Consider the following 144,179-nt stretch of genomic DNA (forward strand, 5'->3'; position numbering starts at 1 on the left):
CGTGAGGAGAGGGGATTAAGAGCGCTGCTTAAAGGAGCTCCAGAGACGGGCGCGAGCCGCGGCTATCAGCGCGGACCCCAGAGACGGGCATGAGGCTAAGGCTGCTGCTGCGCCATCAGAAAGCCTGTGTGCCAGCACAGGTCACTATCCACACCAGCCCCTCCCGGGAGCCTGTGCAGCCCGCCACCGCCGGGGTCCCGTGATCCAGGGAAAACTTCCCCGGGAGAACGCACGGCGCGCCTCAGGATGGTGCAACGTCATGCCGGCGCAACGTCACGCCGGTGTCTGCCGCCGCAGGCTCCGCCCCGCATCCGTACCCATCCAACACCCCGGCCTGAGTGAACCAGAGTCCCCGAATCAGCGGCTCCTTTAACCCCGTCCTGTCTGAGCGAAGAACACACACCTTCAGGCGACCTATACGCAGAGGTGGATCAAAATCCAAATCTGAACCCCGGGAGCTGTGCGAACAAAGAAGAGAAAAGGAAATTTCTCCCAGCAGCCTCAGGAGCAGCGGATTAAACGTCCACAATCAACTTGATGTACCCTGCATCTGTGGAATACTTGAATAGACAGCGAATCATCCCAAATTGAGGAGGTGGACTTTGGGAGCAATGATATATATCCCCCCCCCCCATTCTCTTTTTCTGAGTGTATATGTGTATGCTTCTGTGTGAGATTTTGTCTGTATAGCTTTGCTTTTACCATTTCTCCTAGGGTTCTATCTGTCTGTCCGTTTTTTGTTTTCTTTTTTTTACTTAAAAATATTTTTCTTAATAATTTTTTTTATTTTGATAACTTTATTTTATTTTACTTTAATTTATTTTATCTTCTTCTTTCATTCTTTTTTTTCTCCCTTTTATTCTTAGCCAAGTGGAGGACAGGCTCTTGGTGCTCTAGCCAGGCATCAGGGCTGTGCCTCTGAGGTAGGAGAGCCAAGTTTAGGACACTGATCCACAAGAGACCTCCCAGCTCGACGTAATATCAAACGGTGAAAATCTCCCAGAGATCTCCATCTTAAAACCAAAACGCAGCTCCACTCAATGACCAGCAAGCTACAGTGCTAGACACCCTATGCCAAACAATTAGCAAGACAGGAACACAACCCCATACATTACCAGGGAGGCTGCCTAAAATCATAATAAGGCCACAGACACTCCAGAACACACCACCAGATGTGGACCTGCCCACCAGAAAGACAGGATCCAGCCTCATCCCCCAGAACACAGGCACTACTCCCCTCCACCAGGAGACCTACACAATCCACTGAACCAACCTTAACCACTGGGGACAGACACTAAAACAACGGGAGCTATGAGCGTGCACCCTGCGAAAAAGAGACCCCAAACACAATAAGTTAAGTAAAATGAGAAGACAGAGAAACACACAGTAGATGAAGGAGCAAGGCAAAACCCCACTAGACCTAACAAATGAAGAGGAAATAGGGAGTCTACCTGAAAAATTCAGAATAATGATAGTAAAGATGATCCAAAATCTTGGAAATAGAATGGAGAAAATACAAGAAACATTTAACAAGGACCTAGAGGAACTAAACAGCAAACAAACAGTGATGAACAACACAATAAATGAAATTAAAAATTCTCTAGAAGGGATCAATAGCAGAAAAGTGGGGCAGAAGAACGGATAAGTGACCTGGAGGATAAAATAGTGGAAATAATTACTGCAGAGCAGAATAAAAAAAAAAGAATGAAAAGTATTGAGGACAGTCTCAGAGACCTCTGGAACAACATTAAACACAACAACATTCGAATTATAGGGGTCCCAGAAAAAAGAAGAGCAAAAGAAAGGGACGGTGAAAATATTTGAAGAGATTATAGTTGAAAACTTACCTAATTTGGGAACGGAAATAGTTAATCAAGTCGAGAAAGCACAGAGAGTCCCATACAGGATAAATGCAAGGAGAAACACACCAAGACACATGTTAATCAAACTATCAAAAATTAAATACAAAGAAAAAATACTAAAAGCAGCAAGGGAAAAACAACAAGTAACACATAAGGGAATCCCCATAAGGTTAACAGCTGATCTTTCAGCAGAAACTCTGCAAGCCAGAAGGGAGTGGCAGGACATATTTAAAGTGATGAAGGAGAAAAACCTACAACCAAGATGACTCTACCCAGAAAGGATCTCATTCAGATTTGACAGAGAAATTAAAACCTTTACAGACAAGCAAAGGCTAAGAGAATTCAGCACCACCAAACCAGCTTTACAACAAATGCTAAAGGAACTTCTCTAGGCGGGAAACACAACAGAAGGAAAAGACCTACAATAATAAACCCAAAACAATTAAGAAAATAGTAATAGGAACATACATATCAATAATTACCTTAAATGTAAATGGACTAAATGCTCCAACCAAAAGATACAGATTGGCTCAATGGATACAAACACAAGACCCGTATATATGCTGTCTACAGGACCCACTTCAGACCTAGGGACACATACAGACTGAAAGTGAGGGGATGGAAAAAGATATACCATGCAAGTGGAAGTCAAAAGAAAGCTGCAGTAGCAATTTTCATATCAGACAAAATAGACTGTAAAACAAAGACTATTAAAAGAGACAAGGACACTACATAATGATCAAGGGATCAATCCAAGAAGAAGATATAACAATTGTAAATATTTATGCACCCAATGTAGGAGCACCCCAATACATAAGGCAAATACTAACAACCGAAAAAGGGGAAATCAACAGTAACACAATCATAGTAGGAGACTTGAACACCCCACCTTCACCAATGGACACATCATCCAAAATGGAAATAAATAAATAAACACAAGCTTTAAATGATACATTAAACAAGATGGACTTAATTGATATTTATAGGACATTCCATCCAAAAACAACAGAATACACATTCTTCTCAAGTGCTCATGGAACATTCTCCAGGATACATCATATCTTGGATGACAAATCAAGCCTTGGTAAATTTAAGAAAAGTGAAGGCATATCAAGTATCTTTTCTGACCACAACGCTATGAGACTAGATATCAACTACAGGAAAAAATCTGTAAGAAATACAAACACATGGAGGCTAAAAAACACACTACTTAATAACCAAGAGACCACTGAAGTAATCAAAGAAGGAATCAAAAAATCCCCAGAAACAAATGACAATGAAAACACGACGACCCAAAACCTATGGGATACAGCAAAAGCAGTTCTAAGAGGGAAGTTTATACCAATACAATCCTACCTTAAGAAACAAGAAACATCTCAAATAAACAACCTAACGTTACACCTAAAGCAATTAGAGAAAGAAGAACAAAAAAACCCCAAAGTTAGCCAAGGAAAGAAATCATAAGGATCAGATCAGAAATAAATGAAAAAGAAATGAAGGAAATGATAGCAAAGATCAATAAAACTAAAAGCTGGTTCTTTGAGAAGATAAACAAAATTGATAAACCATTAACCAGCCTTATCAAGAAAAAAAGGGAGAAGACTCAAATCAGTAGAATTAGAAATGAAACAGGAGATATAACAACTGACACTGCAGAAATACAAAGGATCATGAGAGAGTACTACAAGCAACTCTATGCCAATAAAATGGACTACCTGGAAGAAATGGACAAATTCTTTGAAATGCACAATGTTTTGAGACTGTACCAGGAAGAAATAGAAAATATGAACAGACCAATCACAAGCACTGAAATTGAAACTGTTATTAAAAATCTTCCAACAAGCAAAAGCCCAGGACCAGATGGATTCACAGGTGAATTCTATCAAACATTTAGAGAAGAGCTAGCACCTATCCTTCTCGAACTCTTCCAAAATATAGCAGAGGGAGGAACACTCCCAAACTCATTCTACGAGGCCACCATCATTCTGATACCAAAACAAGAAAAAGATGTCACGAAGAAAGAAAACTACACGCCACTATCACTGATGAACATAGATGTAAAAATCCTCAACAAAATACTAGCAAACAGAATCCAACAACACATTAAAAGGATCATACACCATGTTCAAGTGGGGTTTATCCCAGGAATGCAAGGATTCTTCAATATACACAAGTCAATCAACGTGATACACCATTTTAGCAAATTGAAGGAGAAAAACCATATGATCCTCTCAATAGAGTCAGAGAAAGCTTTTCACAAAATTCAATGCCCATTTAAGATAAAAACCCTCCAGAAAGTAGGCATAGAGGGAACTTTCTTCAACATAATAAAGGTCATATATGACAAACCCACAGCCAACATCGTCCTCAATGGTGAAAAACTGAAACCATTTCCACTAAGATAAGGAACAAGACAAGGTTGCTCACTCTCACCACTATTATTCAATATAATTTTGGAAGTTTTAGCCACAGCAATCAGAGAAGAAAATGAAATGAAAGGAATCCAAATTGGAAAAGAAGGAGTAAAGCTCTCACTGTTTGCAGATGACATAATACTATACATAGAGGATCCTAAAGATGCAACCAGAAAACTACTAGAGCTAATCAATGAATTTGGTAAAGTAGCAAGATATAAAATTAATGCACAGAAATCTCTTGCATTCCTATACACTAATGATGAAAAATCTGAGAGTGAAATTAAGAAAACATGCCCATTTACCATTGCAACAAAAAGAATAAAATATCTAGGAATAAACCTACCTAAGGAAACAAAAGACCTGTATGCAGAAAATTATAAGACACTGATGAAAGAAATTAAATTGATACAAATAGATGGAGACATATACCATGTTCTTGGATTGGAAGAATCAGCATTGTGAAAATGACTCTACTACCTTAAGCAATCCACAGACTCAATGCAATCCCTATCAAACTACCACTGGCATTTTTCACAGAACTAGACAAAAAATTCCACAATTTGTATTTAAACACAAAAGACCCTGAATGGCCAAAGCAATCTTGAGAAAGAAAAATGGAGCTGGAGGAATCAGGCTCCCTGACTTCAGACTATATTGCAAAGCCACAATAATCAAGACAGTATGGTACTGGCACAGAAACAGAAATATAGATCAATGGAACAGGATAGAAAGCCCAGAGATTAAACCCACGCACCTATGGTCACCTTATCATTGATAAAGGAGGCAAGAATATACAGTGGAGAAAAGACAGTCTCTTCAATAAGTGGTGCTGGGAAAACTGGACAGCTACATGTAAAAGAATGAAACTAGAACACTCCCTAACACAATACACAAAAAATAAACTTAAAATTAATTAAAGACCTAAATGTAAAGCCAGACACCATCAAACTCTTAGAGGAAAACATAAACAGAATGCTCTATGACATAAATCACAGAAAGATCCTTTTTGACCCACCTCCTAGAGAAATGGAAAAATAAACAAATGGGACCTAATGAAACTTGAAAGCTTTTGCACAGCAAAGGAAACCATAAATAAGACGAAAAGACAACCCTCAGAATGGGAGGTAATATTTTCAAATGAAGCAACTGACAAAGGATTAATCTCCAAAAATTACAAGCAGCTCATGCAGCTCAATATCAAAACAACAAACAACCCAATCCAGAAATGGGCCAAAGACCTAAATAGACATTTCTCCAAAGAAGATACACAGATTGCCTAAAGACACCTGAAAGAATGCTCAACATCATTAATCATTACAGCAATGCAAATCAAAACTACAATGAGATATCATCTCACACCAGTCCGAATGGCCATCATCACAAAATCTACAAACAATAAATGCTGGAGAGAGTGTGGAGAAAAGGGAACCCTCTTGCACTGTTGGTGGGGATGTAAATTGATACAGCCACTATGGAGAACAGTATGGAGGTTCCTTAAAAAACTAAAAATAGAACTACCGTATGACCCAGCAATCCCACTACTGGGCATGTACCCTGAGAAAGCCATAATTCAGAAAGAGTCATGTACCAAAATATTCATTGCAGCTCTATTTACAATCGCTAGGACATGGAAGCAACCTAAGTGTCCACCAACAGATGAATGAATAAAGAAGATGTGACACATATATACAATGGAATATTACTCAGCCATAAAAAGAAACGAAATGGAGTTATTTGTAGTGAGGTGGATGGACCTAGAGTCTGTCATACAGTGAAGTAAGTCAGAAAGAGAAAAGCAAATACCGTATGCTAACCCATATATATGGAATCTAAGAAGAAAGGAAAAAAGGTCATGAAGAACCTAGGGGCAAGACGGGAATAAAGACGCAGACCTACTCGAGAATGGTCTTCAGGATACGGGGAGGGGGAAGGGTAAGCTGAGACAGAGTGAGAGAGTGGCCTGGACATATATACACTACCAAACGTAAAATAGATAGCTAGTGGGAAGCAGCCGCACAGCACAGGGAGATCAGCTTGGTGCTTTGTGACCACCTAGAGGGGTGGGATAGGGAGTGTTGGAGGGAGGGAGATGCAAGAGGGAAGAGATATGGGGACATATGTATATGTATAACTGATTCACTTTGTTATAAAGCAGAAACTAACACACCATTGTAAAGCAATTATATTCCAATAACGATGTTCAAAAAAATTCAAGTGGAGTTAGACTATAGTACTTATCCTGATTTCCTAAATTTATTTCTAACTTGCTAAAATGAGATTTTTTTAAGACTTTTTATTTTGGAATAGTGTTGTATTACAGAAAAGTTGCAAAGATAATACAGAGAGTTCCAGTGCACCCCTCATCTCACTTTGGGTTTCCTCGTTTGTTAACATTTTATATTACCATTGTATACTTGTCAAACCTCAGAAACTAATATTGTCACATTTACTATTAACAAAATTTCAGACTTTATTTGGATTTGACCAGTTTTTGACCTTTGACTCTTCTTTCTGTTCCATGATCCCATTCAGGGTGATACATTGCATTTTTATTTTTTAAGTATCTTACTAGCTTTATTTAGATGTAGTTGACATATAACATTATATAAGTTTAAGGTGTACAATGTGTAGATTTAATACACTTCTACATTGCAAAATGATTACCACCATAGCATTAGCTAACATCTCATCATGTAATTATCATGCCTTTTTTGTGGTGAGAACATTTTTTTATTCTTATTCAAATTATTTTCCCAATTAGATTGTTATAGAATATTGAGCAGAGTTCCCTGTGCTATACAGTAGGTCCTTGTTGGTTATCCATTTTAAATATAGCAGTGTATACTGAGTGAAGTGAGTCAGACAGAAAAAGAGAAATATTATATGATATTGCTTATATGCAGAATCTTAAAAAAAAATGATAGAAATGAACTTATTTACAAAACAGAATTCAGACTCACAGACTTAGAGAATGAATTTATGGTTACCAGGGGGGAAGGGTGGTGGCGAGGGATAGTTAGGGAGTTTGGGATTGACATGCACACATTGCATTGAGTTGTCCTGTCTCTCTGTCCCCTCTGATCATGACAGTTTCCTCAGTCTATTCTCTTTTCATGACTGACAGTCTTGAGAAATATTAGGCACGTACTCTGTAAAATGTTCCCCAATCTAGGTTCGTCTGTTTTCTAATGACTAAACTGAGACAAAATGAGATTTTTCAGGGAACTAGCACTTGCTTAAGTAGTCATTTTTAGAAGCCCTTTTCTTTGTGTGCCATAAAAGCCTGTGAAATCCTTCTTAGTTTATTCAGCCCCTAGTCAGACCCCAAAATAAGATCCAGCAAGATTAAATCACAATTGCCATTTTTTATTTTAAACAGTTGTTATGATTTATTCAGGCACTCTTTCCAAGTTACAGTAGCTTTGAAAATGTTAGATGTTCTGGTTGTCAATTGGAATGGAATTGGGTGTGCTGCCAGCGCCCCTCAATTAAGCTGAATTGGGGGTGCCCGCCTTTTGCCAGCTCAGGTTGGCATTTTTCTGAGGCACTGAACCCTATTGCCATGCTCTGGGGGGGTCAAGATCAGACTCTGGAAATGTCTTTGGTCATCAAGAATCTGCTGTATGTGCTAGAGTTGCAGGAAAAATGTTATACAAATTCAGAGCTTCATCTACTAAATTTGTTTTCCTATTTAGCCATTTAAATCATTAATCAAATGAGCCACGTAAGCCACCCAAATGAATGTGGTTTTGAAAGAGATTAAGGATCTAAGTAGGGGCTGAATTTAAATGCTAACAGCATTAAATTAAGAGTCGGTGAGAGATAAGGACATTTACCATTTTGCCTGGCTCTACACCATTTACAGATACTTCCATTGCTGTGAGTGATTTTTATAATAGTGAATAAATAGAAGCCCTACATAAAAGTTCTCTTTAAATGCCAGAGAGATGAGTAATCTAAAGGTAAAGTTGTTTAAAGTCATTTTTGCAACAATACGGGGACAAATTTTCCATGGCCTCATTAGGCAGCTTAAGAATAGGACTTAGATATTATCAAGATTCTTTAGCTATATACACAGGACAGAAACACTTATTTAATGGCTTGGTAATCTATGTGTCAAATATGGAAGTAAAAAGAATGTTCCTTATGTTAAAAATATATTGTATGTTCAGAAAAGAAATACATCATGGGAAGCAGATCCTCCTCTTTACATATTTACTGAAACTACATTTCCTTTAATAACGAGTCATTGATGTTGCACCTAATTTTTTATAATAATAATACTTTATTTTTACCAGGATTGAAGAATCCAAAACAAAACATGATTTGTGGCCTTTCTCTGGGTAGAAAACTGGGATTTCATTTGTAAAATAAGTAACTAAGAACAGATCATGTGCAAAGATTGGAGTATTGCATGTTAACTGGTGAAGAATAACTGAATTCCTTAGGAGTCAGAGCTTTTAGAGACGCTCTTCTGCATTCTGTGCCTTTAATTATATGACCTTCTCTTTTTTTTTTATCCCTCCTTACTGTTTATAATGTAAATATTAGCTCCTACATTAAGGTCAGTAAGTTTTTAGAAGGGACCAAAGAGAAAAAATTTTATACTTACACAATGTTGAATTTATCATTTAATAATTTGACTTTATTGTAATATTTATTACTACCTTCCCTAACAATATAGGTTAACAATATAAAATTGTCATTATTGTGAATCAAAGTGATTGAATATATTAATAACTTTTAACTATTAATTCCAAAGGAAGACTTTAGGAAAACAGGGATCAGCTATTTGGTTAGTAAATAAAATTGTCAAATAGATGGAGAGATATACCATGTTCTTGGATTGGAAGAATCAACATTGTGAAAATGACTCTACTACCCAAAGCAATCTACAGATTCAATGCAATCCCTATCAAACTACCACTGGCATTTTTCACAGAACTAGAACAAAAAATCTCACAATTTGTATGGAAACACAAAAGACCCCGAATAGCCAAAGCAATTTTGAGAACGAAAAATGGAGCTGGAGGAATCAGGCTTCCTGACTTCAGACTATACTACAAAGCTACAGTAATCAAGACAGTATGGTACTGGCACAAAAACAGAAATATAGATCAATGGAACAGGATAGAAAGCCCAGAGATAAACCCACGCACATATGGTCACCTTATCTTTGACAAAGGAGGCAGAAATGTACAGTGGAGAAAGGACAGCCTATTCAATAAGTGGTGCTGGGAAAACTGGACAGCTACATGTAAAAGTATGAGATTAGATCACTCCCTAACACCATACACAAAAATAAGCTCAAAATGGATTAAAGACCTAAATGTAAGGCCAGAAACTATCAAACTCTTAGAGGAAAACATAGGCAGAACACTCTATGACATAAATCACAGCAAGATCCTTTTTGACCCACCTCCTAGAGAAATGGAAATAAAAACAAAAGTAAACAAATGGGACCTAATGAAACTTAAAAGCTTTTGCGCAGCAAAGGAAACCATAAAGAAGACCAAAAGACAACCCTCAGAATGGGAGAAAATATTTGCAAATGAAGCAACAGACAAAGGATTAATCTCCAAAATTTATAAGCAGCTCATGCAGCTTAATAACAAAAGAACAAACAACCCAATCCAAAAATGGGCAGAAGACCTAAATAGACATTTCTCCAAAGAAGATATACAGAGTGCCAACAAACACATGAAAGAATGCTCAACATCACTAATCATTAGAGAAATGCAAATCAAAACTACAATGAGATATCATCTCACACCAGTCAGAATGGCCATCATCAAAAAATCTAGAAACAATAAATGCTGGAGAGGGTGTGGAGAAAAGGGAACCCTCTTACACTGTTGGTGGGAATGTAAATTGATACAGCCACTGTGGAGAACAGTATGGAGGTTCCTTAAAAAGCTACAAATAGAACTACCATATGACCCAGCAATCCCACTACTGGGCATATACCCTGAGAAAACCATAATTCAAAAAGAGTCATGTACCAAAATGTTCATTGCAGCTCTATTTACAATAGCCCAGAGATGGAAACAACCTAAGTGTCCATCATCGGATGAATGGATAAAGAAGATGTGGCACATATATACAATGGAGTATTACTCAGCCATAAAAAGAGACAAAATTGAGCTATTTGTAATGAGGTGGATAGACCTAGAGTCTGTCATACAGAGTGAAGTAAGTCAGAAAGAAAAAGACAAATACCGTATGCTAACACATATATATGGAATTTAAGAAAAAAAAAATGTCATGAAAAACCTAGGGGTGAAACAGGAATAAAGACACAGACTTACTAGAGAATGGACTTGAGGCTATGGGGAGGGGGAAGGGTAAACGGTGACAAAGCAATAAAGAGGCATGGACATGTATACACTACCAAACGTAAGGTAGATAGCTAGTGGGAAGCAGCCGCATAGCACAGGGAGATCAGCTCGGTGCTGTGTGACTGCCTGGAGGGGTGGGATAGGGAGGGTGGGAGGGAGGGTGATGCAAGCGGGAATAGATATGGGAACATATGTATATATATAACTGATTCATTTTGTTGTGAAGCTGAAACTAACATACCATTGTAAAGCAATTATGCTCCAATAAAGATGTTTAAAAAAAATAAAAAAATAAAAAAAAATAAAAGTATTTTCTATGCATTAAAAAATAAATAAATAAATAAATAAAATTGTCACTTTGAAATCCACTTTACTTTAAAATATATGCTGATACTTGTTATACAAATTGTTTCTGAAAAAGACCTTAATAAAATTCAGTTCTTATGTTTTCTTCTGTGGGGCATTAAGGGAAACTTACCTTGTTTACTGTACATCAAATTTAAAAGTTAACAAAATACTACTTTACATACCGACTGTCAATAAACACAGTATGCATATGTTCTTAAAAAATAGGATTTAGACCTTTATAAACTTAAGTTAGATATTTTGGGTGAAATTTTAAAAAGAGCTTAGAGTCAAAAGTTTTTTTTCTATTTTGATAGTCATGAAATACTGGGAGATAAAAATGCTTTTATTAAAAACCATAATCATGTTATTATTTCTTTTTTACATTCTTGTAACTATTGCTAATTCTACCATCAAAATAGTTGAAACTAAATCTTTTTTATTTCCTCATTGACTTGCCATACTATTAAGCTCTCGATAAAGAAAGAAAAAAAGGGCCACATGGGTGAGAGAACAATCAGGGGCCTTGGAGTCAAACTGAACTGGGTTCAAATCCTGACTCAGCTACTTTGATCTGGAGCAAATCATTTAACTTCTGATTATCATGACATTTTTGAAATGGTGGTAACTGCATCATAGTGTGTGACGAAGATTATATGATAAAATATACTGAAAATACTGAGCTCAGTTCTTAAAACAACGCCAATGTATATTGATTGTTTATCTATGCGATTTCTAAACTGCCCATCTGTTCAGCATAGAACTTCTGGGAAGAGCAGGTTAGAGATTTACTGAGCAATTGCTTCCCTGTGTGTCTTAGGGAGAGGGTCCAAGAGTGGAGGACATAGGCAGAACAGGTCTAAAGAGAGAAAAAATGAACTAAAATATTTAATAACTCATTAGAAAAAATGAGACTGTCCTCCACAGATTTTTGAATAAACTCAACCATATAAATATTTACTTTTCTAAAATGAAATAATCGCTGGTAAGAAAGTGAGTTCTAATGTCCATATTACCCAAGACAATCTATGGATTCAATGCAATCCCTATCAAACTACCAATGGCATTTTTCACAGAACTAGAACAAAATAATTTAAAATTTATATGGAAACACAAAAGACCCCGAATAGCCAAAACAATCTTAAAATTAAGAAGAACAGAGCTGGAGGAATCACGGTCCCTGACTTCAGACTACACTACAAAGCTACAGTAATCAAAATAGTATGATACTGGCACAAAAACAGACACAGAGATCAATGGAACAGGATAGAAAACCCAGAAATAAACCCACACACCTATGGTCACTTATGACAAACAAGGCAAGAATATACAATGGAGAAAAGACAGAATCTTCAATAAGTCGTGCTGGGAAAACTGGACAGCTACATGTAAAAGAATGAAATCAGAACATTCTCTAACACCATACACAAAACTAAACTCAAAATGGATTAAAGACCTAAATGTAAGACTGAATACTATAAAACTCCTAGAGGAAAACATAGGCAGGACACTCTTTGACATAAATCATAGCAATATATTTTGGATGTCTCCTAGAGTAATGAAAACAAAAATAAACAAATGGGACCTAATTAAACTTAAAAGCTTTTGCACAGCAAAGGACACTATAAAAAAAATTAAAAGACAACCTGTGGAATGGAAGAAAATATTTGCAAGTGATACAACCAACAAGGGACTAATTTCCAAAATATACAAACAGCTCATACAGCTCAATATCAAAAAGAAAAAAAAAACAATCAAAAAATGGGCAGAAGACCTAAATAGACAGTTCTCCAAAGAAGACATACAGGTGGCCAAAAGGCACAGGAAAAGATGCTCAGTGTCACTAATTATTACAGAAATGCAATCAAACTGCAATGCAGCATCACGTCACACCAGTCAGAATGGCCAACATTAAAAAGTCTACAAATAATAAATGCTGGAGAGGGTGTGGAGAAAAGGGAACCCTGCTACACTATTGGTGGGAATGTAAATTGGTGCAGCCACTATGGAAAACAGTATGGAGTTTCCTTAAAAAACTAAAAATAGAGTTACCATATGATCCAGCAATCCCACTCCTGGACATATATCTGGAGAAAACTCTTAACTCGAAAAGATACATGCACCCCAACGTTCATTGCAGCACTATTTACAATAGCAAAGATATGGAAGCAACTTAAATGTCCATCAACAGATGAATGGATAAAGAAAATGTCATATATATATATATGTGTGTGTGTGTGTACACACACACACACACATACACACACAATGGAACATTACTCAGCCATAAAAAATGAATGAAATAATGCCATTTGCAGCAACATAGGTGGTCCTAGAGATTATCATACTAAGTGAAGTAAAAGTCAGAGAAAGACAAATATCTTATGGTATTGCTTATATGTGGAATCTAAAAAAAAATGAGACAAATGAACTTATTTACAAAACAGAAATAGACTCACAGACATAGAAAGCAAACTTATGGTTACCAAAGGGGAAAGTGGTGGAGGGATAAATTAGGAATTTGGGATTAACAGATACAGGCTACTACATATAAAATAGATAAACAACAAGGACCTACTGTATAACACAGGGAGCTATATTCAATATCTTGCAATGACCTATAATGGAAAAGAATCTGAAAATATATATACACATATATATGTATATGTATAACTGAATCACTTTGCTGCACACCTGAAACATTGTAAATCAACAACACTTTAATAAAAGAATAAAAATTACAAAAAAAGAGTACTAGTTTAATGGCAATCCTTGATAAGTGCTCAATATTTTACTTGATAAAATCAATGCACAGGTATAACTTACAGTCCTAGCTGTCTAATTGGATGCAAACATTATCAAAACCTAGAAGAAAAAATGTGTGTACACAGTTGAGATAAAGACTCCTAGCAACTGAGGGGTTGTTTGTTCCTTGAAGGAGTAGATTACGCCTTACTTTTTGTTATGTCCCTAGCACATAGCATAGTATCTGTCACATAATAGGCTCTAAGTAAATGTTCACTCAATTTGTGAATGACTAAACTTTGAGTCACTTGGTGACTCACTTAAACTTTGGTGAGTCTGAGGGCTTTATTCTTACTTGTTATTGTAAAGAAATAGTGGTCTAGCCTTGGAATTTGGGGGTGGCTTAGAATGTTCTCCATATTATCAAAATATATATATTCTTATAATTATTATGTTGCAATGACCAATGAGTCCTTTTATAATACAATGGGGCAAAATGAAATTTAAACAGTAAACAACCTAAACCAAGTATCAATATTTGTATGGAATTTTTATTTTACAAAGTGCTTTCAATATGTGATTTCTCTTATCACCTGAACATTTCTCTAAGGTAGTCAGATATCTTCATTTTAAAGATAGAGAACTTGAACTACAAAGAAAAGTAAGTGATTTATAAAGCCTTGCACAAAAGTAGCAATGGAACTGAACTTAATCTCTGGCTCAGCCCATGATGGTTCTCCTAACAGGGAGGTAGCATTAATATGTGACAATATACTAATGATCTATAATGGGAAAGAATCTGAAAATATATATACACATATATATGTATATGTATAACTGAATCACCTTGCTGCACACCTGAAACATTGTAAATCAACCACACTTTAATAAAAGAATAAAAATTACAAAAAAAAGAGTACTAGTTCAATGACAATCCTTGGTAAGTACTCGATATTTTACTTGATAAAATCAATGCACAGGTATAACTTACAGTCCTAGCTGTCTAATTGGATGCAAACATTATCAAAACCTGTGCATTCAATATAGCATTGAATCAAATGAATTAAGTATGCACCATGGCACCTTCGTAAACAGGATGGGAAGGAAATGACCTCTGTCTGTCACAGGGAAGGAAGGAAAGAATGAACATGGGAGAAAAGTGCAATAGTTTTCAAGAGGGCATGTAGACATCAGAGTACCTTTTTCATCATAACACTATTTGTATATTTAAACCATTCAGCAAAGTAAGATGGACCAGCTTGACCTGTGTCATTTCACCTAAAAACACATTACTCTGTGATGTTTTCATTTCCTATGTGTATTTGGCTCTCCCATTAGAGTGGAAACTTCATGAGGGTCAGAGGCTAGACCATACCACAATAAGAGTTCCTAAAGCATTCTCTACCCAGAAGGAATTCATTTATTTTTTTGTGAATGGGCAATATATACATTGGCAACAGTATGCATATGGCTAAGAACATGGGACTTAAAGTCAGATCTGTGTCTGAAACCGTGTTCTCTCAATCACTAGCTGTGTGACTTTGGGCAAGTCATTCCACCTCTGTGAGTCACGCTGTTATCTGTAAAAAGGGGGACAGTGATAAGACTTACTCCATAACTTTGTGGTGAGGATTAAATAACTTAATGCTTGTAAAAACCTAGCAGGATGCTGGGTACCTAACATGCACTCAGTAAATGTTTCAGTACTGCAATACACTGAAATTTCAAGCTCAGTGAAGTTCTGGGGCTACATGCTGATCTCTGTAGATGTGGAGAAGAGACATTTGGTTGATTCCCAAAAACAAAGGTAGGTGCTAAGAGAACATTTAAAAAAGTGACCCAAAATATATTTTTAAAACAAACTTTTAATTTATCCCACATGCCATCTGGAATAGAGTAACAGAACAAAGAAAAAAAAATAGAAGCAGTGTGACTATCACTATAAATGATTATAAACAAAATCAGCTTGCAGACACAAGCTCACTGACTAAGAAAACCTTGTGACATGTCAAGGTTTACAAAAGAGTGAAGACTTGAGATTTGGCTGGTCACAGAGGGGACATTCAAAAAGAGGAATATGTGCAGTATTCTTTTTTGAGGAATTTTCCTTATTCCCAGAAACAAGTTTCTCACACAGTTATTATTTTAACAAAGTCCAGCGAGCTTATTTTCCAGTGTGTACTTGTTCCGAGATCTTTAATCTTTCAACGTATTTTCAGATCCTAATTGCTCCAATGAACAGGCTAAATGAATGCAATGATAGAGGTCCCTTAAAGTGAGAAAGAGAATACTAATTTGTTAAAAAGAAAATGACACATACTAAGTGATCTCTATCATATTTCGAGTGATATTTATGAGAGAAAACTAGAGTCGAGCAACTGAAACGTTTGTTCTACCCAAAAGTAGCAGAAAAATGAACAATCACAGAGCAAGTACTACAGGTACTACACATCAATTCAGAAGAGAATGTGATGCCAAAATAAGGTAATTATTCCACTGACACTTCTCCTTTTGTGGCTTTAGTATTTACAGGAACCAATTCATAGAGCCTAAAAAGGCTATGAACACTTGAATCCTGACTGTTCAGCTCTGGGGCTCAAGCAGAGGGACGCTAGCCAAGCTCCTCTGCCACAGCCAGATGGATCAGCTCCTTCAAGACACAAATGTTTATTCACAGCGCATCCTCGGTTTCTCCTTTGCTTCCTTCAAGGTCTGGGTTAAATTCTAATGGCGTGGATGACTCCTCCATTGGAATCGCATCTCCCTGCCTCCTGTCACTTTCCTTGGTCTCTGCATGGATCAAGTGTGGCAAGCAGTCCTGCTCCGAGTTACTCCAGACGTAGCCGGGTAAAGTCACGTGGTTGTCGGGCTGCCGTCTGGCCGTCTCGGCCGCCTTGCGGGAGATGAGCACCATGCGTGTGCTGGCCGCCGTCTGCGACTGGCTGCTGGTGCTGGGCGTCACGGTAGTGAGCACGGAGCCGTATCTGTGGCCGCCGCATGGGGGCGTCCTTTTCCAGTCCACAGAGAGATTCCACCGACTCCACATCTTCTTCACCTCAGACTGAACCTAAACCGCAAGGACCATATTGTGCATCAGAAACCATCAGAGATCCTGGAACCTTGTTAGATGGATGTCTGCCTGATTTCAATGATAGTAATAATCACTAAGGTTCCACTGTGCGCCAGGGACTTTATATATACAGTTGACCCTTGAAGAACACAGGGCTGAAATCCCCTATGACTTCACAATTGGCCTTCTATATCTGGGGTTCTGCATTGGTGGATTCAACCAACCCCAGATGGTGCAGTACTGTAGTACATATTGAAATGCAGCCAATACATATATCGGACTCATGGGAGAGGAAAAGAGGACATGGGGTTGGAGGAGAAAATGGGATAAATAGTGCCAGCTAAGGCTGTGGAAGGGCATGGAAGGTACTCAGCTGGAAATGTAACTGTAACACCATCGCTTCTGCATGGGCATACTGAAGGAGGGAAATTGAGAAAAGGATTGGATGGTGAAAAGTGGGTGCTGCAAGGGCATTCGTTGTAGGGTGGGGCTCTTGTTTCCATTCTTGCTGCTGAAGATTCAATTTTGCTATTGCAACTTTCCAGAAGGGAGCTTTTTGAAAGTTCCATTGGAAGCAGTGGAAACCTGGTAAGCTGATGTCATCTAAAAGATCGGTACCATTTTTTCTCTCCAGCCAACTCCTAAATGAACTGAAATTGTCCCATCACCATCTTGTAGTTTAAAAAATGTCAAAATGTTCTAATGGATTATTCCCAGGGAAAGTTATATTTGAGTTTCTTATAGAACTTGAAATAAAATATAAGTTGAAGCATCGACTGGAATATGAAGTTCACGGTCCTTCCAAGTATCAATCTGCATTCCAGTTAAGTTGGGTTTTTGATATCAAGGGTTGCAACTGAATTGACATTGAAAAGTGCTGGAAGAGGAAGACCTTGGCTTATTTACATGAATTCTTCCTTTCTCAAAATAATTTATGATTAAAATATCTCCCTTCTCTGTGTCCACTTTGTCCTGTAACCCCTGAGGATTCTAAAGAGATTCCGGTCACATTGCGATGGCCATTTACGAGCTTACTCGGAGCTAGACCTGCAGGAGGTATGGGGTTCCTTCAAACTTACCTCTCCATTGCAGTAGCAGTAGATGATAGACACAAAGAAACCCTGGAGGAGAAAATAGAATGTTTTAATTAATTAATTTTAATTATAAAGATCGCAGCACTAAAGTATCTTGTGCCACAATGCGTAAGTTGAAAAACTGGGTTCTTTTTTAATGATTCCTCCAGAAAATTATGCAAATTATCTCTCCTAATATTTCGAAATCCTTAAATATACATGAAATTTGTCTGAGATCTTTCCTTGGTATGAACTGAACCAAATAACTAAATAAAACACAAACTGGTTTTTGTTACATTCGTTTCATGTGTTGCCACGCCAGGGCCACAGAACATCCCCCAGTCAGTAAGTGAAATTTTTACACTGTGAATGCTGGAAACTACAGACATAGGGTCTTATCAGGTGAAAACACACAGAAACTTTTTTTTCACTCGTTCAAAAATATTTATTGAGTTTATACAGTGTGAAATGCTCAGCATGACAGGGATAAACAACTTAATCAAGACAGACAAAGTCCCTGTTCTCTTAGGGCTTACATCCTAGTAGGAAATACAGATGGATAAAATATAAACAAATAGGGGCTTCCCTGGTGGAGCAGTGGGACACAGGGGACACGGGTGCAGGGGACACGGGTTCGAGCCCTGGTCTGGGAGGATCTCACATGCCGCGGAGCAACTAGGCCTGTGAGCCACAACTACTGAGCCTGCGTGTCTGGAGCCTGTGCTCGGCAACAAGAGAGGCCGTGATAGTGAGAGGCCCATGCTTGCCACAACTAGAGAAAGCCCTCGCACAGAAACGAAGACCCAACACAGTAAAAATAAATGAATTAATTAAAATATAAACAAAAAGCCACAGGAGAAAAATGTATGATGATAAGATAAAGGCCATGCAGGCAAAACGAGTGGTACTGAAAAAGAAGATGGAGAAGATCTATCAAAGGGGGAACTTAATGAAGACCTCCCTGAGGGGGAGACATTTAAGCTGGTTTGAGTGAGAAGAAGAAGCCAGGCCATGTGAATATTAGAGGGAAGGGCACTCCAGGCAAAGGAAACAGCAAGTACAAACCCCTGAGGCAGAAATGAACTTGAGGTACAGAAATTGTGGAAGAGCTAGTGTGGCTCAAACTTAGTGGGCATCAGGGAGCATGGTGTGAGGTGAGGTCACAGCTGGACAGGCTCCCCAACAGGGAGGGCTGTGCACACCAGGAAACTGCGTTTGGATTTTATTCTGACTGCAATGAGAAGCCTCTGGATATGTTCAGCAGTTCAGTGACATTATCAGATTTATTTGTTTATTTTTATTTTATTTTTTATTTTTTTGCGGTACGCGGGCCTCTCACTGTTGTGGCCTCTCCTGTTGCGGAGCATAGGCTCCGGACGCGCAGGCTCAGCGGCCATGGCTCACGGGCCTAGCCGCTCCGCGGCATGTGGGATCTTCCCAGACCGGGGCACGAATCCGTGTCCCCTGCATCGGCAGGCGGACTCTCAACCACTGCGCCACCAGGGAAGCCCTATCAGATTTATTTTTAAGATTCTTCAGACTATTGTATGGAGACTAGATTGAAGGCAGGAGGTGGCAGCAAAGGAGTAGCAGGAGGAAGAGTTAGGAGGCGCCTGTAGCCTCCACGTGAGGGAAATGGTATCATGCTTTCAAATGAGATCAAATATAAGGAAGCAACCTCTTCCTTTTACTTGTCTCCCTTTCTCTTTTTTCGTCTCCCCTGCCTATCCCTTCTTTTGCTTTCATTGACTTTCCATACACACACACACACACACACACACACACACACACACACACACACACACACAGATTCCTGCTCTGTAGGTGTCACATATTTTACAACAATGTGCTTTCTTGTCTCATAGCCCAAGCTTGTCTGTGAGAAACAGCTCCTGCTGTGGTCGGAGGTTAACCTGACTGACCGCTGCAGGACAGAAATGCACAGGTGCCAGAAAATAGCCCCTTTCCTGGCCCTTGGGAGACAGGTGTGTGAAAGCCAGAGGGAGGGGCAGAGGAAGGAAAAAAGCAAAATACAGGAATCAAATTACTAGTAGCACTCTCTACCTGAAAGGAGTTAAAAAAGAGCTCACAGTGCATCCGGATCTCCCACCCAAGCCCAGCAAAGGAGTGGGGCAGGCACACGAACACGATGTAATGCACTCCAAAGACCAGCACCAGCACCAGCGTTGATTTGGCGAGTTTCCTGGAAGAGAATGGCAAGCCTTTTAATTAGTCAATGTACAGTGCCTTTCCATAGAGACAGCTTGCTGGAAAACATAAAGCTTATTTAGCAGAGCTACCAGGGGCTGACGTTCCCCCATCTCTTTGGATCCACGGCTTCTGCTAGTTTTTTTCCCTCTCCCTCTTCTTCCTGTCACTTCTATACTAAATCAGGTAGTTTATTCTCACTTCCCATGATTACTATCCCCTAAGTCTCTTTAATCTCATTTCCACTCTTCTTGCTTAAAGGATACTATTTTCATAAAATTGTAAAATGCCTTTTTTTTTCTCTGTCTTAAGTTGTCTTTAACTTCTATGTTTGAGACTTAAAGAGGTACCACCTCCATCCTCAATAACTGTCTTTACTTTCACAGGCAGCATTTTGGCTTGTTCTGTTCATTTTAGAACCAACTACTCCCTGGTCTCTTCTTACACTTGGATCTTCATTTATCATTTCATATTTTCTTATGAGCTACATGTGGTCAATACCTTTTGCCTTCCCTAAATATTCTCTGTCAAATATTCTGTCTCAAATTATCTATAGTTGTAGGTTTGTTTGTTTGTTTGTTTACAAACTAAACAATGTGACCTTTATTTCCTTTAACTGCTTCTTCATACACATTTTCTTGTGTATTTAGAGGAATCCCAGTTTCCAATATAATGGATTGACTTTAACATGGCCCCTAATGATTCCCAACCTTCTGGTATTTACATCCTTGTTAATCCTCTCTGCTTGAGTGTGGGCAGGACTTGGGACTTACTTCTAACCAATCATTTATGGCCAAGATGGTGGGATGCCGCTTCTGTGACTATGTTGTCCGAGAGTGTAACATACATTTTAGTAGCAGACTCTCTCCCTTGTTTGATTCAGTGAAGCAAGTTGTGAGCTGCTCTACTGAGAGGCCCATGTGGCAAGGAGAGGTGGCATCTGACCAACCCAGCAAGAACATAAATCCTGTCAACAATCACGTGAGCTTAAGAGTGGATTTTTCCCCAGTCCAACCAACTGACATCCCAATTATATCCTTGTAAAGAGACCCAGAAGCTGAGGACCCAGCTAAGCCACGCCCAGATTTCTGACAAACAAACCATGAATAGCCAGTGTGTTGTTTTAAAGCCACTAAGTTTGTGGTAATTCATTTTGCAGCAATAAAGAGCTAGTCTATGACGCAAGCACATCATTTTCTAGTTAGGTTTTGTTTTTTTTGCATTTTTTATCCAAGAAACAGCCAAATCAGGCTTCTTCTTTATTTCTCAAATATCCCTCTTTTTCTAAGAATCATTAATGCCCCAGTAATCTCAAATGATTATAATCTTCTTCCTTTCCTCACTAGTCTTTCTTTCAGTTTCTTTCTTCCTTTCCCCCTCCCTCCCTCTCTCCCTCTCTTTCCCTTTTTCTTTCTTTCTTTCTCTTTCTTTCTTTCTTTCTTTCTTTCTTTCTTTCTTTCTTTCTTTCTTTCTTTCTTTCTTTCTTTTCTTTCTTTCTTTCTTTTTCTTTCCTTCTCTCTCTCTCTCTTTCTTTCTTTCTTTCCCTACTTACTTATTATTTTTTTTTTTGCAAATAAGCTGTCTATTCTGTCTTGGTTTAAAGATAATCCACTCTGTTCTCTCCAGAGTTTCTCAAATCTCTTGAGCAACTTTCTACTGAAAGTATAATTTCACATCATTCGGATATTCTAGAAATTAGTAGCTTTTATTCAGAACTATAGAAATAAGTAGCTTTTATTCAGAATAAGAGAAATAAGTAGCCTTGATTCAGAACTAGAGAAATAATTAGCTTTCAAACACCACTGCACTTTTTCATTTTATGAAGAATGAAAGGCTACTTACATTTTCCATTTTTTATCATCCTTTGACCTTTGTCTTCACCAATGAAATGTGACATGAGACAAGCTATTCTAGTATAGCACAGACCCTTCACTGTAAACACAGGCATGATTTTAATACTACCACTTGCAGCATATTGAAAATGACTGGAGCTAGCAGCTGATGGTTTGTTCATACTGTGCATCCTATTCTAGACTTCAGTCCATCTGTATCTGTACTCTTTTCTCCCTGACAGTAAACGCTGCCTACACGGTGCACGGGAATGATTCCACAAAGGACTTAGAGAACGTTTGTGAGAGAAGATCGAAATGTTGACTATGATTTCTTCCTTTCTGTGTCTGTGATAGCATTTCATGACAATGTGAGGCAGAAAGAAATAGATTCTTGTTTGGGGATTACAAAAATTAATCCACATGCACCTGACTAGTGGTGCATATGTTCAGGTGGATAGAAGCCACTTCCAAAACGATTCAGAACTTCCAAAATGATCATTGGGAGAAATGGACACATTCTTAAGACAGTTTGATAATGATTATAAATACTTAATTTGTCCTTTTCTTCAGCAAAGACTGAATAACAGACCTCCTTCAATCAGTACATTTGAAAGTTCTTAAAAATCAATATTTGGGAGGTACCAATTTGATGGGAAGATTGGAAACAATATAGCAAATACACTTTCTTGATTTTTTTCAGTTATGACATTATTTTAAGAAGGCAAGTGAAATTGTCAGCCAAGATCATCAACAAGAGATTACATAGTTACATAGGTTACATAGTTAATGGTAAAATCCCCGCTGCTAAGAACAGATTTTTAAAAATATACTTAGAATTTAAGCATATTGGGAAGGTTTGTTGTTATTTATATTTTCCTAAAATATATATACTTTTCTGATAAATAGCACAAGCACAGTTAAACCAAATGAAAATACACGTTCACAATTTAGTCTCTTAGAAACATTTCAGATCAACTGATATCTGTCCTTTACTCTAAATAGTAACCAAAATATTTCCTCTGATGGATGTATGTCCTGGAATTACCTGTATTGTTTTCTTGTGTCATGCCCAACCGCATTCGTCTCCCAAATTTTGGTAGCCAGAACTCTAACGGTATTCAGAAACAGAATAAAATTCAGCTGAAAGAGAAGATAATATTACAAAGAATTATTAAGTTAGTCTTCAAGTTGTTTGTAAAAATTTACATAAATTGCACCTCTTTGTATTCAAAGACTGAACATTACCCATTCTGTAAATGTGAATGAGGAAATCTGAGGTAAGATATTGGAAAGATAGGGATTCTGGATTTGCCCTCATGAAAACACAGAGATAAAAGTTCAACAGCACTAGAAACTAGAAATACCAGAGGATAATCTGCCAGAATCCATGGGGAATTTCCAAACCAAAGTTTAGATGAACTTCTGTGGCAGACTTGCTGGATAAAGGATAATAGTTATTATACAAATGTAATTGACAGCCCTTTTTGAAATGAATTCCCAGCTTCTGTATCTATTTTAGGGAGAAGAATAATAGGGTTGCTTTGGGGATGATGTCTCTATTATGATGTATGAAAAGCACTGGGTGAAGTATACAAGGTTAAAAAAAAAAGCCAGGTAAGATGCTGTATAAGAAATAGTCTCAGTGTAGGCAATTAAATTGAGGTGTGGGAACCACCAGACAATCACATTCTGGCTTTAAAAAGGGGGAGGGAGGGCTTCCCTGGTGGCGCAGTGGTTGAGAGTCCGCCTGCCGATGCAGGGGACACAGGTTTGTGCCCCGGTCCGGGAGGATCCCACATGCTGTGGAGCAGCTAGGCCCGTGAGCCATGGCCGCTGAGCCTGCGCATCCGGAGCCTGTGCTCCGCAACGGGAGAGGCCACAACAGTGAGAGGCCCGCGTACCACAAACAAAAAAAAAAAACAAAAAAAAAGGTGGGGGGAGGGAAGGGAAAGTATTGGTGGGATAAGACATTTTATGTCCAAGGGCCTCAAGGATCAGTGAAGAGGTCCAAAATGAAGAGGAAGAAAAGATCTCCAGGTCAGGGGTCATAAGGAGGTAGAAGCCCGAACCCCTTGGGTCCCTTAATTCAGGGAGATGTCTACAGTCCAGGAAGCGCTAGTACTTAGGAATAATGGAATTGTGGATTGCCAAGAGTGGCTTTCTGTTAATGCCAGAGCAACAGCTAGAAGAGAGGACCCATCAACTCTGCATTCCTGGGGATAAATTATCCTGCAGAGTCTCCAATCATTTCTGGAATTTGGAGAATTTTGGTATTGGGTGATTCATATGCCCCACTGCCCAAACTAGTTGATTATCTGCATCAGCCCTTAATTCCAACCACCTTCTTGGCCATCCTACCACTGACTACCCCATAGGCAACTCTCACCAATTTCACAGCCTCCTACAAGAACTGGGGGCTGGCTTTTCAATAAGTGGTGCTGGGAAAACTAGACAGCTACATGTAAAAGAATGAAATTAGAACACTCCCTAACACCATACACAAAAATAAACTCAAAATGGATTAAAGACCTAAATGCAATGCCAGACACTAAAAAACTCTTAGAGGAAAACATAGGCAGAACACTCTATGACATAAATCACAGCAAGATCCTTTTTGACCCACCTCCTAGAGAAATGGAAATAAAAACCAAAATAAACAAATGAGACCTAATGAAACATAAAAGCTTTTGCACAGCAAAGGAAACCATAAACAAGATGAAAAGACTACCCTCAGAATCAGAAAAAATATTTGCAAACAAAGCAACTGACAAAGGATTAATCTCCAAAATATACAAGTAGCTCATGCAGTTCAATATCAGAAAAACAAACAACCCAATCCAAAAATGGGCAGAAGACCTAAATAGACATTTCTCCAAAGAAGATATACAGATTGCCAACAAACACATGAAAGGATGCTCAACATCATTAATCATTAGAGAAATGCAAATCAAAACTACAATGAGATATCATCTCACACCAGTCGGAATGGCCATCATCACAAAATCTACAAACAATAAATGCTGGAGAGGGTGTGGAGAAAAGGGAACTCTCTTGCACTGTTGGTAGGAATGTAAATTGATACAGCCACTATGGAGAACAGTATGGAGGTTACTTAAAAAACTAAAAATAGAACTACCATATGACCCAGCAATCCCACTATTGGGCATATACCCTGAGAAAACCATAATTCAAAAAGAGTCATGTACCACAATGTTCATTGCAGCACTATTTACAATAGCCAGCACATGGAAGCAACCTAAGTGTCCATCAACAGATGAATGGATAAAGAAGATGTGGCACATATATATAATGGAATATAACTCAGCCATAAAAAGAAACGAAATTGAGTTGTTTGTAGCGAGGTGGATGGACCTAGAGACTGTCATACAGAGTGAAGTAAGTCAGAAAGGGAAACACAAATACCGTATGCTAACACATATATGTGGAATCTAAAAAGAAAAAAAGAAAATGGTTCTGACGAACATAGAGGCAGGACAGGAATAAAGATGCAGACATAGAGAATGGACTTGAGGACACGGGGAGGGGGAAGGGGAAGCTGGGACGAAGTGAGAGAGTGGCACTGACATATATACACTACCAGATGTAAAACAGATAGCTAGTGGGAAGCAGCCGCATAGCACAGGGAGATCAGCTCGGTGCTTTGTAACCACCTAGAGGGGTAGATAGGGAGGGTGGGAAGGAGACGCAAGAGAGAGGGGATATGGGGATATATGTATATATATATATAGCTGATTCAGTTTATTAAACAGCAGAAACTAACACAAAAATATAAAGCAATTATACTCCAATAAAGACTAAAAAAAAAAAAAGAACTGGGGGCTGGGTCTTGAGCCCCATACCCTAGGGGAAGGACAGAGCTGTGCTGTGAAATTGTGGAAGAAGGATGTTTTCAGGTTAATAAGAGCTACTAGTTATTGAACACTGCCTAGTGTAAATGCTCACATAAATATGATACAGGAATTTTTATTATGCCTATTCATTATGAATGAAGAAACTCTAGCTCAAAGAGATTAATTGATTTGACCTAGACTACCCAGCTATCAGCTGGAATTTGAACCAGGCCTATGTGAGTCTGTATTGTGAATTCTTAACCACTACCTTTATTTTTTAATTAAATTTAACTTTTTATTTATTGAGGTAACATTAGTTTATAACATTGTATGTTTCATGTGTACAACATTTAGACTTCTGTATATACTACAGCGTGCTCACTACCAAAAGGTAGTTTCTATCCATCCCCTTTACCCATTTCGTCCTCCCCACACCTTTCCCTTCTGGTAAACACTACTGTGTTCTCTATATCTAGGTGTTTGTTTTTATTTGGTTTGTTCATTTATTTTGTTTTGGGGAGATATTGTTTTTGTTTTTATATTCCACATGTAAGTGAAATCATACAATATTTGTCTTTCTGATTTATTTCAGTTAGCTTAATACCCTCAAGGTCCATCAGTGTTGTCACAAATGGCAAGATTTCTTCTTTTTATGGCTGAGTAGTATTTCATTGTGTCTGAATAGATAGATAGATGATAGATAGATAGATAGATAGATAGATAGATAGATAGATAGATACAGATATAGATATATAGATACAGATATAGATATGGATATCATATCTTCTATACCCATTCAATGGGCACTTAGGTTATCTCCATATCTTGGCTATTGCAAAAAGTGCTGTGATGAGGCACTTAGGTTACCTCCATATCTTGGCTATTGTAAAAAGTGCTGTGATGAATATAGGGGTGCATATACTTCGAATTAGTGTCTTTGTATTCTTCATATAAATACCTAGAAGTGGAATAGCTAGGTCATATGGTAGTTCTGTTCTTAATTTTCTGAGGAATCTCTATATTGTTTTCCATAATAGCTACACCAATTCACATTCCCACCAACAATATGTAGAGTTCTCTTTTCTCCACATCCTCTCCAACACCCGTTATTTCTCATTTTTCTTGATAATAGCCATTCCAATGGGCATGGAATGATATCTCATTGTGGTTTTTTTTTTTTTTTTTTTTTGCTGTACGCGGGCCTCTCATCGTTGTGGCCTCCCCCGTTGTGGAGCACAGGCTCCGGACGCGCAGGCTCAGCGGCCATGGCTCACGGGCCCAGCCGCTCCGCGGCATGTGGGATCTTCCCGGACCGGGGCACGAACCCGTGTCCCCTGCATCGGCAGGCAGACTCTCAACCACTGCGCCACCAGGGAAGCCCTCTCATTGTGGTTTTAATTTGCATTTACCAAATAATTAGTGATATTCAACATCTTTTTGTGTGCTCGTTTGCCATCTGTATGTCTATTCAGCTCCTCTACCCAACTTTTGTTGTTGAGTTGTGCAAGTTCTTTATATATTGTGGATATTAATCCCATTATTGGGTACAAGATTTGCAAATATCTTCTCCCATTTGGTAGGTTGTCTTTTTTATTGTTGATAGTTTCCTTTGCTATACAGAAGCTTTTTAGTTTGCTGTAGTCCCATTTGTTTATTTTTGCTTTTGTTTCCCTTGCCTGAGGACACATATTCAGAAAGATATTACTAAGACCAATGCCAAAGAGTATGTTGCATATGTTTTCTTCTAGGAGTTTGTGGTTTCAGGTCTTACATTTAAGTCTAATCCATTTCGAGTTGATTTTTGTGTGTTGTGTGAGATAGTGGTCCACTTTCATTCTTTGGCATGTGGCTGTTCAGTTTGCCCAACACCATTTATTGAAGGGACCATCCTTTCTCCATTGTATATTCTTTGCCCCTTTGTTTTAAATTAATTGTCCATATATGTGTGGTTTTATTTCTGGTCTCTCAATTCTGTTCCATTTATCTGTGTGACTCTTTTTCTGCCAATACCATGCTGTTTTGATTACTATAGCTTTGTAATACAGTTTGAAATCAGGGAGTGTGACATCACCAGCTTTGTTCTTTTCTCTTGGGATTTCTTTGGCTATTCAGGGGTCTTTTGTTGCTCTATACAAATATTTGGATTTTTATATTCTAGTTCTTTGAACAATGTCCTTGGGATTTTGATGGGTATTGCACTGAATATGTATATTGCTTTAGGTAATGTAGACATTTTAACAATGTTACTTCTTCCAATCCATGAGCATAGAACATCTTTCCATTTCTTTGCATAGCCTTCAGTTTCTTTCAGGCTGTCTTATAGTTTTCAGTGTACATGTTTTTCACCTCCTTGGTTAAATTTATTCCTAGGTATTTTATTCTTTTTGTTGCAATTGTAAATGGGATTGTTTTCTTAATTTCTCTTTCTGCTAGTCCATTGTTAGTGTATAGAAATGCAACAGATTTTTGTATGTTGATTTGTATCCTGCAACTGTACTGAATTTGTTTATTAGTTCTAACAGGGTTTTTTGTGGAGTCTTCATGGGTTTTTATATATAAAATCATGTCCTCTGCAAGTAGCATCAGTTTGACTTCTTCCTTTTTAATTTGGATGCCTTTTATTTCTTTTTCTTGCCTAATTCCTCTGACTAGGACTTCCAATACTATGTTGAATAAAAGTGGTAAGAGTGAGCATCCTTGTCTTGTTCCTGATCTTAGATAGCTTCCAGTTCTTCCCTGTTGAATGTGTTAGCTGGGATTATGATATTGTCATATATGGTCTTTATTATGTTGAGGTATGTTCCTTTTATACTTATTTTATTGAGAATTTTTATCATAAATGGGTGTTGAATCTTATCAGTTGCTTTTTCTGCATCTACTGAGATGATCATATGATTTTTATCTTTTATTTTGTTAATGTGGTGTATCATGACTGATTTGCAGCCATCGAATCATCCTTGAATCCCTGGAATAAATCTCGCTTGATTATAAGATATGATAATCTTAATGTACTATTGCATTCAGCTTGCTAATACTTTGTTGAGGATTTTTGCATCTAGGTTCATCAAAGATATTGGCGTATAAGTTTTGTTTTTGTGTGTTGTCCTTGGTGTCAGGGTAATGTTGTCCTCATAAAATGAGTTAGAAAGCATTCTCTCCTCTTCAATATTTTGGAAGAGCTTGAGAAGGATAGGTAATAAATCTTCTGAGTGTTCGCTAGATTTCACCTGTGAAACCGTCTGGTTCTGGACTTTTGATTTTGGGGAGGTTTTGATTACTGTTCCAATATCCTTAATAGTGATCAGTCTATTACAATTTTTCTATTTATTCATGATTCAGCCTTGGAAGGTTGTATAATTCTAAAAATTTGTCCATTTATTCTATATTGTCCAATTTGTTGGCATATACCTGTTCATAATATTCTATTTTAATCCTTTGCATTTCTGTGATATCCATTATTATTTCTTCTCTTTCATTTGTGATTTTATTTATCAGAGCCTTCTCTCTTTTTCTAAGTGAATCTAGCTAAAGATTTGTTAATTTTTTTAAACATTTTCAAAGAAACAGCTCTTAGGTTCATTAATCTCTTCTCTTACCTTTTTAGTTTCTATTCATTTCTTTCCACTCTAATGTTTAGTATCTCCTTCCTTCAGCTGAATTTGGGCTTCATTTGTTTTTCTTTTCTAGTTCTTTTAGGTGTAAAGTTAGATTGTTTATATGAGATTTTTCTTCTTTCTTGAGGTAGGCCTGTATTGCTATAAACGTCCCTCTTTGTACCTCTTTTGCTGCATCTCATGGATTTTGGCATGTTGTATTTTCACTTTCATTTGTCTTAAGGTATTTTTAAATTTCTTCTTTGATTTCTTCTTTGACTCAATATTTGTTCAGTTGCATGCTGTTTAGTCTCCACATATTTAAGATTTTTCCAGCTTTCTTCTTGTAGTTGATTTCTAGTTTCATCAGAAAAGATGCTGTTATTTTTTTCAATCTTCTTAAATTTATTGAGACTGGTTTGGGTCCCAACTTTTGGTCTGTCCTTGAAAGTGTTCCATGTGCACTTGAGAAGAATGTGTATTCTGCTACATTTGGGTGGAATGTTCTGTATAAATCTACTAAGTCTACCTGGTCTACTGTTTTACAGCTGCTGTTTGCTTGTTAAGTTTCTGTCTGGATGATCTATCCATTGATGTAAGTGGGGTGTTAAAGTCCCCAACTATCACTGTGTTGCTGTCACTTTTTTCCTTTTGGTCTGTTAATTTCTTTATATATTTTGGTGATCATATGTTAGGTGCATGTTGGTGTTGTCCCCTTTATCATTATATAATGTCCATCTTTGTCTTTTGTTACCTCTTTTGGCTGGAAATCTATTTTGTCTGTTATGAGTATGGCTACATCCACTTTCGCTTGGCTGCCATTTACTTGGAGTATCATCTTCCATCCCTTCACTAGAGTTTATGTTTGTCTTTAAAGCTGACATAAGTCTCCTGGAGACAGCATTTCATTGGGTCATGTTTTTTTAATCCATCCGGCCACTTTGTGTCTTTTGATTGGTGAACTGAATCCATTTTCATTTTGAGTGATTATTGATAAATGAGGACTTAGCACTGCCATTTTATCTTTTATTTTCTAGTTGCTCTGTATCTCCATTATTTCTTTTTCCTTGTGTTTCTGACTGCCATTTTAGTTTGATGGTTTTCTATGATATTTTCTCAGTTTCCTGTTTTTTATGTTTCATGTCTCTGCTCTAGATTTATGCTTTCTGGTTACCATAATGTTTGTTTAAAATTCTCATAGATAAAATTGTTCTTTTTCTGCCGATAGCATCTTATCGTCATTTGACTACATGACTTCTGTACTTTCCTCTTCCATTTTTATGTTTCTGTCATCTCAAATTATCCCTTTATATGTTGTGAGTTTGTGACAAACTTGCAATAGCTATAGTTGTTTTTACTGCTTTTTTCCCCTTTAACCTCTGCGTTATTCTGACATAGAGTTGCAATTTTCTGATTCTACTGATCACCTTACTCAAAGTTTTGCACACTTTTACCTTTTCGTTTAGGAAGAACAGCTCCTTTCAACATTTCTTATGAGGCAAATCTGATACAAATGCACTCCCTCAGCTTTTGTTTGTCTGAGAAATTTTATTTCTCCTTCATATCTAAATGATAACTTTGCCAGAAAGAGTATTTCTGGCTGATAGTTTTTATCTTTCAATATTTTGAGTACATCATTCCACTCTCTCTTGGCTTGTAGAGTTTCTGCTGAGAAATCTGCTGATAGCCTAACTGGGGTTCCTTTGTAGGTTGCCAGTCTTTTCCTCTGGCTGCCTTTAAAATTCTTTGTCATTTATTTTGACAGCTTTAATATAATGTGTTGTGGAGAAGGCTTTTTCACATTGAAGTAATTAGTTGTTCTCCCAGCTTCATGGACTTCTATATCCAGTTCCTTCCTCAGGTTTGGAAAATTCTCTGCTCTTATTTCTTTAAATAAACGTTCTCCTCCCTTCTTCCACTCTTCTCCTTCTGGGATACCCATTAACATAATGCTGCTCTTCCTAATAGAGTCAAATAGTTCTCAAAGAATGTCTTCTTTTTTTAAGATTTTAATTCTCTCTTCCTTCTGTCCGTATCATTTCTAGATTCCTATCTTCAAGCTCACTAGTCTCTCTTCCATATCATCTGCTCTATTTCCAGTGCTTTCTTCATCTCATTTATCAAGTCCTTCAGGTCCAGAGTTTCTCTTTGGTTCTTTCTTAGAGTTTCAGTCTCTTTGGAAAAATATTCCTTCTGTTCATCAATTTTATTCCTGAGCTTATTGAACTGCCTTCCTGTATTTTCCTTTAGTTCACTGAGTTTCTTTATGACAGCTACTTTGAATTCTCTATCAGTAAGATTGCAATATTCTGTGGCTCTAAGTTTGGTTTTTGGAGAACTGTCACTTTCTTTTTGTGATACAGTGTTACCATGGTTCTTCATTGAGCTTGATGAGTTGTTCTTCTACCAGCATATTTGAAGTAGAGGACACCTTTCTTCTTTAGGTAAAGCTTTTTTTAAAAAAAAACTTGATTCAAAAGATTCAACAGATTAGTAACTAGAGGCCTCTCTTGTTTTCCAGTAGGGGTGATATAGCACAAATTTTTGGTCACTTATCTGAGCTGCTTCTGGTTATATTTGAGCATCAGCATTTTCCACTCTCCACCACCTCTGTCAGAGGTGTCATCCATTGCCCTGGTTGTCGCTGCTTGTGCCTCTGGGGTCATTAATGCATTGCTGCTACTGGCATCACTACCTGGGACATTGGGTTGGTGGGTACTTCTGCTATGTCCATGGGCTCATGCTCCACTACCCCCGGCAGGGTGGGGAGGGTAGGTAGCCAGGGTCCCAGGTGTCCTTACCATGTCCAGGGTTGTCAGGCTCATAGGCACTGCCACTGTGGATAGGGGCAGGCAGGGGGAGCCAGAGTAATAGGCATCTCCATAACTGGAAGGACAGGGTCATAGGCCCACTGTCACTGTTGCCTGGATCTCTTTGGCCAGGGGCACCACTTTGGCTGGAGGGCTGGAGTCATATGTTCTGCTTCCCCTGATATTACCAGGTTCTCTGGGGCTGCAGGCTCAGTTACCATGGCTGAGGGTCCAGGATCATAGGCACCACCTCTGCTGTTCTGCCCGGTTCTGCCTCTTCCATGTGTTTCAGCCCACCCACCTTTAGATGTGTGGGATTCTCTGATGTCCTGCTGTGTTGAGCAAAGGCACCTTTGTTGAGTTATGGATGTTTTTACTGGTTGTAGATTGAAGGGGAAAGGCAAAGAGAGTGCCACACACTGCCATGATGCTGATGTCACTCTTAACCACTATCTTATACTTTCGTTTCAGGAGGATAAAAACATGAGAGTTGAGGATTTTCATTCATTCTCACCCACTACAACACCTGATTGATGTCCACATAATCTTTTTCAATAAGAAGGTGAGAAACTACTACTTGTCTATCACATGAGTGCTACTTTCTATATGGCCAAACTTATTTCATGCTTCATTAATTCCTCTCTCCCTAAGACTATACTCCCTGGCAATACAAATGCAGCTGGGAGTGAAAATAGTGGGGAGTGATGCTGTGTAACTACTGTGTGAAGGACCAAGTGCTAGGAGCTGAAGCTGGCAGCGCTGTGGAAGCAATGTTAGCTGGGTATTGTCATTTGCCATTCCTTATTCCTGGAAAAAATAAAGAATTACAAATGGCTTCAGATGGGCCAAACTTAAACTCCGTCCATATTAAAATGCCCATGACCAGGGACTCTGTACTCAAGTCAGTAGACCATACTAAGTAAATACTGCAAACTCCCAGAAACTTATTAAAGAAGACACAAACCAATTAGTCCATAGGTTTTGTAACTCAAAGGACAGCAAAGTGGATTATGGAAAGAATTAAGAATTAAGAAAAATAGAACTTGCTGCCTTAAAAGATAGGTAAACAAAATACACACATACACACACACACATGCACACACACATATTGATACACGCAGTAACAGTTGAATGAATTTCCAAAAAATTATTATAAATAATTTAGGAAAGTATAGAATATAGGTTAACTAGAAACTAAGCTATTTACTACTTACTTACTATTCTAAGTGTTTTAGGTGAATTGACGCTTAGTCTTCACAGCAGCTCTATGAGATAGGCGTATTGCCCCCATTATACAAATGAGGAATCTGAGTCACAGCTTACACAAATTATGCATGATCACACAGCCAGCAAGCGGCAGAGCCCTAATTAGTCCCATGCAGCCTGGATGCATAGCATGGACTCTTAACCACTGCACCAAACTGCCCATAAAATAGAGTTAATAGCAGATTGAGATGGAGACAGAAAGTTTTTAAAGAGCAGGATGGGTTAAGAAAAGATTGTAAAGAATCTAACTTATAACCCAGTTTTAAAGTCAGTATTAGAAACCTAAACATTAGGTCTAACAGAGTAGGAAAGTGGATTTAGCAATTTAGAAGACACTTGAAGAATCTTCCCAAATGAAGGGATGAAGAACAAAGACCTCTGTGATGAGGGATAGATGCTTACATGGAGAGCATGGAATTCAGAGTCATTATGAAGATTATTTCTCTTTCTGAAGGAAGTGATAAATAGAACAAATCAATGAAGACATAAAAGAAAAAATCCTGCTCTAAAGAAAGATCCAAGTCTGCAGGAGGAAAAATGACTCTATATATGGGTAAATGGAATGAAAAAGAACAACACATTCTCGTGAGATTTTTTTAAAAATTTTAAGTGAAATATCATTCAAAGAGAAAAAAATCATTTAGAGAGTCCTTGCATATCTCAAGTAATCTTCTTGGAGGAAAAATTTTGCTTAAAGCTGTTAATAAGCCAGTAGCACATAGAATAAATTTTATGCAAGGGTGGTTTTAATAAGCCAGTAGTGCATAGAATAAATTTTATGCAAGTGTGGTTTTAAAATAATGCAAATATAAACATTAGAGTCTCTGTCAATTAAATTTTTAAAGATTTATTCAAAGTGAACCACAGATGAATTTCAAAGTCAAAATTTCAGCCATGAAACCTCTGGCTCCTCAGGCCATCTCAGAGACTGCTCCTAGAATCAGCTTTGCCTGGATCATTCGCCCTACTCCCTCCACTCTCTCACCCTTACTAGGACAGCTCATTCTCAGGATTTAAGCTGAATGTCACTTCTCAAAAGCTATTCCCCACACCCAAGCCCCACCACAGCACTCGTCACATTTCAATGTCTGTCTCACCCACTATGCTTAAGTTTAAGGAGAAATTGATGCCTGTTTCCCCCATCTCATCCCCACTGCCTCACACAGCACCTGCCATGTTCTTGGTGTTTAATCAAGATTTGTTAAATGAGTGAATGAATAAATGAGTGAATGAAATGTGCACTCTCTAAACCCTACTTATATTGAGGTAAATCAGCATATCCCCCTTCAAGGTAGAATTTTCACTTCTAGGTGTTTATCACAAAAGACATAAGTAGAGAAAGAAGTCAAAATTTATGTACAAGAAATTCCACTGTTATAAAATATATTTAAAACTATCTATTTACACTTAAAAATTTCATCAATGCCTTTGGATACACGATGGGGAAGATTTGCTATCTCCCCTTTCCTGATGTTTCCTCCCAGGGAAGGTAGGTCAACTGATGTGCACTTCTGTTCTCCCTACTCCCTCTTACTGTCTCCAACCCTGGAGAAGATGGATTGAAGTATTTGATGAGTGAAAATGGGACAAATACTGAGTTTGCTTAACTCAGCCCATCCTTCTTTTCTTTGGGAGCTTGCAGTGAGCAGACTTTCTCTGCAGCATCTCCAGGCTTAGGAGCCTGCCCCTCAGCAATATGTGCCTGGGTGGGCAGATCCTGCCTAATTATGGGGTTCTTCAACTGGCCCACTTGGCTAACAGACCGAAGATCACAACTTCCAACCCAGACTCTAACAGCTATAAGGGTTTTACTTTGTTTCTCTCTCTCCTCCTTTGTTTTATATCTCGACTTATTGAGAATCTGAGCAGCAAAGAGGGATGCTATGTATTAGCTGCCCTCAGAGATTCTCTGAATACATCACATCTCACCCCATATATTGGTTTCTTTTTCAATATCATGAACATGAGAAACATTTTTGCTTTGTTTATATGTGTATCAATTCTAAATGTTGAACATTTAAGTGATAGATAATAAACTCCTTAATCTATATCAGCTACTATAATTTGATTATCTGTATAATATATATGAAGACAAAATATGTAGTTCACTTCTTATCCGTTGGAATTCAATTTATAACTTAGGGGTAAATGCTAGAGCTTTCATTTCACTCAAGGTTCTATAGTTGACTGATTTAGAAGAGGAAAGAGATTATGGAGCAGAGATTTTCCTCTGGGTAAAAAAAAAAAAAAAAATTGTATTTGTAATTCCATCAAAGATCAGAGATTAAATTTTATCCATTTTACTTAAAACTTCTCCCTTACCAGTCATCCCTCTCATGCTCCCTTCTTGTGCTTCATGATCGAGCCTCCTTTAATAACAACTGGGTGGAAATGAATCACTGACTCAACAGCAGCTGAGAAGCTTATGTTCTGTTTGTCCCCTTCTTTTCATATTTTATAAAATGCACTGGATATGATTTTTTAAACATATCGCTTTAGAATTCTTCTTAAAGGAATTTATTAGAAGTACCATCTTATTCCATCTGCCAGAATTCCCTGAGATATCCTTTGACAGGTACATGGAACAAAACATATATAAGAAAAAAATTGAAAGTCTGGAGCTCTCCATTTAATGCACTCTGAGTAGCATGCAGTCTCCTCAGGGGCCACTACTTAGTTAGTCATTCAAATTAGATCATTATTCATAGAATGAGCAAGCCCATGACAAACACCACAAACTACTTGTTGACCACAGACATTAGTCCTTAGCTTGGGTACACAGTGGTGCTGTAAGCCATGGTAGACATCTAAAAACAAGCAAATATACCAATAACAAGGAAGGAAGGAAGGAAGGAAGGAAGGAAGGAAGAAAGAAAGAAAGAAAGAAAGAAAGAAAGAAAGAAAGAAAGAAAGAAAGAAAGAAAGAAAGAAAGAGAGAGAGAGAGAGAGAAAGAAAGAAAGAAAGGGAAGAAGGAAGGAAGGAAGGGAAAGAAAAAGGGAAGGGGTAGGGAGGGAGGGAAAGAAGGAAAAGAAAGAGAAAGGTAGGGAGGAAGGGAGGGAGGAAAGGAGGGGAAGGGAGAGGGAAGGAGGGACAGACTATTGCCCTGTATTTTCCTAAAATCCATCAACATATATAAAGCAAACTATAAACTCTCACAGTTATAAGTTCTCTGTAGGGTTATTTAAAGCTCAAAAATTTCTGCAATAGTGTTGCCAGATCAACATCAGGCAAGAGCCCCCCCAGAATGCTTGTCAACATGGACATTTTTTGATTCTATGGCTTACTTTTGAGGAGTTACCAGAAAATGAACTACTGCCTATAGAAAAACACGTACATAAATTCTAACGTCTCCATGAGTGACTGACCCTGATTTCCAATTTCAGTGTCTTTAATAAATAAAAGCTTTGGGTTGATTTAAGACTGAATCTTGGATTTTCTATTTTACCACTCCCACGGTATAAACATTGCTTAGATGTATGTACCGTAAGAAAAGTAACTGGAAGAAATTTCGACCCTCCAAGTATAAAAGATATATTATTAAATAGTAATACTTTAAAATTAGTAATTAAATTAGTAATACATTTACATTTTTATTGATGATATTTACCTTTTCTTGGCACCTTTAAAAAATAGTTCTTACTGCACATTTGCATTTTAGTTCAGCTAAGATGAAGCAACACATTGTATAGAGAAATATTTTGGGAGTTTGTGGTCTCTCCAAAGGAATGGATTTATATGAATTGAAGATATGGGCTTGACTCCTATCAAAAGAAGAAAAAAACATGGATTGCTGTCACCCTGCTCATGGTCACCAACTGCTGAAGCACTGATGTCCCTTTGTTGCTCACCTTAGTTTAACACTGTTTATGGTTGTTCCAAATTTAAATATTTATTTTTTTGGCTGTGCTGGGTCTTAGTTGTGGCACGTGGGATCTTTGTTGTGGCGTGCGGGGTCTTTAGCTGCAGCATGCGGGATCTTTCAGGTGTGGCATACGGGATCTACTGCCCTCATCAGGGATCGAACCTGGGCCCTCTGCACTGGGAGAGCAAAGTCTTAACCACTGGACCACAGGGAAGTCCTGGTTGTTCCAATTTTAATGCAACTCTTTAATTCCTGTATCTTTCTTTGGAAGCCTGCATCAAGAAAATGACCTCTCATATAGAAATCTGAGGACCTTTAAAATATCATAATTGATGTCAGAGTCAGTCAGATAGAATTACGTACTTAAAAGTGAATAGCCAGGACTTCCCTGGTGGTGCAGTGGTTAAGAATCCGCCTGCCAATGCAGGGGACATGGGTTCGAGCCCTGGTCTGGGAAGATCCCACGTGTCGTGGAGCAACTAAGCCCGTGCGCCACAACTACTGAACCTGCGCTCTACAGCCTGCGAGCCACAACTACTGAGCCCACGTGTCACAACCACTGAAGCCTGCGCGCTATAGCCTGTGCTCCACAACGAGAAGCCACCGCAATGAGAAGCCTGCACACCGCAACAAAGAGCAGCCCCTGCTCACTGCAACTAGAGAAAGCCCGCTTGCAGCAATGAAGACCCAATGCAGCCAAAAATAAATAAATAATTTTTTTTAAAAAGTGAATAGCCAATAGCTCTCTTAGATAGATTGCCATACCTCCAGACTAGTTCATTTAATCCCCGTTCCTGATTTTTCCTTCCAGGGAAGGCAGCTCAACTGATGTGCATGTCTGTGCTCCTCAGTCCCCCATACTGTCTCCATCCCTGGAGAGGATGGGTTGACGTATTTGATGAGTGAATGTGGGAAGAATACCGAGTTTGCTTGACTCAGCCTATCCTTCTTCATCTTGGGAGCTTGCGGTGAACAGATTTTCTCTGCAGCATCTCCAGGGTTAGGAGCATCTTGTGCCTGGGGCACCATCCCCATAAGGCCAAAACCCAAATCTAATCAGATCACTATCCTGCTTAAAATCTTTCAATGTCTTATAATTTTAAGGAAAATTCCAATGTCCTTATAGCACAGAATACGAGTCCAATCATGATTCAACCCCCATCCACTTCCAGTCTGATCTCTTGCATTTTCCACAGATGCACCCATCCTTCCAGCCACAGAAAACATGACCTGTCCATTTACACCCTTAACGTTCCTGAACACATGACACATGTCTGTCCTCCCACAACCATGTGGACACTCACTGGTTACACTGGTCAGGCCTTTTTCAGTAACTCCAAACTTCATTGTCAAAGGAACTGATCTAGTTCAGCGTTTTCCAAATGGCTTAGGGTGTCACCACCATGATTTTGGCCATATCAATATTATTCATCTACTATTATTTACTTAATACCCTTCTTCAAGCAATCCATTTTATTAAATTATTAAAATTTAAATTTCATATCATTACCATCAGTGGAAAACCAATAGAAGCTGCTACAAGCAAGAGGCAACTGTAAAAATACAATGGAAACAAGTCATATGAAATTTTACCTAGACTGGGTTGCCTGTCCCCCACCTCCATCCCCCAAAGGAAGACACCACCCACATTAGAAAAGTGTTAAAGACCAGTATCAAAATGAGACCTCCAAGATGTGTTCAGAAGGGTTGCAGAGGGACCAATATTCTCAATGTTAATTGATTTTACTTAATAACCTTGCACGTATGCACCAGGGTATGTGCTCTCACCCTGACAAACACTGGCAGAGCTTAAATTCAATTACCACAAACAGGGAAAACTGTGGGCTCTGGAACTACGCTGCCTGAACCTGACTCCGACTACAGCACTTTCTAAATGTATATACCTAAGGTAGTTGCATAACTGCTCTTGGACTCAAACCAAGAATAATGAAAATACCAATCTCAAAGTTGTTTGAGGGTTAATGAAGAAAATGTTTTGAGATAAAACATGAAGCAAAAAATGCACTCCAAAATATTTATTCATCAAATGATAAATAGAAAGAGATTTAACTCTGTCAAGGGACAAAAGAAAAGACACTTTGGTAAAAATGAAATTGAGCAGGGACTAGAAAGACCATTTGATCCCACATCAGAGGATGATAAATGAAAGGATGGAGGGATGAAGGCGACTAATACAGGATGAAGGAAACAAGTAAAGACAAATACCACAGAGTTTCTGTTTTTCTTTTCCCTAACCTGTAATTCCAAGATCTCAGATTTCTACTAAGACCAAAGCTCTCTCCACCCCGTATTACTGGCCTCTTCAAAGACCATCTTGTAAATGCTCAGGAGCAAATCTGCTCAATTTTACAATCTGTATTTTTATGTCTGTGGTTTTATTTCTCTTCAGCTATTATAGTCTCTTCTGGTTGACACCAGTGAAAACGTAGGTTCTCGGGTGTCAGGGGGCAGTGTCCCGCTTGGTCGGGATTTATCACCTCTGCCAACTTCACCTTCACCACTTCTAATCCATTCTGCCCTGCCTGTGGCTTCTCCTGCTCTGTGGGCCAAGCACACTGTTCCTCCTAATGCTGCTCTGGGAGGCCCAGGACCAAAACAATGCTTCATGTCCCGTTGTCAATTAGGAAATATTCCTTTCATATTTTTTTAATAAATTTATTTATTTTTGGATACGTTGGGTCTTCATTGCTGCCACAGGCTTTCTCTAGTTGCGGTGAGCAGGGGCTACTCTTCCGCTGTGGTGTGCAGGCTTCTCATTGTGGTGGCTTCTCTTGTTGCAGAGCACGGGCTCTAGGCATGCGGGCTTCAGTAGTTGTGGCACGCGGGCTCAGTAGTTGTGGTGCACGGGCTTAGTTGCTCCACGGCATCTGTGATCTTCACGGACCAGGGATCAAACCCGTGTCCCCTAGGCAGGCAGATTCTTAACCGCTGTACCACGAGGGAAGCCCATTCCTTTCATATTTTAATGCTATATAGAACTTAAAATCATCTTCAAATCAACAGCAAGATGTTGAGGGTGAATAATTAATTATATTTAGAGACATTTATTTTCAGAACAAAAATTAATGTTTCAAATTACGCTAATTCTCTTAAACATAATTTTACCACATATGAACAAAACACAGAAAACCATCGTGCTACAATTTTAGATTCTATGATTCCAAAATCAAGTTGTTCCTTCCAAATTGGTACTAAAGTCTGTGATTATCTCTGAAATTCAATTCTCTTGATATGATTTCTTCAAGTTAGAACCTATGAACGCTCATCCATACTACGAAATGCAAGACTAAAAAACAAACAAACCTTTTATTCTAAAGTTAACATATAAAAAATTATCAATGTAGCCATAAAATTGAAAAGATTATTTTCCCATAACTTCAAGAAAAAATTTTGACATGCTTTGGAATGTTAAGTGAAAAGAACATGGTCCAAAAATGCAGGTTATAGTCTTTGTTTTGTTACACTGGCTGTGTGACCTTTATCTGTGTGGGCTTTAGTTTTCTTCTCTAGAAAATAAAAAGGTTGGTAAAATGGACTCAAAAGTTCTGTAATTATACTGGCTTTCTGCTCTTAGTTCACTTCTTCCCTCTTACCGTGTCCCAGAATATTTACTTTGTATGCATGTTTTATTTTTTCAGCAAGTGTTTATTGAGTGTCCACTCTGTGCCAGGAAAATTACAAGGCATTAGAATATAGAAGTTGAGAAAAATATGGTTCTTGTTCACAAAAGCCTTTCAGTTTAGTGGGCAAGATGGACATTCAACAAACAATCAGAAGCATTATACTTGATGATGATCTTGAGAAATAAAAACCTCACCGTGCTCTGCAGATTATAATAGGTGACCTAATTTTGACTGGGGGCAACAAGGAAGCCACAATGAAGAAGTGACATTTAAAGTGAGGAGTAGAAGGAAGCATATCCCAGCCTTCCAGGGGTACAGGGCAAAATGAAGAATAGTCTTGAGAGGGGCAGACATGGACAAGTTCAAGGAACCGAAAGGGAAACAACGAGGCTAAGGCAGAGAGCATAAAGGGGTGCAGGCATGAGTGACAGGGTCTCCTCTGGACTATCAGGGATGTTGGCTTTTATTATAAGTGCGGGATGTAAGCTTTTTATTATAAGAGCTCACATTATTTACTGTGAGCTCACTAGGTAGGGACATTGACCCTGAAATTAGAATCTGAGCTCCACCACTTACTAGCTGAGTGACCTTGGGCAGTTTCCTCATTTAGAGTTATTGGGAGGATTAGATCAATCAATGTAAATGAAGTGTTTAAAACAGTGCCCAATGGTGGTAAGCACTTTGCTGTGTATGTTGTTATTATTAGCATCATTCTTCCTGGCTTCAGGACACAGAAGAGCTCAGAGGAAGGAGTACTACACTCCAGGTGCTGAGACCAGGGCTCCAGGTGCATCTCTTCCCATACAGGCTGTTTCCACAGTAAAGTGAGGAAACCTTAAAAGGAACTGAGATAACCCTGAATTGTAATAAAGAAACAAAAAGGTAACTTTAAGTGAACAGAAAGGTGCTCTTGAATCTCTTCTCTGATTTTTGAGATTAAATGGATGTTATGATATTGGGAAAATATTTAAGAATTCTTGCTTTGCATTGCTCATAATATTAGTCCTAGAAGACGAAAATGGCATCCCACCTAAGTTTCCTTCAAAATGTATTGAGTGTACCATCATTTCTGGTTCTCTTTCATAAATGGTGAATCTTTCAGAACCTCTATAATCACCTAACTGTACTGTTTCACATTGCAATTTAGAAACCTCAGCAAATAAACTTCTCATCCACACTGCTGATGTGAGTAACTAAGATCTGTAAATAAACAACAAAGCTTTGGATAAAATTCAACTATTTCAGTGGAAAATGTCCTATGATTTACTTTTTTCTCCACTGTTCTTTGCTTCAATTCCTAATAATTTTACAAGGATCCCTTAGATTTTAATAAGCCCTTCCTTTTCATCAAAAGAAAACACAAACTTAATGTTCTTAAATTTGCCTCATTTTTATAATATTTAATTACCTCTTATTTATCAATTCAAGTACAAGGTACTGAAGACACAAAAAGTATTAAGACATGGGTTATCCCTTTAAAAAGATGGTAGTAAGAGATGGAGGAGCAAACATAATAAAGGAGGAAGAGAGAGAAAGGAAAGTTAAAGGCCTGGAAATGCAGATAAGGTTAGCATATCAGGGCATAAAAGGGAAATCAGAGTAGTAAACCCCAGTTAATTTATAAAGTTAATTATCTTCTTTAAGTTTATTGATAATCTCTCAGGGATCTAGTTTATCACTAGGTTTGATGGGATGGTTTATCACTACATTAATACAGCAGCACTTCATTAAAATTAATATGAGTTTCTAAACTGAAGTCATTCATTCATTCATTTATCCACAATCCATTTTTTTAAATTTTATTGAAGTATAGTTGATTTACAACGTTGTGTTAATTTCTGCTGTATAGCAACGTGACTCAGTTATACATATATCTTCTTTTTCATATTCTTATCCATTATGGTTTATCATAAGATGTTGAATATAGTTCCCTGGGCTATACAGTAGGCACCTTGTTGTTTATCCATCCTATATACAATAGTTTGCATCTGTTAATCCCAAACTCCCAATCCTTCCCTCCCCCACACCCTCCCCCTTGGCAACCACAAGTCTGTTCTGTATATTTGTGAGTCTGTTTTTGTTTTGTAGATATGTTCATTTCCACAATCCATTTTTGAGCTTCCCCTAAGACTTAGAATTGGGTCTAATTTGATAACAGGCTGCTGTAGCAAGGGTACAAACTGGCTTCTCTAAAACTTCTATACTTTATTTTCCCCTCTAAATATTTACATCAATGAGCTTCTGAAGTGAAGATTCCTCTTCAATCTCTTCTACCTTGCTATCTGCATTTTTCCTATGAGATAAATAAGCTTTTACCTGACTATCTGGATAGATCTTACAAAACCTCAACCACATTAATGGCTGTCCTTCTGGATCCATCATGCCAACATGCTGACACACCTTGTCCAAAAGAAAACAAAATGAGAAAAGTAGGAAACTGGAGAACAAAGAAAGACTGAAAAAATTGGTTAAAAATCAGGCTGCTACTATTTACAACAGCCAAGACATGGAAGCAACCTAAATGTCCATCAATAGATGAATAGATAAAGAAGATGTGGTGTGTGTGTATATATATATATATATATATATATACACACATATATATATATGTGTGTGTGTATACATATATGTGTATATATATGTATACACACACACACAATGGAATACTATCCAGCCATAAAAAAGAATGAAATAATGCCATTTGCAGCAATATGGATGGACCTAGAGATTGTCATACTAAGTGAAGTAAGTCAGACAGAGAAAGACAAGTATCATAGGATATCACTGATACGTGGAATCTAAAAAAATGATACAAATGAAAATATTTACAAAACTGAAATAGACTCACAGGCATAGAAACAAACTTATGGTTACCAAAAGGGAAAGGTTGGGGGGGCATAAATTAGGAGTTTGGGATTAACATATACACACTACTATATATATAATGGATAAACAACAAGGACCTACTGTATAGCACAGGGGACTATATTCAATATCTTGTAATAAACTATAATGGAAAGAATCTGAAAAAGAATAGATAGCTAGATAGATAGATATAAATAGATATGTATTACTGAATCACTTTGCTGTACACCTGAAACTAACATAACATTGTAAATCAACTATATTTCAATTAAAAAATAGACAGAAAAAATCAGGCTGCTATATTACTTTCAAATTATTTAACATTTAATATTGGGACATCAGTCCTTTTTTAAAGATGTATATAATCTTGGGTTAATACAAGAAAACCAGGAAAACACAAGGTGGTATAATTTCTTCATCAAACCACAGAGAAGCTAATACCATAAACTCTTCAGGAAAGGTCAAGAGTAAACATTTCTTTTTTTTTTTTAATTTTTATTTTAAATTGGAGCATAGTTGATTAACAATGTTGTTAGTTTCAGGTGCAGAGGAAAGTGATTCAGTTATACATATACACGTATCTGTTCTTTTTCAAATTCTTTTCCCATTTAGGTTATTACAGAATATTGAGCATTTTGGTGAGTTTTGTTAGACACAAAGTGTGTGATTTTGTTTTCTTTTGTAACACAGACATAATATACAGGCAGATAAGTCCCACGCAATACGACTGCCAACTCTAGTCTTTTTTGGACTAGACAGTCCAAAAGAGTATGGAATCCTCTTAACTCCTTGGGGAAAGTATGTGAAATAAAAGCTTTAGGCAATGTTTTATAATAAATCACACTATCATTTTTCTCTCTCGATAATTCCTCTCTTCTCTTGCTATTACATCTTTGCCCCCTCCTCCTACCTATTACCAGGTGATCAGGTGGTCAGAACTTTATAAAATAATGGCTGAAAAGGGGGAAGAGTTTAAGGACCGCCCCAACTGCTTGAACCTATAAATGCTCATAGATATTTTGAAGTCCCGGAATTTTCCCTACATGTTGGCAGATTAAAGGGAGGGTATGCGCTTTCTTCATGGATTGCAGTGTCAGCCATGAATAAGGGTCTGATCCCCAATCCAGACTTTCCCAACAGCTATTGCTGTAATGTGAGGTTTAGGAAACAAAGTGACAGACAAACTTTCTCTGGGTTTTAGCAGTAGTTTAATTATGCATCTTTTTCTTCTTTATTTAAACTATACAGGTTTTTAAACTTACCCCGATAGCTGCTAAGATTGGGGCTTGATAAATCCACTTGATGTCTCCAGCACTAAGTTCCCAGCATCTGAGACATGAAAAAGAACTTCCATTAAAGAATCAGCAAAGCAAATAAGCAGTGAGAGGTAACATTTTGTTTTACCAAAAATTCCAGACCCAGGTTTTTGATTAAGAAACAAGTAGACAGGGAAAAAAAAAATCTCCTAAAACACCCAAAACAGTAAAAAAAAAAAAAAAAAAAAAAAAGTATAACAGTCCTGGTTTCCATACTATTAGCTACTCCTTGGGGATAAGTAAAGTATTATAAATAGTGGTTTATTATTTTTATGAAAGAGTCAAAACTATGTTTCTAGAGCCACAAAAAAATTAGTCTTCTAAATGTGGTACCACTGATTCTTTATTTTTGTTATCACTGGAAAGATCCATAACAATTAAACCTTGTTGATAGAGAAAGTCCTCTCACTTTCAGAATTTACCCCCTTGGTTGTAGAACATTGACATTAGTACATTCTTATCCACAGAAATGCAACAGAAAACTGACAATCATGCAAATGACTCTTGTTGATAGGAATGTAGAAGAAAACTGAATGCAAATGATTTTTGTCCATAGAAAGGAAAATTAGCTGTGTTTGGTGGAATGTAATTGCTCAGTGATCTGTGAATATTGACCAGTTTTTACATTTATTTGTAAAATTATTTCAGTGTACATATTACTAGATATAAACATGTAATTCTTTTATTTCTCCTTTGAACAAGTTACAACATCTTACTGGTTTCCTCATTACTTAGTGAGTTAAAAAATCTTGATAGGTGCTCATTTTATATTTGCATTAGACCATGATTTTATCTTCTATTTTAAAAAGTTAGTTTTTAACAGTACTTAATAAAAACACTATTTGATTTACTTATTTGTTATATTTATTTTCTGCTTCCTGCTCACTCCAACTAGAATTTAAGTTTACATAGGCAGGGATCATTGTTGGTTTTGTTTTCTGTTACAAGTGCCTAGAACGGTACATAGCATGTAGGAGGTCAATAAACATTTGTTGAATCGAATTGAATTCAAAGTAAGTTAGACCCAACCTCACCCAATCTGGTTTGTGGTAAAGGTCTTACACTAGAATAAATGGAACAGAGTTGAGAAAAACTAGTTCCACTTGAAACTTTAATGTAGCACTTTAAATGGTTTTTTTAAATTAAAGATACATAAATAAAAGCCTTCAGTTTCTTTCTCCTTAGACAAAACCTAGCATTGATTGTGGCAACAGTAAATGAAATTTTATAAAGAAATTTTAATGATATAATGATAATTTTTAAATTCTGGATAATAAACATTAAGAAAGTTACTTTTAAATTAATGAACAAATTATGGATAATAAAAAGCTATTTCAACTATTCCTTGAAGGTAAAACATTTTCAGTACACATGTAATAACAACATATTTTTTAAATATAATTTTGTACATAGGCAATACATTCTCATTTCAAAAAACAAACTATATAAAAAGATAGACATTGAGACATCTCAGTCCTCCCCATGTTCCTGTATACCTCTGACCTCACCTTTCTCCTTACAGATAACATCTTTTATTACTTTATTGTATATGCTTTCAGTATTTCTTTATGCATATACAAACACATACAAATATTATAATCTTATTTTCCCCATCTTACAAAAATGCAATGTACACTCTCTTCTGTAATTTGCCCTTTCCTTTTAATAGTATATTTTTAATTTCTTTCCATATCAGTACCAAGAAGAGCTTAGTAGCCCAGCATTCCATTGGAAAGAGGTACCACAGTTAAATCAAACAGACCCCTAGACCAAAGTGTAATTCTGGTCCAGCCACACTGAAATCTGCAAAGTCAATGGGCTTGAAGACTGAATAAGAATGGAAATCAAACACAGGGACATTTCATACTTGCATACACCTTACTTGTTTACACATTATTGAACATTGCCCATATTATTTGTATGCATCTATTTTCCACATTGTTCAGCCAGACAAGAAAGATAAAAGTGTTAGAGTCGTGCAAAACATCTATCACACTACGCTAAAAAGGCTTCCCACTGTAAGGAAAGTGGTACATATTGTGAGAATATAAATTGAACATTGATTCACTAAATTCTGGATTTCATAAATTTGGATTTCATAAATTCTCTTTTCAGCTTTGACATCTGGTAATATCTTCATAATCTTCCCTCTTTGCTTCAATGACATTTCATCGTGGTGTCTCCTAACACACTGGAATTCAATTACACAATTTCAGCTCTACAAAATACTTTTATCTGGAAGAAGGTCAAACCAGCAGCTACTTCTAAATACAGGAAAAACTTGACTCTGATCATTTTCAATGTCAAAGTTTCAAATTTGCCCTTTGATAAGAGGCAACTGAGGTTTCAGATATTTTAAAGAAAATGCTATTAATCCTTATTTTTCATTAATTGTTCAATGTCCCAGCTCACACCGTGTTTGTTAACATGGCTGAGAAACTACCCTCTGTCCAGAATTTTTTAAAATAAATTTTAACACTCTAGGAAATGCAGGACTAAATGTCGATAAAAACGTAGTTCTGAATGGTAGAGCATGAAACACAGTAGTCTGTATGCTGAATGGTATGCTGACAGACTAGAAAGTAGGATTTCCTGCAGCCAGGACTGGAAACAGGAAATGCATTGTTCCACCAGAGGGATCCAGGGAATTATATTGATTGAATACTGCATTGTCTCCACAACTCACACTCTGATAAGAGTAGAGGAAGTGAAGTTCCCTGAGAGCCATGCAGATTTCCTAGGAATGATGGAGTGTATCTTTTCTTGGTTCTTTCAATTGCAAGCCCTAAGGTTCCTGCTGGCATCTCTTATCTCCTTTGAATGAGCAGGGAAAAGGTAATAAGGTATCTTGTAAGGTGCTTTTGCTTTTGTAAGTAAAAAGAAAAACAAAATTATTCACTTTTTAAATCATTTGTCCCATCTAAACTACCCAACTATCTTACCCTACCTTAGTCAAATAACACTTTGATAGAATTTTAGAACTGGAAGAGACTTCTTTTGTATATTCTATAGAGTTTAGAGTACCTTCTAAAACTGGGTCTTATCTGCTCATCTCTAAATGTCCAAGATACAGAGAAAATCAGAGTTCTAGCTTTGAAAGGCCAGATCAGAAAAAGATAAATCGCAACTATAAGAGACATGAGCAGGGGCCCCATCTGTCCTTTGGAGATGCTCCAAGTCTGCTCTCTCCACTTGAACTTTGTGACATGGCACTATACATAGGTCAGATGATGACACTCAAGAAAACCCACAAAAACTTTTTAACTTAGACAAGCTGAATTTCATGAAAAATCAAATCTGGCAATTATAAAATCATGCCATGAATGTGGTAATACAGTTTTATTTTCTATGCAAAATAAATATAAAATGACCCCTTAACCCAATTATCGCACTCAGATCAGGGCACTATAGAATTCAAGATTTTATTCTAAGTAAGGTAGGAATAAATATTTTATGCAAAAGAGTCACATGATCTAACTTATATTTAATATTTTTACATTAATACATCTGGTTTAGAGCAATATTTAGTATCAGCTGTATTTTTCAAAGTATTACGTACCTAATGGATTTTTCCTCAAAAATGATAAACATGTATTTCTTATTTTTTCAGCAAAAAGACTTATGATTATTAATGACTTAATATCTAGTTTATGATTTTTTTAAAAATGCAAGATAACTAAGAAAACTAATTAATTCAATATAAAATGTACTATGAATATATTTGCTTTCTTTCCTTGCTCAAGGCCTAGAATAGCTGTTGAATGGATGAATGCGTCAAAATTGCTCCAGGCTAGCTGTAGGCTTTGGAGATGTAACCTGATATCTCTGGGTCTCATTCTATGCATCTCTCAAATGTGGGGATTGGACCAAACAATGCCTTCCGTTCTACCTTCTCTAAAATTCCAAATCTAAGTGATTTGGTTACACATCTCAGGGTAAAATTATTTAGCATTATTTAGCACCTCTTTACTGACTCAACCTCCCTCCCTCCTCTAAGAAATCAAACAGCAATGCTGCAAGTTTTCTTTGAGATTTCCAATATCGCTGTGTAAATGTAACAATAATGATAACAATGTAGATAACGTTAACCCCCAATTGTCAACAAATCCAAATGGCATAAAGAGATAAAGTAAGTAAAAATAAAACCCTGCGGGACCCTACTGGGTACAAGCCCCTCTGTGTCCCCACTTCTTGTTTGTAGAAAAAAGCTCTAGTCTCCAAGGGTTTCCCCAAGTTCCAAAGAGCAGACTCAAACAGTTACTAATTAGTGAAGTGAGAAAATGCAGAAACAAAGGAAAAGCAGTCAAGCAAGAAAAGTAATAATAGCTTGAAGAGCAGAGTCACAGGACTCCTAGTTCCTCCTGAAGGGATACAGGTAACAATCTGATGCATATCTTGCATTGTTCTGCAGAAACTAAGACCCCTACCCTGTGGAGGATGTTGACTACATGCTGACCACAAGCATGTAGACCCTGGACTGGTTGGAACCAGAAAACTGATGATTAAGATTCCTAAAACATCACCTGGTTACTTCACCACCAACCAGTCAGAAGAATGTCCATGAGCTAACCATGCACCTATGACTCTCACTCCTAATGTTGCCTTTAAAAATCCTTGCTCCAAAGCAACAGGGAGTTAAGGTCTTTTGAGCATTAGTTGCCCATTCTCCTTGCTTTGCGTCCTGCAAATAAAAGCTGTACTTTTCCTCACTACAATCCAGTGTCAGTAGATTCGCTTTGCTGCTCATCGGGTGAGTGAACCCAAAGTTCAGCTCAGTAAAAATAATGCAAAGCTGCAACCTAAGTGTCCATCGACAGATGAATGGATAAAGGAGATGTGGCACATATATACAATGGAATATTACTCAGCCATAAAAAGAAACGAAATTGAGTTATTTGTAGTGAGGTGGATGGACCTAGAGACTATCATACAGAGTGAAGTAAGTCAGAAAGAGAAAAACAAATACCATATGCTAACACATATATATGGAATCTTAAAAAAAAATGGTTATGAAGAACCTAGAGGCAGGACAGGAATAAAGACTCAGACATAGTGAATGAACTTGAGGACATGGGGAGGGGGAAGGGTAAGCTGGGATGAAGTGAGAGAGTGGCATGGACTTATATATACTACCAAATGTAAAATAGCTAGCTAGTGCGAAGCAGCCACATAGCACAGGGAGATCAGCTAGGTGCTTTGTGACCACCTAGAGGGGTGGGATAGGGAGGGTGGGAGGGAGGGAGACGCAAGAGGGAAGAGATATGGGGATATATGCATGTGTACAGCTGATTCACTTTGTTATAAAGCAGAAACTAACACACCATTGTAAAGCAATTATACTCCAATAACGATGTTAAAAAAAAAAGAGCAAAGCCAGTTAAGTTCTAGAACTGAGGGAAAGCTGATGAATGGGGAGTTCTGGAGCAAGGCTGCACCTAAAGATAATGATCTGTAGACTTCAGATTTGTGGAACAGTGGTAGTTCTTTGTAGAATTCAGGTGCTCACATAATGTGGCATTTTTTTCACTGCACAACTGACAAAATGCTTCTGAAGGAAATACTCAGTGACTCAAAACAAAGGTATGGGCTCAGTGAAAGAAAGAAGCAAACAAAAAGGAGTTGCTGTCAGGAAATGTACACGATCTGTGGATATTAAACTGTATTCTGTTAACAGGGAAGAATGCTCAGCATTACTACATCTATAAGTTAAAAGTGTCTCTCTTAAATCGCCTTTTCATGTATCATAAGTGTATTAGTCTGCTCGGGCTGCCATAACGATGTAGTATAGACTGAGGGCTTAAACAGCAGACATTTATTTTCTCACAGTTGGAGGCTAAAGTCTGAGGTCAAAATGCAAGGCACTGTCATCTTGCTGTGTACTCATAAAACCTTTACTTCATGTGCAGACACAGAGAGAAGGAGCTCCCTCGCGTCTCTTCTCATGAAGACACTAATCCTATCATATCAGGGCCATACCCTTAGGATTTCATTTAACCTTAATTACCTCCTTAAGGGCCGTATCTCCAAATACAGTCACACTGGGGATTAGGGCTTCCCACATATGAATTTTGGGGAGACACAATTCATTCCAAGCAATAAGTTTGACCATGAAAGCAAAGAGCAGGCACTGAATGCTTCTCCATGTTCTCCTTTTCTTTCTTTGACTCACCATTACTAAAAACAGAAATAATATGAAAAAATGAATGTTTCAGTCTCCATTCATCATGTAGCATCCAAAGAGAAACAGACAACTGGGGGGCTAGTGATTCCCTAGGATGGATTCCACTTCTAATGTGCATTTGTTTTATCATTTAAGAATATTTAATTACGCTATAGAAGACAAGAGAACAAATGGGGTGGATTAAACCTACAGTTTGCATTAAATGTAGAGCACATGCATGTTAAGCACAGGTACTAAACATCTGGGGCAACTGAGCACTAAATATTCACGATGCGCTAAATATATAAGAGGCACAAAGTATCCCCAAATATGCAGGAAGTACTTGATAGTCTTGATGTCTTAATTCAGCCACTGATTGGTGGAACCCATGGCCACATATCCTTTGCCCAAAGAATGCAAAAAAAACCCAGAGCTGCTCAGCAGGCTAAGTGGCAAGCTAGAGCCATGGCCAGGTGAACTCGCCCTTATATCTCTCTGAGACAGCAAGTGTGTGTCTCCGGCCCAAGGCACCTTCTGTCTGTGGGTCCCCTTGTTGCAACCACATTTCTGGTCCTCATAACCACACCATCAGTGGGGAAGGCTGATGTGGCAGAGAGAGTGAGAGAGAGACCGAGAGGAGATGTGAGCACTGCCTATCCCAGGACTCAGGTAGTGCAGTCCTTTCTGTGTGCATGGTATCCTAAGTGTGTTAACTTACCCATCTCTTTCCCTTTGCTTCTCACTGTATGTTTCAAATTGATTTCATAAACCATGGAGTTTATGACCATCCTAATCGGGTCTGTGAGTCTTTCTGTCCCATGACTCTGGGATGGATAGCTTGCTGGTAATGTATCAGAGGCTACAAGGTAATTTCCCACATAACGTCCCTAAAGGGCAATGTCATCAAGAACAGCAGCAAGTCTTGAGAAAATCCCAGGCTCTTGCTTTACCTCTTCTTGTTTCCACTCACCTTGCATCAGCCAGAGTTGCTCGTGCCACAGCCCAGGCTGTAACAAATGCCGCTGGGAACCCTGCAATCAGAAAAGGATTCAGACAATCAGAAAAGGATTCAGAGACCATATTTCTTTTGAGATTAAGGGATTTTTTCTTATATTCATCACATAAAAATATACTATTAAAAGGTGAGAGAGAAACACAGGCATGAAAAATGTTGCTATGTGAATATGAAAAGTCCACTTAATTTTCATCTTGTCCGTTTGAGAAGGTAGTGGTACACTTATGTTATTCGTTCTCAAAAGTCTGAAGATGAAGACTGGCTCTATTTTCCTTTGAAGGGTGTAAGGTTAAGCCATGTATGGAGGGGACTGAAGTTCCCGGGGTCAAAGGCAGGCGGTGGTCGGTGCATCCAACTTTGCCTCTTGAAATGCCGAAAGCCACATGCTTTCCAAGAGGAGTGAAGCAACAAGAGGGACTCATGAGAAGTGGCAGGAAGGCTGTTGTTCTAAAATACTCAAATTTTCTCATTCTAAAAGTTGAAGGCATAGAGAGGCTATACTGCAAGTTACAAAAATTAGGAAGTTTTGATCAGTTTAGCCCTTCTTTTTTTGTTCGTATCGGCTCCAGACAGAAGCATTTGCAGGCACTGAAAGCTTAGCAAAGGGTGGTGCTATATTAGTTTGATGATTTGAGCATGACATATTTGTCCTTCATAAACAATAAACACCTATGAGCTTGCAACATCAACTCTATTATACTGACTTTCCATGAGTCCTTTGCCCCCAGTAAAGGTTGACTGCTCAGTTCACGCTATACCTGGACTCTGACATCACAAAAAATCACAAACCATAACTTTTATGCAGCACTGCAATAGAAGATCAAAGGATTTAATGGATAACTCTTCATTATGTGGCCTTTTAGAAAGAAGTTTTAAAAAAAGGAAGAGAAACCATAGGAAGCACTTTACAAAGAGAGAAAAAAAATTGAACTCAGAACATTTTTTTAACACAATATTCTTTACCTTTTAAAAAACACATTTTTAAATTTTCAGATATATTTTCTAAGCAAAAATGTAAACATAAAAATAGATTCAGATGAAAAAAAAATTAAAATAAGGTGATATCCCACAAAAGGGAATTTCTTTGTTCTCCTTAGTGATCTAATTGAATTTAACCTCAGCCTGCCTGTGTGGCTATTTAATTTTATGACTCTATATTCCAATTTTATTTATTGTTTTTATATAACTCCTTTTTAAAAAATTCTGCTCGAATTCTATGTTCTAGGAAATTTTTGTCAAAAGAGATCTACCCAATTCTGTTTAATTCTTAGGTTCAGCTTGCTATTCTATCTATCTATCTAGTCCACCTATCCATCCATCTGTATAAACATATATCCACTAAGCACTTATTAAATGCCTTTTCATTTGTTAAGGACTGTTATAGTCTCAGAAGATTAAAAAAAAGAACAGAATAAACAATATCTCCATTTTCCTGAAACTTATATCCTGGTATGGGAGGCAAAATTAATAACACAACTTCAGTTATCAATTAGCGCTATGAAGAAAAAACAAGAATGATAACTATGTAATGGAGAGAGCATGGCTCCTTCTGACAGAATGGTTCAAAAAGGTCTGACATGGATCCCTTTGCTGTTCTACTGCCTTGGTTATCTTTAAAAAATGTCTGCCTTTGATCAAAATGTTCACATTTACTCATTTGCAGGTCTTCATCTTCTGCTTCCTTTACAATCTCCTGATCAGGCAATTTCCTGAATGATGTTCTATATATAGAACATTGATTAATGGTGCTGGATTTGGAATTGTGTCTTAAATGATAATTATAGCAAATACTTTATATCAGACACCATGTCTTAATGAAATTGCTTTTCTCATCCTCTTGGAAGACCCTCATTCACAAGATGAGCACAGAGACAACCATAGAGGAATAAAGAATAGAAACCACCTTGAGGCTTTCTAAGAATTTTTGGTCACCAATCTTAGTATCACATTATTATGTAATTAAGAACATATAAACAAAGGGAAAAATCTTTGAAATCTAGACGTTATTTTCAATTTAAGTGTTACTTTAAGTAAATTTAATGTAAATTGGAATGTTATTCTATATTTGCATTTATCTTAAGAGCGGAGTTATTTTCATAAAATACATCAGTATAAATAAGTGATTCTGAGAGGGAGGCAATCTCTGGTCTCAGAATAAGTAGACTCGAGCTTTGGTGTGGCTTCATTACTATTCTCCCTTAAAATGAAGGTTTGGACTAATAGTAGTCAAAAAAACTTTAGCAATTAAACACTTTCTTCAAATCAAAACTTATTCTGCAGCCCACTGCATAAGCCAGAGATGCCTTGAAGCCAAAGTGGGGTAAAAGGGTCTTGCCATATTGGCCCATGTAATTTTATCTTGTTTTGGACACTTCAGAGTCTTCATAGAACCCAACCTCAGCCTTACCATCCTCCTGAAATGCTACTGTGGCATTGCAAAGTCATAGCTTGATCATAAAGTGTAGAGTTAACCCTAAAAATTAGAAACCCATCATGACATGGGGATTCCCAGATTTGCTACAGACATACAATGTCTTACCAGAAACCTTGATTCCCCTGGGAATCCAGTCTATGTTGACTGGTCAGACATGAAGCTCCAAACTATGTATTCAGTTCCCTCTCTACTCAGTGCAGGATGCTAGAATTTAGTATCTATCACTTGCTGATTCATTCTTTGAGGAACCTAGAAATTCGTCTATATAATTTTGATAGAATTGTTCTCAAGTCTCATAGGACTCTAAGGCCAATACTGAATGAGTCTTTCCTCTCTGTAAGGAAAACTGCAGAGCCTTTAAAGTTTTCCATTGTTACAAAGGTGAGTGTCTATTTATGAAACTTCAGAAGAGTTACCCTCCCCTGAGATGGAATTACTACAGTAAACAAAAGAAATCTTTAAAAAATATATCTAATTCATAGTCTAAAATCTGCTCTAGAAGAAGAGTAAGGCATTATGAAAAAGGACCAATCTAAAACAGAAGAGCTACAATAGAAAAGAAAATGTTTACTGAATTAAATATTGCCAGTGGGCAGAAACTGTAGAAGATCAATTGGTGGAGAGGAGGTGGAATCTTGAAACCGGGTGAACCCACAGAGATAAATCTACATAATGGTTACAAATATAAATTTGACTATAATTTATTTTCTTTTAAACAGATAATAATCTGTAGAATTTTTTAATGATAAGAAGTAAAACCCAAAATTACATCTTGAAGGTCTGGAAAAAGTAATAAGCAGGGAGAACCAAATTCCTTATCTTTCATAAAGTAGGGCCAAAATATAGATCTCTTATTGACTCTAATGGTTAAATATAATTTTAACTTTAAGATAACTTTAAGGTAGAATTAATAGTGACATTAAAAATCATAGGGCAAGGGAGAAACAGTTTTTCTAGATTTTTAAATTCAGCTTAAAGCAAACAACAAAGATTTTTAATTGTATAAAGGTGTCATATTGACTATCATAAATAATTTTATGAAGAACAGATTTTATAAATTAAATATTTTGAATATAATACATATGATGAGAATAGGCCTACAAAAAATAAAATAACCTAAAGGGTCAGACTCCATGCTTCTTGTGTGCTGGGACTTTAACATATACCTTGTATTTCAATTATATATGCTGCCAAATGGATGATCAAAAAACGTTTGCTGGATTGAAATAATTTTATACAGAGATAATAAAACCGGAAGTGTTTTCTGATTATTTTTCTCCTGATTATTTTAAGATAATACAAAATATGAAAATATTCTACAAGAAAGCTTGGCAACAGGGATGTGACTACGTGGTATAACCAGGATAGGTGTTTTTATATGATAATACATACATTCTGGCATCTCATCTGACAGGTGAAAATTAAGAATGGCTGCTAATACAGAGGTAAATTACCACATTCAATAAGGATAAAGAAGCAAGAATGACACTTTTTTTCCTATTATGTTGTATATTATATCCCCAGTACTTATTTACCTTATAACTGGAAGTTTGTTACCTTTTGACTGACCTTTTAAATATAGAATTAAATATATTTTTTAAATATGTAGTTGGAACCGAGAATAAAGTGTCTTATTCATGAGAAAATTGAGCAGGGATAGGAAAAATTAAGAAAATGGTTAGTTGAAAGAAAAGAAGCATAGTCATCATTAGAATTTGCCTTTACTCCTCTATACATCTTGTTTTGTGATAAAGATATACAAAAAGGTCATTTTAAATATCTGCCTTCAATTTACTAAGGCAGACATGGCATATGTTCCTCTTTAGATGGTAATTTCCTTCCCTGCCAACTTATTATTAAGAACCAGCAAAATCAATGTAAATAATGCAACTCCACATATCATTACAAAGTGAGTAATAAAGTGCTGAGTATTTACCTAGCTGAAGAGAGCTTTAAGTTATAATAATTGGGTCCAAATGAACAACAAAGGAATCCAAGCAAATTCACTTCTCTAGTGAAGCCAATAAATCACTGGAATAAAGTCTGAAACTGGGTTCACTATGGATTAGTCTAGCAAAGGATCCTGCAAAGCAGCTATAATGTTTTGATATTTATTTTTCTTATAGAAAGTTGGAAAAATGAGTCTGAAATAAAAATGATATTCTAAAATCATACTCTCAGTGTTGAGATAAGAGAAAACAGTCTATTAATCAAATAGACTTGGATATTTACTTCAGTAGCAGAGAGAAATTCTTAAAAGAATATTACTATTTTGGGGGGCTGCCCTGGTGTCCGCCTGCCGATGCGGGGGATGCGGGTTCGTGCCCCGGTCCGGGAGGATCCCACATGCCGCGGAGCGGCTGGGCCCATGAGCCATGGCCGCTGAGCCTGCGCGTCCGAAGCCTGTGCTCCGCAACGGGAGAGGCCACAGCAGCGAGAGGCCCGCGTACGGCAAAAAAAAAAAAAAAAAAAAAAAAAAGAATATTACTATTTTTTAATTATATATGCCCTAGCCTAGAGCATTTATTTTTTTGGAGTTGCAAAGAGAGAAGCCAGAAGACAGACCAACTATAGCACCATAACTCTGTAAATATTACTTGTTACTGTTTTAATTGTGGTTAATTACATAATATTGCATGTAAGATGCTTTTTGTAACGTGATCTTCCATGTAGATACTACTTGCTTTCATGCATGTTCTTAAACCATTTGGTGAAATGAAGATTTCAAGTTGTGATGCTTCTCTACTGTAATTGTCACTCTTATGACAAAATTTTGTGGACAAATAATTAAAGTTGTAAAGGAAGGTGAGAACCTCATACTTGCATAGAAGCTCACTGGAACCCTCACTGTTTTTTTAATTCTCATTTTCAAAGACAGATTTGAAAACTAGTTTCCTGGGTTTCAGTGAGGCAAACTCCTGATTTTACAGAGCGACAGACTGAGTGATACAGCCCAAATAAGAGCTGACAGGGGAATTTGCTATCAAATCAATATGTAAATAAAGAAAAACAAGTTTATTACCAGTGTGACCAATGTCATAGAAAACCAAAAAATAAAATGGAACTCAGACAAATTCATTGTTGAATTTTCTATCAACATCTTTACTAACTTCTAGTAATTATGTGGGTACACAGATATAATTTTGCCTTGAAGGCAAACTACCAAAAACTGTTGAGAAAATTTCCAAAGTACCCTAAACAAATAAAGTGTATCTTTTTTTATTTTAGTAACTGTTAGTCAAAGATAAGGGAGAGCCTAAAAACAAACCACTTTCATAAATTTTTATTCACAACAATTATTATTTCATAATAAATAACGCTTGACAGTAAATTGACCCTTTGTCTTCTTAAAGGTTATTAACTAACAGGAAATTCAATATCCTTTACTTCATGTTTTCAAATGTTAAGACAATATTAAGACAAAACAGGCCAAAAAATTCTTATTTTGATGGGGAAAAAACCTTCAAATTTAATCTTGAGCCACTTAGTTGATTTTTTTCCCTGTGCTGAGCACGTCATAATTTGGATATTAAAATAGCAATTGTTAATATTGAGACTTCTTAATTTTAACCACGTATGAGTTTTAATTTTTCTTAAATTATAACAAACAAACAACATCCTTTCTCCACATCACATTAAGTTAGTGCCTAATTCAGTAATCCCTCTAGTACTGACAAGGCATTTTTGGAATGTGAGCTGAATATCCTTTTTTTAAAATTATTTATGCCGCAAGTAATTTGAATTATTTCCTTCCAAAAGACATCCACGTAATTAGTTTGTAATTTGCATTGTTAAATGCAGTCAAGATGGTCCTATAAATTCCTTTCTGGCATTCTCATCATATGACCTAGAATTACAAATCAAAGGTGCATCATTATAGCTTAGAAATTCAAAAATCAAAATTTTTAGGACGAAATTATTGTTAAATCAAGATATTGACATAAGATACGATGAGCACAGCAGTTCTAAATGTGCATGGCTAACAAGGTATTTCCCCCAAAGAATCCTCTCAAGAATCTGGCCTAAGAACACTAACCCTAAGTTAAAAGTGAAAAGTTTGTTACCACTAGGAGGATTATAGACTTGATCTTAATACATTTCCTGAATAATTAAAGAGAAAGAAAGGATAAAGATAGAATAGGGAGGGATTATTTCGGGAAAATGACAGAAAGAATGCTAATGACAGGCAAGACAGAAAGCCCTACAACCCATAATCCAGTTGAAAAGGAAAGGAGACAGAAATGCCTTACCCCAGCCTATCAAGGTGAAGCCCCACAGGTACTTGGTGTCCGAAAAGAACGCCACAAAGATTAAACTATGCAGATAGAGGCCTTCCACCAAGATCCAATAGTAGTTTGTAGCCAAGAAGTAAATAAACATCACAACAGCAATCTTGCACCCAATCTGTTACAAATAAACCAACATTGCACCATATTAGAATTCCTAATCGTACCGGTTCCAACATTAGACCACTAAAAAGCAGTTCCTCCATTTATTTTTTTATAATCTAATATCTCTTATACCTGGGAAGGCCAAGACTTTTGAAAGAGACCAGAACAAAGTTATTTTAACATAGCATTTCTAAGACTGCTGGCTTGATTCTATTTTTAAAATAAGATTTTTATTCCTTTAGGGGTTACAAGAAATCACTTTTCCTTAAGTTTTCTTGTTTATAAAAATACCTGATCATCAGAGAAAATTAGGAAAGTAAAGAAAAGCATAAAGAGGAAAACTTAACCATCATTCTACCATGAATTTATTTTATTCTGGTCTTTTTTATGCCCCAAAAGTTAATGGCTTAAAATGATAAACATTTAATATGTCTTATGAATCGATTGATTGGCTAGATGATTCTGCTGATTTGGGCAAAGCTCAGCTAATCTTGGCTAGGCTCACTCATAGAGGTCTACCCTCAACTGACACACCATCACACCTACTTCATTCTAGTTCATTTAAAAAGTCACAAAGCCAATCCAGAATTAGAATCAGCAGAGACAACAACGATCTACAGGGCAAAGGGCAAAGATACCAACAGCATTAATTCACACCATCAATACAATCAATCTATTCTACCTAATTTCCAGATATATTGCTTCAATGGTGATAATGCTTCTCATTAACTGAATTATTGGGTGATTCTACTTACTAAATAACAACAGGACGTTTAAGAGCAGAATCAAGTACCATGGAATCTTATTTGGGAACAAGTCTTTGAGGCTACAATAAAGGAACTAAATGCCCTGGGTTTTTAAATCCCAAGCTCCTGGTCTTGCAGGTGGGCTTTTTACTTTTGAAAGTGGTGAGCCATGCAAGGGCTCATGGTGAAAACACTTACATATTGTGATTTGTCCACAGGAGGCACTTCTACGGAACTCTGTAGGTCATCTTGCATTATCAGGGACTGCAGCTCCTTTACTCCTATGTGAGCATGGACCACTCTGTCCTTGACAAAGATGCTCGCAGCTCTCAGCATGAAAGACACAAATAAATGCATGTGGATATAGTTCCTAGTACAATGCAATCGTCTATGGAGAGAAAATATTCAGTATTTAGATTTGAATAAAATTAGAAATGGAGAAAGAAAATACATAAATGAGCTCAAACTCCTCCCAAAAAAGAAGAACTAAACCTGAACAAAGACAGAAACAATTGGGGTCAAAAACTAAAATGTAGCTTTTTGAGAATTAATTACAAATTTATCCTGATCAGCTACCATGGTTATCCAGATTATGCAGTGTTAAATATTATGCTACATTATACTATAGCATTACATTATACTATATATTAAGGTAATAAATAATCGATGGAGAACCACCTTGAACAGGGATAAGCCTTATTAAAACTGGAATGTTCACATTTTCAATATATTCTCTATATGAAAAAGTAAGATATTTTGATAGAATTACACAGTTTTATTTCCTAGGAATGTTAGAGAGAAAACAAGCTTCCTTTAATATACAAAGCTTTGGAATTATAAAAGGATCTTAGACACAAGTTAAGTCAGTAACATACTCAGGAGTAGATATAGCAGCATCAACTAGTACAGAAAGGTAACTCCAAAAAAAAAAAGATTTCTTTTAAGTTTGATTAAAACAAAATCAAAAACACCAGGAAAAGGGATGTATAATCTGGTCAAAAGGCCCAGCTCTACCATTGCTTGACTATGAAAAAAGCTGAGCTTCCGTGTACAATGAACACACTGATACTACGTCTCTTCCTGAAAAGACAAAGTACTCAGGTATAAGGAAGTAAGAAATGTTTTAATCCAGAAGAAAAAGAAGAAATGTTTTAATCCAGTAATATATTTTTATATTTCATAATATAGAAAGAATCCACTGTTAAATACTCTGATAAACTATTATGTAAACTGAGGAATTATTACTTAGTCATTTGTATCCTCCTGAAATTTCATGTAACTCTTATTCTCATAAATATCTATCTATTATTTTGAACAACCACAGCTAACTTTGATGTAATGGAATGAACTCTGGATCCGAGTCAGAAGATGAAGGTTCTGTTTCCAGCTGGACCACCTATGACCTTGTGACTTTGAACACTGAGCTTCAGTTTCTTGTCTCTCAAATGAGATCATCCCTGCCAAGCCAACTTCACGAGGTTATTTTGAGGAACCCCTCTACAACCCCACAAATGTGATCGTGTTACCCTTCTAGTTAAAAACTTCATTGGCTCCCTGTACACTACCTTATAAGACAAAATTCAAAGCCCTTGACAAAAGCCTGTAAAACCTAATGCTACAAAATCTAGTTTCTCCCTGGCCATTCCCATATGGCCACTCCTCCCTAGGCATCAAATGCTGCATTCATATGGGACCCTTCTATATTCCCTGTGTATACTCTGCTCCTTTGTGCCTCTGACCTTTGTACATTCTGTTCCCATCATTTGGAATGTGCCAAATTCCTTCTCATCATTCAGTATCAGCTCACACACCAGTTGTTCTGGGAAATCTCTCTCCCTTATCTTGTTAGTTTTAGACTAGTTCCTTAGTATTCCCAAAGCCCTTTATGAAGCCTGCATTACAGTACTAATAATATTTTAATTGATAATCATCTAATGTGTCAGTTTCTCTCAATGGTGTATATACTACTTTTCTGGTCTTCAACATATCTTAACTTGGCCTCCATCAATACCAAAAAGGGACTATCACATGATAGAGAAAAACGCTTGTTGAACCAATGGACTAGTAAATCAATAAAGCAAATGCTTTGGATATATAAACTACACCACTATACCACTACTATATGAGAAACTGTTGGAAGTGGTTGGAATATTACAACTAGTCATTATTTATTAATTCAACAAACATTTACTGAGCACCAGGACATATCAAGTACTACTGAGAGTGCAGCAATGAGCAAACAGAAAAAAATAAATGCCTACTCTTGTGTGGCTTTACATTCTAGAGGGAGAGACAAAAAATAAAAAGATAAATAAGTAAAACATCAGATAATACATTAGACAGCTATAAATCAGAGGAGAAAAGTAAACTAGGAAATAGGTATGAGAAGTTTCAAGGAAGAGAGGATTGTAAGATAATAGGAAACAAAATATAAAATTTTTCTTTTAGTTATAGTTTCTGTTAATTTCTAAATCCTCTATTTCCATTTTCTAATGTATCATCTAACCTCACTCCTTCTTTTCCTGCATATAATTTAGCACTAAATTTTTTCAGTTGTACAATCTTAATTTAATATGTCTCAGAACTGTCCATTTCTATCCAATCCCCAAGGCCACTGCCCTAGGCCAGGCAACAGTCTTCTTGTCCTGATGACTCTACTAGCATCTTCCAAATGGGCTTCCTACCACCAGTTCACACTCCACCTTACAATGCACGTTCCATGTCACTCCTCTGCTTAAAATCCTTCATGGCTCCTCTCTGGCTCTTAGGGTGAAGTTCAGATTCCATATACAGGTCTCAATACCTTCCCAGGCTGCTTACCTCTCTAGCCTCAGTGTCCATCACCTGCCTACAGCAAAATTCTCAATTCTCAGAAATTCCATGTTTTTTCTTGATCTAAACTTAGGTTTGGAACTCTCTCCTCAGTTTCCTCTTTTGGTTAAATTTTGTGTATACTCATGTGTCATTTGGGAAGTCTTCTCTCTTGTCCCTCCTCTGTCCTCCCAAATCACTATAAGCCACCTGAATCATAGCACTTCTCAAACTGTAAACTCATTGTTTTCTCAGCTATTTGTGTCATAAATCAGCTGCAAGCATCAGCCTATACACGTAGTTCACTGTTTTATCACCATATTGGCTTTCAAAATTCTGTGTTGACTTAGATTAAGTTGAATTGAATTAGACAAAAGTTTAAGTGGATAAAAATTAAACCACAGCAAAAGCAATAAATACTATTTCTTTATATATGATATCAAATCAATTAGAGATTATTTAAAATGAATTTCTGCCCTATGGCACCAAAATCACTTGGGAAAAGTGAAATAAGTCTTTACATCATGAGTGAAAATTTTTGTAACTCACTTGACAATAGTCTACGTCACTTTGCAAAACTATACTACAATGCAGATCTATTGGCTTAATGGTTTCATACTGCTTTGATGCTTTAAGTTTTTAAACAAACAAACAACAAAGAAGAACCCTGAATTTTTCATCAAAAATAAATTGTCAAAGTCAAATAATTTTACACTACAAAGTCAAATAATTTTACACTAGGCTGAATTCAGAAACTTGTGTTTGGGAAAAGTATTTGGAGGTACAGATTATGAGAGGTCTGTGTCTTTGATGAATAAGAAACAGAACTACCCTTTCATGGAGAAAGTGACTGGGAATCACTCACCTGAAGTAACCAATGATGAGAATAGCCACAGCCAGAGATCCAAAGGAGACAGAGTAACCAATAGTGTACATGACATAGAGGCGTTCAAAGAATTCTTGCTGGAGGGCAACAGATTTAATCAGAAAAGCAGGTTTGAACAAATAATTTGATGTAGATAAACTTAAAAATCATGCTTTTAACCTCTTTAAAGATAGGCAACGTGTGACCACATTCGTATAATATACAGGTTATTTTTCTGGCCTTCCTTTTACTCCCTAAATTCAAGTCAGGGTTAAAGATATAATTAAAATATTTGGCATTTCTTCTTGCTTAAGCGAGGCCAAATTCAATGTTACAAAATTTACTTCATGTATTTTTACAGTGTTCATTTTAACTAATTGGAACTGTATATCTAACATGTGATATTTGGAGTAAATAAAACACATATTACAGACTATTTTAAAACTGGTAAAAAAAATATGTCACTTTTGGAATATTACTTCTAGTTTTCTTTAGCTTTTTTATTGAGCTGTAGTTTACATGAAACAAAATGTGCAGATTTAAAATGAGCAGTTTGATGGGTTTTGACAAACCAGGTTCGTTGTGCCACTTGCTAGTCAAAAATCCACCCACCACCCACCCCCAGGTAAATACTGTTCCAATTTCTGTCACCACAAATTGGCTTTATCTGTTCATGTACTTCATATATTTCTCAACTGTTCTTATATTTCTTGGAATTATATAGTATATACTCTTTTTGTCAATATACTGTTTTGATATTCACTGATATTGTTGCATTAATCAATGGTTCATTCCTTTTTTTTTTTTTTGTATTTTAAAATAACTCTAGATTCAAAAGAAGTGGAAAAGATAGTAAAAAGGGTCCTATGTACCCTTCACGCAGTATCCTCCAATGCTTACATCTTACATAAGTTCACTAAAATATCAAACCAGGAATTTGGCATTGGTGCAGTTCATGTGTTTACAGTTTTGTGTCATTTTATTACATATGAAAATTTTTGTAACCTTCTCTGCAATCAAGATACAGAACTATTCCATCACCACAAAGATGTTCCTTGTGCTGTTTCCTTTACAGTCATACCTACCCTGTTCCTCTCCACCATCCTTATCACCTGCCAAACATTAATCTGTTTTCTATCTCGATAATTTTGTCATTTCATAAATGTTATAGAAATGAAATCATACAGAACATGATCTTTGAGATTGGTTTTTTTCACTCAGAGTAATAACCTCAAGATGCATTCAAGTTGTTACACATACCAAGTTTGTTCTTTTCTATTGCTGCATAGTACTGCATGGTATGCATGTGACCTACATATACCATATTTGAAAAGAGTTTCAAACTTTGTAGATAACATACAAAGTTGGGTCATGTTTTTTATAGACTCTTTCAATCTCTGTTAATTGGTATATTAAGACCATTTGCTTTTAATATAATATTGATATGTTAAGGCTAAGTCCATCATTTTATATTTTTATTTTCTGTATGTTTTTCATTTCTGTGTTTTGCTTTTCCTGCCATCCCTGGTTACTTGAACATTTTGTAGAATTCCATTTTGATTTATATTTTTGTATAGTGCTTTCGGTGGTGGCTCTCGGTATTACATTATGTAGCTTAATGTGGAAGATTTGATCATTGAATTTTCACCTTTCTTCTATTCTAATTAAACATTGAAAAGTATAAATCTTTCTCTACACTCTGCTTTTGCTGTTTCCCACAATTTTTTATATATATTGAGCTTTCATATTTATTCAGTTCAAACTTTTGCCATTGGTCACATAATTTCCAACTATTTATGAATTGTATACATATTTTAATTTATTTTCAATTAATTCTTTTGTGGTCAGAGAACATACTCCATAAGATTTTAATCTTGAGATTTACTGAAACTTGTTTTATAGCCCAGCATATGTTCTGTCTTGATAAAACTTTGGTGAGTACTTTAAAAGAATGTAAATTTTGCAGTTATTGTGAATACTAATCTATAAATGTCAATTTATTCAAATTGTTTGAAATATATTCTATAGAAGATTTTGTCCAATTGTTCTATCAATTACTAAGAAAATGGCATTCTTTAAAATGTCAACATGCTGTAATTTGGTTATTTCTCCCTTTAGCTCTGACAAATTTTGCTTCATGTAATCTGAAGCTCCTAAATGCATGTATACTTAGGATTATTTCCTCTTGGTAAATTGATTCTTTATAATTTGAAATGTCCCTCCGTCTTGGTAATTACATTTATCTGTATCTTTATAGTTAGAGTACATTTCTCAAAGACAGCAAACTACTGATTCATACTTTTATTATCCATTCTGACAACCTCTGCCTTTTAAGCAAAATGTTCAGTTCACTTACCTTGAATACAATCATTCCTATGGCTGGGTTTACATCTAACATACAGGTATTTGCATTCTAAATGTCCTATCTCTTCTTTGTTCCTCTGTACCTACTTCCTTACCTTTTATTGGGGGGTAGGGGATGGGGAAATCAATCAAGTATTTCTTAGTATTTCACATGTGGGTTTGTCTTGTTTTGTTTTGGGGTGGGGGGCAGAGCTTAAGGGATCTTAGTTCCCTGACCAGGGGTTGAACCCTGGCCCTTGGCAGTGAAAGCTTGGAATCCTAACCACTGGAATGCCGGGGAATTCCAAAACTTGTGTTATTTTTTAGCAGTTACTATAGAGACTTGGTTATGCATCTGAACTTATTAGAGCTTACATTTAAGTAATATTGAACTATTTCACCATATAAATAGAACTTTACAATCATGTACTCAATTTTGCTCCCCTAGCCTTTGTCCCTTTTAGATTTTGTTCTGCATAATTTATAAACCCCAATAAGAGGCTATTATGTTTGCTTTAAGCAGTCAACAAATTTTAAATGAATTAAATTATAGATATAACGATAGATATAAACATAGCAATAAATAAGGATAGGTATATAGTTTTGTTTATTATTTTAGTCTGCTATTTTTATCCACATATACACCTGTTCTGGTACTCCTCATGCCTTTCTGACAATCTATGCTTCCATCTGGTATATTTCTCTCCTGCCTAGAGAATTTTTTTGAGCATTTCTTATACTGAAAGGCTGATGAAGATAACCTGTCTCGGATATTTTCTGTCTGAAAAATATCATTATTTTGCCTCTGTCTTAATGAATATTTTCACTTTAAAGATATCATTCCATTGTATTCTGGCCTCCACTGTTTATTACTAAAACACAGCATCTTTTTAGTTGTTGCTCCCCTGAATATAATGTGCCCTTTTTCTCTCACTGCTTTTAAGATTTTCTTTTTACTTTGATTCACAGCAGTTTAACTATGATGTGTTTAAGTATGGTTTTCTTTTTATTTACCCTGCATAGGGTTTGCTGAATCTCTGGAACCTGTGGATTGATTTATTTCATCCACTTTAGAAAATTATGGGCTATTGCCTTCTCAGATATTTATTTTGTCCTATTCTTTCCCTCTCTCTTTACCTCTAATTTCACATATGTTAAGACAATTACATATTATCTCACAGTCTCAGATGGTTCTGTTTTTTTAATTTATTTTTTCTCCTAATGCTTCAGTTGGATAATTTTTACTGACCTCTCTTTAGGTTCACTGATCTTTATCATGCTGTGTTCAGTTTGCTGTTGAGCATATCAAATAACTTCTTCATTTTTTAACTGAATATTTCAATTCTACAATTTCCTTTTTCTTTAAGTTTTCATTTCTCTGCTGATTTTCCCACCTGTTTTATGCACCTTTTTCACTAAATCATCTAACATAGTTATAATAATTATCAAGTCCTCATCTGCAAATTACAACATCTGGATCATCTGTTTCTTCCTGCTTTTGTTTTTACTCTAGATTTTGGGTCCTTACCTTGTAATTTTTTATTACACTACAGGCATTGTAGGTAAAAGAAGAGTAAGGACTGGAGTATGTAATATTAACAGCCTGAAAAGGGCAGTCCTCTTCCTCTACCAGGCTTCTTGGGTTGGGAGGATGGATTACTTTGTTTTTAAACTGGGATTGGGTTTGCTGTAGTGCTTTGGTTTTTTTGTTTTTATGATTCCCTTTATCCTGATTTTAGGTTTTGAGAGCAGATTCGAGACTTTTCCTTCAGCAGATTGTGGGATCTGAGCACCAGCAGCCTCTAGTGGCCAGTATATGGGTTTTAGTCCATCTGACAGTTTTCCAAGCCACAGAAGGACTCTTTCTGCTTTTTGAACCATCCATCAGCTTTGGAGCTGCTGGAAATTTCACTTTGCTCTCCAGCTCTGCCCTGGGCTTTCTGCATCTCAGAAGATGTCACTCCATTATGCTGCTCTGCTCCAGTTCTCAGCTAGCCACTGCCTTGCTTTGGATGACGACATCATGTGCCTAGGAAAGATCTTTCTCAGCTCTATTTTGTCAGGCTGCTGTCTTTCACTTAGTGAGATTTGTCATCTTGGGGGTCTGTCTCAGCATTCCTGCCCTCCCCCCGGTCTATGAGCTGCAGCAGTCATGCACTTAAAGAGAGCCACAGATACCCCAAGAGATGTCTCTTAGCTCCTCTGTTCCATGCCATGCCTTCAGCTTACAACTCATTTTTATTGGAGTATAGTTGCTTTACAAGGTGTTAGTTTCTACTGTACAGCAAAGTGAATCAACTATACATGTACATATATCCCCTCTTATTTGGATTTCCTTCCCATTTAGGTCACCACAGAGCATTGAGTAGAGTTCCCTGAGCTATACAGTAGGTTCTCATTCATTATCTATTTTAGGACCTGAAACATTTTGATATTTTCTTTAGGTTAGAGTGACCTGGCTGAGATATATGCATATATACTTATAAATATGTGTCTGTTATATTATGTTTACATTACACTATATGATGCTACATTATTTATGTATAAAAATTCAAATTGGTAGTCAGTAACGTGATGCATGATTTTTTTCTTGGTTACCTATGAATGGCTACATCTCATCTCACTCTCATTCTGTGAGGGTCCTACGCACATCTTGGGAAATTTCTCTTGGCCCACCTGCTACACTCCAGCCTTTGGCACACTGGCTCTAGACACTCAGTGAAGGCTTATGGGAAAGAATTGGATGATGGGTAATAGCTCACTGTGACTGGGGTTCATTCCTTGGAATTCTAAGCCCTTATTCCAGTCCTTGTCTGATAAAAGTTGTTTTAAAAGTCTGGTTCTTTTCTTTTTACCCCCTTCCATAGCCTGGTTGCTCCTATTCTGGCGCAGAGCCAGGGATAAATGCAGCCATAGGTCTTTTCTCTCATAAGAAGGGCTTTCCCACTTCTGCAATTAGGTTCATTTAGATTTCTTGGCATCCTCAGCTTACTGACAGGTTTTTACAGATTATTAATTTTGTATCTTACTCAACTTATTCTTATTGTTGCAACTTCCCACATCCTGACTTTGTCTCTTGTTTCTTTTTTAAAACATTTATTACATATTATTTTCTCTTAATAAAATGTTAAACTTTTTATAGAACGTATCTGGAAAATGTGTAAAATACAAAAAAGAGAAGGAAAAAAATTCCCTAATTCCCACCAAGCAAAAAGAAACACTGTATTTCATGTATTTCTTTTCACTCTATTTCTATGTATCATTTCCTACTGTTTTGAATATTTGCATTCCCAATTTATATACAAATTTATTATCTGATTTTTTTTCCAGGTAACTGTATAACAAAGGAATTTCCCAAGACCACAAACTCTTTATACAAAATATATATTTGAGCTTATTTAACCATTTCTTCATTGGAAATTTAAATTCTTCAGAATATTCACTATAATAATTAATGGTTCAATGAACATTATTCCATTCAGTTCCCCCCACTTCAAATCTTTATGCTTGAATCTTAGAAGTATAATTTTAAGATCAAAGGATATGACCCCCTTGAAATTTCTTAATATATCTTGTTAAATTACTGTCCAAAAGTCCATATAACCTTTAGACATGAGATATATGGTAATTTCTACAGTATGCTACTATTTAAAATATCATACTCTAAAGAATTGAACAACCTCAGGGCCCAGCATAAGAATTTTCTTGCTTTTTTTATTGAAAGTAATTAGCTCATTTTGTCAAGTCAATGATATGGAAATTATTTAAAGAACAAAACAATAGATGTTTTAAAAATCTTTACCTTATGTCCCCTATAAAGATGTGGCATTTATTCTAAATGCACTTTTTCATTTTTACCTTTTTTTATGCAAAAACTCTGATTATAACCATTAATAATTAATATCTCATAAGTAATATCATTTTGCCCTACACTATATCAAAACTTTAGAAGGTATCCAGTTTTCTTATTAAAAGATATTTACATTCTTAAGTTTTCTCAAGTTATTGCTTAAGGGTTGTAAACAATAGAAAACACTCTTTATATTTTTGATTAAGGAGATAAATTACTTACACTAACAAAATCAAATTTTTCAGTTAACTTTTAAATCATGTTTATATAAAATAGTATATATTTTGGGTATTTCACCATCCTTAGCTATTTTGATTCTTGGAATACATAGTAATTAAAAAGAATGGTTGTAATATTCTGAATAGAGTTAAGTGTAAATAAAATCATGATATAATTTAATGGCCATTTAAAAGCTGTGAAGACTTGCCCTTATCATTTAATGCACAAATTCATAGCTGAGTATACTAACTATTGTGAATGTTTATTTATATCAATGAAATTGAAATTATTTTGAAGTAGTTTATATTAACTCATTGTTGGCTTTGGTTCCATTGTAGAGTACATAATTGTCTCCTCACATTGACTAATTTTATCTAAGAAGCATGTCAACAATGAAATATAAAACTGAGGTCTTTTGGCAATTTACTAAAGAGTCATTAAGGTGGTAGTGATTTGTGCTAGAAAAAAAGTTAAGAAAAGAAGTTCTGACTATTAATGCAAAATCAAACAGGGACTTTCCTGGCAGTCCATTGGGTAAGACTCTGCACTTCCAATGCAGGGGGCATGGGTCTGATCCCTGGTCAGAAAATTAAGATCCGACATGCCGCTCAGCACGGCCAAAAATAAATGAATCAAATGAAGAAAACTCCAACTTACCACTTCTGCCACTGCTCTCCTTCCCTCCCCACCAAAAAATAAATGTCATCAAGCATAAAGAAAAATGTCTAATGTTAGGAGAGTTATGTATTATGACTGTTCTTACGATCCTCATAAAATCATTTATACATCAACTTACCATGTTCATTCCTAGCATCATATGCTTATAGCATCATGCATTTTACTGACGAGGTCTGCGTGATAGGAATTTAGGCATAACTTTTAATCCACCACATATAACCTAAAAGTAACTATCTAGAAGTTTTTGAAATTTACATATGATTACCATACCGGAAACAGCACTGACCCTGCCATGATCCAGCTGTGTCACTTTGACCAACACTTAACTTTTGGTTCTGAATTGCCTCACACGTGTAAAATTAAGGTATTGTGTGAGAAGACCTGTAAGACACCCCTTGCTCCTCTTTAATTCTGAAACTCTAATCGTTCATATACTAATGAAATCACCTGCTGGCAAATCTTATGATATGGAAAATACAGATCAAAAATACAAAGCTCCTCCAGGAACAGAGTGAGATGAGATGTAGCCATTCATAGGTAACCAAGAAAAAAATCATGCATCATGTTGCTGACTACCAATTTGAATTTTTATACATAAATAATGTAGCATCATATAGTGTAATGTAAACATAATATAATACAACAGACACATATTTATAAGTATATATGCATATATCTCAGCCAGGTCACTCTAACCTAAAGAAAATATCAAAATGTTTCAGGTCCTAAAATAGATAATGAATGAGAACCTACTGTATAGCTCAGGGAACTCTACTCAATGCTCTGTGGTGACCTAAATGGGAAGGAAATCCAAATAAGAGGGGATATATGTACATGTATAGCTGATTCACTTTGCTGTACAGTAGAAACTAACACCTTGTAAAGCAACTATACTCCAATAAAAATTAACTTTTAAAAAATAAAATAAAATACTAACTTCTTAAAACAGGAAAAAAAAAATGTTTCAGATCCTAGACCTTTCCTTAACTAGGTATCTGAAAAGATTCCAAACTTGCTTTTATCTTTTTTGATCTTTGTGTCATATAATATAAGGATTTTTATAATAGTGGTTGACAATCAAGAATTGTATAAAGACTTTTGCTTTCCCTTAGGGGTTCACAAATACAAAGATACCATTACCTTTCCTATGCTGATATCTGGCTGCAGAAAGCGAAGGCAGTCTGAATAATTAGCCCATGTTTTATTTAAACTGTGCATAAAATCCCATGTTCCATTGGGGTTACAGTGTCGGAAAGCAACTCCTGTGAAGACATGAAGAAAAACACTGAGACTGCTCAGTTCTTGTAGAGTCCATTATAAAAAAAAATATATTTCTATTCCAAATTAATCATTTCAGAAAAATTCAATACCTTTATGATTGAAGTCATAAATATAAGGAGGGCATGGGACAGCCAACATTTTCCCCACTGTTCCTCTAGGCCAACAGATGAGTCCATCCCATTCTGGGAAACAATTTCCCTCTGATAAGGAAAAAAATTAAAAAGCAAATAAACAAAGATGCAGTTAGAAGCAGAGAATGAATGCATTCAAAATACAAAATTTCAGGTCACTGCCTATGTAAAACACAGGCACTGTAAAACAAATCGGTAGTTTTGGAAACTAGAATGGGGTAGATTTGATGCAAATACCCCAAAACTCATCCACCTAGCCTCATCAAAGGCCCATTGATAGGAACATTTGATTTGCATAAATTAAACATATTTTAGTGACTCCAATATATATGAGTTATAGCAATTAATATATAAGAAAGACACAGACCTACTAGAGAATGGACTTGAGGATATGGGGAGGGGGAAGGGTAAGCTGTGACAAAGTGAGAGAGTGGCATGGACATATATACACTACCAAATGTAAAATAGATAGCTAGTGGGAAGCAGCCGCATAGCACAGGGAGATCAGCTCGGTGGTTTGTGACCACCTAGAGGGGTGGGATAGGGAGGGTGGGAGGGAGATGCAAGAGGGAAGAGATATGGGAACATATGTATATGTATAACTGATTCACTTTGTTATAAAGCAGAAACTAACACACCATTGTAAAGCAATTATACTGCAATAAAGATGTTTAAAAAAAGAAACATCAGAATTCATTGAGAACAATTTCTTTTTTATTAATTTTTATTGGCGTATAGTTGCTTACAATGGTGTGTTAGTTTCTGCTGTACAGCAAAGTGAATCAGCTACACCTATATGTATATCCCCTTTTTTTAGACTTCCTTCCCATTTAGGTCACCACAGAGCACTGAGTAGAGTTCCCTGTGCTGTACAGTAGGTTCTCATTAGTTATCTATCGGATAATATCGCTTATATGTGGAATCTAGAAAAAGGGTACAAATGAACTTATTTGCAAAGCAGAAATAGAGACACAGATGTAGAGAACAAACGTATGGATACTAAGGGGGAAGGGGGCGGGGTGGGATGATTCGGGAGATAAGAACAATTTCTGTTAGTAAAAGTCTATCTTAGTTGTAACTACATTTTTTACCCTAGATTTTTAAAAAATTTACTGTTAAAACATATGACACATGAAATAGATTGAGCTTCACAGGTAAGCTCCAAGATTTGGGTTTGCCCTTTTACCAATTATTAGTAATTTCTTTGAGTCTAACACTCATCTTACACAAAATTCTCAGAAACTCTACTCTCCTCGAGATGAATCCAGAACCTTATTACTTCTCACAATGTCCACTGTCAAACCCCTGGTCCAAGCCACCATATCTCCAGACTGAATTACTGCAATGGCCCCCAATGGGTCTTCTTGATTGCATTCTTGCTCTCCTCTCATTTATTCTTCATGCAATAGCCCCAAATCCTCCAAAGGCTTCCCATCTCACTCTGAGCAGAAGCCCAGTCTTTTCAAGGCCTAATGGCCCCTCAGGATCTTCTCTCTCCCCTGGCTTATTCCCCACTCACCCACCCCAACCCATACTCCTTATCCCCTTTCCTACTATAGTTTTCACCTGAGCTCTCATCACCTTCCACTATTAAGTGTTATTTTATTATCATTTTCTTAAAACATAGGATTTAAGGAGCTTGAGGGTGAGGAATTTTGTCTGTTTTTTTAAATTAATTTTTATTGGAATATAGCTGCTTTACAATGCTGTGACAGCTTCTACTGTACAGCAAAGTGAATCAGCTATACATATACATATATCCCCTCTTGTTTGGATTTCATTCCCATTTAGGTCACCACAGAGCACTGAGTAGAGTTCTCTGTGCTATATTGCAGGTTCTTATTAGTTACCTATTTTATACATAGTATCAATAGTGTATATATGTCAATCCCAATCTCCCAATTCATCCCAGCCCCGCTTCCCCCTTGGTATCCATATGTTTGTTCTCTACGTCTGTGTCTCCATTTCTGCTTTGCAAATAAGATCATCTATATCATTTTTCTAGGTGCCACATATATGCATTAATATATGATATTTTTTTTCTCTTTCTGGCTTACTTCACTCTGTATGACAGCCTCTAGGTCCATCCACATCTCTACAAATGGCCCAATTTCATTCCTTTTTATGGCTGAGTAATATCCCTTGTATATAATGTACCACATCTTCTCTATCCATTCCTTTGTTGATGGACATTTAGGTTGCTTCCTTGTCCTGGCTATTGTAAACAGTGCTGCAATGAACATTGTGGTACATGATTCTTTTTCAATTATGGTTTTCTCTCAGTATATGCCCAGGAGGAGGATTGCTGGGTCATATGGTAATTCTATTTTCAGTTTTTTAAGGAACCTCCATACTGTTCTCCATAGTGGCTGCACCAATTTACATTCCCACCAACAGTGCAAGAGGGTTCCCTTTTCTCCACACCCTCTCCAGCATTTGTTGTTTGTAGATTTTCTGATGATGCCCATTCTAACTGGTGTGAGGTGATACCTCATTGTAGTTTTGATTTGCATTTCTCTAATGATTAGTGATGTTGAGCATCTTTTCATGTGCCTCTTGGCCATCTGTATGTCTTCTTTGGAGAAATGTCTATTTAGGTCTTCCACCCATTTTTTGATTGGGTTGTTTGTTTTTTTGGTATTGAGCTACATGAACTATTTGTATATTTTGGAGATTAATCCTTTGTCAGTTGGTTCCTTTGCAAATATTTTCTCCTGCCTTGTTTCATGCGTTTGCCACTCTGTGTTTTTCAGGACTCGCTTCCATTAGTTGTGTATGAAACTTTCAAGAAGAGAGCCTATCAGCCATGTCATATTCCAACTTACCCAAAAGAGACTATTTTTCATGAGTGCTGTATTCATTTTCCATTGCTTCCATAACAAATTAGCACAAACTTAGCAGCTTCAAATACCCCAAATTTATTATCTCACTCTTTCTGTAGGTCAGAAGTCCGGTGAGCTCAGCCAGACCTCTGCTTATAGATTCACAAGGCTGAATCAACGGCTGGGCAGCACTGTGATGCTTTCTGAGGCTCTGGGGGAAAATCCATTTCCTTACTCATTCCAGTTGTTGGTAGAATTTACTTCCTTGTAGTGATAAGACTGAGGTTCCCATCTCCTTCCTGGCTGTCAGCTGAGGGCTATTCCCAACTTCTGAAAGCCACTTGCATTCCGTGGCTCATGGCCCCCTTCCTCCATCTTCAAAGTCAGCAAGGGAGATCAAGTCCTTCTCACATTTCAAGTCTCTCTTCCATTCTTTTTTTCCATTACTGACTATTCCGCCTTCCTCTTTCACTTTTAAGAACCCATGTGATTACATTAGTCCCATCCAAATAATCCAGAATAATCTTCCTATTTTAAGGTCCACAACCTTAATTCCGTCTGCAATGCCCTTTTGCCCTGTAATATAACATACACAGGCAGAACACCAGATATTAGGGTTTGGACATCTTTGAGGGGACATTATTCTGCTACCACAAGTACCATTACAGCTCTCTCAATTTTTTAGTTACCAATTACACTAACTGTAGCTGAGCATTTTTGTTATAGCTAACATTCGTTATGTCGAGTTGTTCAGTTTTGAATAGTCATCATGATAGAACCTCATGCAAACACCGATTTCTACAGAAAAGAATTCAGCATAAACCTGAAATTAACTTGCTAGTGTCCACCATATCACATGGAAACAAGTACTTGATTTGCTTTGTGAATTGCTGAAGCAATAAGAAAAAGAAAATATCTTCCCTCACCACATTGTTCTCATAGAAGAGAATGTTTCTTGGAAACAGCCTCACTTTGCTCTCATAATAAAAGCCTGGGCTTTACATATTGCAAGTAATCCGGGAACTCATTACGCTGGCTCCTGTTTCTGGTATATGGCTTCACCTACTTCTTTCCACCATGACCTGCTTTGTGTGTGTTTATCTTCCTTCTTGTTTAAACAGAGTATAATGAATCAATCTCTTCCATAAACTTTGCACTAGATACTCTTCTACGTCTTGATAGCATTCCATATGGCTTCCCATCCATTCACTTTAACTTTAATAAGTCATGCATCCTTATTTATCTGGATCCAATCCTTTACCAGATACAGTATCTATGGTGCAATCTACATAAAATGGACCCAGACACATATTCCTGTGTTCTTGTAACTAGTTGTCCCTCTAAAATGTATGCTGCAATGTCGTGTGAGATTTTCTGACAAGAGTTGATCATGTGATGGACTAAGGTCTTCACAGAAGTCTAAAAGCCAATGATCAGTTTATTCTATAATTATGTAGTTTTTAAACTGCAATAAAGAACACTGCTGATATTTTCCTTATGCTTTAAAAGGAATCGTTTTTTTGTTCCCTAAAAGATACCAGTCCAAATATACATACAGTTAAATATCTAAAAGAAAACCCAATCAAAAATTGGGCATAAGACTTAGATAGACATTTCTCCAAAGAAGATATACAGATGGCCAACAGGCACAGGAAAAGATGCTCAATATCACTAATTATTGGAGAAATGCAAATCAAAACCACAATTAGGTATCACCTTACACCTATCAGAATGGCTATCAAAAAGTCTACAAATAATAAATGCTGGAGATGGTGTGGAGAAAAGGGAACGTCCTACACTGTTGGTGGGAATGTAAATTGGTTCAGCCACTATGGAGAACAGTATGGAGGTTCCTTAAAAAACTAAAAATAGAACTACCATATGACCCAGCAATCCCACTCCTGGATGCACGCACCCCAATGTTCACTGCAGCACTGTTTACAATAGCCAAGACACGGAAGCAACCTAAATGTCCATCGACAGAGGAATGGATAAAGAAGATGTGGTATATATATATAAAATGTAATATTACTCAGCCATAAAAAAGAATAAAATAATGCCATTTGCAGCAACATGGATGGACCTAGAGATTATCATACTAAGTGAAGTAAGTCTGACAGAGAAAGACAAGTATCATATGATATCCGTTATATGTGGAATCTAAAAAGATGATACAAATGAACTTATTTACAAAACAGAAATAGACCCACAGACATAGAAAACAAGCTTATTGGTTACCAAAGGGGCTTATTGGTTACCAAGGGGGATAGTGAGGTGGGGGTGGGAGATAAATTAGGAGTTTAGGATTAACATATACACACTACTATATATAAAATAGGTAAACAACAAGGACCTACTGTAGAGCACAGGAAACTATACTCAATATCTTGTAATAACCTATAATGGAAACAACATATATAACATAGATATATATATAAAACTGAATCACTTTACTGTATACTTGAAACGAACACAACATTGTAAGTTAACTATACTTCAATTTTAAGAAATTTTAAAAAGTAAAATAGAATAGCATGTCCTTTAAAAAAAAAAAGATACCATCCCACACACAGACATATTTCAAAATTCAGAAAACCAACACTCCCCCAGAATAATGTTTCTGTAGATTGTAATCATCTCTCTGGTGGCTCTTTGACAAAGAGAATAATCAATATTCACAAAAGGTTGAAAAGATTGTGAAAGCCATGCCCTCATACAGCTAATACAGAGATCTTAAATAACATCTCTTTGATCATCATTTCACATTCTATGCAAGTAAATACTTTCATTATTTAGCAAGAAACTAATTAATTGCCTAATGAGTCACCAAACTCCCTTTATAAATTAACACCATTAATTACACTCCCTGTAATCTTTTGTGTGTGCCAGGACAAACTGACCATTAGTGAAACTTGTCAAACCATGAAATTTACACAGAGCAAACTAAAATTTGGAGAATATAACTTTGACTCTTTTCAGTTCTACAGTTACCCAAAACATAATACAACCATACAATTGTGAAATAAAACTGGGATCATTAATATTTTGGGTTTTGTGCTTAAATGCATAAATAGTTGTATAACGAGGTATTTGCATTTACGTTTTCTTTTCTTTCTTTCATAGATAAGAAGAAAAATTATATTTTATTTTTATTATAAAATTTTTTCAGAAATAAAACAGAGGATATTATATACCCACAATCTAGAATTTACAGTTGGTAATATTTTACCATATTTATTTCATCTAAATGAATGCTATGGTATTTTACAGTAAGTTGCAGGCAGCATAACAGCTCACTCCTAAATATTCTGATATGCATCTCTCAATTTTAGAAGAATTTTAAAATGAAAACTTCTTAAATTAACTAGTGAATTCAAAATGTCATTTATCTTTTCACACTTGTAAAGTGAAGAAATGCTAAGTCATTTTACGTATATAGACATTTTTCATTGAAAGGGAGACCAAAGTTCGTCCAGATTTAATTCTATCCTATTGTATGGAGAAAGACCTCAAAGAAAGTGCCTTTTCTCTTTTAATGTTTATTCATCTACACATTTCACATGAGTTGCACCATCACAAATTTTAGATGTTACATAAGTTTACATCCAGATCTTTTACTCTTTTTAACTCTTGTGGTGTGTGACTGATTCCCAGTTGCTTGTCTTTGCCGACCCTCTGCCAGGAATGTCTTTTTACTTCCTCCTGTACACATCTAAATCCTACTCCTTTAATTTCAAGATTGCTCCTCCAGAAAGCTTTCTCTGATTCCTCCCTGATGAATTAAGATGCTTTTTCAGTGGTTCCATAGTTGTGATACCTCTGTTGTTACACTTACACACCATCTGAAAGGTGTCTACTCCCCTTATTAGATCATCATTTCCATGGGGTAAGGACAGACTTTGATTCATTTTTTCCAGTGCTTACTACAGAAGCACCACACTGTAGGCACATAATGTCTTTGTTGAACTGTTAAAGGGACAATAAAGATGACAATGTTGGACTAGATAGTCTCTAAGATGTCTTCCAGCTCAAAATTTCATGAGACTTCATAGAAAAACGTTCATTTAGCCCTCCTAGATAACAATCTTTATAAATTCCTTCATGACAGTGTTGCTCTTTGTTAGTAGACCTACATGTTTGAGATATCAGGGTCAGTGTTCTTTAAAGGTAATGTAAGTGATTCCCTTTCCTGACATTATTAGTCTAGCCATTCAGAGAACTCTTTCCTAGTATAAGACACCTACAAAGGCTGAATTAATATAAAAACCTTCTTTGTTAAAACATGGCTTAGCTGGCTACAAATTATAGGAATAAATCTGAGACCAGAAATTATTCCGTAGGATCAGTAGGCACTGCATTTGGGGCTTACATTAGAGGCCTCTACTGACTTATTGGCTAAGAGCCTGGATTTTGATTGTATTCTGGTAACAAAAGATGAGTCTGAGACCTGATGAAGTGGGAAACTGGACTGGAAACTCCTGTATAACTCCAGGATCCCCAAAATATGAATGCCTTAGTGAGTGAACAAGAAACAAAATTATCTTTCAGAAAGAGATTGGCTTGTTTCACTCCTGGCTGCATTTAGAGTTGGACTAGGAAATAATGGAGAAAACGATTCTTCTCTGTCAATTTCTAACCACAAGCTCACATTAATGTGTGGTCTAATCTGTGGTCTTAGTTTAAACTGGAAATAGATCAACAGTTCCACTAGGCACCTTGCAGAAAACAGAAATTTTGGAAGAGTACCTCATTACATGAGTACCTTATAAGTTCTTTATCATAAGTCATTAGACACACAAGGAAATAAGCCCCGATGTGTGGTAGTCAGTATTGACAAGCAATAGCAAATTGCTTTGCTATTGTGGTTCTCTTAATAGCAAATGCAGAATATAAAATGTGTCTAACCTCCTAGAGAACGGACTTGAGGTTATGGGGAGGGGGAAGGGTGAGCTGTGACAGGGCGAGAGAGAGTCATGGGCATATACACACTAACAAACGCAGTAAGGTAGATAGCTAGTGGGAAGCAGCCGCATGGCACAGGGAGATTGGCTCGGTGCTTTGTGACAGCCTGGAGGGGTGGGATAGGGAGGGTGAGAGGGAGGGAGACGCAACAGGCAAGACATATGGGAACATATGTTTATGTATGACTGATTCACTTTGTTATAAAGCAGAAACTAATACACCATTGTAAAGCAATTATACCCCAATAAAGATGTTAAAAAAATAAATAAATAAAAAGAAATAAAATAAAATGTGTCTAAGAAGGAAAAAGAAAAGAGATTAAAATGATATTTAAGATAAGGAAACTATCAAAATTAAATAGGAAGATCCCAAAAAACTGAAAAATAGAATAATCAAAATTAGCTTAATGGATGGATTAAAGAGCCATTAGACAAAGCTGAACAAAGAGTTGGTGAACTGGAAAATATATTTGCAGAAATTAACAAAACAGCAGTAGAAAAACAAAGAAAAGGAAATCATATAAGACATAAAGATACAAAGGGTAATGTGAGAAGTTCCCATACTTGTCTACTTAAAGTTCCAGAAACAGAGAATAGGAGAATAGGGGAGGGCAAATTTTCAAAGACAAAATAGCAAAACATTCCCACCACTGAAAAAAGACACAGAACCTTAGACTCCAGAAATCAAATGAACTCATACCTAGATACAGCATGAAACTGCAGAACATCAAAGTCAAAGAGAAACTCTTAAAACGAGCCAATGAGAAAAACAAATCACCAACAAAGACTGAGAACTGATTTGTCAACAACAACCATGGAAGCCAGGGTGGAAAAGTAAAACAATATCCTTAGGAGATAAAAGTAAACAATTCTCATCCAAGGATCATAAATCCAGAAAAAGTATCTCTGAAGATTGAGACCGAAATAAATACCTTTTCAGACAAACAAAAACTGAGAGAATTCACTATAAGTAGATTCCAATGTAAAGAAATCCTTTAAAAAGATGTATTTCGGGAACGGCTTCAAGATGGCAGAAGAGTAAGACGCAGAGATCACCTTCCTCCACACAAATACATCAGAAATACATCTACATGTGGAACAACCACTACAGAACACCAACTGAACACTGGCAGAAGACCTCAGACCTCCCAAAAGGCAAGAAACTCCCCACGTACCTGGGTAGGGCAAAAGAAAAAAGAAAACACAGAGACAAAAGAAGAGGGACGAGACCTGCACCAGTGTGAGGTCTGCACCAGTGTGAAGGAGGAAAGGTTTCCGCACACTAGGGAAGCCCCTTCGCGGGTGGAGACGGTGGGTGGCAGAGAGAGGAAGCTTCAGAGCCACGGAGGAGAGTACAGCAACAGGGGTGTGGAGGGCAAAGCAGAGAGATTCCCGCACAGAGGATTGGTGCCCGGAACTCACCAGCCCGAGAGGCTCGTCTGCTCAGCTGCCGGGAAGGGTGGGGGCTGGGAGCTGAGGCTCGGGCTTCGGAGGTCGGATTCCAGGGAGAGGACAGGGGTTGGCTGCGTGAACACAGCCTGAAGGGGGCTAGTGCGCCACAGCTAACCGGGAGGGAGTCTGGGAAAAAGTCTGGCGCCGCCTAAGAGACAAGAGACTTTTTCTTGCCTCTTTGTTTCCTGGTGCGTGAGGAGAGGGGATTAAGAGCGCCGCTTAAAGGAGCTCCAGAGACAAGCGCGAGTCGCAGCTATCAGCATGGACCCCAGAGACGGGCATGAGACGCTAAGGCTGCTGCTGAAGCCACCAAGAAGCCTGTGTGCGAGCACAGGTCACTCTCCACACCGCCCCTCCCGGGAGCCTGTGCAGCCCGCCACTGCCAGGGTCCTGTGATCCAGGGACAACTTCTGCGGGAGAACGTATGGCATGCCTAAGGCTGGTGCAACATCACGCTGGCGTCTGCCGCTGCAGGCTCACCCCACATCCATACCCCTTCCTCCCCCCGGCCTGAGTGAGTCAGAGCCCCCGAATCAGTGGCTCCTTTAACCCCGTCCTGTCTGAGCGAAGAACAGACGCCCTCAGAAGACCTACATGCAGAGGTGGATCCAAATCCAAATCTGAACCCTGGGAGCTGTGCGAACAAAGAAGAGAAAGGGAAGTCTCTCCCAGCAGCCTAAGGAGCAATGGATTAAATGTCCACAATCAACTTGATATACCCTGCATCTGTGGAATACCTGAATAGACAACGAATCATCCCAAATTGAGGAGGTGGAATTTGGGAGCAACGATATATATTTTTTTCCCCTTTTTCTCTTTTTGTGAGTGTGTATGTGTATGCTACTGTGTGTGATTTTGCCTGCATAGCTTTGCTTTTACCATCTGTCCTAGGATTCTGTCTGTCCGTTTTTCTTTTTCTTTTTTATTCACTTAAAAAATTTTTTTCTTAATAATTATTGTTTATTTTTATTTTAATAACATTATTTTATTTTACTTTATTTTATCTTCCTCTTTCGTTTTTTCTTTTTTTTTTCTCCCTTTTATTCTGAGCCGTGTGGAGGACAGGCTCTTGGTGCTCGAGCCAGGCATCAGGGCTGTGCCACTGAGGTGGGAGAGCCAAGTTTAGGACAATGGTCCACAAGAGGCCTCCCAGCTCCACGTAATATCAAATGGCGAAAATGTCCCAGAGATCTCCATCTTAACGCCAAGACCCAGCTCCACTCGACGACCAGCAAGCGACACTGCAGGATACCCTATGCCAAACAACTAGCAAGATAGGAACACAACTGCATCCATTAGCACAGTGGCTGCCTAAAATCATAATAAGGCAACAGACACCCCAAAACACACCACCAGACGTAGACCTGTCCACCAGAAAGACAAGATCCAGCCTCATCCACCAGAACACAGGCACTAGTCCCCTCCACCAGGAAGCCTACACAACCCACTAAAACAACCTTAGCCACTGGGGACAGACACCAAAAACAACGGAAACTACGAACCTGCAGCCTGCAAAAAGGAGACCCCAAACACAGAAAGTTAAGAAAAATGAGAACACAGAGAACACACAGCAGATGAAGGAGCAAGGCAAAAACCCACCAGACCTAACAAATGAAGAGCAAATATGCAGTTTTCCAAAAAAAGAATTCAGAATAATGAGAGTAAAGATGATCTAAAATCTTGGAAATAGAAGGGAGAAAATACAAGAAACGTTTAACAAGGACCTAGAAGAACTAAAGAGCAAGCAAAGAGTGATGAACAACACAATAAATGAAATTAAAAATTCTCTAGAAGGGATCAATAGCAGAATAACTGAGGCAGAAGAACGGATAAGTGACCTGGAAGATAAAATAGTGGAAATAACTACTGCAGAGCAGAATAAAGAAAAGAGAATGAAAAGAATAGAGGACAGTCTCAGAGACCTCTGGGACAACATTAAATGCACCAACATTCAAATTATAGGGGTCCAAAAGAAGAAGAGAAAAAGAAAGGGACTGAGAAAATATTTGAAGAGATTATAGTTGAAAATTTCCCTAATATGGGAACGGAAATAGTTAATCAAGTCCAGGAAGCACAGAGAGTCCAATACAGGATAAATCCAAGGAGAAACATGCCAAGACACATATTAATCAAACTATCAAAAATTAAATACAAAGAACAAATATTAAAAGCAGCAAGGGAAAAACAACAAATAACGCATAAGGGAATCCCCATAAGGATAACAGCTGATCTTTCAGCAGAAATTCTGCAAGCCAGAAGGGAGTGGCAGGAAAGATTTACAGTGATGAAGGAGAAAAACCTACAACCAAGATTACTCTACCCAGCAAGGATCTCATTCAGATTTGACAGAGAAATTAAAACCTTTACAGACCAGCAAAAGCTAACAGAATTCACCACCACCAAACTAGCTTTACAACAAATGCTAAAGGAACTTCTCTACGCAGGAAACAAGAGAAGGAAAAGACCTACAATAATAAACCCAAAACAATTAAGAAAATGGTAATAGGAACATACATATCGATAATTACCTTAAGCGTAAATGGATTAAATGCTCTGACCAAATGACATAGACTGGCTGAACGGATACAAAAACAAGACCTGTATATATGCTGTCTATGAGAGACCACTTCAGACCTAGGGACACATACAGACTGAAAGTGAGGTGATGGAAAAAGATATTCCATACAAATGGAAATCAAAAGAAAGCTGGAGTAGCAATTCTCGTATCAGACAAAATAGACTTTAAAACAAAAACTATTACAAAAGACAAGGACACTACATAATGATCAAGGGATCGATCAAAGAAGAAGATATAACAATTGTAAATATTTATGCACCCAACATAGGAGCACCTCAATATATAGGCAAATACTACCAGCCATAAAAGGGGAAATCGACAGTAACACAATCATAGTAGGGGACCTGAACACGCCACTTTCACCAATGGACACCTCATCCAAAATTACAATAAATAAGGAAACACAAGCTTTAAATGATACATTAAACAACATGGACTTAATTGATATTTATAGGACATTCCATCCAAAAACAACAGAATACACATTCTTCTCAAGTGCTCATGGAACATTCTCCAGGATAGATCATATCTTGAGTGACAAATCAAGCCTTGGTAAATTTAAGAAAACTGAAATTGTATCAAGTATCTTTTCCAAACACAAAGCTATGAGACTAGATAGCAATTACAGGAAAAAATCTGTAAGAAATACAAACACATGGAGGCTAAACAATACACTACTTAATAACGAAGTGATCACTGAAGAAATCAAACAGGAAATCAAAAAATACCTAGAAACAAATGACAATGAAAACACAATGACCCAAAACCTATGGGAAGCAGCAAAAGCAGTTCTAAGAGGGAAGTTTATAGCTATACAAGCCTACCTTAAGAAATAGGACACATCTCAAATAAACAACCTAAACTTACACCTAAAGCAATTAGAGAAAGAAGAACAAAAAACAAAAATCCCAAAGGTAGCAGAAGGAAAGAAATCATAAAGATCAGATAAGAAATAAATGAAAAAGAAATGAAGGAAACGATAGCAAAGATCAATAAAACTAAAAGCTGGTTTTTTGAGAAGTTAAACAAAATTGAAAACGCATTAGCCAGACTTATAAAGAAAACAAGGGAGAAGACTCAAATCAATAGAATTAGAAATGAAAAAGGAGAAAACAACTGGCACTGCAGAAATACAAAGGATCATGAAAGATTACTACAAGCAGCTACATGCCAATAAAATGGACAACCTAGAAGAAATGGACAAATTCTTAGAAATGCACAACCTTCTGAGACTGAACCAGGAAGAAATAGAAAATATGAACAGACCAATCACAAGCACTGAAATTGAAACTGTGATTAAAAACCTTCCAACAAACAAAAGCCCAGGACCAGATGGCTTCACAGGAGAATTCTATCAAGCATTTAGAGAAGAGCTAACACCCATCCTTCTCAAACTCTTCCAAAATATAGCAGAGGGAGGAACACTCCAAAACTCATTCTACGAGGCCACCATCACTCTGATACAAAAATCAGACAAAGATGTGACAAAGAAAGAAAACTACAGGCCAATATCACTGATGAACATAGATGCAAAAATCCTCAACAAAATACTAGCAAACAGATTCCAACAGCACATTAAAAGGATCATACACCATGATCAAGTGGGGTTTATCCCAGGAATGCAAGGATTCTTCAATATATGCAAATCAATCAACGTGATACACCATATTAACTAATTGAAGGCAAAACCATATGATCACCTCAATAGATGCAGAGGAAGCTTTGGACAAAATTCAACACCCATTTATGATAAAAACCCTCCAGAAACTAGGCATAGAGGGAACTTTCCTCAACATAATAAAGGCCATATATGACAAACCCACAGCCAAAATCATCCTCAACGATGAAAATCTGAAACCATTTCCACTATGATCAGGAACAAGACAAGGTTGCCCACTCTCACCATTATTATTCAACATAGTTTTGGAAGTTTTAGTCACAGCAATCCGAGAAGAAAATGAAATAAAAGGAATCCAAATTGGAAAAGGAGTAAAGCTCTCACTGTTTGGAGATGACATGATACTATACATAGAGAATGCTAAAGATGCTATGAGAAAACTACTAGAGCTAATCAATGAATTGGGTAAAGTAGCAGGATACAAAATTAATGCACAGAAATCTCTTGCATTACTATACACTAATGATGAAAAATCTGAAAGTGAAATCAAGAAAACACTCCCATTTACCACTGCAACAAAACGAATAAAATATCTAGGAATAAACCTACCTAAGGAGACAAAAGACCTGTATGCAGAAAATTATAAGACACTGATGAAAGAAATTAAAGATGATACAAATAGATAGAGAGATATACCATGTTCTTGGATTGGAAGAATCGACATTGTAAAAATGACTATACTACCCAAAGCAATCTACAGATTCAATGCAATCCCTACCAACTACCACTGGCGTTTTTCACAGAACTAAAACAAAAAAAATTCACAATTTGTTTAGAAACACAAAAGACACCGAATATCCAAAGCAATCTTGAGAAAGAAAAACGGAGCTGGAGGAATCAGGCTCCCTGATTTCAGACTATACTACAAAGCTACAGTAATCAAGACAGTATGGCACTGGCACAGAAACAGAAATATAGATCAACGGAACAGGACAGATAGCCCAGAAAGAAACACACAAACATATGGTCACCTTACCTTTAATAAAGGAGAATATACAGTGGAGAAAAGACAGCCTCTTCAATAAGTGGTGCTGGGAAAACTGGACAGCTACATGTAAAAGAATGAAACTAGAACACTCCCTAACACCATACACAAAGATAAACTCAAAATGGATTAAAGACCTAAATGTAAGGCCAGACACCATCAAACTCTTAGAGGAAATCACAGGCAGAATGCTCTATGACATAAATCACAGCAAGATCCTTTTTGACGCACCTCCTAGAGAAATGGAAATAAAAACAAAAATAAACAAATGGGACCTAATGAAACTTCAAAGCTTTTGCACAGCAAAGGAAACCATAAACAAGACCGAAAGACAACCCTCAGAATGGGAGAAAATATTTGCAAATGAAGCAACTGACAAAGGATTAATCTCAAAAACATACAAGCAACTCATGCTGCTCAATATCAAAAAAACAAACAATGCAATCCAAAAATGGGCTGAAGACCTAAACAGACATTTCTCCAAAGAAGATATACAGATTGCCAACAAACACATGAAAGAATGTTCAACATCATTAATCATTAGAGAAATGCAAATCAAAACTACAATGAGATATCATCTCACACTGGTCAGAATGGCCATCATCAGAAAATCTACCAACAATAAATGCTGGAGCAGGTGTGAGAAAAGGGAACCCTCTTGTACTGTTGGTGGGAATGTAAATTGATACAGCCACTATGAAGAACAGTATGGAGGTTCCTTAAAAAACTAAAAATAGAACTACCATACGACCCAGCAATCCCACTACTGGGCATATACCCTGAGAAAACCATAATTCAAAAAGAGTCATGTACCAAAATGTTCATTGCAGCTCTATTTACAATAGCCTGGACATGGAAGCAACCTAAGTGTCCATTGACAGATGAATGGATAAAGAAGTAGTGGTACATATATACAATGGAATATTACTCAGCTATAACAAGGAATGAAACTGAGTTATTTGTAGTGAGGTGGATGGACCTAGAGACTGTCATACAGAGTGAAGTAAGTCAGAAAGAGAAAAACAAATACCGTATGTTAACACATATATATGGAATCTAAAAACAGAAAAAAAAAAATGGTCAGAAGAACCCAGGGGCAAGACGGTAATAAAGATGCAGATCTACTAGAGAATGGACTTGAGGGTACGGGTGGGGGGGAAGGGTATGCTGGGACAAAGTGAGAGAGTGGCATGGACATACATACACTACACTACCAAACATAAAATAGATAGCTAGTGGGAAGCAGCCGCATAGCACACAGAGATCAGCTCGGTGTTTTGTGACCACCTAGAGGGGTGGGATAGTGAGAGTGGGAGGGAGGGAGATGCAAGAGGGAAGAGATATGGAGACATATGTATATGTATAACTGATTCACTTTGTTATAAAGCAGAAGCTAACACACCATTGTAAAGCAATTGTACTCTAATAAAGATGTTAAAAAAATAAATTAATTTAAATAAAATACTATTAAAAAAATGGATTTCAGGAAGAAGAAAAATTATAAAAACATACAATTAAGATAAAACTATATGATAATAGCATATAATTTGGAAGCAAAGTATTTCAAAATGCTTTCATTATTTGAGAGAGGGAAGTTATTGGTAACATTAAACTTTCTTAAATATACATGAAAAAATTCTAGGTTAATCACTAAAGAATTAAATATAACATATACCTTCCAAACTAGTAGGGGGAGGGAGGATAAAATAAGGAAAGAAGTTTCAATCAATTCAAAAGAAGACAACAGAAGGTGGAAGCGGGGAGTAGAAGGGACACACAGGAAGAGCTGGTGAAATTAAAAGCCCAAATAAGATGGTAAAATTAAATTCAAATACTGTATATTCATTATCATAATTAATGTAACTAGCTAAACTCTTCAGTTAATAGACAAAGCCTAACAGAATAACAAGAAGTCCACCTGTGTCTCCTTTATAAAAGATACTCCCCAAACATAAGTAAACAGAAAAGTTTAACAGAAGAATGGGAAAAGATAAGGAATTGCTGTTTAATGGATTTAGAGTGTCAATTTTGCAAAATGAAAATTTTCTGGCGATTGGTTTGCACAACAATGTGAATACACTTAACACTACTGAACTGTACATCTAAAAACATTTAGTATGATTAATTTAATATTATGTGTATTGTATAATAATTAAAGGTTTCTTAAGGATGGGAAAAGATGTGCAAGGCAAATACCAAAGAAGAAAGAACTAATGTTGTTTATTAAATATTATTATTTTAATATAATAATTTTATATTATATATTAGTTAATATTTTTAACAGCTCTATTGGAGTATAATTGCTTTACAATTGTGTGTTAGTTTCTGCTTTATAAGAAATTGAATCAACAATGACTAATGAAATAATGATCACTTTTGTCCATTATATGTAGAGTGAGACTAATTCCTGCCCAAATGGTCTCAATACACTGTATGTGTTTACATAAAAAAAAAAAGAAATTGAATCAGCTATACATATACATATATCCCCATATCCCCTCCCCCTTGCGTCTCCCTCCCACCCTCCCTATCTCACCCCTCTAGGTGGACACAAAGCACCGAGCTGATCTCCCTGTGCTATGCAGCTGCTTCCCACTAGCTATCTATTTTACATTTGATAGTATATATAAGTCCATGCCACTCTCTCACTTTCTCCCAGCTTACCTTTCCCCCTCCCGTGTCCTCAAGTCCATTCTCAACGTCTGCATCTTTATTCCTGTCCTGCCACTAGGTTCTTCATAACCCTTTTTTTTTTTTTTAGATTCCATATATATGTGTTAGCATACGGTATTTGTTTTTCTCTTTCTGACTTACTTCACTCTGTATGACAGGCTCTAGGTCCATCCACCTCACTACAAACAACTCAATTTCATTTCTTTTTATGGCTGAGTAATATTCCATTGTACATATGTGCCATATCTTCTTTATCCATTCATCTGTCAATGGACACTTAGGTTGCTTCCATGCCTTGGCTATTGTAAATAGAGCTTCAATGAACATTGTGGTACATGACTCTTTCTTAATTATGGTTTTCTCAGGGTATATGCCCAGTAGTGGGATTGCTGAGTTGTATGGTAGTTCTATTTTTAGTTTTTTAAGGAATCTCCATACTGTTCTCCATAGTGGCTGTATCAATTTACATTCCCATCAACAGTACAAGAGAGTTCCCTTTTCTCCACACCCTCTCCAGCATTTATTGTTTGTAGATTTTTTGATGGCCATTCTGACTGGTGTGAGGTGATACCTCATTGTAGTTTTGATTTGCATTTCTCTAATGATTAGTGATGTTGAGCATTCTTTCATGTGTTTGTTGGCAATCTGTATATCTTCTTTGGAGAAATGTCTATTCAGGTCTTCTGCCCATTTCTGGATTGGGATGTTTATTAGTTAATAATTAAAACAAAAGTAAACTAGAAATAAAGAAGGCTGCTTCATATCAATGGGATGTTTGATTTACTAGGAAGTATAACATTTATAAACTTGTATATACTCAATAACATATTTTCAAAATATATGAAGCAAGAAAATTCATCCTCGGAGTGGGATATTTTAAGATATATATATATATATATATATCAGGAAAGAATAGGTCAAATAGATGAAAAATCATAGACACAGAATACATGAACCACACATCCAATAAGCTTAACCTAGTGGACACTATAAAACACTGTACTCAGAAACTGGACAGTACACATTCTCTTGAAGACCATATAGGATATTTATCAAAACTGACCCCAATATAAGTCATTAAGTCTCAACATACTTTTAAAAATTAGTATCATGCAGACCACATTCTCTGATCATAACCAACTGAGAAATCAATCACAAATTTTTTTTAAAGCATAGCTTTAAGGACATTATCTACTTCATTCAGATTGTTGGGAATTTAAAGAGTTCAGTAAGTAGCACCTCCCTCTTTTTAAAAAATGTCTTTGAATATATTCAACTATCAAGGCATTTCACTATATAAAACATTATAATCTTCCCACTACTCCAATTCAATAAATGACTTTACTCAGTGGCCCCATTTAGGACTGTGAGTGACCATCAGACCCCAAGGAACACAAGCCACAGGTCCCTGTGCAGCTGCAACGGTAGAGGCGCACAAGAGCACCAACACTACCACAAGCTCATCTGCAGCTTTGTAGTTTTGTTTTTGTAGTTTCCCACTTGAACTTGGAACTAACTGAGAAATTACATAAGGAGTCAGGCAGATGAAGATAAAATAATCATTTTATTAAGCAGAGAGTTTTTTGGAGAACATGGTCTATGTATGTATCAATGGGCTTGCTTATTGGCTCCTTTGAATTTTACATACTACCTAAAACTGCAGGTGATACCCACAAGTACAGAGCCTGCTCCTCCAAGCTTACGGCACAGTCAAGGGCAAAACAATATGCATGCTCTCTGCAGACAGACAGATCCCAAAGACAGGTCTGAGGGAGACGCTGATGTGCACGTGCCTGGTCATTCTCAAACTCACAAACCAGGCAAGTCACTCATCCACAGGGAGCGAAGAGCTGGTAGGTTAAAGAGATGAAAAGAGCGTTATTCTGCTACACAGCTCTCCACATGGAAACATGGAATGATTGATGAGGAACTCCCTAATACTCACTAAGGAGGAAATTTGCATTTTTTGTGAAGACCAGTGTGCTCAGCATCTTTACCTCCTTCCTGGAGCTGGGCTGTGATGTTGAGTTCACACTGCACTTTAGCTTTCAGCACAAGGACAATCTGCTCTTCTATAGTAACGGTGCCATCAGAATCCAGCTGTAGACATGAACAAAATACAAGCAGAGAAAAACATGCCTGTTACTTTTGTTTAAAGCCACGATACAATCTTTCATTATTTCACCTTCTAATATAATTAAAAATTAGTTTTGATGTGAAGCTATCTGAAATAGTTCTTTATCTGAATCAAAATTCAAAAATCCATCAATGTATAAGATTTTAGAATAATCATACTTTTACCCTGATTAGCCTAAAGGAAAAAAATCCCCTTTGTTAAAAGTTAAAAAACTCCAGAAATTTTTAATTTAATTAGGTAAGTCTAATAGACATAGTATAATCAGAAAAAATAATAAACATATTGAAAATTTCCTGAAATGTTATAAAGACCAATATTTATTAATCCTCTTACAATATGTCAGTTATGGCACATAGAAAGGAGAAATGGACTAGAAGACTATGCTTAGCTCTACTGAAAATTTACCAGTGAAACAAATCATTCCATGTTTTGGGGCTTTGGTTTACTCATTTATGAAATAAGAGGGTTACACCAAATGGTCTCTAGTTAACTTTTTGCTATTGAGATATTATTGACAGATAACATAAGTGAGTTTAAGGTGTACTATGTAATGACCTGATACATTTATATATTGTGAAATGACTACCACAATAAAGTTAGTTAACACCTCCTTCCCCACATAATTACCTTTTGTGTGTGTGTGTGTGATGATAATATTTTAGATCTACTCTCTTAACTTTCAAGTATATAATAAAGTACTGTTAATTATAGTTACCATGTTATACACTAAATCCCCAGAACTTAGTCATCCTATAGCTAGAAGTCTGAATGCTTTGACCAACGTCTCCCTATTTCCCCCACCTCCCAGACCCTGGCAGCCACCATTCTACTCTCTTATTTCTATGAGTTCAGCCTTTTTAGGTTCCAAACAAGTGAGAACATACAGTATTTGTCTTTCTCTGTCTGACTTATTTCACTTAGCCTAATATGCTCAAAGTCAATCCATGTTGCACAAAAGGCAGGATTTCCTTCTTCTTTACAGATGAATAATATTCCTCTGTGTGTGTGTGTGTGTGTGTGTGTGTGTGTGTGTGTGTGTGTGTCACATTTTCTTTATGCATTCATCCATCCATGGACACTTAGGTTGTTTCCATGTCTTGGCAATTGTAAACAATGCTGCAATAAACAAGAGGGTACAGATATCTAAACTTTGAGATAGTGATTTCATTTCCTTTGGATATTATCCAGAAGTGAGGTTGCTGGATAATATGGTAGTTGTATTTTTAATTTTTTGAGAAACTCCATACTTTTTTCCAGAGTGGCTGTACCAATTTACATTCCCACCAACAGTGCACAAGGGTTCTCTTTTCTTCACATCCTTGCCAACACCTGTTGTCTCGTCTTTTTGATGATAGCTGTTCTAACAAATATGAGGTGATATCTCACTGTGGTTTTGAGTTACACTTCCCTGATGATTAGTGATGTATCTATTGACCATCTGTATGTCTTCCTTGGAAAAATATCTATCCAAGTCCTTTTCCCATTTTTTAATTGGATTGTTAATTTTTGCTGTTGAGTTGTATGAGTTCCTTATATATTTTGGATATTAACCCTTTATTAGATAGATGGTTTACAAATATTTTCTCCCATTCCATAGGTTGCCTTCTAATTTTGCTGATTGTCTCTTTTGATGTGCAGAAGCTTTTTAGATTGAGGTAGTCTCAATTGTTTATTTTTGCTTTTGTTGCTTGTGTTTTTGGTGTCATATCCAAAAAAATCATTGCCAAGACCAATGTCAAGAAGCTTTTTCCCTGTTTTCTTCAGGTGGGTTTACACTTTTGAGACTTACATTTAAGTCTTTAACCCATTTTGAGTTAATTTTTGTGAGTGGTATAAAATAGGGGTCCAATTTCATTCATTTGTATATGACTACCCAGTTTTCCTAAAACCATTTATTGAAGAGACTGTCCTTTCTCCAGTAGGTATTCATGGCTCTCTTGTGAAAGATTAGTTGACCATGTATGTGTGAGTTTATTTCTGGGCTCCTGATTCTTTTCCATTGGTCTATGTCTGTTTTTATGCCAGAACTGTGCAGTTTTGATTACTATAGTTTTGTAATAAAGTTTGAAATCAGGAATTGTGATGCTTCTAGCTTTGCTCTTCTTTCTCCGGATTGCTTTGGCTCTTCAGAGACTTTTGTGATTTCACATGAATTTTAAGATTATTTGTTCTATTTCTGTAAAAAAATGCCATTGTAATTTTTATAAGGATTTCACTGAATCTCTAGATGGCGTTTGGTAGTATGGACATTTTAACTATATTAATTTTTCTGATCCATGGACATGGGATATCTTCCCCTTAATTTCTGTTTTCTTCAGTTTATTTCATCAATGTCTTGGAATTTTCAGTGTACAGATATTTACCCATTTTGGTTAAATTTATTCATTATCTTTTATTCTACTGTAAGTGGAACTGTTTTCCTTATTTCTTTTTCAGAAATTTGCTGTTAGTGTATACAAACACAACTGATTTTTGTATGTTGATTTTGTATTCTGAAACTTTACTGAACTCATTTATTAGTTTTGATAGCATCTTTAGGGTTCTCTAAATACATGATCATAGCATGTTCCATTAGAGACAATTTTACTTCTTCCTTTCTGAGTTAGATGCCTTTTATTTCTTTTTCTTGACTAATTGCTCTGGCTAGGACCTCCAGTACTATGTTGAATAGGAATGGTGAGAGTGGGCACTTTTGTCTTGTTCCTGGTCTTAGAGGGAAAACTTTCAACACTTCATCATTGCATATGATGTTAGCTATGGTTTGTCCTTTTTGCATTAATACTGTGACTCTATAATGGTAAAATGCATCAACATATCCATTATCCATTTAATCAATATTTGTTAAATACTTTTTAATGTGAAAAATAATATGCTTAATATTTTATAGTAAAGATTTTCATTTTCAATTATTTTTATGTAGTACATTTTCTTCAAATAAAACACCTCATGAGAAAACCTCGTGTGTGTGTGTGTGTGTGTGTGTGTGTGTGTGTGTGTGTGTGTGTGTAAAATAACAGAACTTCCCTGGCTGAAACCTAGGAAGAGGCAACTGCAGAATCACATTGTCTCACTAATCTGTACCTTCCTTTATACCTGAACTTGCTCTGAAAAACCACAGGGCTTTTTAAAGCATTGTCAGAAAAAATCACTATCAATAGGAATAGAAAGATGTATAACAACATTTTATAGGACTCCAACACAATGCTTCTTTCTACTGGGTATCTTTCACTAGATACCGTCATACATTTTCCCACCCTGGAGCACGTTTCTAACATATAACACATGAATAATAAATGTTTGTTGGATGAATTCACCTAGATTTGGTTTTAACACTACTAGCATTAAAAAGAAATTCTATTATTGGAAAACTTCCATTTCAAAGAAATATCTTTTAAATATGATAAAACATTCATAAGCATGTGTTCAAAGTATGGTGCTTGGACCACCTGAATCTGATGCCTATGTAAAATGTAGATTCTTAGGCTGCACACCCACCCAGTGAATCAGAATTTTTTTCTGGAGGTAGAGACTGGTAATTTTCATGTTTCACAGGAACCCCTGATTCTTATACTTACTTTAATGGGTTTGAGAACAAACATATTTGAAGGTACAAGTTGATGATGAAGATCACGCTATTAGTCAAGGTTCATTCAGAGGAGCAGAACTATTAAGAGATTGAAATAGATTATAGATAAAAAGGTAGAGGTAGAAATAGAAATAAGGCTAGAAATAGAATAAAGTATGTGTTACAGAGATTTGACCTATACAGTTGTGGGAACTGGTTTAACAGTCTCCAGAAGGCTAATATTTTTGTCTGATGCTGAAGCTAGAAATCTGTAGGTCAGGAGTCAAAAAGAGAAGATGAGTGTAAAGAGAAGGAGAGTGAAAACAAGCTGGAACCATCAGCATGAGCTAGAAACCATGAGGACACACTGGAATCCATGTGAATTCTTGGTGCCTCCAACCTTCATGATGGGGGTGCCCAGCAGAAGAAGCCAGCACTCTCATCATGGACCTAAATATATACTTTGCCAAGGAATCAGGTAAGTTAAAGGAGGACCCAGGGAAAGATGACATAGTTGCAGGCCTGGCTGCTATCCCTCTCCCATGAGATCAGCCAGCAGACAAGCAACAATGTCCATGAGATACAGAAGTGCCTGCTTTGACTATCTGAGTGTAAAAAACAAAATAGCTGCTGTTCACCTTTGCCCTCAAACACTCATGAAAAAATGTCTCTTGTGGCTCATCTTAGCCAAAAATATGAAGGGAAGGGAATTCTGGGTAATACAGTTTAACATAGCCAAGTTGACATTACAAACCCACCGAAATCCACATCTGTCAACTTGGCACCCATATACAGCTCTTTAAACAACACAATTTCCAGAAAACTCAATAACAAAGTCATGCTTCCATCTAACATGATACAATTCATTTGGTACCAAGAGTGATTCCAGAGGGACAGAATTTTAAGGAGGGAAAAATCTGTATTTGTCATCTATAGCTGTGTAACAAATTAACCCAAAACTGTGTGGCATAAAACACCAAACATTGTTTATCTCACAGTTTAGGAGAGGATTAGCTGGGTGCTTCTAGCTTAGAGTCTCTTATGAGGTTTCAGTCAAGAATTTACCCATAGATGCTGTTAACTAAAGACTTGACTAGGACTGAAGGATCCACTTCCAAGATGGCACACTCACATGGCTATTGTCAGGGGGCCTCAGTTCCTCAGTAGCTGATGCTTCTCTCCATTTGAGTGCTTGAGTGTCTACAACATGACAACTGGCTTCCTACAGAGTAAGTGATTCTGGAGAGAAAAAAGGAGAAAGCTTCGATGCCTTTTATGATCCAGTCTCAGATATCACTTACAGTCAGTCCCATCAGATTCTACTGGTTAAAAGCAAGTCACCAACTTTCATTCCAGGGGAGAGGAATTAATCTCTACCTCTTAAAGAAAGGTATCAAAATATCTATAAATATATTTTTTCTTTCTTTAAAAAAAATTTTTATTGAGGTAATATAAAAATTTTTATTGAGATAATATTGGTTTATAACATTATATGTTTCATGTGTACAACATTATATTTCTAATTCTGTATATCCTACAATGTGTTCACCACCAAAAATTTACTTTTCATCTGTCACCATACAGTTGATCCCTTTTTTTTTTTTGGCTGCATTGGGTCTTCGTTGCTGCACATGGGCTTTCTCTCTGGTTGTGGTGAGTGAGGGCTACTCTTTGTTGTGGTGCACGGGCTTCTCATTGTGGTGCCTTCTCTTGTTGCAGAGCATGGGCTCTAGGCGTGTTGGCTTCAGTAGTTGCGGCACATGGGCTCAGTAGTTGTGGCACGCAGGCGCTGAGGTGCGTGGGCTTCAGTAGTTGCGGCATGCGGGCTCAGTAGTTGTGGTGCACGGGCTCTGGGGTGTGCAGGCTTCAGTAGTTGTGCATGCACGGGCTCAGTAGTTGTGGCTCACAGGCTCTAGAGCACAGGCTCAGTAGTTGTGGTTCATGGGCTTAGTTGCTCCGCGGCATGTGGGATCTTCCTGGGCCAGGGATTGAACACGTGTTCCCTGCATTGGCAGGCAGATTCTTGACCACTGCACCACCAGGGAAGTCTCCAGTTGATCCCCTTTATCCATTTTGCCCTCTCCCTGCCACTTCCTCTTGATAACCACTACTCTGTTCTTTGTAGCCATGTATTTGTTTTTGTTTGGTTTGATTTATTCTTTTTTTCTTTTTATTTTCCACATATGAGCAAAATCAAAAGGTATTTATCTTTCTCTGTCTGACTTATTTCATTTAGCATAATACCCTCAAGGTCTGTGATGTCACAAATGGCAAGATATTTTTAAACAATCACAATTTTCTGCAGGTGGTCATCTGTTTTCTAGAAAGAGAATACTGAAAATTATGTTTTCTGTGGATTTGTTAACAATAATAGGGTCCAGAGCTTTGAATTTCTGTTTTCTGTTAGGGACTTAGAGATTCTTTAATCAAATATGATAATAAAACCTATCAATTTACCTAAATTGATAACCTCTCAATGATACAATCCTTTGCCATCCCCAAATCTTTAATATCAGGCTGCAAATAAAATTATCCTCTAGAATTGTTCTTTAAGGAAAGTGGGAAAACAAATCTTTTAATGTTGTGCAATAAGACATTATGGACTGAACATTAGAAATAGAAAGATGTTTACACTACTAGCTATAGGAAGTACACTTAGAGATTATTGATCATTATTTTACATGACATAAAATTATAGACTGGCAGGTTAAACTGAAATGAAGGATACAGAAAGAATATCTATCATAAGAACTAGTTTTGGCATCAAAAAATTGCCTTATTCCTGAAAATTATGAATTTATTATTTTCTAATGTATTTGTAATACAAAGAGTAGATCAGTAAAAAGGTATGTAGTTTAAAGATTTCTGGATAGTAGTCATAGTTCAATGCCCATATTTATTTTAATGTGAAAGGAGAAAATAAAACTAATTTTGGGGATTGGAACACACACCATAATTTAGGTATCAGGCTAACACAATGCAGATTCTGAGTTAAAAGCAGCTACATTAAAAGTGAGCCATAAAAATCTCACTTATCAAAAAGGGAGAACAAAATGGAAAGAGACAAGCCAAGTGAATGGGCCAGGAGGAAAAACTGACTTCTTCCCATCTATTATCTAGAAACACTCGGGCACCATTCAAATTGGTTGGCTTTATTTTTATTTTATTTTAATTTTTTCTGGCTGTTTTTTCAGTTCAATAGTTACTTTCTTTTACTTCAATCCCAGAAAACACTAGGTAATCTGTGACCAAGTTTCAGAACTATAAATTTGATTCAGAGAAATCTGACCTCAAATATTAAACATGAACATTTCAAATCACCCCTTGTACCATTTTTACCTGAACAAATTCATTTTTGTTTCCTTTTGTGCAGATGTAGCCTTTTTACTGGGATAACCTTTTCAGGCACATAATCATCAAATAAACTACAGCTTCTAAAGATAATTTTGTTCTAAAAAATGTGGCCAGTTTAACCAGGAGCAAGTTTGATTAGCGTGTGCTAATTGATGACCTGTTAAATTGATTTTTAGTCATTTCAAATGAGAGTAAGAAAATGTTTCCTTTATATTGTTTTCTCTTCTGCCTTTGTTACAGAAACAAGTGTTCTTTACCATAGAGGGACATTAAAATCACAGTGTACTTAAAAGAGAAGAACAGTCTTCATATTCAATGTCTATTATTCCAAAAGCAAAATTGCATCCAAAACAAAGTGGTACATTTAGAAAAACAGATGTTAGCAATTTTTCCTGGGCAAGTGATCATTTACAATTTGAAAGTAAATGTTAAATTTCAATCTGTCACATATCTGATGGCTAAAAGAAGCTGTAATTTGATCATGTATATTTTATTAAAAGTATGTAGTTATCTTTATATATATTAATTGTTACTGCCAGTACATGTGAATCTTCATAATTACAATATTCACATATGTTCCATTTTCAAACAACCATGAATCCATAAATTAGATGTAGTATACAAAAAGAAGCATTCTGGAATTTCTACTTCTGGCATTGATGGAGTATATGCATTTCCTTCTATTCCTCCCAATGAGTACAACTAAAAACTCTGGACGTTATATATAAAATGAACATAAGATGAATCTGAAAAGTGGAGAGCAAAATATAGACCAGCTAAAGACCTCAGATCCTGAAGAACAATACTGTGGTAAATTCTCTGGGTTTTCTTTTTAATCTCATATATTCCCAACTTGGAGTTGGAGAAAGTGGGCAACTCTGAAATATCAACAAGTGCTGGCCAAAAAAAAAAAACAGGCCTCAAGAAAACCCTGCTCTCTATAGCAAAGAAAGGAAAGGGGCAGCCTGACAAGACAGAAAACTTTTAGACAATAACAGCTTAATCCAAGCCAAACACCACAGAAAAACTGCAGTCCTACCCCAACCCATACCTACCAAGGCCAAGTGGAGAGCCTAGACTTCCATCCTTGCCAGGCTGTAAGGAGGGGTCCCTACACCCTCCCCAGAGTGGTTTCAGAGCAAAGTAGAGGGTCGGTACTCCTACCTACAGTGGTCTGTAACAAGGCCCTTCACATCCCTGGTATCAGTGGAGATTACATGGGGAGCCTAGACTTTCACCCCGAGCTGGCAGTAACGAGATGCCCCTACATCCCCTGCACTGGGGTGGTGTCAGAGAAGACCTAGTGGAGAGTCAGTCTAGTAACAATGAGGCTACCCCACTGTGGTGTTGGTGAAGACCACATGGGGAGCAGAATTCACACGCCCACCCAGCAGTAACAAGGAACTCTCCAACTTGAGTGCAACAGATGCTGGCTGGGGAACCTCAACTTCTACCTCCACTGAGCGGTAACAAAGAGATGCCCCCATTTCCTCAGTTATATTAATACCAGATAGTTGACTTCTGAGCAAACTACCAGAGAACAAGAGGGACATTATATAATAATAAAAGGGTCATTCCCCCAAGACATAGCTATCCTAAATGCATATACATCAAAAAAGAGAAAAACATGTGAAGCAAAAACTGATAGAAGTGACAGAAGTAACAGACAATTCCACAATTATAGTTGGAAACTTCAATACTCCTCTCTCAACTGATAGAACTAGACAGAAGATCAACAAAGATACAACTCAACCAAGAGGATCTAATAAACGTTTATAGAACACTTCACTCGACAATGCAGAATACATATTCTTTCCAAGTGCTCACAGAATAGATACCAAAGCAGACCATATCCTGGGCCATAAAACAGATCTCAACAAGTTTAGAACTGAAATCATACAGAATATGATCTCAGCCCACAGTGGAATCAAACTAGAAATCAATAAGAGAAAAATACCAGGAAAATCTCCAAACATTGGAAACTAAACACACTTTTAAATAATCCTTGGGTCAAAAAGAAAGGCTTAAGGGAAATTTTTTTTTAATGCATTGAACTGAATGGAAATGAAAATACAACATATCAAAATGTATAGGACACAGATAAAGCAATGCTGAGAGAAATTTATAGCACTAAATACCTATATTACAAAAGAAGAAAAGTCATATATCAACAACATAATCTCCCACCTCAAGAATAAAATAAAACCAAAGAAAATAAAAGGAAGGACACAATAAAGATAAAAGCAGAAATCAGTGAAATTGAAACAGCAAAACAATATAGATTATCAATGAAACAAAGAGCTGGTTCTTTGAGAAGGCAATAAAGTTGATAAACTTCTAGCAAGCAGACAAAGAAAAAAAAGAGCAGACATATTAAATTATAGAAATGGAGAACAGACTAGCGGTTGCCAGGGGTTGAGGAGGAGTGAGGAGTGGAAAGGAGGTGGGTGTGGCTATAAAAGGGCAACAGGAAGGATCCTTGTTGGGATGGAAATGTTCTGTATGTTGACTGTATCAATGTTAATGTGCTGGCTGTGTATTGTGCTATAGCTTTATAAGATGTTACCCCGGGGGAACCTGGGTAAAGGATACACAGTTCTCTTTGCATTTTTTTTTTACAACTGCATGTGAATCTACAATTATCTCAAAAGTTAATTTTTCAAAAAAGAATTATGTTGTCCTCATTTTAAAAAACACAATATGTAAAAACATTACCTCATTCTAGTAAATGAAGATTTGCCACAAGGTGGTTGTAAAAAACAAAGGTAAGTGAGAATTGTTCAAATATGATTATTTTATAATTTTGCAAAAACATTTCTCATAAAGTGAAGTTTCTTTAATGTTTAAAAGTCCTCTTAGAAAGTTACTATAACATTCATATATCAAATTAGACTATAATTTGGAAAGGATTAAAAGAATATGTTTATTGAATTCTGCTGAGGAATGGGATCTGGACAGCTGCTGACCCTCAGAGCAAGGCTGATAATCAGCTCATAGGACATACATTTTAAAAAAGAATACGTTTAAAGAGAATGAATTCCCTTGGAGGCGACATTCTATTTTCCATAGTCCATGAGAAGGATGAGCTGGCCTAATATAAAGTATTTTGCTTGTAATTTAGGGTTTCTCGTATACTCTAGAATTGATTGCCAAATAATAAATCCATTTTATTAACTCTCTAATCCATGTTTTCACACAGGCCTCAAAAGAGTTCATATATACCTATTAATGTTTTATTTTACATTCTTAAATGCTGCTGTCACTCTCAAGAGTATGATTCCCTTGAGAGTGGCCAAAGTTTTCATATTGTAAAGGGAGTTTGAAAATGAAACATGTTTTTAATTATTTAGAATGTATTGTCTGTAATATTCAGTTAGAATAGAGACAGGAATCTGCCATAATAAACTGATAGTTTGGGGGAAAATATTATTGAACCACCCACCTTTAATTCAATCACCAGCTATGGAAGTGTTCCCCCAATTTGTCCTTTTTTTAATTCAAAGAAAAACAAGCAATATGTATAAAATACAAGCATAAATACCATAAAAACCACAAAAGTGTTCATACTTCTCAAGTTTTATAATCCTTTCACAAACTGACCTCTAACCCAGAACTAAATCTGAAGACCAGGCCATTTTGCACATTTGGCTGTATAAAATTCCCCATGACCCTGTTCATATGAGAAGCAAATTAAAAGCAGTTTAAGAATAAAATGTATCTAAATGAATTTTTTTATAAAACAGAAACAGACTCACAGACAGAAAACAAACTTATCGTTACCAAAGGGGAAAGTGGTGGGGAAGGATAAATTAGGAGGTTGGGATTAACATATACACACTATTATATATAAAATAATCAAAAAGGACCTACTGTATAGAACAGGGAACTCTACTCAATATTCAGTATTAACCTATATGGGAAATGAATCTGCTGTACACCTGAAACTAACACAACATTGTAAATCAACTACAATACAACATTTTTTTTAAAATTTTAATAAAAAAGAATTTCTTTAAAGAATAAAATGTGTCTATCTACACCATGGCTCAGTAACAGTTAAGATGACAGCATTCGGAATGCGATCACATAGAGCTGTCATCCTGCACACCTATTATTCATTCTTTCTCTTTCATTTCAACCACATGAATTTATTGTAGGTATTTATAGACCTCCAATTAATAATTAGAATCAAAGCACAGTTAATTCTTTTAAGAGTCATATAATGATTATAGAAATGGAGAACAGATTAGTGGTTGCCAGTTATTGGGGGAGCATGGGAGGCAAGAGAGGAGAGGGAAGTGGTTGTGGCCATAAAAGGGTAGCAGGAGGGATTCCTGTACTGAAACTGTTCTATATCTTAGCTGTGGTGGTGGTCACGTGCATCAACATGTAATAAAACTGCATAAAACAAAATACACAAATAAATGAGTATATGTAAACCCAGTGAGATCTGCATAAAGTAGGTGGATTATATCAATGTCAATTTCCTGCTTGGGATATTGCACTGCAGTTATGACAGACGTTACCAATGGGAGAAAATGTGTGAAAGGTATACAATATCTCTGTATTACTTCTTTTCTTTCTTTTTTTTTTTTTTTTGCAGTATGCAGGCCTCTCACGGCTGTGGCCTCTCCCGTTGCAGAGCACCGGCTCTGGACACACAGGCCCAGTGGCCATGGCTCGTAGACCCAGCTGCTCCGTGGCACGTGGGATCCTCCTGGACCGGGACACAAACCCGCATCCCCTGCATCGGCAAGCAGACTCTCAACCACTGAGCCACCAGGGAAGCCCTCTTTTTTTTTTTTAATTTTTGAATTTTATTTTATTTACTTTTTTATACAGCAGGTTCTTATTAGCTATCCATTTTATACATATTAGTGTATATATGTCAATCCCAATCTCCCAGTTCATCACACCACCACCCCAACCCCTGCCACTTTCCCCCCTTGATGTCCACACGTTTGTTCTCTACATCTGTGTCTCAGTTTCTGCCCTGCAAACTGGTTCATCTGCACCATTTTTCTAGGTTCCACATATATGCATTAATATACAATATTTGTTTTTCTCTTTCTGACATACTTCACTCTGTATGACAGTCTCTTATCCATCCATGTCTCTACAAATGACCCAATTTTGTTCCTTTTTATGGCTGAGTAATATTCCTTTGTATATATGTACCATATCTTCTTTATCCATTCATCTGTCAAGGGGCATTTAGGTTGCCTCCATGAGCTGGCTATTGTAAATAATGCTGCAATGAACATTGGGGTGCATGTGTCTTTTTGAATTATGGTGTTCTCAGGGTATATGCCCAGTAGTGGTATAGCTGGGTCATATGGTAGTTCTATTTTTAGTTTTTAAGGAACCTCCATACTGTTCTCCATAGCGGCTGTATCAATTTACATTCCCACCAACAGTGCAAGAGGGTTCCCTTTTCTCCACACCCTCATCACCATTTGTTGTTTGTAGATTTTCTGATGATGCCCATTCTAACTGGTGTGAGGTGATACCTCACTGTAGTTTTGATTTGCATTTCTCTAATAATTTGTGATATGTTGAGCAGCTTTTCATGTGCTTCTTGGCCATCTGTATGTCTTCTTTAGAGAAATGTCTATTTAGATCTTCTGCCCATTTTTGGATTGGGTTGTTTGTTTTTTTTAATATTGAGCTGCATTAAGCTGTTTATATATTTTGGAGACTAATCCTTTGTCCATTGATTCGTTTGCAAATATTTTCTCCCATTCTGAGGGTGGTCTTTTCGTCTTGTTTGTAGTTTCCTTTGCTTTGCAAAAGCTTTTAAGTTTCATTAGGTCCCATTTGTTTATTTTTGTTTTTATTTCCATTACTCTAGGAGATGGATCAAAAAAGATCTTGCTGTGATTTATGTCAAAGGGTGTTCTTCCTATGTTTTCCTCTAAGAGTTTTATAGTGTCCAGTCTTACATTTAGGTCTCTAATCCATTTTGAGTTTATTTTTGTGTATGGTGTTAGGGAGTGTTCTAATTTCATTCTTTTACATGTAGCTGTCCAGTTTTCCCAGCACCACTTATTGAAGAGACTGTCTTTTCTCCATTGTATATCCTTGCCTCCTTTGTTATAGATTAGTTGACCAGAGGTGCATGGGTTTATCTCTGGGCTTTCTATACTGTTCCATTGATCTATATTTCTGTATTTGTGCCAGTACCATATTGTCTTGATTACTGTAGCTTTGTAGTATAGTCTGAAGTCAGGGAGCCTGATTCCTCCAGCTCCGTTTTTTTCCCTCAACACTGCTTTGGCTATTCGGGGTCTTTTGTGTCTCCATACAAATTTTAAGAGTTTTTTTCTAGTTTTGTAAAAAATGCCATTGGTAATTTGATAGGGATTGCATTGAATCTGTAGATTGCTTTGGGTAGTAGTATTTTAATTGGATTTGTCCTTTACTTGTCTTTAAATATTAGTACTGTTATTAGTCATATACAATTGTATATCAGTTGTGTATTTATTGTAAATTATACCTTCCTCTTTGGTATTTTTTTAATCTTGGATTTACCACTATACAATTCTAACATTTAACTTTCTTCCTGATTAAGTTTCCAGGGTAAATGTTTAGTTAGCCCTTTGACCTTAACCTTTCTGGAAAATGAGGAAACTGGTACACTTTTACTCTCTCTCAAGTTTTATCTACACCCAAGTATTTATTTCTGCCATACGTAAGTTTTAACAGCTAGTTGAGCAAAAGTCCCTTATTTATGCAATTTTTCCATATTGATTACTAAAGATTAAATTTTAGTCCAATTAGGAAAAAGAAATCTGTTGGCTTTGATTGAAACTACACTTAAATGATGAACAGTTATATGCCAACAAATTAAACAGCCTAGAAGAAATGAATAAGTTCCTAGAAACATACAACTGACCACTACTGGATTAGGAAGAAATAGAAAATCTGAAATGACCAATTTTAGTAAGGAGATTGAATCAGTAATTAAAAACCTCCCAACAAACAATAGTCCAGGACTCGGTGGCTTCTACCAAGCATTAAAGAAAAATTAATACCAATCCTTCTCAAACTCTTTCAAAAAACAGAAGATGAAGAAATACTTCCAAACTCATTTTACGAGACCAGCATTACCCTTATATCAAAACTAGATAAGAACACTACAAGAAAAGAAAATTACAGGCCAACATCCTTGATGAACATATATGTAAATATCCTCAACAAAATATTAGCAAACTGAATTAAACAATATATTAAAAGGGTCATACATCATGATCAAAGGATTTATTCCAAGGATACAAGAATGGTTCAGTATCTGCAAATCAATCAATGAGATACATCACACTAACAAAATGAAGGACAAAAGTCATATGTGATCATCTCAATAGATTCAGAAAAAGCATTTGACAAAATTCAACATCCATTCATGATAAAAACTCTAAACAAAATGGGTACAGAGAGAACGTACCTCAACATAATAAAGACCATATATGACAAGCCCACAGCTAACATTATACCCAAAGGTGGAAAACTGGTATATTTAAAATAGATAACCAATAAGAACCTACTGTATAACACAGGGAACACTGCACAGGGAACCTAAATGGGAAAAGAATTTGAAAAAGAACAGATACATGTTTATGTATAACTGAATCACTTTGTTGTACACCTGAAACTAACACAACATTTTTAATCAACTATGCTCCAATATAAAATAAAAAATTAAAAAAATAAAGTCAATAGAAACCTGAAAAAAATAAACCTAATTACTTGCTAAAAACAAAACAAAGGTGAAAAGCTGAAAGCTCTTCCTCTAAGGTCAAGAATGGCCACTCTTGCCACTTTTATTCAACATACTACTGGAATTCCTAGCCAGAGCAATTAGGAAAGAAAAGAAAGGAAAGGCATACGAATCAGAAAGGAAGAAGTAAAACTGTCTCTATTTTCAAATGACATATTATATATAGCAAACCCTAATGACTCCACCAAAAAAACTGTTAGAATTAATAAACAAATTCAATAAAGTTGTAGGATACAAAATTAATACACAAAAATCTGTTGCATTTCTATACACTAATAATGGATTATCAGAAAGAAAAATATTTTTTAATCTCATTTACAATTGCATCAAAAATAATAAAATACTTAGAAATAAATTTAACAAAGGATATGAAAAACCTCTACACTGAAAACTATAAGACATTAATGAAAGACATTGAAGAAAACACATATAAATGGAAAGATATTTCATGCTGATGGATCAGAAGAATTAATATTGTTAAAATGTCCATACTACCCAAATAATCTACAGATTCAACGCAATCCCTATCAAAATTTCAATGGCATTTTTCATAGAAACAGAAAAAATTTTTCTAAAATTTGTATGGAATCACAAAAGACCCTACATAGCTAAACCAGTCTCAAGAAAGAAGTAAAAAGTTGGAGACATCACACTTCCTGATCTAAAACTATATTACAAAGTTATAGTAATCAAAAAAGTATGGTACTGGAAGAAAAACAGATACAAGATCAATGGAACAGAACAGAGCCCAGAAATAAACCCACATATATATGGTCAACTAATTTTCAAGGATAGTGTCCTCAATAAATGGTGTTGGGAAAACTGGACATGCAAAAGAATGAAAATGGACCACTATCTTACACCATATACAAAAATAAACTCAAAATGGATTAAGGTCTTGAAGGCAAGACCTGAAACCATAAAATTCCTAGAAGAAAATATACAAAGTCAGCTTCTTTACATCAGTCTTGGCAGGTGTTTTTGTTTTGTTTTGTTTTGTTAATTTGACACCAAAAACAAAGGCAACAAAAGCAAAAATAAACAAGTAGGACTACATCAAACTAAAAAGCTTCTGTACAGCAAAGGAAACCATCAACAAAATGCTATTTCACCCCTACATGTATGTTTATATTTTACACAATCAAATGAGTTATGGAGAAAAAGGTGGAAGGACACATATTACCTGAGTGGGATGGGGATGGTGGAATGGTGGTGAGAGGAAAGAAGGAGGAAAAGTGTGTGTCAAACAGAAAAAAAAAGTCATTTTTTGGAAAAATATGTACTGTATGTCAAATGAAAAAGTAACATATAAAGTTTCATTTATAACATAACTGAAAGTATGTATTCATTGGATATGTGCATAGCCAAAGACTAAACGAGAATGTAGGCAGATTTTGTCTTGGATTCCTATTATGTTTACATACTAATTTCAATAAAGTTCTTTCTAAAAGTTAAAACTATATTGATAATTTGAAGAAGTCTGAATCCCTAATATATTAAAGATCAAAATCTTCTACTCTTTACAAATAAAAAATGAAACCCAGAGTTTAGCCACTTATCTATGGTCACCCAGCTCAGTTATAGTAAAATGTGCACTAAAAGCCAAGTTTCCTGTCTCCCAAGGAAATGTTCTCACACAGGACTGATTCTGTCATTCAAGCCTGTTCAATAATGTGCTGCACTATGACAGAGTCCATCTCATGTGGAAAGGAAAGCAGACAATAATTAGCACTATCAAAACTGTGTTGACAGAAAGACAAATAGTATATGATCTCACTTATATGTGGAACCTAAAAAGTCAAACTCATGGAACCAGAGACTAGAATGGTGGTTACCAGGGGCTGTGGGGTGGGGAAAATGTGGAGCTGCCGGTCAAAGGGTACAAATTTCCAGTTATAGGATGAATAAGCTCTGGGGAGCTAACCTAGAGCATGGTGACTAGAGTTAACAATACTGTATGTATACTTGAATTTTGCTAAGAGAGTAGTTTTTGTTTGTTTGTTTTTGCCATACTGCACAGCTTGTGGATCTTAGTTCCCTGACCAGGGATTGAACCCAGAAGTCCTAACCACTGGACCACCAGGGAATTCCCACTAAGAGTAGATCTTAAGTGGTCTCATCACACACACACACACACACACACACACACACACACACACACACAAAAGATAACTATGTGAGGTGACGAATGGGTTACTTGACAGTGGTAATCATTTCACGATATATAGAGATATTAAATCACCAAGTTGTACACCTTTTTGCAAATCACATTATATAATATAAAAAAGAATAAAATAATAAATAAATTAGCCACTCCTCACACACACACAGTGTTGACCTTTGTGGGGACATAACAAATCAAGAAGATCATTTCCTTCAGGCAGTAGGCAACCAGAATTTGAGTTACAGAAAAATCACACTACAGGCCAAACTGCAGTGTCCAATATTCCATTTATAATTGGTGTTACCACCCCAGGCAACACATCTGTCATGTGGCACAGTTGTAGGATCCTGGGAAAGAGTAGTGGCTTGGAAAATTAACATGGTTGGTATTATATCATCAGCAGTGAAGAGAATAATTTTGAGCAAAAGCAATGAAGTAAAATCACCATTAATAGGTCAACAAACTATAAGGTAAAGTTTCACAAAGTAGAAACACTGTGCACTCATTAGCTATAAAAATTGTGCATGTTTATTAAGCGAATAAAGAAAAATTACAATGAGAACTTGTAAATTAAACAATGTTCTAAGGCCTCTCAAAAAAGGTGTGAATAAAACTTTGGTTTCCCTAATTTCTGATATAATCATATCAGAAACAGCTAGTTTTCCATCAGACAACAGCTAGTTTTATGAACGAAAAAGAGGAGGCCAAGATGTAACAGTTCTTAGATAGCTGAGTGAATAATAGGAGAAAAAAGGAAGAAAAGGTAGGCTGTATTGAGCAGTTTAGTTAATAGATTGGGAATGATAAAGGGGTTCTGAACAAGTAAGAAGTGAAAGTCTATGGTCTTACTGTAGGTAAAGTAAAACTGCTGGGGGAGGTCATCGAGAGGACATGACCACAGGTAGAGCCGAGGGCTGGACCCAGGCAATCAGAGGCTCCTCACCCCCTCCCCTGCCCTTGGAATGCACACTCTGTCCACTGTTCCCACAGTGAGAGCTGTTTTCATGGACGCAGCCTGGAGAGAACATGTTGTTGAGACCATCTGGATGGTACACGTGACTGAACCTGGGTAAGGCCTCTATATCAACTTATAAGAGGTGGCAGGTGAGTGTGGAGATCTCCTCATCTTGCTGCTGCCCAAGACAAGCTTCATATTAAGTTCCCTTGCTTATTAAACCTGCCACCTACCAATGTGGAGTGATCTGCCTCTTTCTTCCATCTCTCCTTGCCCTCTGTGTACAGGAGCCAGTTTCACATTTTACCGGGGGAGCTCCTGAGGTTTTGAACCAACAAAACTTAACCCACTAAGGGCAAAAAGGGGGGTACTATATTTGATAACATTGTGAGAGATCAGGGTAACTTGGGACACAAACCTTGGAGAGACTAGGGGGAGAGACACAAGAGGCTACAATTCAACAATAAGATGTTTTGTCAAGTTGATTTCCTCTCCCAAAGGAACCATCATCACTCAAAGGCTGGTTTAAACATTAACTCAAATTTAGAAACATTTACAAAAATGCTGAACGTGCTCTGCTTGTAAACGTGAGCATGTATTTCACTATATTTATATTTCCAGTGACTATCACATTGTCTGGTGCATGAGAGACCATCAAAGTATCAATACTTGCCGATTGGAACTGTCATGAATAAAACGTTATGGGGTTTTTTGTTTCGGTTTTTGTTTTTTTTAATTAGATAGAATACTTTTTTTTTTTTTTTGCGGTACGCGGGCCTCTTACTGCTGTGGCCTCTCCCGTCGCAGAGCACAGGCTCCGGACGCACAGGCTCAGCAGCCATGGCTCACGGGCCCAGCCACCCCGCGGCATGTGGGATCCTCCTGGACCGGGGCATGAACCCGCGTCCCCTGCATCGGCAGGCAGACTCTCAACCACTGCACCACCGGGGAAGCCCTAGGATACCTTTTTTTTAGACAGCTTTTTTGAGGTATAATTGATATACAAAGAGCTGCACATATTTAATGTGTGCAATTTGATGAGTCTGGACATGTGCAAATACTCATAGCACCATCACCATGATCAAAATAAAAGATGTAGCCAACATCTCCCAAAGTGTACTTCTGACCCTTTTGTTAGTTTTCGGTTTTTTTTGTAGTAAGAACAGTTAACATGAGATCTACCCTCTAAACAAACTTTAAGTGCACTAAGTGTCAAGAAAAAAAAAACTAAGAAAGCTAAGGGGGAAAAAAAAGTGCACCATATTGCTAACCATGGGCCTTGTGTTGAATAGCCAATCTCTAGAACTTAGTCATCTAGCATGGCTGAAATTTTAATGAGAAGACGTTAATAGGTAAGTTATTCTTTGTTTTCCCATATCTACAGAATTAAAGCACAGATCTTATGTAATTTCAGCATAAGACTGTGCCAACAATATGCTTAACTAGATAACATAAGGAAATTTCTTGGTGCACATATCTGACTCCATAGGTAGAGCAGGCTTCAGGAGAATGGGAGAATGTAAAATTCATGAGGGCAGGGATTTTCAGTTTTGCATTTTTTTTTTCACTTACTCTACCACTTGTCCTTGTTTGCCACAAAATTGGTAAGAAATGGAGTGGATTTTGGAGAGGCAATAAAAATGCTCATTACCTTCCTCATAAGATTGTTGTGAGGATTAAAGAAAATAATGCATAGAGATGCCTAATTAATGCCTTTATATAGTGAACACTGTAAAAATGTTAACTATTACTACTGCTATTATCACCAAGCCTATACTTTTATTACATTCTAAATATATTTGACCAAAATAAACTTAGTGAAGGAAAAAGAAAAAGAAAAAAAAAAAAAGGTTGAACATAGAAACCTTTGGCAGAGGTTTTCCCAGCTCTAGTTGAGTACCATTCACACTGCAAAAATGTGGAAGTCAAAGACAGACAAGATATATTAGAAAGAAGGAAAAGGAACAGATCCTGCAGGGAGAGGAGACAGAAGTCATGAGCAGAGGCCAAGAGCTCCTTTTTGCAGTAGTGGCAATCTTGTCTCCTCCCATAGAGTGAAAGCTCCTTGGAGAACAGAGCCATCTCTTAACCACTTTCAGAACCTGCACAATGAACATAATACTTAGTAATGCAGTGCAATTTTATTGAATTAAAAATGAGAAGTCTGGGGCTTCCCTGGTGGCGCAGTGGTTGAGGGTCCACCTGCCGATGCAGGGGACAAGGGTTCGTGCCCCAGTCCGGGAAAATCCCACATGCCGCGGAGCAGCTGGGCCCATGAGCAATGGCCGCTGAGCCTGCGCGTCCGGAGCCTGTGCTCCGGGAGAGGCCTGCGTACCGCAAAAAAAAAAGTCCTGGGGAAAACGAATTTTCACTGGGGGCAACTCCTCAAGTTCACAGAAATGCCTTCGGCCAGTCATCTACTCATTCTACACTGATTGTTCTGGTTTAGCACTGAGGACTGTTGAGAGTATTTATTTCAACAGTATTCGTTGAATCCTCCCAAGGGCAAAGATACTGTGGCTAAAGGTAGACGTAAAAGAAATTCAAGCCATGGATCTTGCCTGGGGGTAGGTCAAGGGGTACAATGTGGCTCTCAGACTACACTATAACCATGAGTGGTAAGAAATGCAATAAACTCACAAACAAAATGTTATAACTAAATATTACCAATCTGATGGGAAACAGAAGTATGCTGTGTCTTTGGAATGATTTTAAAAGGCATTCTTGAGGATGCAGGAAAGCCCCACGTATCTACTCACGATTTCTTCCAGTTTTTATCTCTAAGCTCAATTAATCAACATGAAATTGTGCTTAAGTTTTGTTTAGATAACTACCAAAAGCTTCTGAATATTGTGTCTTACAGACTTTATTCATCTAAGAAATGAGATGCCAGAATATATGTTGAGAGGAGAAGTCCTGCCTTGGTACTCATTACATGCATGAGTGGCTTGCTAAAGGCAGATTCTATTACAGTGTAAACAGAAGAATATTCAAGCTTAGGCATATCTCATGGCCACAAAACTGCATTGTTAAATACAGTCTCTGCTGTCAAAAAAAAAATGTATTTTAAAAAATAACTGAGAAACTTTTTTTTTTTTTTCTTCACTACGCGGGCCTCTCACTGTTGTGGCCTCTCCCGTTGCGGAGCACAGGCTCCGGACGTGCAGGCTCAGCGGCCATGGCTCACGGGCCCAGCCGCTCCGCGGCATGTGGGATCCTCCCGGACCGGGGCACAAACCCGCGTCCCCTGCATCGGCAGGTGGACTCTCAACCACTGCGCCACCAGGGAAGCCCACTGAGAAACTTTTTATCATGGGAAACAGAACTAACCTGATTATAAAAGTAAGGAAAGTGACAAGCAGTATAAACTATTCTCATCTAGGAAACTTCAGCCAGTTTGCAATTTGATGTAAATGGTTTCATAAAAGAGAGGCAGTTTTACCTTAATTATACATATAAGTTTCTTCCAATCTTCTCATATAAATATTTGGCCAAATAGTATTTTTTAATTTAAAATCAGAACACAATTTTTAATGTGTAATTAATGCCATTTCAATCAACCAAAATATTCATAATCTCTGCAGGACCAAGAAAACTTGGGAACTACATTTTATTACAGAGAAATGTTTATTTTACTTGACTAAATGTTCATTTATTCAAGTGGTGTTTATGATTCCTTGCTCTGTGCTGGCCATTTGGGATACAAAAAGGAGCAAAAACAAGTACAGCCTTTGCCTTCATGAAAAGTGCAGTCTAGAAAAGGAGAAAGAGTAATTACACCATGATCACAGAAAATGTTAAGTTACAACTCTCTGAAAAATGCTACAAGAGAAAGTAAGATATACAGGGTTCTGAGAGCTTATTGTAAGGACATTTTTGCCTTACTGGGTAAGCCAGGCTTTCCTGAATAAGGTACACATGAGCTGATATCTAGAAGACAAACTGGAAATTAACTTGGTGATGCACACAGGGGAAAGAATCCAGGGAAATTCTTGAGAGAGGGCAGACAAGGGACTGAAAAGTTGGCCAAATAACAACATTTTTGTTTGTTTGCTAGACATTTGAATTTGTTATCCTGTATCTCATAATAACAAAAGTATTTGACTTAGTTGCTAATTTAAGAAGCAATATATAATAAACCTTCTACCTATGATTATGAAAACACTTACCAATATTTAATGAGCATCTACTGGTACCATTCACTCTAGAAAAATGATTAAGAATCAGTTCCTGCCCTCAAGTAGTCCAATACCTGTGACAGGAGCTCAATACAACAAATATGACAGTTTTTAAAGAAATAACGTATCATTTGTGACTTAAAAATTATACATGTTGTCATTCAAAAGTTCTATACTAGCCTTACATTTAACAACTTAACAAAATTAGCAATGATGTTACTTCTATTAAAAACCTAGAGCAACTATCATACTTAATGATAAATCTTTAGAAGCATCCCACTGAAGTAATAAGCAAGGTAAGATGCCCACAATAATTACTGTTATCGTTCAACTTTATATGGAATTTCTAGCTAATGTAATGTAAGAAAAAAGATAAAAAGAAATAACAGATGAAGGCTACAAATAAACTTATCTACAAAATAGAAACAGAGTTACAGATGTAGAAAATAAACTTACGGTTACCAAGGGGTAAAGGGGGGGAGGGATAAATTGGAAGATTGGGATTGACACATACACACTATTATATATAAAATAGGTAACTAATAAGGACCTACTGTATAGCACAGGGAACTCTACTCAATACTCTGTAATGGCCTATATGGGAAAAGAATCTAAAAAAGAGTGGATATATGTATATGTATAACAGACTCATTTTTCTGTACACCTGAAACTAAGACAACATTGTAAATCAACTATACCCCAATAAAAATTACAAAAAAATAAAATAAATAAAGTATTCAAAACAAAAAAGATGTACCTTCTAGAAATTCATGAAATACTAGTTCTCATAGTCCTGATCTATACAAAGTGAACAAAATAAAATCTACACTATTGGGCTATAATCTGAGATAAATAATATGACGGTAAAACACAGTCACAGATGAAGTGCTCAGTAACTGTTTGTTATTAATGTTATTATTGTAAATAGAAGTTATCTCTAAAAAAAAGAAAGAAAGAACAGATACAGATATTGGAGAAAATTGTTACTGTTCAGGAATAAACTTCATAGGTATGAATCAATAAATAAAAATAATAGAGATTCTCTATACCAACAATAACTAATTTAAAATGTGATAGAAATTATGGTAATGATGATGATGACGACAACACTGATGGCTGACACGTACAGTGAGCAAACTCTGTTACAGGCACTACATTAAATGTTTCTCCTGAGGTTTTCATGTAATACACATGTCAAAAAAAAATAATTTGCATTAGGTCATCCCATTTTTTTCCTATTTTTCACCCCATTTTTTGGGAAGAAGAAACTGAGTTTTTGAGATAAGTAATAGCATGAGAATAGGAAACACAGATTCCAAATTCAGTTCCAATTAGAAGGTCCATAATCCTGACCGTTTTGTGTAGTTCCCTCTTCCTCCAGAAAGCCATGATTTACTTTCTTTGAGAGTCTATAAAATTCTATCATCCAGTGGACTAACTGGCAAGCTCAACATTTAGCCTGCTAGTTTGTCAGTTATTAAGACAAGAGATCTCTGGAAACACCCAACTCCCTCAGGGTTGCTTTACCAGCAGCTCTCTTTCCTCCATCTTTGTGACCAGATATAGGTTCCACTGCATCATTGGTACCCAGGGCAGTCATCTCTGATCCTTAGAATAGAATGACATTTTTTCAATTAAAATTGGAGTAGGGCTTCCCTGGTGGCACAGTGGTTGAGAATCCGCCTGCCGATGCAGGGGACACGGGTTCGTGCCCTGGTCCGGGAAGATCCCACATGCCGCGGAGCGGCTGGGCCCGTGAGCCATGGCCGCTGAGCCTGCGCGTCTGGAGCCTGTGCTCCGCAACGGGAGAGGCCACAACAGTGAGAGCCCCGCGTACCGCAAAAAAAAAAACAAAAAAAACTGGAGTAAATGATCAGAGACTTGAGTACCAAGTGGGATCAAAGAAGATGAATAAAAGAAATACAAATTACCTTAATCAAACATTTATGGAGAACTACCACTCAAAGGCACCACGCTAATTGTCACAGAGGGTTCCAAATTGCTTATTAGCCCCTTTTCCCCTGTGAATTTACAATTCAGGGGTAATCTTATAGAAAACCAATCTGCATGTCTTTTTTCAAACTAGTAAGCCAACCCTTTTAATTCCACGATACTCTCACTGAGAATATCATTCTTTCATGTGGTTTCAAGTACTCCCTATTTAAAAACGGATGATGCTAAATCCAGAGCTTCTCTTAAACTCCATAATCCAATATCCAACCATCTCCTAAATATCTCACAGGCTCCACCAACTCAGCTTATCTAAAAATCTAACTCATCGATGATACCTGCCCCAACCCACTCTTCCTTCAGTTGAATGTACCTTCTACCTCTCGAATCCATCTGCCTCCCTGCATCTCCACTTCTACAAGGACACACCAGTGATTATAAGACTGCTGCAACTGCCTTATGATTAGCTGTACTGTCTTCAGAACGACTTCTTCAAAGGAGGAGATAGATGTTAATCAAGGACTCATTAATAAATGGCAAACTATAAAATCTATCAGCATTATGAATAAAATGTCCTATTGCTATCTGAAGGAGTTGGGTTCTGAAAAAGAAAGCATAAGGAATAGACGGAAGAGTGTTGCAGGCAGAGGGAATAGCCTTGCAAAATTCACACACACACACACACACACACACACACACACACACACACACCTTTGAAAAGCCTTCACTTACCCCCAATCTTGTTTAGAAACTATCTCAATCTAATAATCATTCCATTAAAAAGCTCTTTACTAATTGGCTGATAGAAGGAAAGAGCTGACATTTTCATTATCAGACACCTTAAGGCTTTTGTTGTTTATATGTTTTTAATTTTAATACTCTCACATTCTATGAGATAAATGTCATTATTGTCCCCATTTTATTTATTTATTTATTTGTTTATTTATTTTTGGCAGAGTTGGGTCTGTGTTGCTGTGCATGGGCTTTCTGTAGTTGTGGCGAGCGAGGCCTACTCTTTGTTGCGGTGCACGGGCTTCTCGTTGCAGTGGCTTCCCTTGTTGCGGAGCAGTGGCTTCCCTTGTTGGGGAGCACCAGCTTTACGTGTAAGGGCTTCAGTAGTTGTGGCACGTGGGCTCAGTAGTTGTGGCTCGTGGGCACTAGAGCACAGGCTCAGTAGCTGTGGCGCACGGGCTTAGCTGCTCCGTGGCATGTGGGATCTTCCCAGCCCAGGGCTCGAACCCGTGTCCCCTGCATTGGCAGGCGGATTCTTAACCACTGCACCACCAGGGAAGCCCTATGTCTTCATTGTTAAGTCTACCAATAATGGCTTGTTGGTAATTCCATTTATTATCACCACAATTTCCAATACAGCATGTTGGTTTATTTGATTGATTGATTATCTATCCCCTTGTATCTCTATACCCCACTCCTCCTTCTCTACCTTCCCATACACAACCATTTACGTGAAATATATATACAAAATATTAACTAAATATGTTGCTACAATATGTATTGCTGTTTTATGTGCATGTATTTGAATGTACGTAAATGGTGATATACATGTCATTGTTTCTGTGCTGTATCTCAGCCTATTTTAAGGATCTCATTCATGCTGCTTTGTGTACATTGAATCCATTGCTTTTTATTGCTGCCTGTTACCCCACTGAACACCCAGATTGTTCCCAGCTCTCTAACACCACAGAATTACTGCAATAACCATTATGGACTTGTGTGAGAAATTCTTGGGGAAATAGACCCAGGGTGGATATTGCTGAGAAAGAGCATGTGTGTACACATAATCCAGCTAGTCAGTGCCCAGCTGATCTCCACAATGAGGGCATCAGTCTGAGGGGTGGGTTCAGGAGCAGAAGGCCCCGTGTGACTCATGGCTACTCTACTTGTTAGTAACCCCGTGTGACTCATGGCTACTCTACTTGTTAGCTGTGTGACCCAAGAATGCTACCTAACATCTCTTAGCCCCATTTTCTCATTTATAAAGCGTGAACAATTTACAGTGCCTAGCTCATAAAGTTACTGTGAGAATTAAAGGAAATAATGATAAAGTGCCTACCACAGTATGTGGTATGTGGTCATCATTTTCTTCCCACCCAGTAAGAGATTTCTGACTTTCCAGGAGACCCTGAATTGCCACACTGGAAGGTCAGTAAAGCCCATCCTCCTAACTTCACAGAGGAAGAATGGAGAGATCAAGTTTCATGCCCGAGGAGGCTGTATGTTATCAGAGGAGGGATCTGAATGCAGCTTTCCGGGCCCCCAGGCCAGTGTTCCTTCCCCTGTACCAGAATGTCCACGGTGGCGCTGGGATTCCACTCAGGCAAAAATGAGTAATAACTAGAACACGAAACCTGCCCTGCGTTGGCATCTGCTCACACCTGGTACTCTATGGAACTGAGGTACTTCCACTCAGTATGTCACGAGCTCCTGGGAACTTGTTCCAGTTGTGGTGGTGGATTTGTACTCACTTCCTCTCACACACTGTCTGACAGCCACACTGATCTGCAGCCCTGGAGCCTGGAGAAGGTGCCTGCATCGCGTGGCGTCAGCCCATTCTCAAACCCAGCAAAACCAGTGCTGTTCCTGGATAACTTTGTAAGGGAGGGAACAGCCATGGAGGTACACCCCTGAGACAGTCCTTCTAGAAGGAACCAGCTACCTGTCTGGAAGGAGTGCAGTTGGCTGACAGCCTCCAGCTGCAGTGCTTTCAAGCATCTGTCTCAGCTCTGGATTCCAGTCAACAATCATACAAAAAACCCTAGCCGATGACTGAGCACAGTGGAAGAACCAGGACGTGGCCATTTCTTCACCATGTGGGATGCCTATGATGGGCAACCTTTGCCCCCGAGCTCTCCATGGGGCTGGCCAAGACTTTGTCAGGTTTGCAGCCCAGTCTGAGGCTCTCTATGTCCAATCCTGCTTCCTCACCCTGTTACCTTTCTCAGGTTTTACCCTCCAATAAAGAAAATACTACACATATTCACACAGTTGTCCTCACTCTGACTCTAGGAACTGCATTGCTGGGCTCTTCAATGATGCCTGACGCATGAATTCATGGCTTTTGAACTGTGCACTGAGGCAAAGGCAGCATCTTCACCAACCAAAAACCACAGGGATATTTAAAACAATTCCAAGTACTAGCCTATGTTGCCTATTGTGTAATGTAATCCAACGTTTGCCAGACAGTAAACATTTATTCTACACAAGCTCATTCTGCTTGGACGAGTTTCCTTTGTTGTTCTATCAATATATTACATTTTTTAATATGTGTCTTTGCTGGGAATGAAGAAACTGAAGATCAAAGAAGGTGTCAGCGTGTCAACGTAAATGACTTCAATGTAACCTTCAGATTTTGTTTAGAGTGCCAGAAATGTAACGTATTATCACAAACTCATTTCACATAATTCTTAATCTATAAATATAAATGGAAATGGGTTTTAAGCAATGGGCCTTAACCAGAGGCGATTTTGCCTCCCAAGGGACGTTTGGCAATAGCTGGAGACGTTTTTGGTTACCACAAGGCAGGGTTTGGGAGCTGCTGCTGGTTTCTAGTGGAGAGGACAGGACTGCTGCTAAATATCCTACAATGTACAAGTCAGCACCCATAACAAAGAATTATATGGCCCACAATGTTGAGAAACCTTGGTTTAAAATCATAGAAAAAGCGTTCAATGTCCTGATGGTTTTTTTGAAAGCTAAATATTCTTCCCATAATCGCACAGTGATTTTCTTCTCCGTTGTACTAAACAATGTCTCTCTATTTCCTTAGAAAAAGTAATCTGGAACGCTGAATAAAATAAATGGCTAGAGGTCACTTGTCCCTTATACAAGGAAGTGGAGTTTTCAAGCATATTATCCAAATATGTTATGAGAGAGAAATGCAGGAAATATATTAGAGATCACCCGAGCTCTATAACTGTCACCAAATTCTTAAGAGTTTTTCCATTCATTCATAATTCCTTCTGTTACCCTGGTGAAATTGTTCAGGTTAGAGCATACTCTACTTTTGAGCATTCACTGACCATCTTATTAGTCAATGTATAACACACATCGTTTGATTGTTTTAACATATTAAGTTCACTTGAAATATCCTGGTCATATTACGTAAAGCCCAGTATTTAGGAGAACACCTACTTCTATTAACGTATGTAGCTATGTGGTTAAAAAAACAAAACAAAAAAACCTGCACGTTTAGAATAACAAATTTAAACTGGCCATTTGAAAGCCAAGAACATAGTATTAAGTTTAGACAGTACCAGTACATAAATTAATGCCTTAATTTTCTCATGGGGAAAGAATTTAAAAAACCTAATTTGGGGCTTTATTTGACGGTCAAAGTGCGCCCCCTCCCGAACAGAAAAGAGAAATAACGTTGATTTCCATTTAAAGTTACAGGGCTCTTAAATTGCATTACACTACAAGCAACTCTTTCTAGCTCATCTAAAAAGCTGAGTGTAAATCCTACATTTTATTTGACTCAAAAAAATGTGAGGATGAATTGCGCATTAGAAAGGGTCCATTGTGAAAGATCACCCAGAAAATCTCTAAACGATATTAGCAGTACGAAAATGATAACTACCATTTAGTCTAAACATAAGTCAGCTTTAACAAGTTATATGTATTTTTCTATCTAGTCTCCTCGCTTTAATGATACGTGATTCTGTAACAGGAAGAGTCAATTATCCTTTCAGACAGTGGTCACAAACAATCCTAGAAATTTAAGTTCTCAAAAGTGACGGTAGGGCTTCCCTGGTGGCGCAGTGGTTGAGAGTCCGCCTGCCGATGCAGGGGACACGGGTTCGTGCCCTGGTACAGGAAGATCCCACATGCAGCGGAGCGGCTGGGCTCGTGAGCCATGGCCGCTGAGCCTGTGCGTCCGGAGCCTGTGCTCCGCAACTGGAGAGGCCACAACAGTGAGAGGCCCGCGTACCGCAAAAAAAAAAAAAAAAAAAAAAAAAGGACGGTAAATTGCCAGCAGACAAAAAATAATTTGAATTAATTAAACGGGGATCAAGGAGACTAAGAGTAAGAAAAGTTCTTCACCTCTCAACCCTCCTGACCCAGAACCCCGTTGTTCATAAATATCCTAGCTCCACTAAATGCCTGTCAAACCTTGCCGGGTGTACTTGTGTGTGTGTCTGTCTCTCTCTGAGTGTGTTAGTGCGTGAATGTGTAAGCGTCAGCGCCCGCGCGCGCCTTGGTCTCGGCCGCCCTAACGTTGAACACCGGCCGGAGGCTCCGGGAAGCAGGTGCCGTGGAACAGGGGCTCTTACCTGGGCTCTGGCGAGGAGGCAGCCGCCGAGCAGCAGCCACCCCCAGAGGTGGGGTCCGGCCATACCCGAGCCAGCCCGAGCGAGGAACAGGGACACTCTTCCCGAAGCCCGAAGAAAGATTCACACTCGCAACTTGGCCGGCGCGAGGCAAACTTGTGGTCGGGAGCGCGGCGCAGCTGGGGTGTCGGGCTCGAGGCTACTAGTCGGGGATGCCCGGGGCCAGGCTGTCCGAGCCCCGTGCCTTTCGGTCTCCGTTCTGCCGCGCGGAGGCTCGCGCCTTGGTTGCTACTTCCGGGGAGAGCTGCTCGAGTCCCGGCCTTGACTCGCGGCTCCAGCGCCCAGTGGATACGTGCGCGCCCGGAGCGGCTGCAGGGGCGGCGGGGAGGCGCTCGCGCTCCTCTTCCGAGTCTCTCTGTCCCGCAGCCCGGGGTATCCGAGGGCGACAGATCCAGAGCGCTGCTGCCGTCACCGCCGACTCACACTGTCTCTTCCTCCCTCCACTCTGTCCCAGGTTCCAACGCCCTGTCTCTAGGGAAGCACTGGGTCGTCGGGGAGAGCCGAAAGTTCCCTCCTGTCCAGACGCGCGCTGACCACTAGCCACCGCGACCTGGACAGTGTGGTTAAAGGTTTCCGAGGCCAGGCGCATTCTCCATCCAGGGCTCTGGGCTCAGCAGCTAAAGCGCTACAGCGCTAAAGTTCTCTGATTGCCGTTCTCTTAACCACTGTAATAATACTGTGCGTGCGTGCGTGCGTCTGTGTGTGAATGAAGGAGAGAGAGAGAGAGAAAAAGATTTTGCTCCAGCAGAAATCTCTGGGTCGAAACATTTGGGGATCGTTTTATATTTTGGATCCATGCATTTAAAAAAAAAGACAACTATTTAATATTCTTTAACAGTTTTTTGTGTGTGAACGCCTTCGTTTGACACAAAGTCTTTTTCTTTATTTTTCTTACAGGCATAATCATCAAGGTGCCAGAGACCTTGCTTCACAGACATTGAGTTGAAGAATATACAGTCTCCGAGGATCTGATACAGTTGGGAAGGAATGAGTCCCATAGATGAAACACAAAAATTCCCTCACCTCCTCGGATTTGACATTTGTCACCATTGGTTTTCATTTGAGTGCCAAAGTGAAAACTGGGTTTGTTTTTAAAACAGATAACTAATGACTGGCCAGGTCTAAAACAGTAGAAATAAATGACTTTTATTTCTAATTCTATGTCTGAAAAAGTTCACTCCTATCTCTATTTTTATTGTTTATAGTACAGATATTTATTATAAACAATTTCATGTGCTTTTTGAAAGTAGCAAGATCTAAATAAGGGGTGCTCAACCCCCGGGGCTGCGGACCGATAGCGGTCAGCGGCCTGTTAGGAACCTGGCAGCACAGCAGGAGGTGAGCGGCTGGTGAGTGATGGAAGCTTCATCTGCTGCTCCCCATCGCTCGCATTATATGCATTTCCTTTCATTTCAATAGTGATTTAAACAGGAAGTACAAATAAATGTATCTTCTCTGTTCACTTTTTTTTGAAACTCAAGGGAAAGATATATTTAAAAATTCTTAGTCACATTTTTTATTATAATACATATTCGAAGAGAAAATTTTGCAAATGCATGAAGTCACACAGAGGAAAATAAAATCCAAACAAATTTCTCTACCTAATCTTTTGTCTACTCATAATTATTTTGAATTAAGATTGGCCTTGTACTGTACATACCATTTTTTTTAATAGATCTTTACTGGAGTATAATTGCTTCACAATACTGTGTTAGTTTCTGTTGCACAACAAAGCAAATCAGCCATATGCATACACATGTCCCTATATCTCCACCCTCTTGCGTCTCCCTCCCACCCGCCCTATCCCACCCCTCTAGGTGGTCACAAAGCATGGAGCTGATCTCCCCGTGCTATGGGGCTGCTTCCCACTAGCTATCTGTTTTACCTCTTGTATATGTGTCAATGCCACTCTCTCACTTTGTCCCAGTTTACCCTTCCCCCTCCCCGTGTCCTCAAATCCATTCTCTACGTCTGCATTCCTGTCCTGCCTCTAGGTTCTTCAGAACCTTTTTTTTTTTTTTTGGTTCCATATATTTGTGTTAGCATACGATATTTGTTTTTCTCTTTCTGATTTACTTCACTCTGTATGACAGAGTCTAGGTCCATCCACCTCACTACAAATAACTCAATTTCGTTTCCTTTTATGGCTGAGTAATATTCCATTGTATATATGTGCCACATCTTCTTTATCCATTCATCTGTGGGTGGACATTTAGGTTGGTTCCATGTTCTGGCTATTGTAAACAGTGCTGCAGTGAATACTGTGGTACATGACTCTTTCTGAATTACAGGTTTCTCAGGGTATATGCCCAGTAGTGGGATTGCTGGGTCATATGGTAGTTCTATTTTTATTTTTTTAAGGAACTTCCATACTGTCCTCCATAGTCGCTGTGGCAATTTACATTCCCACCAACAGTGCAAGAGGGTTCCCTTTTCTCCACACCCTCTCCAGCATTTATGCGTGGGTTTATCTCTGGGCTTTCTATCCTGTTCCATTGATCTATATTTCTGTTTTTGTGCCAGTACCAAACTGTCTTGATTACTGTACCTTGGTGGTATAGTTTGAAGTCAGGGAGCCTGATTCCTCCAACTCTGTTTTTCGTTCTCAAGATTGCTTTGGCTATTTGGGGTCTTTTGTGTTTCCATAAGAATTATAAAATTTTTTGTTCTAATTCTATGAAGAATGCCATTGGTAGCTTGATAGGGATTGCACTGAATCTGTAGATTGCTTTGTGTAGTATAGTCATTTTCACAATATCGATTCTTCCAATCCAGGAACATGGTATATTTCTCCATCTGTTTATGTCATCTTTGATTTCTTTCATCAGTGTTTTATAGTTTTCTGACTACAAGTCTTTTGCCTCCTTAAGCAAGTTTATTCCTAGGTAATGTATTCTTTTTGTTGCAGTGGTAAATGGGAGTGTTTTCTTAATTTCTCTTTCTGATTTTTCATTGTTGATGTATAGGAATGTCAGAGATTTCTGTGCATTAATTTTGTATCCTGCAACCTTACCAAATTCATTGATTAGTTCTAATAGTTTTCTGGTGGCATCTTTAGGACTCTCTATGTATAGTATCATGTCATCAGCAGTGACAGTTTTACTTCTTATTTTCCAATTTGTATTCCTTTTATTTCTTTTTCTTCTCTGATTGCTGTGGCTAGGGCTTCCAAAACTATGTTGAATAAGAGTGGATAGAGTGGACATCCTTGTCTTGTTCCTGATCTCAGTGGAAATGCTTTAAGTTTTTCACCATTGAGTATGATTTTTGCTGTGGGTTTGTCATATATGACCTTTATTATGTTGAGGTAAGTTCCCTCTATGCCCATTTTCTGGAGAGTTTTTATCATAAATGGGTGTTGAATTTTGGTAAAAGCTTTTCTGCATCTATTGAGATGATCATATGGTTTTTATTCCTTAATTTGTTAATGTGCTGTATCACATTGATTGATTTGTGTATATTGAAGAATCTTTGCATCCCGGAGATAAATCCTGCTTGATCATGGTGTATGATCCTTTTAATGTGTTGTTGGATTCTGTTTGCTAGTATTTTGTTCAGGATTTTTGCATCTATGTTCATCAGTGATATTGGTCTATATTTTCTTTTTCTGTGATATCTTTTTCTGGTTTTGGCATCAGGGTGATTGTGGCTTCATAGAATGAATTTGGGAGTGTTTCTCCCTCTGCAATTTTTTAGAAGAGTTTGAGAAGTATGGGTGTTAGCTCTTCTCTAAATGTTTGATAGAATTCACCTGTGAAGCATCTGGTCCTGCACTTTTGTTTGTTGGAAGATTTTAAATTATAGTTTCAATTTCATTACTTGTGATAGGTCTGTTTATATTTGCTAATTCTTCCTGGTTCAGGAAGAATTGTACCTTTCCAAGAAAATTGTACCTTTCCAAGAATTTCTCCATTTCTTCATGGTTGTCCATTTTATTGGTATATAGTTGTTTGTAGTAGTCTCTTATAATCCTTTGTATTTCTGCAGTGTCAGTTATGATTTCTCCTTTTCCATTTCTAATTTTATTGATTTGAGTCCTCTCCCTTTTTTTCTTGATGAGTCTGGCTAAGGGTTTATGAATTGGGTTTACCTTCTGAAAGAAAACAACTTTTAATTTTGTTGATCTCTGCTATTGTTTTCTTCATTTCTATTTCATTTATTTCTGCTCTGATCTTTATGATTTCTGCTCTGATCTTTATGAACTTTATGGTTTCTTTCCTTCTCCTGACTTTGGGTTTTCTTTGTTCTTCTTTCTCTAGCTGTGTTAAGTGTAGGGTTAGATTGCTTATTTGAGATTTTTCTTGTTTCTTGAGGTGAGGTTGAATTGCTATAAACTTCCCTCTTAGAACTGCTTTTGCTGCATCCCATAGGTTTTGGGTCATTTTGTTTTCATTGTCATTTTTTTCTATGTATTTTTTTAATTTCTTCTTTGATTTCTTCAGTGATCTCTTGGATAAAATTTTCTGAGTCTTGATTTGTGACCCAAGATGTGATCTATCCTGGAGAATGTTCCAGGTGCACTTGAGAAGAAAGTGTATTCTGCCACTTTTGGGTGAAATGTTCTATAAATATCAATTAAATCTATCTGGTCTATTGTGCCATTTAAAGCTTGTGCTTCCTTACTTATTTTCTGTTTGGATGATCTGTCTATTGATGTAAGTGGGGTGTTAAAGTCCCCTACTATTATTGTGTTACTGTCGATTTCTCCTTTCATGGTTGTTAGCATTTGCCTTACGTATTGAGGTGCTCCTCTTTTGGGTGCATAAACATTTATAATTTTTGTATCTTCTTGGATTGATCTTTTGATTATTATGTAGTGTTCCTCCTTATCTCTTGTGACAGTCTTTACATTAAAGACTATTTTATCTGATATGAGTATTGCTACTCCAGCTTTCTTTTGATTTCCATTTTCATGGAATATCTTTTTCCACCCCTTCACTTTCAGTCTGTATGTGTCCCTAGGTCTGAAGTGGGTCTCTTGTAGACAGCATATATATGGGTCTTGTTTTTGTATCCATTTAGCCAGTCTGTGTCTTTTGGTTGGGTCATTTAATCCATTTACATTTAAGGTTATTACCGATATGTATATTCCTATTACCATTTTCTTAATTGTTTTGGGTTTGTTTTTGTGGGTGTTTTTCATCTCTTGTGTTTTCCACCTAGAGAAGTTTCTTTAGCATTTGTTGTAAAGCTGGTTTGGTGGTGCTGAATTCTCTTAGCTTTTGCTTGTCTGAAAAGCTTTTGACTTCCCCATCAAATCTGAATGAGATCCTTGCTAGGTAGAGTAATCTTGATTGTAGGTTTTTTCTCTTTTATCACTTTAAGTATATCCTGCCACTCCCTTCTGGCCTGCAGAGCTTTAGCTGAAAAATCAGCTGATAACCTTATGGGGATTCCTTTGTATGTTATTTTTTGGTTTTCCCTTCCTTCTTTTAATATTTTTTCTTTGAATTTAATTTTTGTTAGTTTGATTAATATGTATCTTGATGTGTTTTTCCTAGGGTTTATCCTGTATTGGACTCTCTGTGCTTCCTGGACTTGGGTGACTATTTCCTTTCCCATGTTAGGGAATTTTCAACTATAATCTCTTCAAATATTTTCTTAGACCCTTTCTTTTTCACTTCTTCCTGTGCGACCCCTATAATTTGAATGTTGGTGCATTTAGTGTTGTCCCAGCAGTCTCTGAGATTGTCTTCAATTCGTTTCATTCTTTATTCTGCTCCTTGGCAGTTATTTCCACCATTTTGTCTTCCAGCTCACTTATTCATTCTTCTGCCTCAGTTATTCTGTTATTGATTCCTTCTAGTGTATTTTTCATTTCAGTTGTTGTTTTGTTCATCTCTGTTTGTTTGTTCTTTAGTTCTTCTAGATCTTTGTTAAACACTTCTTGTATTTTCTCAGTCCATGCCTCCATTCTATTTCCATGATTCTGGATCATTTTTACTATCATTACTCTGAATTCTTTTTCAGGTAAATTGCCTATTTCCTCTTCATTTATTTGGTCTTGTAGGTTACCTTACTCCTTCATCTGTGACATATTTTTTTCTCATTTTATTTATTTATTTATTTAATGAGTGGGATTTTCTTCCTGCCTTACTGGTTGTTTGGCTTGAGGCTTCCAACACTGGAGTTTGTAGGCTGTTGGGTAGAGTTAGGTCTTGGTGCTGAGATGAGGAACTCCATGAGACCTCACTCCAATGCATATTCCCTGGGGTCTGAGGTTCTCTGTCTAAGGCTCCAGCAGTTCAGACTCAGAGCTCCCACCACAGGAGCTTCAGCCTAACCCCCAGCTCATAAACCAAGATCCTGCAGCTGCATGGGGCTGCAAAAAAAAAAAAAAGAGAGAGAGAACAATAACAAAGTAAAAAATAAAATTAGACTAGGAAACTAACAGATGTGTTAGAAAGAATACAAAAATAAAAATATAGATGAATCAACAAATGGAAGGTACATCAGTACCACAATAGTAAAAAAGAGGAGGAGGGAAAAGGAAAAAAATGGGGGGGAAGGCCTCAGCTGTGGAGGGCGAGGCCTAAGCAATGGCGAGCTTTGGGTGGTGGGCAGGGCCTATGCTTAGGACCCACAGGGCTGGAAAATGCCCTGGGGGGCTGGGAGGAGGGGGAGTTAGGCTCAAGGAACAGAAGGGGCCCAGGCATGCCCCCTACCCCTGGTCTCAGAGGGCAGGGGACCTCACCTGGGAGCCCAGCAGGTTTCCTGGGCTCAAGTGGGCAGGGAAAATGCCCTCCTCTCCTCTCCTGCTCCTCCCAGAGGGCGCTTTCCACCTGCCTCTCCTGATCTCCCCGGGCTCCCTCCTATACCCCCAGGACCAATGCGGCCAGGGAGGAGGGGCGGCCTTGGAGGGCAGGGGACCGGCCTGGGAGCTCATCAGGCTCCCCGTGCTGGAGTGGGCAGGGCAAACGCCCTCTGCTCCTCTCCAGCTTTTACCAGAGAGTCCCTCCCGCCTGCCTCTCCTGATCTCTCCAGCCTCAGTGGTGCCAATCCTGTCTGACCTCCACTTCTCCTCCCCTCTCTGTCCCCCCACATCTTACCTGTTCACTTTGGGGTTCCTCCCATCTCCTTGGGCATCAGAGTCCCCCACCAACGGCCGGCAGGTGCCCTAGTTGTGGGGAGACACTAACTCTGCATCTTTCCACACCACCATCTTGACTCCTTGTACATAACATCTTTTAAAGAATGAAAAACAGACTCAATAAGAATGTTCAGTTGGGTGGCTTTTGTTATTTAATTTTCTATACTTTCTGTGTATTATATGATAAAGCATTCTGGAAACAAAAAGTTATTAAATATTCTAGAAACAACAAAACAACTGGGATGACTATCCTTGAACATGTATTTTTATGTAACTCATTGAATATTGTCTTAAATTTTTAAATCAAAAATTTTGTAAAAAGATATGCTCAACTTTAAGGCTTATTGTAGATATTTATAAACTGAACTTGTTTATGGTCATTGTGAAGCATTTCCTTACTTTCTTTCTTTCACTGGTATCATTTTTTTTAGAATCTTGTCCATTTCGCAAAGATGACATGTCCTTATTTTTTTTTAATAAATTTATTTACTTATTTATTTTTGGCTGTGTTGGGTCTTTGTTGCTGCACGCAGGCTTTCTCTAGTTGCAGTGAGCGGGGGATGCTCTTCGTTGTGGTGCGTGGGTTTCTCATTTTTGTGGCTTCTCGTGTTGCGGAGCATGGGTTCTAGGTGCATGGGCTTCAGTAGTTGTGGCACGCAGGCTCAGTAGTTGTGGTTCACGGGCTCTAGAGCGCAGGCTCAGTAGTTGTGGCACATGGGCTTAGTTGCTCCACAGCATGTGAGATCTCCCCGACCAGGGCTCGAACCCATGTCCCCTGTATCGGTAGGCGGATTCTTAACCACTGCACCACCAGGGAATTCCCGACATGTCCTTATTGTTTTACTTTCATTTTTTAGTTTATTAATAAGGTTGAGTATTGCATACATTTATTGGCCAATTGTGTCACTCCTTTTCAAAACTTATTCTTGCCTCTTGAGGGAAGAAATGAAGTGGCACACAGCTTGAAGGCAGAAAGCCTGGGTTTGAATTCTATCTCTGCCACTTCCTAGCTGTGTAACCCTGGGGAAATTACATAATGTCCTTCCTTTTTCTTAATCTCCTCAATTGTAAAATGGAGAAAATAAGAGTACCTCCCTCAAAAGTTTGTTGGAAAAGTTAAGTGAGTTAACAAACATAAGCACTAAGAACATATCTGTTTCAGCGGAAATGCTCAATAAATGTTAGCTATTGTAATTAGTATTGTTTTATTTACTATTACTATTATTAATGATTTTAGTCTTGTGACCATACTGTGTGAATGGGCAAAGGACTGTGGTGAGTTTGAATGATTCTTACTTATGTAGAAAAGTATTATCTCTATTTAGAATATTAAGTCTTTTTCTGTTATAAATACCAAAATATCTTTTCAATTTTGTTTCTGGCTTAATTTAAAACGTCTTAATCAGTGCAGAAGTTTTTTTTTTAATTTTATGGATCTAAATCTATCAATGTTTTATAGTTTCTTTCTTAGTTTTTAAGCCAAGAAAGAAATTGCATTCTAAAAATTAGAACATCTTTTCATCAGATATTTTTCTGTTTTTTTGCTATTTCGTAATTTTACATTTAACATTTTAAAGTATTGACTTTTTTAAAATAGTGATTTAACCATTTTCCCAAGTACCTAACCAGTTAACACAGCATCTTTTATTAAAGAATCCATCCATTTAATGAGGAAGATATTTTGAAGAAAGGTGGAGAATGAACTTTGCTGACGGCTCTAAAATCACAACTTCGGCTCCACATAAGGCCGCTATGCTAGAAGACGTTTAGAAATTACAGCAAGGTTTGATAGAGCATCTGTCCATTTTATCCAGGGTGGAATCCCATTCATCAAATCCAGATGTCAAAAGCCTCTACCAAACAGTTGGCAATGTTTCTTCTGAGTATCTGAATGTTAGATTTGGAGAGCTGTAAGAAATTGGCCCTCTGAAGGCCCAGTCTTGAAGGCTTTCTGGCTGGAACTCAGGAAGCAGGCAGATAGCAGCAGGAAAAAGCCTGGCCATTTAAACACAGTTATTGGTCAGTTACCCCAGAAGAGAAAAGGTGCTCCACAAGGAAAGGACTTCTGTCTGGACCCCAGAATGTTGTTCAGTGGTTCGTATGCAAGTGGTTACCTGTGTGTTTCATCTGGAAAGGTTGTTATTAGTAATAACGACTAGCCTTACAATGTTTGTGTGAGAATTAAATGAGATAATGACAACGTCAAGAAAGTTTTACAAGTTGCACAGAATTACACATATGATAGTAAGTTTGGTATTTACAGAATACTTTCATGTACACTGTCACACTCAACTTGTAATTGTTAATATGCAAAGCCTATTATAAAATACTTCGTAATTAATTGGTAGCTTAACAGAAAATAATGAAAAGGAAGCAACAGCAAATCCTAAAATATTCCTACTGAGAATTAAAGAAAACAATTAATTAATTCAGAGCCTACCTTAGTCAAGATAAAGCCAAAGAAAATTAAGAATTTGAACACTTATGTGCCTGTCCACTTCCTCTCTCTTTTCTTTTAATTTTTTAAAATTTTATTGACGTATAGTTGATTTACAATGTTGTGTTAATTTCTGCTGTACAGCAAAGTGACTCAGTTATATATAGGTATTCTTTTTCATATTCTTTTCCATTATGGTTTATCACAGGATATTGAATATAGTTCCCTGTGCTGTACAGTAAGACCTTGCTGTTTATCTGTCCTATATATAATAGTCTGCATCTGCTAATCCAAAGCTCCCAGTCCTTCCCTCCCCAACCCCCTCCCCCTTGGCAACCACAAGTCTGTTCTCTATACCTGTGAGTCTGTTTTTGCTTCATAGATATGTTGATTTATGTCATATTTTAGATTCCACAGATAAGAGATATCAGAATGGCCATCGTTAAAAAGTCTACAAATAACAAATGCTGGAGAGAGTGTGGAGAAAAGAGAACCCTCTTATACTGTTGGTGGGAATGTAAATTTGTGCAGCCACTATGGAAAAACTGTGTGGATTTTTCTCAAAAAACTAAGAATAGAGTTGCCATATGATCCAGCAATCCTACTGCTGCGTATATATCCAGACAAAACCCTAATTTGAAAAGATATATGCACCCCTATGTTCATAGCAGCACTATTTACAATAGCCAAGACATAGAAACAACCTAAATGTCCATTGACAGATGAGTGGATAAAGAAGATGTGGTACGGGCTTCCCTGGTGTCACAGTGGTTGAGAGTCTGCCTGCCAATGCAGGGGACACGGGTTCGTGCCCCAGTCTGGGAAGATCCCACATGCCGCAGAGCAGCTGGGCCGGTGAGACATGGCCGCTGAGCCTGCATGTCCAGAGCCTGTGCTCCGCAACAGGAGAGGCCACAGCAGTGAGAGGCCTGCGTACTGTAAAAAAGAAAAAAAAGATGTGGTACATATATGTAGTGGAATATTACTCAGCCATCAAAAAGAATGAAATAATGCCCTTTCCAGCAACATGCGTGAACCTAGAGATTATCATACTAATCAAAGTAGGTCAGAAAGAGACAGACAAATACCACTTCCTCTGTTAAATCTACATTTGCCCTGGCTTGTTAAATACCCAATATTTTTCTTTCATTTCTTGAATAATTAGATGAGAATGTCTTTCCCAAAAGCTAACTAATGGCTCAGCTCAACCTTCCCTCCAAGACTTCTGCCCTCTGTTCCCTCTTTATATTCTCTATCTATAGAGGTTTTAAAACTTGTCCCCAAAATTCTTTGAAACTCTTCCCTTCTTGCGGGAAGTGAGGGATAGTCTCTGTCTCCTCCCCTTGATTCTGTGACTGCTCAACCTATAAAATACAGTGGAAGTAAACCTTAGCTTTAAGAAACTGGCAGCTTCCACTTCTAAGGACTCAATTTCACTCTTGGAATTTAGCCTCCATGCTCTGTGGAAGTCCAAGAAGTCCACAGAGAAACTCACATGGAGACAACTAAGGATCTTAGCTCTCAACCCTAACTGATATTCCAGGCAACAGCCAATGCCAAGGCAGCCATATGAGTGAGCCATGTCAGAAATGGATCCTCTAGCCCAAGTTGAGGTTCCTCAGCTAATGCTGTGGGGAGCAGAGATGAGCCCTGCCCAAGTTACAGATTTCTGAGCTAATGAATGGTTATAATTACTTTAAGTCATTGCATTTGGGGTTGGCAGGTTATGCCGTAGTCATAACCAAACACTACCATGCCATCTAACTGCTACTCCTGTGGCCTCGCGAGCTCACCTACCAAAGTTTATATGGAAGGCAAAAGACCCAGAATAGCCTACACAATATTGAAGGAGGAAAAAAGCTGGAGGACTGATGCTATCTGATTTTAAAACTTACTAAAAAGCTATAGTAATCAAGACAGTGTGGTAATGGTGAAAGAACAGACAAATATATCAACAGAACAGAATAGAGAGCCCAGAAACAGACCCACATAAATACAGTCAACTGATCTTTGACAAAGGAGTAAAGGCAATACAATAGAGCAGAGACAGTGTCTTCAACAAATGATGCTGAAACAATGAGACATCCACACGCAGAAAAAAATGAATCTAGACACAGGCTTTATACCCTTTACAAAAATTAACTCAAAATGGATTACAGTCCTAAATGTAAAATGCAAAACTATAGAACTCCTAGAAGACAACATAGGAGAAAACCTGATGACCTTGGGTATGGTGATATCTTTTTAGATACAACACCAAACATCCATGAAAGAAATAATGGGTAAGCTGGACTTTATTAAAATTTAAAAACTCTGCGCTGCAAAAGACAATATCAAGAGAATTAGAAGAGGGAAAAAATATTTCAAAAGACACATTTGATGCAGGACTGTTATCCAAAATATACAAAGAAGTCTTAAAACTCAGCAATAAAGAACAAACAACCCAATTTAAAAATGGGCCAAAGACCTTGACAGTTACCTCACAATGGCAAATAAGCAAATGAGAAGGTGCTCCACAGCATCATTAAGGAAATGCAAATTAAAGGAACAAAGAGATGCCACTGCATACCTCTAGAATGGCCAAAATCTGGAACACAAAATTGAAGCCATGCATGTGTGGGACAGGAGGTATAAGAGAAATCTCCATACCTTTTTCTCAAGTTTGTTGTATACCTAAAACTACTCTTTACAAAATTAAATCTTGAAAAAAATCTTATCTAGCTGATGGCATAAGATATGAGAATAATTTGGTTCCATTGTTAGTTCACTCGTGACCAGAATTCAATCCTGACCAAGTATTGACTGGACAGGTGACCTCCTCTGTCCTTTTAACTCTATTTTTGTCTTTCCAAAATCTACTGGCTTTCTCAGAGTTGTCTTCTGTCCAGAATTTATAAGAACTATGATTCTTCTCTAGAAATGACACAGAATATTGGCATTTGAAAAACCTTTCAACTTCTTCCCAATACTTAAATTGCCCCTACAAATCTAAAGCTGTATTTCCTCAATAAGAATAATTCAAGTGATGAAAATCTTACTGATTCAGTAGGTAGTGAGATTTACACGGAAAACAACTGATTGGACTAGCCAATACCATGGATTAAATGGCTACAGCTGGCTGACTATAACAATAACTCATTTTTATAGTGTTGTATAAAATGTTTACAAACTTTACAAATTCCCTTCAAAAATTCATACCTTGCAAAATATTTGTGTCAGCAAAATATCCTGGTCCTTCAAACAAGCAAATAGTTAGGTAAACTAAGGGGCCCATTTTAAAGATGGTACCCATTTAGCTGAGGAAACTGCAACTCGAAAGAAGCTAAGTGACTTGCAGAAGAATACACAGCAGCAAGTAAGGACTTAAAAGCTTTGGTCTTCTATTTTCACATTTATCACTTTTCGCACTATCCTATCCTACCTTTATATGACGCACCATTTAGCATTCGTATAGAACTTCACAGATCTACTAAGTGCCTTCTCCTTCATTTTCTCATTTCTCCCACAAAGATAATTTCCTATTAGAATCACATTTTTAAAGCTATTCTTCTTAAACTGCAGGATTAGTCACATCTCAGACAGTATGACATATCTCTGACTGATTTATTTTCAGTCTTTCAACACAGGGGGCCATATGCTCCCAAGAATGTACCAAATACCACTAAAAAGAGAAATTTAACCTAGATAAGAAAAGGAATGATAACTTGGGGATAGATTAGGAAAGAACATTGAAAATTTCCAACTAGTTATTCCTCTAGTTCTTAAAAAAAAAAAGGTGCAAGAACCCTTGAAAAAGATAATTTGGCTAAGATTTTTAAGACTTGGGGAGCATAACAGTTTGTTAGCAGTTTATACTCAGTACTTTCTAGACACAGAAGCTCACTGTAAGAAGTAAATGTTGATAAAAACAAAGAAGGAGGACATATGGTTTGTGTCCTAAAGAATTTATATGACAAAACAAAAATATCAACATAGACAAAATAAGGTATTATAAAAGTAGCCACAGGCGGCGGAGTGAGGGAATGATCACTCTGAGGTTTAAAAGGCTGAGGTTACTTTAAAGGTTCTAGGAGGCGGGAAGATATGCCAAGCTCCTTAGGTGATATGACGGATGGAGAAGGTGTTTTATGTGTTTTGTATGGCATGAGTTTACCAAGAAGCTGGATGTATTACATATTATATATTATAAATTTCTAATCTGTATAAGAAACCACGAAGAAAACTGCCTTGTTGGTAAGAATGGGAAGGTGAGAAGCAGCAGGGGCTGGGAGTCCCTCCGTCTGGGCTAAGATATGGAATGTGGAATGGCATGGCAGCCAGTCATACACCAAGGGAAAGTTGAGACATGAAAATGTCTTTATAGGAAAAGCATTCTGTTCGCTCTGTGTAGAGCACTGAGGAGTAGCCAGGGTATTGTGTAAGAGGTCCACGTGCAATAATAACAACACACCAAGCACTGTGTTAAGTACTAGAGCTTCAGACAGAACAATCTCATCCTGTCTCTGATGTGGTCCCAAGAGGGAGCAGTGGACGCAGTGGAAGCTCACTGCACCCTGTGTGGGTGAGAGAAGGTTTCTAGGGGAAACATGGGAACTGAGTGTGAAGAACGGCTACATGTGAGTCAACACAGGGGAGGGATGCTGAAGAGGACATTCAAGGCAGGGAGCAAAGTCTGCTTAAAGGGAAGGAGATCGGGGAGAGCATGATGGAACATGAGTGTGAGAAGGAAGGGGAAGTACAGCTGCAAGTCCTGAGGATGAAAATGACAAGCAGGAAAATACAGAAGAAAGGGCAGAGCTGAGAGAAAACTTGAAAGAAAATATTAACAGGACTTGGTCACCGACTGGCACTGGAAGATAAAAGGGATGATGGGGTTTTAAAAAGTCCCAAGTTTTGCAAGTCTTAGGGACGTAAAGAATGGGCATAGTGTTGGCTGTAATGGAAAGGTAGGAAGGGTACTGTTTTGAGAGGGAAGAGAAGCTAATCTTGACTTTCCTCGTATTAAATTTCAGGTAATATTAGAAATAGAGGTGGCAGGTGGGGAAGAATTTGGGGATTGAAGAGAATATGAAATTGGAGAGTGGGGCTAAGATGAGCGCTAGAGCCACATTTAGGAATCGTCCAGATACAGGTGGAAGCCGAGACCACCTGTGCAGGAATTACTTGAAGAAACTCAAAGTAATGAGAATATAAATTATTTTCTCATAGAACTTGTACACACACATCTAATACATAGAGTATAGCATAATCCTGTTGTATACCTCCTTCAGACGTTTGGAGTATAATTAACAAATGAGCAGGATGTTGGTAAACTAGCTCTACTGACTCTCACGTATCAATATCCAGTTGGTTTCTAATCTGGAACTATGAGGTCAACACTTGTCAAACACTTATTAAGATGCACTATGAAATGTGCGTTTATTCTCTCCACAAAACTTTTTTCTTGTACGGAAAAGTTCAAGAGATACAAATATCTGTGTAGACGTCAAATATCTTTTGATAAAAGACTATCTTGATTAGTTGAATTATAATACGCATACACTGTATTTCCAATAAGACATAAATAGGCTTTAGAAATTAAAGAAACTTAATAGAGCCATTATATACAGAACTCTAGCTGACCTGATTTGAAAAATGTTTAAAGTTAAGTTATTGTCTAATCTTTTCAGATCTAATAATTTTCCCTAAATTAAAATAAATCAATGGGATCTGTATAAAAAGTTATAGATAATGTAATAAACCTAATACCAAAATAACCACTAACATAAGTTATTCTGAACCATCCATTAGTGACCTGGGTAATGCTATCTTTAATAGGTTACCAGGTTAAACTAGACATCTAAAAAATAAGGAGGCTTTAATGAGAAATTCAAATTGCTCTTGCCATTCCTGAAAGTAAAAGAATATCTCTTCACAGAGTAAATAGCCATAGCCTTTCACTTTAGGTGGTCCCAAGGATAGGTACTGATGACTAACCCAATAACTGGGCAGATTTTTTTGGCAGGTACTTCTCAGGATATTATAATATTACAAAAGAGAAACGTCTACTAAAGTCAATTCTACCACTTACCTTTTAAGGAATTTGGACCTCACTAGTTAGAATTCATATTTTGTTTTATTTGCAATAAACAAGTACTGTACTAGCCTCTGGACATACAACTACTATAATACAATATTTATTTTCGTAAGCAATAAAAAGCAACATTGGGCTTCCCTGGTGGCGCAGTGGTTGAGAATCCTCCTGCCGATGCAGGGGACACGGGTTCAAGTCCCGGTCCGGGAAGATCCCACATGCCACGGAGCGGCTGGGCCCGTGAGCCATGGCTGCTGAGCCTGCACGTCCAGAGCCTGTGCTCCGCAACGGGAGAGGCCACAGCAGTGAGAGGCCCGCGTACCGAAAAAAAAAAAAAAAAAAAAAAAAAAGCAGCATTATCTGCAAAGACAAAATAGGTTAAATAAAAGGAAGCAGTCTGAGATTTAGAAAGAGATTAATTTTCCAGATGATTTAACTGAAGACCTGTTGAAATAAAGTTTTATTTTCTATGAAGTAATTAATGAAGGTTTAAGGCTCCAGAAAAAGTGAGTGTCATTATAAAGGGCTGGAGGAATATTAACATAGAGGTTTGCATCTCTACTTCAGATGCTGGAAAGGAAAAGGTAAGCAGCAAGCCTGCGAACTTTTCTCTGTCAGAGGGAGAAAAAACCTCAAATCTCTTTGTGAAGATGCTGTATTGGGGGTGGCGGGGAATCCCACAATCTTCACTCTGGATGAATTGCTAGAAGGACTCCTAGGACACAGAAGCTATTATATGTGTGGTTACAATTCATTACAAAGAAAGCATACAGATTAAATTCAACATAGGGAAAAGGCACATGGGGTAAAATTCAGGAGAAGCCAAGCACAAGCTTCCAGGTGTCTTCTCCCAGTGGAGCTGCACAGACTTTAATTCTCTCAGCAGTGATGCATGCAAAGCACTGCCGACCAGGGAAGCTCACCCAAGCATTAGTGTCCAGGGTTTTTACTGACCTCACCTACTCCATCCTCCCCCTAACTCAAGCCAAAACAGATGCTCAAACATAGATCCTTTTTTTTAGCATAAACTACCTGGTCAAGTCAGCAAGGTCTCAGGCATACAAAAATACTTTCATCCAGCAGAATATTGCCAGGGCTTAGAGCTTATCTCTCATGAGTCACCCAAGGGCCAATCCTGAAGACTTGGCCTTTTGCGGGAACGTGAAGGAAGAGATCCACCCAGGCCTGCTGAGCTAATCCTGCACACGTGTTAATGACCAGACTTCCCAATAAAGATACAAATGGTATTTACTAGGAATGGAAAGATAATGGGGAGAGATCTATATCTGTAAAATGTTGTTAGGAGGATATATCTTGACTATGTTATGTTGTTTATTATAAATAAACTTAGAATTTACAGATTTATGGGTGATATAGTTTGCTACAAAATGAGATGACCATGCAAAGTTAATCAACAGGGTGTGAAGAAGAGATGTTTCATAACCAGAATTACACCCTTTGTTTGAACAATGTCTCTGCATACATTGCTTAGAAAGAAACCCGTCTGTTTAATCTAAAACCAAAGCTCATTCTACTTCAGGAGATTAGGGACATTTTCAGAAGGACATTTGCTGAGAAGTATCAGACTTCTCCAAGAAAAGACTATTTTATTTGTGCCTGGTGTTTGCCTGATCTTTTGAACCATTAGCCAAGTTTGGTGCTGGTTAAGAGCTAGAATTCAAGAGAGTCTAATTTGAAAATTCAAGCCTCTGCTGTGTTATCACCAGGACATGGGTCAATGAGACAACTCTTCTCTGCTTTAAGACACATTGTTCTAGGTATGAATCTAATGGCACAAGATCAAAATAGCAAATAAATTGGTAATATAACAACTTTGGGAAAGACAGAAGTCCCTTTAAATACTGTTAGCGGAATGTTCTCATCGCATTCCCAAACCACATCCATACGCCCAATGTATGGGCTCTAAAATGACTCTCTCTAAATAAAAATATGTCCCTAAAGAAGCTTTTCCTTTTGAACCCAAGAGTGTGATTGTCTTCCTTCTCCCTTTTTTTGTGTCTAAGATTCTGTGCCTAAGATTCTATGTCTAAGGACACACATTTAACTCCTCCACTAAATCACAATGGTAATTGGAAATGGGTGAAGCACTGACGGCAGCTGCTACAAAAAACTAAACACTTCCAACCAACCATCACTATGAGTCCACGGTGAGCTTGTTGTTCCATTTCTTGCATAAAACATGTGTGTGCCTTTCACGGCCATTCTGGCATCAGATCCTTGAAGAGAATTCCAAAGAGTACTAAGTGTGACGTGGACTCTGTATATTGAAAATTAAGAAACATCACTATTTTGTTATAGATAATGAAGACATATCTGTTATGAGATTTAAAATATTTCGTTCTGAGAGAAAAAGAAACTAGTATTTTTGAACAAAATGCCTAGGGTAGTAAATTCATTTTTGGCCATGATTTCTGTGGCTTGCAGAATATTAAAAATCCAAAAAACTAATTTTCTATTCTTTGACTTTATTTTTAGGCTGGATGATAAATTCCTTTCTAGTAATAAATCACATGTATTATTACTACTATTATTCATTGAATAATAAATACTTTCAATTAATATCTTCTGATATGTGGTATTTGGAAACCAAGAAAAATATGACTACACTCTCAAAGACAGGACTAAAAGCACATTGTTTATCTTTCCAAAAAATATTTATTGAACATCTACTGTGTGCCAGATGCTTTTAGGTTGTGGCAATACCATAGTTTTTTGGGTTTTGGTTTTTGTTTTTTAACATCTTTATTGGAGTATAATTGCTTTACAATGGTATATTAGTTTCTGCTTTATAACAAAGTGAATCAGCTATACGTATACATATATCCCCATATCTCCTCCCTCTTGCGTCTCCCTCCCACCCTCCCTATCCCACCCCTCTAGGTGGACACAAAGCACCGAGCTGATCTCCCTGTGCTATGCGGCTGCTTCCCACTAGCTATCTATTTTACATTTGGTAGTGTATATATGTCCATGCCACCCACAGTTTTTTAGAATCAGGAAAAAATCTTTCTTCAAGGATCTTAAAATTTTGCTCATTGATAGTCTGCAATAAAACATTAGTGTTTGGCGCACTGTGTTAGAGGTGATAGCAGAGCCAGTTTAACCGTGATTCACGACTTCCCCTTCTGGGTCATGTACAGCCTAGACTTGGCAAGAAGGTGCTATTCCAGGTCTACATACCCACAGCAACCTGCAAACTTACAGGAGCTAAATCCTATTTGCATGCTAGAAATTAAAAGATGCCTTTCATCATCAGTCCTCCAGTGCTTCTGTTATCTTTTGACATTTATGAGAGTTAATAAACTGCCATGGTTTCTGCAAATACAACTGGCAGTAATCCACAATTGATTGAGTTAATTATGCAGAACAGTTGTCAAGAGCTAAAAATAATGTGAAGGAAGAATTTTAATGAAACGGTGCATAATGCTATAGAGCTGCACAAAAGGGTGTAGACAGTTTATTTGCAAATTTTCCCTAATAAACTGCGCGTGTGTGTGCTTGTTTTTAATGTATCATTCTATAAAGTATAGCATATTCCTAACATTCAGAGTAATGAAAAACAAATTTTTAGAAATTCAGTGTTTTCCAATAGCTTGACTGTATAATACTTTCTGATGTTTAAATTCTGATATAATGAAAGCATCTTCTCATGATGAATGCCCATTTATTATTAATCATAATCTTTTTAAAATTTATTTATTTAGTTATTTATTTTTGGCTGCATTGGGTCTTCATTGCTACGTGCAGGCTTTCTCTAGCTGCGGCGAGTGGGGGACTACTCTTCATTGCGGTGTCCCTGCTTCTCGTTGCGGTGACTTCTCTTGTTGCGGAGCACACGCTCTAAGTGTGTGGGCTTCAGTAGTTGTGGCACGCAGGCTCAGTAGTTGTGGCTCGAGGGCTCTAGAGCACATGCTCAGTAGTTGTGGCACACAGGCTTAGTTGCTCCACGGCATGTGGGATCTTCCCAGACCAGGGCTCAAACCTGTGTCCCCTGCATTGGCAGGTGGATTCTTAACCACTGTGCCACCAGGGAAGTACATAATCATAATCTTTTGATTCTAAGATAAAGGGGGCAAAGATGTTGATGCTAAGGTTACTGTATTCAATTCAACATATTCATTAAAGGTTCAAACATTCTTTCGTTGCTTTCTTATTATGTGTGTGCTATGCTGCAAGGAACCTGGGCTACAGGATATTCACTTCTTACATCCATGAGTTCTTACCAGGTATCAGACCCTGGGTGAGTAGAATGATAACCAAACACCAGAAGAAGCAGAGTTTCAGGGATTTGGGCAGTAAATTTGCGTGTGTCGTATCCTAATTGTTTGGCCATCATTTTTGACAGTTTTCTTTCTAAAGTCGTGTTTATTTCACCACTTCTACTTTGTCTATACCAGAGCACTTACTCTTACTTGATATTTCAAATCACACAATCCATAAACATGTATTTCATTCAAAGATAGAGGATTTCAGGAGTTGCAATAGCTAGATACCAACACAGAGTAGGTAGATAGATAAATATAACCTAACAGTTTACCCCAAGTCTTGATGGAATGGGACTCATGAGTGGACACAACAGAAGAAAGAGATCTCATGGCAGTGTTAAGGGATGGCATGAAATGTTACCCAAGATGAGACCTTCCTGAAAGTATGTGTGAAATTCTAACTTTAGTGGTGTTAGGTCCAATGCAATTGGTCTTAAGCTGTTGCAAGTTCATCCTGACCTCATCTACTACTATGTAGCCTATCTCCCCAAGGAGTTTGTGAACTGGCTTTGAGTGCAAGAGCCCTGCACCCAAATCCAGGTTCTGTCAGTGCCAGAATCATCTGTGATCCTAGAATAAGTTATTTAACCCTTAAGCATCAGTTTCCTGCTTTTTGTAAAGCAAAGCAGAGGAGAACGATACCTATATCAGAGATTTGTTGCAATGATGGAATCCGTGACTGAGACGGATGTGGTCACTCCCCTTCGGAGAATAGTCAAGTAAAAAGATTACGATACCTCTAAGTATACTAGTATGATGGTAGAATAAAAAAGCAAAATCTCCCCAATGTCATTTTGACTCAGTCATTTTCATTATGGAAAATGATCTAATTGCAAAGAACAGAGCCACACTTTTAAAAGGGGATAAAATTCTAATATGATTAAGTGGCTCTCATTTCTGAAGCCCCAGGCATTTGTCCTATAGGACTCAAAGCAGCAGAGTCAGGAGCTCCGGCGATTGGGAAGGCAGGGACAGAGAATGTACCGGAGGGAGACTTTTAGGAGGGTGGGTAGTGTTGTAAGTCAGGAACTGCTTGTTGGATTAACGTTTTAACTTAAAATTCTACCAATTATTAATTAGGTTTTAAATATAGAATATAAATTCTTAAAATTTTTACCTTACTTGTTATGGGCTGAATGTTTGTGTACCCCCAAAATTCATATGTTGAAGTCCTAACCCCCAATGTAATGGTATTTGGAGGTGGAGTTTGGAGCCCTCTTTCTGCCATGTGAGGGTACTGCAAGAACCCTAACCTTGAACTTCCCAGCCTCCAGAACTGTGAGAAATAAATGTCTGTTATGTAAGCAACCCAGCCTGTGGTATTTTGTTACAGCAGCCTGAACTAAAACATTATACAAATAAATTGTTATGCTTCTTAGCAGGTTCTCTTTTTCTGTGACTCTCTCTGCTTGTCTCTCTCCAACTGTCTCACTAATTATTGATTGATGGCAGTGTGCCAAGTGCTCAGAGCTTCACAAGTATCAATTTATTTAAGCCTCACAACTCATTATTGTATTGATATAGATACAGTCCAGATGTATATGAAATATAGATGTAATTATACAGTTGTCTGTATCTATGTCAATACTGTATCTACAGCCATCTGTAGCATCTGGGTGTATCTACACTTAAATCCATGGATCACAACACAGACTCAATGTGTAACACATACACAATGTATACACACATTCATGTGAGTTATATGAGCACAACTCATCAGGGATTAACCTGTGATGTCCAGAAGATGAATGTGAGGAAGGATATAAGTCTAAATCTCACTTTCTCTTAAATAAGGTAACTGGGACACCTTCTTTGCCAGATATATGAAACAAATGAAAGATTTGATGATTCAGATCTTTTCAAGGATTCTGCATTTGAAGAGACATAGTAAAATCAAGAGTGGAGAACAGTACATAGTAAAATCAAGAGTGGAGAACAGTAATCTAGCTACTTAAACTGATTACGACAGAACATGGTAGAAATGAATGCCCAGATTTCTGGGTCTCTGAGTCAGTGTAGGCATGGTGAGTTTTTTCATATGTGTGTTTCAGGAGGGAAGAGTTGCTTGGTTTAATATGAAAAAAACTTCTTTTTCTTACAGAAGAACTTTTTTCTCAGTTTAACTCTATGGTCCTGGTAGTTGGTAATTTTGGCAGTAAGTTATCGGTCAAATTTGTTTCTTTATCTTCCGGGTCTAGGTCTTCACAGGTCTTTCACTATGAAGCTGGGAGAATTCACATCAAGGCTGAAAGCCTGATTCCATTTCAAATCCAGAGCCCTACGTATAAATTTGACCCTGGAGATTGATTGGTAATATGTGGTTGAAAATTAGAGAATGAACCACTGCAAAAAACACTACAGCCCAGGAGAGAGTTGCAGTGTTTCCCGATCTTTACATTACCCTGACACCTCTTAACCTCACCAGGGTTTCTTTCAGTGACCACAGAGCTTATGTAGCAAAGCCTAGAAGTGGAAATGCTGGGTCAAAACATAAAAATAGGGCTTCCCTGGTGGTGCAGTGCTTGAGAGTCCACCTGCCGATGCAGGGGACACGGGTTCATGCCCCGGTCCGGGAAGATCCCACATGTCACGGAGTGGCTGGGCCCGTGAGCCATGGCCGCTGAGCCTGCGCGTCCGGAGCCTGTGCTCCGCAACGGGAGAGGCCACAACAGTGAGAGCCCCGCATGCCGCAAAAAAATAAATAAATAAATAAAAATATTTTAAAAGTTTCTATTATGTGCATCAATTTGTGCTCCCAAAATGTGTGTTGATTTCCAACCCTATCCATAAAATGTACGCAACAATTTTAAAAGTATTAATTTGAGAGGCAAAATCGCATTTTAACTTGCATTTCTTTGAATATTAATGAGGGAACATTTTTGACGTGTTTATTAACCACTTTCACTGCTTGGTTTTTAAATGACCTGTTCATGTCCTTTACCTAACAGGCCATCTGAAAATAATCATAGCACATGTCCAAATAAAGAACATGGTTTCTTGGAACAGATTGTTTCTCTGTATTTTTTAAAGAAAGGTATTAAATGAAAGCATTATTATCACTATCAGGTTAACAATTGTAATTTGGAGAATGACAAGTACACATAAAATTTCTCTATCCAATATTTTAAAGCAAAGGCTTTTATTTCTTTTCTAAGAAGGGAGTGCAGGATGGGATGATTCCCTGAGTCTCAGCACAAAATTGATAGTGAACTGTTTTCATTGTGGATCATTACCACCATCCCTCACACCCAGACTTTAAGTTCAAGCTATTAGCTATCGACATGTTCCCCATTCATTACTTCAACCAAATGTTGTATTTCTAGACTGTTTTCCTGGGACCGTTTACAGTCTAGAAGAAATTTAGATAAAGAGGCCAAAAATAATCACATTTTTCTATGCTGCACAATATGGCCAGAATATATAACATTTTAGAGAGTTGTTAGTGTTCACTGAATAGTGTCTGAGTTTCACAAGGACATTTCAACATTTAAGCAATTCTACCTTTTGCAACAATTCTACCAGGAAATTTAAGGAATTCCTTACATCTTCTAAAGTGCCTTGGGGTCCGTGACAATGTTATTATTTCTCCTTGGCCGTATATACCGCTCCCATTGTAAACCTCTGCCTTGTAGCTACACGAGAGCAGTTAAGCAGAGATGCCCGATTGCTGGAGGAGGTCATCAAGAGGACGTGACCG

At 37.4% G+C, this 144,179-nt stretch overlaps 1 protein-coding gene across 2 annotated transcripts; it reads right to left on the reverse strand.

The window, feature by feature from the left end:
- Positions 1-16,378: 16,378 nt before the first annotated feature.
- On the reverse strand, positions 16,379-120,572 carry PTH2R (parathyroid hormone 2 receptor; the record flags this gene model as incomplete). 2 transcript variants are annotated; one of them, XM_082658552.1, is made up of 13 exons in its annotated part: positions 16,379-16,774; positions 17,857-17,898; positions 19,915-20,053; positions 22,936-23,030; positions 45,045-45,111; positions 52,229-52,289; positions 58,958-59,111; positions 60,043-60,232; positions 63,521-63,618; positions 71,751-71,872; positions 71,981-72,091; positions 91,163-91,271; positions 120,540-120,572. In XM_082658552.1, 11 exons carry the CDS (start codon positions 72,027-72,029, stop codon positions 16,379-16,381), a joined length of 1,413 nt encoding a protein of 470 aa, XP_082514678.1. The 2 variants fall into 2 exon arrangements, with proteins under 2 accessions (XP_082514678.1, XP_082514677.1); XM_082658551.1 differs by lacking the exons at positions 17,857-17,898; positions 19,915-20,053; positions 22,936-23,030; ... (1 more) ...; positions 91,163-91,271; positions 120,540-120,572 and having other exon boundaries at positions 71,751-71,828.
- Positions 120,573-144,179: the final 23,607 nt, after the last annotated feature.

This window comes from Grampus griseus, assembly GCF_964374135.1.
Source record: "Grampus griseus genome assembly, chromosome: 7".
Classification (NCBI taxonomy): domain Eukaryota; kingdom Metazoa; phylum Chordata; class Mammalia; order Artiodactyla; family Delphinidae; genus Grampus; species Grampus griseus.